The sequence below is a fragment of the Lutjanus erythropterus genome, chromosome 22, assembly GCF_056507025.1.
Source record: "Lutjanus erythropterus isolate fLutEry1 chromosome 22, fLutEry1.hap2, whole genome shotgun sequence".
NCBI classification, from domain to species: domain Eukaryota; kingdom Metazoa; phylum Chordata; class Actinopteri; order Lutjaniformes; family Lutjanidae; genus Lutjanus; species Lutjanus erythropterus.
In genome coordinates, this window is record NC_139338.1 from 4,568,912 (window position 1) to 4,690,807 (window position 121,896).

The 121,896-nt window shown below is 39.9% G+C and overlaps 2 protein-coding genes across 2 annotated transcripts; both read right to left on the reverse strand.

Annotated features, from left to right (window-relative positions):
- Positions 1 to 3,436: 3,436 nt before the first annotated feature.
- dennd5b (DENN/MADD domain containing 5B) lies at positions 3,437 to 111,891 on the reverse strand. Its single transcript, XM_084710737.1, has 22 exons — positions 111,517 to 111,891; positions 70,551 to 70,610; positions 59,799 to 59,908; positions 55,983 to 56,685; positions 35,614 to 35,801; positions 29,063 to 29,653; positions 26,251 to 26,482; positions 21,046 to 21,196; positions 20,353 to 20,443; positions 17,825 to 17,956; positions 16,169 to 16,321; positions 15,693 to 15,774; positions 15,525 to 15,606; positions 14,511 to 14,639; positions 14,091 to 14,212; positions 11,468 to 11,613; positions 9,155 to 9,273; positions 8,699 to 8,886; positions 7,180 to 7,262; positions 5,918 to 6,044; positions 5,513 to 5,687; positions 3,437 to 3,956 (listed from the first exon to the last, which is right to left on the reverse strand). Exons 1-22 carry the CDS (start codon positions 111,623 to 111,625, stop codon positions 3,773 to 3,775), a joined length of 3,957 nt encoding a protein of 1,318 aa, XP_084566863.1. The 5' UTR covers positions 111,626 to 111,891; the 3' UTR covers positions 3,437 to 3,772.
- Positions 111,892 to 115,593: 3,702 nt separating this feature from the next.
- LOC146306504 (uncharacterized) lies at positions 115,594 to 121,123 on the reverse strand. The gene is given in 3 exon segments (XM_084711290.1): positions 115,594 to 116,121; positions 116,266 to 116,328; positions 116,476 to 121,123. Coding segments are annotated over 3 exon segments (3,501 nt in total). The 5' UTR covers positions 119,876 to 121,123; the 3' UTR covers positions 115,594 to 116,083.
- Between the last annotated feature and the right edge of the window lie 773 nt (positions 121,124 to 121,896).

The window sequence follows — 121,896 nt, forward strand, 5'->3', positions numbered from 1 at the left end:
AAAACCTCAGCAACCAGCTGTTTAAGAAAATAACTGGGGCTAAAAAAAGAAAGAAACCATATATGTGTTTTTAAAGATTTGTATCTTTTACAACCAACAAGGTAGAAGAGTCAAAGTTTTGAGAAATGGACTGACACTTCATTGGTTGCTGTCTTTCATGGGATATGTTGACAACAAAATATACAGCCTTACCCTTTAAAATGTCAGCATTATCTTCACATTACTGACTGCCATCAGTTTGAAATTCCACTTGCTGTTAAGTGTTGGTTGGTTTATCTTTGTAACAGCCCCTGACTCATGAACTAATGTTACTATAGGTCAAAATTTTGGAAATGATTTTCTGCAAATTTCACAACCAATATAGGTTCTTCTACACGTTTGGAAGGGGAGGGTGAGGCAAGTTGGTTGCAATTACAGTAGCAAGCTCACCGCTAGGTCCTTTAAGATGCGGCACAGAATTTCTGGGAGGATGAGGACACAGTTGTTGAGAGGTGTATTTTGTTTTATACTTTGGACAAAGTCATGCTAGCTGTTTTCCCTTGCATTAAGTCTTTATGCTAAGCTAGGCTAACCTCCAGGTGTATTTAACACACAGACAATCAATCTCATCTCACTCTCTGGAGGAAAGTCAGTAAGTACCTTTCCTATAATGTTGAACAAATCTTTCAAAAACAATTTGGAGATCAGTAGAGAAGTGTTACCTACAATGTTATACACAACACTTGCAAAAAGTAGCATAATTCATTGGTTGTCACATCTCCTATTTATGTCACATTTCCTATTGATGACCTCCAAGTTGAGAAGCTGCATTTATGACCTGAAAATGTCTGTATTTCCAAGCTAGGAGCTCATAGTTACACTTCTGGTAGTAGTTACTCAGTGTGTTCCATGAGTAGACCTAATAGTGAGGCTGATTCACTCCTACTGCTGTTAGCATTTCTATTCCAGTGTTTACTACATTAATTTAGCAGAAGGAACATTTTGCTAGCTTGCGTAAAAGTTCTTTCTTGACCTTGGGAAGGGTAGTTTGACTAAATAATCTTAATATCTTAACCCAAGGTTCACTTACTGGCCTGTGTCAGAGCTTTCTACCACCAAGTCCCCCACTTCAGTCATGTGATGACAGCTGTGTCAACTGCATGACAATTGACCCTTCCTGAGTCCCGCCCCTTTTTGGAACCTCAGTTGACTTTCTTTTTTCCTGTTATGCTATGTGCAAGGCTCGTCTGTGCTGGAAAAAAAAGTTTAAAAGATTTTGGTGGGGTAACGGTAAGAGCAACATACAGTCATATCTTAAGTTAATGTCAGTTAACTAGTAAACTAATCTATATCAATTGTTAGCTGGGTAGTTCACCAGTGTTTTGCTCTGTAGAAAAAAAAGCTACCTAACTACTTAGCTAATCTACAACACTTGTTAGCTAGCTTGTTACATCTGATAGCTAATATTAACAAAACACTGGCTAACTAGCTAGTTAATCTATATTAATTGTTAGCTAGTTAGTTAGCTATATTACGCTTGCACAACTGTTATTGGAGCACAGAGCAAAAAGGGGCGGGACTTAGGAAGGGTGAATTGAGCAAACACAATGTAGCTGAAAGTTCTTGAAAAACTAGTAAGTGGACCTTGAGTTCAGATGATTGTGTTGAATATTTTATCTATTTTTGAAGTGACAATATTGGCAAACTGGAAACAAATCACACACACACACGAACACACACACACACACACACACAGTGTTACAGTACACTACAGAAACCAGTAGATCACTTTGAAAACTTTAAGTTGCAAGATATAAAAATAAATGAAAGGCAAACACGCGCGCACACACACCAGAGCACATACATTCTTGAAATATCCACACACTCCACAACACATACACACACACGGACACAGCATTTAAAATAGCCAGGTCAGTGCCTGTAGTTTGGTAGGAATGTCCATGCAGCCACAGGTTGAGCTCCTGACATCACTGAGATCAGCTTTTATGTCCATCCACAGGCTAAAAGCAGAGAAAACGCCCGACAGAAGTCCAGCAGATTAAAAGAAAGGGAGCAGGTAACTCCACAACACTGCACTGTATGAGAGTCAGTAAGTCACAGGACATAACTCCATCACCATCTTTGTCATAATCCTCGTTCCAGTGTGTCAGTCATCGATTGCTCAGTCTCTTCCTGAGCTCGTCTCTTCTTTCCACATCCCATAGGCATGCTCGCTAATGCTAACGCTAACTAGGGTGTGGGGACAGTGGCGATATGACCGCCAGTTGCAGGCGAGGAAAGAGAATTTATCACAGTTCATATAGTTGTACCTACTGAAAGAGGGCTAAGCTACACAGCTAGCACACACAGGCAAATGTCTGCTGCTGCTGCTGCTACGAAATTTTTAAGGAACCACAACAGTGGCTTTGCGATCTTTTCCCCCATTAATCTTCATATCAGTGTGTATTACTGTCAGTAATTTACCATAGTGTACATTAAATTTTTAAAAATTGATTTCCTTCCTTTCAAGCAGCCACAGTTTCAGTTCATGTTAATGTTGCTTTTCTACATTTTATTTGTCTTCAAATTTAATGAAATTACCCAAACCATCGATTAACTGATTCTACTTACAAGTATTTCATATATCCTTTTCCTCTTCGCCGTCGATACAGAAGAGTATTTTTTCTCATTTTGCATTTCTAGAATAAAGTCAAAATGTCATGAAAAAAGCTGAAATGTTGAGAATGAAGTTGAAATGTCACCGATAAAGTTGAAGTGTTGAGCAAAATGGCGAGAATAAAGTCAAAATAAAGTCAAAATATCAATTTTTATTTACTTTTTCCTCAGACTGATACTGAAAGTTCAACATTACTCTTGACGTTGAAAAAGTGAATTAATCCACTGCTGAAATAGTCCTTAACAAATATATTTGTGTGCTGTCTCTTTAAAGATTCACTTTGAGCTGAGAATATTGAGAAATGGACTAACACATTTGCTCTGTAGAAAAAAAGCTACCTAACTACTTAGCTAATCTACGACACTTGTTAGCTAGCTTGTTACATCTGATAGCTAATGTTAACAAAACACTGACTAACTAGCTAGTTAATCTATATCAATTGTTAGCTAGTTAGTTAGCTATATTACGCAAAGAAACAATAAAAGAGAAAGTTGACTGTTTCACCAGGTACCAAGCTTGCACAACTGTTATTGGAGCACAGAGGAAAAAGGGGCGGGACTTAGGAAGGGTGAATGTTTGGATCCTTTCATGGGATTTGGTGACATTGAGAAAAATCTAAAATACTATGATGGATTACATTTTTTACTTCTCACATGTTGCTTCAAGTAGATTTTTAGTGTAAAGAAAGAAAAGTGAAACTGATGGCCGCCTAGAAGGTAGGAAATCATCCTGAAAACAAGTGGTATGTTGTGTGAAATTGTAATGTGATGTTAAGTATGTGGGATTTGTGGTAAATGAAGTGAGACATGATGAAGCACTGCTTATAACTGAATTAAAAAGGGTGTTTCAGAGCTACAGGCGGGGTAATAATACTGTATCCAAGTTTCTGGTTGATCCAAAACCCCGACTCCTCAAAAGCAGTGGAACTTTTTTTGCTTTGGTAATCAAACCTTGTCAGTTTTTATTACTTATCCCTCACATCCTCCTTTCTTGTGTCCAGTCCCAGAGCTAATCAAGTGGAAGAGCAGTTGAAGTTTAAGTTAAGTTTAAGTAGGAGGAGATGATTCTGGAGGAAAATGCGGGGCTGAGCGGCAGCCCGGTGGTTCCTCCTGGTGGCTAAAGGTCGATGCCTTTAACCAGCGAGGCTTCCAGTGTGATGGGGAAGTCGTGGAGCGTCTCCAGGACTCCGATGAGAGTGTTGACAGTGGTGCGATCTCTTAGCAGGGCCGTGTCCTCGTACATCCGCTGGATCACCGGGCACTCCACCAGCAGGGGGAGCCACTGGGGCAGCAGACGGTCTCTGCAGGGCAAACAGGAAGATGTGATTCTTCCTCTGTGACTATATCTGGAGATACTGACCCTCAGTATAATGCACTAGTGGAAGAAGTACTCAGGTCTTTTACTGAAGTAAAAGTACCAGTACCATGATGCGTAAGTATTCCATTACAAGTGAGTCATTCATTTAAAATCTTACTTAAAACTTCAGTAAAACTTTGGAAGCATTATAATCAAAATGTACTTTAAGTACAAAAAGTAATTGTTCTACAAATTATATTTTATTTTACTTTTTTAATACTGATGAAACAGTGTGCTAATAGTGTTCAGTGGAGCTAGCCCCATGGTTCTGAAGCTAGGGTTCAGGACACTCCACAGGGTCACAAGATAAATCTGAAGGGTAATAAGATAAGAATTTATTTTTTTCTAATATAGTTCCCACCAAGAGCAAACATTAAGGCAACAGTGGCGAGGAAAAACATCCTTACATCCTCCTGACAAAACAGGTTTGTGACAGATCAGAGCCAGATCAGTACCTAAAAGCATCATGACCAGATCTGGATTTTGTGCTGCGTTTCAGACAACCAGCCAACTTGGAGCTTCTATAGAAAAACACAACTGGATGCCATTCAAAGTCAGAGTTCCTATTTGCAAATCCATCTACCCCATCCTCATGAGGAAGCAGCTGTCTGATGTCACACATTGTAAATGCTTAACCATCAACTTAAAGGCAACATAAAGTATATATCCCTGTATTTAATAAAAAAAAGTACACACTATCAGGAGGGCAAGTTAATAATTGTCCTTCATTTATTACATTTGTTTTGTGTGTCATGTAATTTATTTCTTCTCTTGTACATTTCAATCATTTTTGACATTTCTGACTGTCAAAGCACTTTGTAAACTCTGTTAAAGGTGGTATATAAATAGAGTTATTATTATTGTTATTATTATTGTTATGTATTAGACACGTTTCCAACTATAAATGTGCTGCAAAATAAAATGTATAACAGCATCTGCTACTTTGTGCACGGTTTGTCTTCTTCTGTTTCGTTTATATATTCAAGGAGGTTGAATTGTGTGTACACTTTGCAAAGAAACATCATTTGTCATGGTCAGCCCTGTTTTTGGTTTATGTTTGGTGTTATGCTCCTGGAATGCTTCGACGTCCAACATGGACTGGAAGCAGCGTTATTCTAGGTCCAGTTTGAAATCTCCTACCTGATGACCTGAGAGCTCTGACTGGATTGTAATCAGTGATTATAGACCTTTTTCTACAGCAGCCATATAGAAATGAAATAGCAGGATAACGCAGGTGTTAGCAATGATACTAATCAGGGTCCTGTTCCATTTAGCGTAGCAGAGTCTTTCCAGTCAGTCAACAGGAACAACAGCAGGACCCTGACTCTGTTTGACCTGAAGAGAACAGGACATTAACACCTGTGTTTACTCTGCTATTTCATGTCAGAATGGCTGCTGTGGAAAACGGTCTATTACTGAAGTTTCCTAAAATAGCTTCTTATTGTTTGCTGTAAATACAACAGTCATTAGAGAATTAAAAAAAACAAACAAAAGACTGACCTGGCTCCCAGGCAGACCAGCAGCTGGAACTTGCCATCCTTGCCGATGTTCCTGGGGGTGGAGTTGATGGCGTTGACATAGTGACAGAGTGATTGACAGGTCATCCCCAGGGGCTCCGCGGTCTCCTGAAGGTCTCCCATCTGGTCAGCTGACTCCATGTAGGCAACAGCCTTCTCTGCAGAGGGACACAGAGGACATGACAGTTACCTCTTTACAAAATGTTCATTTTGCCCTCAGACACACATTTCTTCTTCTTACTTCAACTCCTTCCCTTTTTTACATGTATGTTTCCTGAAAAGCAGACATGTTCTAGTTGTAAAACTGTTAAAATAACACCTAGTAACAAAAATACATGTGATAGTTCTTCTCAGCAGCAGATGGCGCTGTCACTTCACAGTCACTCACCCACAAAGTCCCACACAAACACAGTCTTCTGGAAGAGTCGAGCAGACTTGAAGCCGTGATGGAAGAACTGTTCCAGAGCTGCCACCAAGCTGTTCTCTCCACACAGCAGGACGGTCAGGCTGCCTCTCTGCACGGAGACAGCCATGAGACAAAACAGCAACACGTGATGCACACAGAGGACACAAGGCAGCACAGTAAGGAAAGACAACTGAGTTCTAGCAGGTCCCTAACGGTAGACGGGTTTCCATCCACATGTTTTTATGAACATTTTCAATTTGAGCATAAAAACCCCTGAGTGCAAACAGAAAACTTGAAGTGGAAATAAATAGGGAGAGACAAAAACAACTGAAGTTTGTTCAAACTAGTATTTATGATAAGAAGACAGATTCTTCTCAGAGGATGGAAGACTGAGGAAGCACCTCCAGGCTGCTGAGACGGGAAGAGTGGCGTTCAAAAAGACATCCAGATGTTCGGGAGATTGGGTGTATACATAAGAAAGCTGGGCAAATACTTTTTGGAGCTCAAACACAACCAAAACAGCACATAATCATAAAATAAAAGTGTACATAGCGTTGATAAATGTCAATAACAATGAGAAATGTGTCTCTTTTCAGCACCTGTGACAAAATCAAAAAAATATAAATGCAAAAAGTAGGAATCGTTAAAACAAAACATGGAGTCTGTTCATTGAGACGTACATGTAAGATGGGGGATTGCTATGATTGGTGGAACTTAGATAGGTAGGACTTAGGTAGGAACTTAGGTAGATTTTGCAGAAAAGTTGCACAGTTTGGATAAAATTGCAATGTGGCACAGAATTCACTGAGATCAGCTGTGAATGGTTGCAATCATAATACTGCAACTTCCTGGAGGGACTGTTCAGTGTTGTGTGCGTACCAGGTATTATCCTCATCCTCTGACAAATGGAAAAACCAAAAAAGAGCAAGTGGTTGAGTCAAGCTGAGCTCTTTATTCTCTCTCCATCACTCCTCTGACAGAGGGCACTTAAAGTGAGCTGGGTACCAGTGGCCTGAACTGATTTATCTTTGCCGTGGCAGCAGGACGCCTTAAAACACCATTTTACTGACTGAATATAATGACGAGTGGATAGAGACAGAGAGACTTTTATCTACACAGTTTAGTGATGTGAAGGTTCAGAGAAAGTACAGCAGTGACAAAGCGAATAGAAAATGAGTGCATTCATTATGGAACAGAGGAATAATTCAGACTCCACTGAGAACAGAATGAGAAGAGTCGCTCACCTCTTTCTCCGGCTTGTGAAAGTGTTTGACGATGTTGTTCACAGCCTCCCCGATGGCCTCCTGAATCTGGGCTGAAGTTGGTTCTGGAATCAAGAAAAAAAAACGCTGCATCAATAAATAAGCACAGAGAAGAAGAGTCACTAACAACCCAACATCATGAGCATCACTGTATTATACTGTTAACAATAACAACACTGAAGTCACATCCTTGGTATTATTTCTGGGAATTTATGTTTTTTTAGGACCTGAGCTGAGTTAACATTCTATAATTAAGAACTTACACATTGTGAGTATTTTACTGTTAAATTCCAGTATTTGTAGGCTCAGCAGATGTCATTTTGACCACTTTTAGGCCAATAATATAGTAATACTTGACCATCAGTGTTATTATCAATATATAAACTAATATATTTCAAAAAGCGCTTGTTTATATTGTTCCTATTTTTATATTTCCTCTTGTTCAAATTGTTCATATATTTTAATATTTCCTTTTGCCTATTTTTTAATATAATATTACTTTTATTCTATATATTTTATTTTATATTTTTATTGATGTTTCTTGCTACCCACTTTGTTATTTTAACACTGAACACGTCCCCATTGCAAGACTAATAAAGGAATATCTTATCTCTTATCTTATAAACTGATTCCTAAAATTTACATTCAACATAAAATTAAACAAAGTAATAAAGTTTAGTTAGTTTAGTTTCCTTATTCTGTATCTAAATGAGGAATTAATAATTAATAATTTAGCATGCTGTATTTTATATAATAATTATAATGACAATTATATATTTATATTTTTTATTAAACAATTCACTTCCTTACACATCTTTAAATGAAAGAAAGCTGTCTTACAAGTGATCATTAAACTGCAAATGTTAAAGCAGGAGTCAAATGAATTGTGACAAGCACAAAAATAGAAAAATGGAACACAAAAAATGCAACATAAAAGTTTAAAAGCCTTTTAAAAATAGTTTTTGCCAGTCCATCTCTAAATACATCCATTTACTCAGCATTTAAAGAAAAAAAAATCAGTAAATAAAACTATTATTTGGCAAAAATTAAATGATCTTTTTTATGAGGATGATTTTACATTAATCTTATTAATATAATATTTAAATGCTAATTTAATCAACAACATTAAAGCAGCCTTTTAAAAGGTAAAGTCTATAATTGATCTCGACTCCATATTGAAATGAATTTTATTTGGAAAACAAAATGGAAATGTTTTGTTGTGCAAGTCTGAGTAATTTACTAATAATTTCCCAGGACATTTCTTGGTCTAGTTATATGAGGAAATAGAGACAAAATTCTGAGACAGTTAGAAATGCTCTAGCTGTTCTGTTAAAAGACTGCAGAAAATATCATGTAACAGGTGATAAGAGGTAAAAATCCTGGCTGTAGTCCCATTATCTCCTCTCTGTACTTAAACATTATATTTAAAGTAACAGCGTCTCTACAGCTGTGTGTTGACAGCTGTCAGGACTGATGTGACCCGTCCCCGGCAAATACTGACTGCATCCTCGTCCAGACAGAGATGTGATGCTGATGCGTCTGATCTGGGATGGCGAGCGCTGCAGCGGGGGAGTGCGGCAGCCTCTCACAGGATCCTCCTCTCCGCTCGGCACCACCAGCTCGCCGATCAGGACCCTCTCCAGGCTGCCGTCATCCACGCCCTTACCGAGCCACCGACCACACGGAAACCTGGAGGAGACGGAGACGACAGGGTGATGACCTGGTTCTGTCTGACTGGTTGATGCGCTCCATCTGTTTATTTTCCCCTCATGTCCTCACCATCTCTTTTACCTCTTTAAGTTCTCAGAAAAAAGCCACATTACTTGACTTTAATTATTCAGAAAATGTTGGATGAGGATCCAGGGTTCTTATGTGCAAAGCTAACATGCTTACAAATTGTAATACTGACCTGATGACAGCCAATGAAGGAATAAATAATAAATATATTGCAGCTCACCTGTAGGTGTGTCCTGTGATCTCATTGCGCACCATGACACAGTCCACCAGCCATTTAGCCAGGAGTCCAGCGTTATCATGACCCAGCTGCACCGTGGTCAGCTTCCCCAGGTTCTGACACTGAACACAGAGACACAGTGGAGAGAAAATTCACTTCATGCAAGGTACTTTTAATTAATATCAACCTAGAAAATCAAATCCTACTTTATTGACTTTATTAGCGTACAAACACCTGATCTACAGCAAAATTACAAGCAGTCTGTCATCAACATTAGCGCCAGAATGATTATATTTGACTGTCTTTAATTAAGATAAAGTTAATAGATTTTTCAGTTAGTTAGATATAATTAAGTTCTTAAGATTTTTGCTGCAGTTCTCTACATTTTTCTTCATTTCATTTCCCTCGATTAACTCATGAACTACACGGAAATGAGAATTAGTGGAATTGAATCGTCAATGTTTTTAAAGGATGGACATTTAGCTCCAATTAACATTCATCTTTAAATGAATTCTCTTTGTTTTAAGTGGTGCTAATAATCACAATCTAATACAGAGCAGCGTTTGGATCAAAGGGTGTGACTGTAGCTGAATTAAAGGTGCTGCTCTATTCTGAAAAGCAGGAGGTGAGTCCAAACTAAAACGAGGCTGACTGCAGGATGACCATGCCTACAGGGCAACAAGCAACAGGACAACTGGAACAGACGCTTTTCAAAGAGACAGAGGGGGATGATGGGAAAAGGGAGCAGGGGGCTTCCTCTAACCTTGAACAAGGCGGAGATGTGCGTGTGCGGCCTGAAAGCAGACTGAGGGAGATGGAGACACTTGTTAAGACACAATGGATGGACAGTAAAAATGGCGGCGTGGCGATCTCAGAACCAAAACAAGAATATGATCCATCATGCAGACATGAACCCACACACACATGCAGACTGGATTTATGTCTCGATGGGGAGGTGGAGATTTTAACATTACCTGCACTGATTGGTGATGTTTGCACAGTGGATTTTCATCCCTGACCCTTCCCCTCTGATGTTAATCCTGTCTGAATGGGGCTTTAGTATCTTCTACTAAATGTCATCATCTGTTTCAGTTTTCAGGCTCAGAGGATAATCCATTATAACAATCCATAATGTCTAAAAAGGACAACTGGGGTAACTTTACTATGGTACAAATACACCACAAGAGGGAGCATGACTGATTTGTTGCCTTCAGGCTCAAGAGCTGTGTGGGTAATAAGGCTGGGTATCATTTAAAAAAATATGATGCCAGTACCAACACTAGTACCAGTAACTAATAGAGTACCAGAGTGCCAATCACATGTTGCATTAAATGGAAGGAGTGCTACAGGAGTGTAGGATGAACACTAAATTGTAAACTGACAATCACAAGCGAAGATGAGTCCTCCACTGTAAGTTCATCATCTGTTTATGACTGTGAATTAAGTGGCTGCCTGTCTCACTGCTGCCAAACTCCATTAACATTTTCCTCAATTTAACAGTTATAACATCGATACTTTCTAAAAGACTATAAATGATTTCTCATGACTCATAAACAGACAGTAACTCATTCAGCAAACATTCAGCATTAATTTGAACACATTAATGTGAAACAGGCGAACAGTAACAGCTATTCCAGCCTGAAATTAAAGGAGGATACTGCAGCTGTAGTGTTACTGTCAGAGAAGCGAGTATTCTGACTAAACATATCTCCTTAAACTCTTATGACATATCATGGTCATTTTATGATTCATTACAGTAAATATATTACAGATTTCTCCTTTAAAAGGTGCAACATGTTAGATTTATTGGCAGAAATAAAAATAAATATGTTTTCATTGGTTTGTTCATTCTGTTTTGTCAAAGACTATTCAATTCAAACAGAGAAGAGCAGAAAATCCTCATTTTTAGACGCTGAAATTGTTTGATATTTCTGCTTGATAATTGATGGAAACAATTAACTGATTATCCAAATAGCTGAAGATTCATTTTTCATTCATTTATTTTTCTTTCTTTTTTTAATTTCAGGAATTTAGTAGATCAGTAAATAAGTAGTTGTGGGTTTGCATGTATATGTGTTCATGTGCAACAGATGATCCATCTTGCAATAAACTGTAATTACCCTTTAATGAACTTAAAATTCATTTAATGTGAGTGCTGCTGACATGCAGGTTGTGATGGTTTCACAGTAAACAGAGTTAGTGTAACTGAACATCATGCCTGACACACAAAAGCCAACATCACCCACACTGCACTGCACTCCACACATCCCAGTGAGCGTCTGTGTGCTGTGAGAGGTCAGAGGTCACAGTACTCACATCAAAGGTCATCTCCAGGACGTTCTTGGGGATCTGCATGATGCCCGAGTCTCCCAGCTCTCCTGACACACACACCCAGGGGTTGGAGGTGGTCATGGCGTTGCTCAGCTTCTTGATGGGGATGATGACGACTCTGTAGGGGATCACTGCGGGGGGAAGACCAGCACACGTCAGCGCCGGAACACAAAACAAACACTAACATGCTAATTAGAACCAATGTGGGTTATCTAAGTGGGTCATTACGAAAGCACTGATTCAGGGCAAACACACTGCAGCAGAGAGGAGACACAAGACCACATCAGAGAGTACAGCACCTGTACACACACTGTTCACACAATGAATACACACACTGTTCACGCACTGAACACCATCTGATCTGGCAAAAGTACAAACATTCTTGACTGAAGTAGAAGTACAGCTACTAAAGTACAAGTACCGATTAAACTTTTTAACTCAAGTTACATTGTTTTCTTTCTTGTCTCACCCTTTACATATTTGTTTGTTGTTGCGTCTTTTTTGTCTTGTTAGGTCTTAACATTTTTCTTTGTCTTGCTATGTCTTTTTTGTCTTGTTATGTTGTTTTTTGTCCTGTTTTTTCGTCTGTACGTTGTTCTTTCTCGTTATGTCTATTTTAACCTGTTTTGTTGTTTCTGACCTTGTTACATTTTTGTCTTTGTCTTAAGTCTTTTACATTGTTTTTTTGTCTCTTTTTTGTATTGCTGTATATGTTGTTTTTAGACTTGCTATGTCTCTTTTGTCTTGTTAGATATTTCACATTCTCTTGGTACAATATATAGATAATCAATAATTCCCCTCAAATGCATTAAAACTGAAGTAAAAATATAAGAAGAGAGTACAGATATTTGGTTAAAAATAAGAGTAAAAAGTTGTCAGAAAAATAAATACTCAAGTATAGATACTTGAAAACTCCAGTAGTAAGTCCAGTAATGAAGTATTTGTACTTAGTTACTTCCCACCTCTGCTGTACACACACTCTACACACACTGCACACAGTGTACATGTGTGCATGTCTGCAGTCATTTATCTGAACAAGAGGCTTATGTGAGATGAATAATACATAGTCTTTTAAATCTTTGATTAAATTGTACATGAACCTCATGGTTTATTCACACTAATAGCTCAGCCAGACATTGATCCACATTCAGCTCCATCCATCCAGCAGCTGACATTAACCAAAGAACTCAGTGAAGACGAGCGGGAAGAGGAGCTTCTAGAAACATGAACAGTTTTAGATGTTTCACAGATGGGATGTCGTGTCCATCAGGCTACTTTACATATTTTTATGGCTATATCTTGTTTTCACAGATTTATCCGGTTTTTTTATTACAGTCAAGGTGAAATTAAAAAAGCCTTTTTAACCATTTGATATCACATTATATAAGTCACCAGTCATATTGTGCACCTGATAATCAATATATGCCAAAAACAAAAATAAAAAAAATCAGTTTCTTTGAATTCTTGCATCAAAATACAATGATGTTTTCTTCCTGTAAAACAAAACATCACGTGTTTATGTAGTCTTGAAGAAACCCCTTTCAACCAATATCATGACATCATCATCAATTAATCTTCAACTTTTAGCGGCACAGAGGTAAGATTTATCTAGCTAGCAACAATGTAGTACGTTGGGTTATGACACGCCCACTTTTCAACATTAAAATCAAATTCTTCCCAATGTTATGTACTGCCTGGCTATCCTGTTTCACTCAGAAACATGTCGTGATACAGAAGCTAGATAATCTCAAAATGTTGTTTATCTGGACTTTAAATGCTGGTGATAACATTTCACTCATCAACTTCATTGCACAAACAGAACAGAACAATCCTTTGCATTGCAGCAAACAGTGCAACTCAGAGCCAATAGGCTAAATGTAGTTTTGTGAACCTAACATCTGTTCACAGACTTGGTTTGTTTTACTTCCAAATCATTAGTTAAGATCAGTGACCATTAAAGTATTGATATTAGTAGGGTGGTGTCCTCCAACCATTTTCTAATTCACAAATTTTTAAAAGAAGTTGATTCACATTGTTTTCCCGAGGAAGGAGTGACAGATATGCCACTTTTGTTTGATGGGATAAATTAGGTTGTTAGTAAAAGAAGGCGGATCTTTGTGTGATGGTCTTTAAGATGAGCGCTGGGGAGCTCAGAAAAAGACAACTATTAACTGAACGGGAACAAAAAACAAGGATAATTCTGATGCACTATTTTAGTATGAAATACACAAATGTGTATTTCATACTAAAATATCCTGAATGCGCTCTTCATTCTGTCCCTGGTAGGAGAAATTTCAGTGACTGTATGATGGCAGAGGTTCCAGCTGTTTCATATTATAAATAATATAAGTCAGGTAATTTAAAAATGATGAATTTAAAAGACAGATGAGTTATAACCTGTTTAATGTTAATTCATTTCATCTGATTATTATTAATGTTTTTTTTATTGATTGGCCCCTGACTTTCTGTCATTTGCAAAAGTGCATGTTGAGTGTCCACGATCTGGAGCTAAGCACTGAACTGCATTCCCATAAACCTTTCATTTTTTCTGTTTTTGCAAAAGTGGCGGTTTAGTAGAGGTCAGAAGTGCAGCTGACGGAGAACTCACTGATGGTGGTGAAGACGCTGGTGAAGCAGAAGTAGTCGACAGCATTGAGGGAGAGCAGATGGAAGAGGAACTGCTCCTTCTCCTCCTCACAGCGCAGGAAGGCATAACGCTTGTACAGCTTCCTGCAGACACAGAACACCACAGAACGGGTCAGATCAGGGTCAAATACAGGACAAATATCAACTGATGTTTGAATATATCATCTGATGTTCAAACAGACACATTTTGTCTGGACAAATATGTATGGCAGGGTGTGTATACAGACATGCAAATGAGCACAGCTTGCATCTTAGAGGAGAACAGGGGAATCAATCTCACCTATCAAAAGCGCAAAGCAAGTGTGTGTGTGTGTGTGTGTGTGTGTATGTGTGTGTGTGTGTGTGTGTGTGTGTGTGTTTGGTTGATCACATGTGTGCTCACTTGGTTAAGGCTTGTCGGGACAGCAGCTGTTTGAGGTGCTGAGAGAGCCCCTTCTTCTCCAGGGACAGACGGATCCAGGCCCTGGCTCGTCCCACATCTGTCTTTATCTCAGACATGCTCTGGATATGCCTGAGCAGACACGGGACAGAGAGGCACAAGACAGATGGATGAAAGCTCAGACAAACAGGTAGTTTGGCATGATGACATGATATCGTATTTGTCACTTGGGTATTATGATAATATCGTATCGTGGCTTAAAAATCATGATACTGCATTGTGAATTAATTATGGCGATAATATTGCATCATCATTTATCATGATAATATTGTATTACATAGACACATGTATTGTGTTTCTTCACACAGCACTGTATGTACTGAACATGACCGAAAACAAACAAAATAACCTTTTCAGCTTATGCATCCAGTAAGCAAGTGTGAGTGTGGTGCCATCTTGGAACACTGTATTCAGGTACATCCATGGTATACGTTAGGATGTATTCAGCAATACTGGTAGTGTATTAGAGATGGAATAGTAATAAGGTTGCTAATAAACAATCATTTACATTGCAAATTAGTCTGCCAATTATTGTCTCAATATATACAATATTTAGTTTATAAAATATCAAAACAACAGTAAAAAAGTGTCAATCACAGTTTCCCATCGAGCAAGCTGAAATGTTCAAATGTCTTGTTTTGTCTGACCAACAGTCAAAACCCAAAGAGACTCAGTTTACTGTCACTGAAAAAGAACAGGAGCAAATCCTTACATTTGAGAAAGAGAGAATGTTTGGCTTTTTTGCATGAAAAATATGGCAACAATTGGAAACTGAGACAGTCACCAATAAAGGTGCAGCTTTAGGCAGAAAACTTGGCTCTCTAATCCTAAACTCAAGTTTCAGAAAGCAGTTTATGCATTCACAGGGACGTTTCTGTAATCTGGTTACTGCAAGTAGGAAATAATTGCAACACTGCATGTAATCTCTTGCCATCATGAGAAAACAGCAGCACGCACCTCATATCCTGTATGAGAGACATACGGAGAGATGGCATCGCTATAGAAGTGTCAGACTTCCTCCTCTCAGGAACATGTGACACTGTTGAGGAGCAACACAGGATATGATGAGTTTGTTACACTTTGAATGTGTGTTACAATGCAGCACAGACTGTGTGTGTGTGTTACCTGGTGACTCTGCCTGCTGCTGCTCCATCTTCTCCTCTCGGGCCTGGTAGTGCAGCAGGTGGGACCACAGCGCCGACTTCCCCTGTACAGTCAGAGAAGTGTGTGTCAGAGAAGCAAAACCACAATGCACACACATAAAGACAGCTCACTGATGAAGGGAGATTATAAACACACGCACGCACGCACACACGCATGCACGCACGCACGCACGCAGGATTTATGAGGCAATAACCTCTTAGCCTCAATATCCAATATGGTCATAAATACCTGATTAACCACAGAGTGTTTATACTGACAGCCTGAGTGAGCGTGTGCCATGAGATCTGCTTTATTATAAATTTGATGACGAAACTGGCACCAATTTGTGACATTGAAATTTCAATAATGTTTAACTGTATGTTTAAATGTTCCTCTGTGTGTGTGTGTGTGTGTGTGTGTGTGTGTGTGTGTGTGTGTGTGTGTGTGTGTGCACCGACCTGTTTGACCTGCAGCCCGTGGCTCCAGATCCTCTCCAGCAGGTCACACAGGCTGGCGATCAGAGTGTTCTCCTCCAGTCCAGTGATGTTGGCCTCACCGTGGCCCAGCTCCACCGCCTCCCGACCCATCTTCTCCACCAGCATACGCTTGGTCTGAACACACACATAACATTGCGATAACTATATACGTATATGATTTACAATGACGGCCTGTTGACAGACTGCACACTATCATTTTGGAATAATATTATTATGTCTATATTATTATTGTTGAAGAAAGTGTGCTCTGATGCACACAACAAGTTCCATTGTTCAAACTAAAAATGTCTAAGAAACATAGAGGATTATTATTGATTATTCTGTTTCAAACTCACTTAATGAAATAATGATAAATAATTAATAAACAATCCAGAAAATAGGTTGCTGGATTAATGAAATAATAAAATGCTACGGAACTGAGAGGAAGCTAAATAAATAACTAAAAAATTCAGAAAAAACTTAAAAGTGGTACTTTAAAATTCAATGTAAACTATAAACAAACAAAACAATAGTTGAGTCAACTGGTATCATACTTTTATTTAATGCACTAATTCCTAAAACTGGGTGTTTATTTGCACAAGGTTTAGAAAAGTTGCAAAACACCTATAGCCACCTAGTGAAGTTTAGGTACCAAACCCACCTGGTTAGATCTGGCACCAAAGCCACTTTTTTAGGTTTGGGCACCAAACTTACTTGTTTAGGTTTAGGTGCTGGTTGGTTAGGTTGGGGCACAAAAAGCAGTTCATTAGGTTTAGGCACCAAAACTGCTTGGTTTAGGGTTAGGTACCAACACTACATGGATAGTTTTAGGCACCAAAATCACTTGATTACGGTTGAGGTACCAAAACTACTTGGTTTGGATTGGGCCCCAAAGGTACCTGTTTAGGTTTAGTCACCAAAGCTACTGGTTAGGTCTAGAGACCAAAAATGATTGGTCTGGTTTAGACACCAAACCTTCTTGGATAGGTTTAGGCACCAAAGCTACTTGGTCAGGTTTAGGCACTGAGACTGATTGGCCAGGTTTAGGCACAAGAACTACTTTAATAGGTGTAAGCACCAAAATTCCTTGGTCAGGTCTAGACACCAACCTACTGGGTTAGGTTTTGGTTAGGTTTTGTGACTCATTACCCTGCTTGGCTTAGGGTAAGGAAAAGATCTTGGTTTGTACCTGTCATGCAGGTGTAAATGGCCACATTAGCTATTCCACAGCAGGTGCAAATAGCATTGTTGGCTCTAGACACGTGGGTGCTAATACCATCTGCCTTCTCTAAATCACACACAAATGACCACACTTCCTTTAAGTTTCATCGATTCCATTAACAAAGATGTTGCTTCATATAGGAGTGGTCCATGTCTGATATCCTGATATCGCCTGAATAATAATAGTAATTCTACATCTGATGTTCCCAAACTTGGAAGAAAGACATATCTAATGTGGAAGAAACATGAGATATGACGTGTCTCTCCCTGCCTGCATCACTCTGAGAGATGATCCCCCTCAGAGCTGTAAGTTATGTGTGTGACTGAGGAAAGGTGTCAGGAGGTCAGTGAATGACTGTACTAATGTATCACAGCTCCTGTCTAAGCGCAGGGACATTTTGTGGTTATGTGTTTCACCTTCATGCGACATTCCTTCAGCAGCCCCTCCACAAACTTCCAGTTAGTCTGGGCGATGACGGCGGGAGACAGATCTGACAGTTTGGGCTGTCTGAGGTTCTTTCCCAGGCTGCGTGCCTCCTGCATGTACTTCTGCAGACCAAAAACAAGCAGTTAGTGAACTCTGGAGAACATGCACTCTGGTCAGGCCTGAACAACACAGTGATGAAGACAGGTTCTTTATCTGTCGTTTATTTCTTAATGCACACAGGCTAAAGGTTGAGACATTAAACCTCAGAGCAAGATGCTCGCTTCCATCTGACACAGATAGATTATCTGACTTCAGACAGCTGTGTCTCACTACCCTGCTGACATTAGAAATAGGTCAAACTGGTCAGCATGATCTAACTGACAGGGACTCTCAGAAAACTTTTTTAATAATATTTCTTCATTCATGATGATCATCTTATTTAGGAACAAAACTTATCATATAATTTAAGAAGTACATGTGTGTTCACTGCCATCATAATAAACAGGTCACAGTTTAAGAGCATTATTGTTATCACGGCATGAGCTCATGATTTTTTTTAAGTGAGAAACTGTGAAAATCCAACACTTCAAAGAATGAACTGTGAGTTAACAGGAAAAGATGCGACATAGGATAGGAGTGAAAGCCAAAAGGGGTGTGTGTGCTGGGAGGTGAGCAGGGTTCCCACTGAAGCCACAACTGAAGCTCAACAGCGTCTCCACATAGTGCTTCCCTGAAATACAAACTTTCTCTCTGCTCTTCTTCTGGTTTCTAATGCTTAGCGGGTTATAACAGTGAAAGCTTAGGCAAAGGTTTACCTGTGGAGGGGAAGTAAATGTATGCTGTGCTTTCAAGAAGAGTCATCCCCTCTGTAGACCGCAAATGGCAAGTCACCATCATGTTTGTATGACGACAGCGTTCACACCACAATGAAACATCTTCGTATCATATACTTATTATATTGTAACATATAGTTTTGAACGTGCTTTTCAAAGTGTCACCAACAAACAAGGAGCCAAACTTTCTGTGCTGTGAATATTCCTAATCTATTTTCGCATCAACATGACGCATGACTGCATGTGAGGGATTTAAGTTTAGAAGTGACTTTGTCTAGTGGCAGTAAATGTACAGTTTGCCCATAATGAACACTAAAGAAGAAGTTCAGTAAGTCTTCTTCCTAGGCATCAACCTCAGGTCTTCATGCATATTGAAAAAAATATACTTGAAGTCTTAATAAACGTTTCAGGTTGCATTTACAACCATGAGACACATTCACATGCCAATGAAAAACTCATCTGACTTGTTTGCGGTGTATTTGAGTATAAACTGATCTATAAAGAAGATATGGCATGTATGTTCCGTTTCCCCAAAATGTTTGAACTTCTAGTGACTAAAAGTGTGTCCTGATTAAGCCTGCTGCATTTTTCTCGGTGTTGTGAGTGTTTTATCACCTCGAAAGTTAGGATAGTATTTATGAACCACAATTAAATGATCATACTTTATACTTTTTCAGCTGTTTGTTCACGGAAACAAACATATAAGCATAACATATAAGCAGTTGGCAGGTTCAAGATCATTTGTGCTCAATAGAAGGAAGCAGCCAAAAAAAATCATCATTACAAAGTCTGCACAGTTTTCAGTAATAATACACTCAAAGTTTCACCATTTGTATCCTTTTCATCGGATTTGAGCGTAGCATCTGTGTGTGCATTCAGGCCATGGGGCTGCATGTCTTCAGTGAGTTTAATAAGGATTGCTTAGTCCCACTGGGGAGAAGGCAGAAATCTCTATGGCCGATATTGGCAAAACTCTACAGCTCACACCAAAACTATCTAGATGGATAAATGGCACTACAGGTTGGAGGAAAAATATGTATTTTTTATTCTGGAGTGAACTGTCCCTTTGAATTCCACATTCCACAACTGAAAATAGCGAGTAGGAAAAGAAGAGCTGAATTGCGTGTTAAATCTCTGGACAGAATGTTTCAGTAAAACAGATGAACCCTATGAACAGGTGGGAACCCTGGGTAAGGGTGTACGGTGTGGGGTGGAGGTGGAGGTGGGGGTCCACAACACAGGCAGCTCCTCCACGTACCAGACAGGACGCAGAGGCAGATTTTTTAGGCGGTTTGATAGGCGGAGGGGACGCATTGTCCCACTCCCAAAACGCCATGGAGTTCTGCAGGACCAGACAGCCCTCCACCTGCTGAGGAGGAGGAGGACGAGGGGTACAACCCAACCCCCGACCAACCGGCACAGGACACATGAGCAGGCAGACAGGAGAGGACAGGAACAAAAGAGAAGAATGGAAAAGAAAACAGAAGGCAGCATGCACATGAGGTTTAAAAAAGGATGAAACAGAAACAAAGAAAGCTCAAACAGAAAGCAGTTACACAACAAAAACAAAAATATGACACCATGAGACACTGAGACAAAACAAAGATGTGCTCGTACTCTACATGATGTTAGAGAACAGAAGAGGGGAGACAGATTATCTGTTTGTTATAAGAAAGTTTGTCTACCTCTTTCAGGTCATTGTCCAGGTTCAGATGCTCTGACTGTTGTCTGTGACGGTCTTTCCTTCTTTGAGCTGTCGCTGTCCTGTGAGACCACCTGCAGGTCAAACAACATGGAATTAGACTACACTTAGAAATAAGGGTTCTAAAAGGGTTCTTCCTCAAGGGCTGAGAGTCTACACAGAACCAACTGCTTCTGAATAACCCTAGTAACACTAGTTGGGTTTTAGATGAAACCCTAGGAATATAAAATGGTTCTCAGTAGAATTCCTTGGGTGGATTTTTGTTATCACCTTTACAAAGTGGAAAGGTTCTGGATAGAACCCCCCAAGAGGGTTCTGGGTGCAACAGGTATACCATAGAACCTGTAAAACCTCTAAGGGGGTTCAGGGTGAAACAGTTTACAGATAGTTCTAGTTATAACCCAAATATGCTGGCTTCTGGGTACAACTCTCTCAAACGGTTCAAAGTGGAACCTTCATCAAAACTTCTAACCCAAACCCAAATATTCTCCAATGGAGACAAGTTGCAGAACCCTTTATGGTTCTAGTTAGCACCTTAATTTCAAAAAGTGTGAGATTCTAATATTATTCACAGAAGTGTTTTCCTATCAGTCAAACAGAAGAGGTCATCAAATCACAGGTTTCTCCATGACCCATCTGTTTGATGGACCTCAGTGGAGGGTGGAGGTTGACTCACTTGTTATTGGTTGGTCCTGTGTTGAGCACATCGGCCTGCAGTTTGGGGAAAAACCCTTGCTCATATTTGCCCTGACCAATCTTCATGTCCAGCAGGTGTGGATGGATGGCGGTGTGGTCGATCTTCATCAGCCGCTGCTCAATGGCCTGAGCTGTGGGGGAGACAGAATCCATTCAGACAACTCTTCTCCTCAGTTTTACTGCAGTCCATTTAATTATAGAGTCAATGCACAGAAAACGTAAAGGACAATTCCATCAACTTGGGTCCTATTTTCATTTTACTCTTTTTTATATTATGTTATGATAGCATTAAACTCACCAAAGTAACTGCTAAGATCTGAGAACATGGCAACATCATTTAGCATTTCATATGGTACAATTATGATTACTTTCTCTTCAAAAATATGTTGGTGTTTCGCAATATTATGGTTGTCACATTAACCCAATTTTATTGGGTCACCAACTGGCAGAGTAAAATGCACACTGTATTTTCCTCAAATAGTAACCAGGGCCTTTATTTACCCCAACTGCAGAAGGTAACAGGCTTTTATTTGAAGCAGGCTTGTATTAGAGACAGGCCTTTATTTCTAACTCCCTCCCTCTCCATTGGTCTTATTGTGGCAGGTAGCACAGAATGGGAGACTTAAAGCAGCTCTCAGTGATGTAAACCCATCAGTGACATTCAACACAGGGGACAAGAATTGTAAAACACAAAAGCAAAATTAAAAAACTATAAACAAGCACAAAAATGACCATCACCATGTTCTGAACAGACATGTTTCAAACATTAACAAAAAATAATATCTCGATTTTAGGACATAAATCACTAACCTAAATGACTTAGTCCAGCACTAGGCATGAGGGGAAATGTGGGCTGTCACAACAATATTTTAGTATGAAGCCTTGTTTTGATCTGCTCCCGTCTGTCCTGTTAAAGTTATTGTGTTAATTAAGAGCTGCAATGATTAGTCAATTCAATGAAAAGAAAACTAGCTGCTGAATATTTTGGTAATTGATTTATGGTTTAAAAAATGTCAAAATGTTAAACATTTGCTGATTCCAGCTTCCTAAATGTGAGAATTTGCTAATTTTCTTTGTCATTTATGACAGTAAATGAAGAGTTTTTGGGTTTAGGACTGTTGGTTGGACAAAAGAAGCATTCTGAAGACATCACTTTGACTTAGACTAAACGATTAATCAATGAATCAGGAAAATAATACCCGTTAATTGCAGCTTTACTTTTAATACAAACTCAACACTTCCTGTATCTGCTTCAAATTAAGTCCTCTCGTGTTTCAGTGCAAGGGGGAGTCACCAAATTTCTCTTTTGGGTCTCGAGCAGAAAAAGTTTGCAAACCTCTGGTCTATTCCTGGTGATTTGTTTACAACTTGTCTGATTGTCATATGGTTCATTTTTGCTGCCTCATCAGATCTGTTTGTAGTGATGTTGTGTTGCCAGATCTCAGTAACTTGGCAAGTACAAGGAATGATGTCCAACATTACAAACATAAGACTGAAGTTGTAACAAACTGGAAATATCCTTTGATTTGACTAAGATGCAAGCTGGTGTGATCACATACACGAGGACAAAGACATGTGTAGCCATGGCCAGTAATTAGACAGAAATATTGTGTCATCTGTGAAGGACAATAAATGTGATTTGGGGCATTTCAGCTGCAGTGTGTGAATGTAGCCAAAGATGCAGCCATGGAAACAAATGAAGAACAAGACCTGACAAACATGAACAATGATAAATCACACACAAATGCACACTCACACACACATACGCTTCTCCCAGCCTGGTGAATCAAGCATAATAAGCTCTAACAGCTGCTCATTTGCCAAGAGGAAAAAACCTGGCTGGACTTCAGAACAGGTTGTTTAGAGAATAAATCACAGATGAAGCACAGTGTCCTCTCATCTTCCTCTCTCTCTCTTCCTCACTCTGAGCCAGTCATTACTGCCTCTCTCGTTCCATGGATTCACAAACACACTCAGACTGACTGTCCTTCACCTGCTCTGTCCTCTCCTAACACAGCAGCAGACACACTGCGGTCTTATCGCTCAGCTCTGCTTGTTGTTAAACAGTCTGGGTTATGTTGCCCTGCTGGAGCTTTGAGCTTGTTTGTATCTGACTTGAACTCTTCAGACAGGAGCTGCAGTATGAACCTCAGCTCTGGACTGAGCTGCGAGCAGCAGGCGTAGGCAGCGGAGCAAGTCGCCACAGGGGAAGGCGAGCGGAGGAAAAAGCTGCCTTTTGTCTGAGTAATTGGGTACCTGCACGCACCATCGCCCCCAAATGAGCTCACCCGCAGCAATTAAAGCTTAACATTGCTCGGACCATTAGCATGAAACGGTGTGAATCGCAAGTGGACGACATGCTCTGATACAAGCGCCAAAAAACAAAGGAGAGGATGCAGGAAACAACCGGTCCTGATCAGTCTTACAGAAGCAGATAATGATCGGAGCTATGAAACGCTGCAAAACTGAGAAGATTGAGCCAAACTGAAAGTTGATACAATCTGTTCTGTCATAACATGTCTAATATCCGTGTTGTTCTGACTCAGCATAATATCATTCTCATATGTCAGTCCAAAACAGTTTATACAGCTGTTTCAGTATGAATTGTTAACATTCCAGAACATAAGATTCTCTGTTCATATTTTGTGTTTATTGGACTCTACTGGTTCAGTCAACACGGAAATATTTCAGATGGACAGAAATCGTGGTGCTAAACAGTTATACACCATGTATTTTCAGTATATAAAGTAAAATCTCGATCTCATGTATGTGGGTTAAAGTTATGCTAATTAATATTTTTATACTAAAATCTTCTAACTTTTTAGTTACCCCCAGTTCTATGCAGCAATTTAGGCCCTTTTAGCTTATTGTCTTGGTTTTTACAGCCACAAATTTACTGTCTCACCGCCCTTACCAACCAGCAGGCAGCTGCAGAGAAAAATAAAAGCTCAAATAAACCATCTCTCAATAGCAGACAGACAAAGTTAGCAACTAGCACTTAGTAACCAAGGAGCCAGACAGTTTTCTCAGGAGTTCATAGGGTCCAAGCTCAAGCTAAAATAGTTTGAACAATTTATTTATGTTTGCAGGTGGCCAGAAGTACAACTACAAATAATATGAATGATAATGTTGCTCTGTGTCCGGCAGACAGCTGTTGGCTAACATGTTAGCCATAACATCTTTTTAAGGGGATAATATGTCAGAGTTGTATTTACCATTTGTTTTACAGTCAATATATGGCCAAAAAAATCATCACTTTATTCAGGTTTAAGTACAACGCTTAAGTGAGGACATGGTTAGCGTAGCTTAACATAAAGATTTGAAGCAGGAAAAAACAACTGTGCAAAGAGAAAAATGCTTTCTAACAACCTCTCAATTGCAATTTGGGGTTTTAGAGGGAGTTACATGTTGGAGTCTCTTCTTGATGAAACCGATGACACCGGAGCTTAGCATCAGCAAATTAGTGTTGAAATGAGAAGTTCGTCTTAAAACGATATTGTATGTGACAAATGGTAGCAAGATAAATAATATGGTTACTATAAAAAGAAAAAATGTAAATAAAAGTTATTTTTAACGCTACTTAAACAAATAAAAAGCATTGTGTAAATACAGTTCCATATATACAGCTTGAAAGTGGCTAACCATGTCTATGCTCCGGTATTTATATTTACACAGACTGACTCACTGGATGCACACTGTGGGTATGAGTCCTGCAATTGGTTGCTTGTTTCAAGTGGCATTGTGGAGTCCACTATCTACATTTTCAAAGTCCCTGGGAGACGAGAACAACCTCCAAGCTGCAACCAACACACTAAAAACACCTAGCTAACAGTTGTTACCTTCTCTTTTGTAGTGATTTAGCTACTTTAATGCCAGAACTTGCTTCCTGACAAGCATGTGTTCCACCCAAACAAGCTCCCCATAAATGCTATTTTGCAGCAGGACTATCACTGCATCCTTGGTTTAGTGCCATCAAAGAGACGTTTGTGATTGATTTAAAGAAATGCAAACGAGGAAGGATGTTTTTTCCCTCATACCAGAATGTTCATGTGTGGCACCAGACCTTCAACAGACAGACCATCAACAGACCTCCAGATCTACATTAATGGAGATATATATGTGTTTCAGAAGTAACAGCAATTGTGGACTTAAGAATGAGTGAGAAATGTCTGATTGGGCTTATGTGAGTCCTTTCTGAAGTCACTGTTTTTTATTCTACTTAAGTATTATTTGAATTCTTCTTATGTCAACTGTATTCCATAGGACCTCTTTTTCAGTCTTAACAGGTCATATATTAGCAAGCCAAAACCAGTTCTGTCAGTAGGTTCAGTTCATGTTGTTCATTTACAGCTGTCAGTTCGTGGGTGTAAATATTTATAGAAAATAAAAGAACAGTTTTGTATGATGCAAACCTGCAAGTGAAACTGCTCTTAATGCACATACATCACAGTGATATAAATTTTTCTCAACTCAGCATCACATGTTTTTACACAGTCACACACTTTTCCCTTTGGTACATAATTTTAAACACACAAGTGAACCTGCAGTTGTGCTTTTTTACAGCCCCACAGAGTCCGTGTTAGCTTCAAACAGTGTGAGTCAGTCCTGACTCTGACGTCCTGCCACACTCTGCACATTCAGCACCAATTAAAGCTTAACGAAGGCAAAGCCAAGCAGCACTAATTGAGAAAATAAGAAAAAGAACTGAGCAAACACTCCTGCAGTAAGATGCCGTCAGAGAGTGTATGCTTGTGCTACTGTGAGACAGAGTGAGTGATGGAGTGTTTGCTGTGTTGGGATGTAGAGAAATGAGAAGTGGGTTTTCTGGTCACTGGGGAGAGCTGAGCAGCTTCCAGACGATAAATGAGAGACAGGATGGGAAGGAATGATGGAGGGAAAGACAGAGAGATGGCTGCAGAGTGTTTATGTGTGTTTTTAAATTGCATGGTGCAGTGCAATCCCGTTTGACCTCGGCTAATGGACGATTGGTATGCTCTGAAGGACAGACAGACACGAACAGCATGTTGATCAATGAGCTCCTTCCATGCTGCCAATTAAATTCACTGTCTCTCTGGTGTGGATAAGCCTCTCCAACCACTTCTGTTCCAATTTTAATCATGTTTTCTGTGAAGTAAAGCACACTCCAACACGTCTGAGCACTCACACGTCTCCCTGCTGAGCTTACCGGACTCCTTCAGGATGGAGCACCTCTGGTAGCTGGAGGATCGCAGGCTGGGAGCACGGACGTTGTAGAGGCGGGCCTTGTCGATGCGAGCGTCAAAGACACGGAGCATTAGCTCCTTCTCCTCCCACTGGGACATGATCTTGTTGTCGATGAAGGTGGCGAACATTTGTGTCTCGATGAAGTGGGAGAGGAAGGGCAGGAAGGGCTCCGGCTGGTCCGACAGGAACGAGGCCTGGAGCCAACATGAGCACAGAGATACAGAAATATATGTACTGTCAGTTTTACAATGTTATTCAGAGGCACAGCCTGTTCACGGTAATAAAGACAAATAGGACTGCAAGTAATGATTATTTACATTATCATTTAATCTGCTGATTATTTTCAGTTTCAATTGATTAATCGTTTAGCGATCAATGTCAAAATGTTGAGAATAAAATTACATTTCCAAGAATAAAGTCAACTTGTTGAGAATAAAGTCAAAATCTTAAAAAGGTACTGCACATTTAAACATGTTTTTTGAGCTATAAATGAAATGATGTGACTGTACTGTGATGAAACACATTAATGCTGGTGTAAATACTGACATTTCCTCCAAAGTTTGTCTCATTTCAAGGGCTGAAAATGGCTCAAAATGCCATTTATTGTTTAAAATAATGCTGAACCGTGCCAGGCCAATGCTGACAGAGAGTCGATGTGTTGGGACACAAGTGATCTATGTGCATGCAGTGGATGGAACGAGGCTCAGACCTGAGGCAGTCAAACACTTAAAATGTCAATAAAGTTGATCACACAGCAGCTCTGCTGTCTGTGTTTATTTTGTCTGATGACTATACAACCATTAAATAGTGATTTGATAGACACAGCGTAGGAAAAACTGCTCACTGATTTAACAGGGGATTCAAATCACCGTTTCCTGCTTATTCAGTTGTTTGTTCACAGAAACAGAAAAAAATATAAATTGGACTAATTAAACAGAGTTGATCTTTTGGAGCCAAGCATATGGAAAAAAGGAGGGGAGAAAGATTTTTTTTCTATTCTGCATTTTGAGAATCAAGTCAAAATGTCAATGTCCAGAATAAAAGTGAAATGTGAATAAAGTTAAAATGTCAAGAATAAAACTTAAAATGTTGAGAATAAAGTTGAAATACCGTTTTGAAAAAACTGAAATTGTATTTCAATATTCCAACTTTATTCCAAAAATGCAAAAAACCTGAAAAACAAAATATTCTCCTTTGACTTATTCATATGCCTGGCAAAGAATACTTAAAGTTTTACTTCATTCTCAACATTCTGACTTTATTTTTGAAATGTAAAATGTAAACAAATCTTCCACCTTTCTAAAGTATCTTTCTTGTGCCTGGCCCTAATACTCTTCTGTAAAACACAGTATAGATGATCACAGGGTTGTCTGCTCCACTGCTGTGGCTGGGATGCAGTTTGGTGTTCAGTGTGGACAGGGATCTTTGCAAAAACGTCCTGAAAACGTGCAGGTCATCAACACAATCTTATAATCTGGCAAACTGCCTCATTCACACCAGTAAACTTGATATTTCTATTCTTTATTCCTATTCTGTTCCTGTTCTAACAGGATATTTTCAGTTTTAAACATTTAGATAGTAATGCAAAAGGTCAACTTATAAGTAATGTCCTATCCAAAATAAAAGCCTGGATTTTCAATCCTGTGCAGTAGATGGCAATTCTTAAATTCACAAGGGAGACGTACTGCATGTAGCATGCAAACAGTCATTTACAATCTCTATGCTGCTGTGCACGCAGCTCATAATTCATCACACAGCACATGACATGTCACACTGAATTTGTTTTCCAGTGTTACACACACAAAATCCAATTTCACCCTAATTTAGATGACCATGTCCCAGTTGTCTCTTTTCACTCAGTGCAGCCTGTGCATGGACGTACAGAAAAACACCTAGTCTAGAGAGAACTCTGTGGGTTCCACTAACATGGATTAAATCATTGTGTAACTTTAAATAATGTTCCACCAAATGTTTAAAATACTTAAAATTAAGAAAGATTCAATTTAAAGATCTCTTTATAACTTTAGATTGATTTTTAATCTAAACCTAGACTGCACCAGAACCTTAAACTCCAGTTTAAAATGTGGTCAAATCATGACTTTAAGCTTTCACTTGAGGAGCTTTTAATTTTAAAATTACTGTCTTTGTGAGATGAACAAGCAAAATAATTTACTCTGTTAAAACAGTCTGCCAGTTGCTTCCAGACAGTCTGTTTTCTCCTTACAGTACTGTTAGCCTTTTTAAACTTTCTGTTATTTAGCTGTAGCTAAATAATAGCTGCTCCTTTAATTAGGCTAGCACAGGCTTCTCAAAAGAGAGAAAATCTGAGCTTAACATAACAACATAATGTTTTCTTAACTTTTTAGCTTGCAAACAATGTAACATTTTGTTAATGTTTTAAGTAACACAATGCAGCCAAAAGTAAATGTCCTTACCTGTTTTTTTTATACATTTATTCTTTTATTTTTTTATATAGCCATCATGAGTAAACTAACTAGACTAACTTCTTAGCTAGCTAGCAAACAAGGTAATGTTGTGTAAAGTAATACACAGCAGCTAAAAGTTAATAGCTTTCTCTAGTACTACTTATTACGTCTCAACAGCATACAAATTAATTAATTTTTTTTATACTGGGTAAACAAGCATCAATTTCAGTGCATGACAAAACATGCACATTTTAAACCTAGTTTTGTTAAACTAATTTGAACTGATCTTCAATTAAATTAATCTTTGTTGTTGCACTCAGTTTGTGTGTCTGTGTTTGATTCACTCACCTTGTCGAAGTTGTGCATCTGCTCCCTGTTGGTGAGCCAGGACTCCAGGTCGGGGGCGCTCTGGATGACAAAGGCTTCGTAGTCTGCAAACATGGTGGTGAAGCGGCTGGCGAACACCTCCCTTAGCTGGACGTTCAGCTTGGCGTTCTTCAGCTCCTCTTCTTCAGCTGCTGTCCGGGCCCCTTGGCCCTCAGCGCTCTGCGCTTTGACTCCGGCCCTTAGGGCGTCCACGCGGGCTACCGTCACCCCTGTGCGCTTGGTCAGGGCCTGCAGTCTCTCCAGGGTGGCGTTTCCCTGCAGCAGCTCCAGCACGGCCAGCTCCTCCCCTGCCAGGTTGCCATTACGCCCGTCGTCTTCTAACTGCCGGAGGGCAATGGTCTTACGCTCCCTGCCTGGGGTGGACGGGGTGCTGCCAGGAGTGCTGCCAGGACTGGAGCGGGTCCGTGGCGGGGCCCCTGTGTTGGCAGGAAGGCCAAAGCTGAGCAGCACCTCGCTGAGCTCCTGGATGAACTCGGTCTTGTTGGGGAAATGGGGGAAGTCCTCTGGGAGCTCAATGTAGTGGTTGTCAATGTCCACAAAACACAGGTTGGCCTGAGACAGAGAAACACATTCATATTAATATTACAATATTGCTCAGGAACAGAGATTAATTCCTATTCTGGTACCAAAAACCAAAATCAAATTTTTATATCACAATTAGGGGATGACAGTGTCCATTGGGTGCTACTAATTGGTGTAGGGTGAGCCCGGAGAGCAGGGACGGATATAAGGAGACATATTGAGGACAGATTGTTTTTAGGAGGTATGATGGGGGCTGGGAGATTGAGAGTGTGGAGAATGTAGGTCAGTGTGTGATTGATAACAGCACATAGTGAGAGATCAACCTAAATCTGACATAATGGAGTTAGCATCACACTCTCATATGGGATTAAAGCAAAACCTCTGATAATACTGGAGCTCTAATACACTCCAAAGCACAGAGAGGGGAATACATTCAATATTCAAAACACAGGAGTGATAGAGGGCCTCCAGATTAAATCTAGAGGTCAGACCCCGGTGTGCAGAGTGTTCATGTGCTGGAAACCGCAACATCTGAATACTGACTCCTGAACAGACTGCAGTGCAATAGCTACATTGTCAGAACACTGAAACAGAAAAATAAACCAAGCTCAAAAATGACACCAATTACTCTGAGGGTAGCTGAGCTTTCTGTATTTCTGATTCTGATCCAATTGTCCAAATGGTGTGAATGCATGATCCATGTATCCAGCATCTGATAGGTCAAACTTTTGCAGTGTGTGACTGCAGGGTGCATGTCAATAAAAATATTTTTCTTAAAATCGCTTTTCAGGCAGTCTTTTGCCATGTGTTTATTCTGCATGTTCATATCGTGATGACAATTAAAATATGATTCATCTGTCAGGTCCACCGTGTTCCCAGATCTCCACAACTGACTTTAATCAATTTCTGAATTATTGCGAAAACTACTGAAATAAGAACCCAAGTAAATAAACTGGAGGTACAGATTTAATTGCTGCTGCTAAACCTTTACTCTTCCACAAAATTTTATTTCGTTGGATATAATATCGCTCACTCAGTTCTGGGTCTCTCTCTGCTGTGTGCTTTTGGACACAGAACTGATACCACTTTTCCAAGTGATTAATCCTGCTTTTTTTGATCAGAACCATTGTAATTTAGGATGCATCATCAATACATTTGAGGTGAGAAATCAGGGGGGGCAATCCAGTAACAGAATCTTGAATCAAATTGCGACAGATGGACCTACTGACTGAATGCAGCTGAATAGAACCTAAAACCAATCAGAGCAGGAAAACTGTGACTTCTCAAATCTGGTATGGTGACGCTTCTCTCTCAATCACTGTAAAGAACCCACTCAACCGAATCCAAGGCTGGAATGGAAAGTGAGGCCAGATGCACCTACCAGAGAAAAAAATCAAAACATGTCTGGTTCCCAGGCTAAGTTGCTGTGTCCTTGTTCACAGATCGTTTTTGTTGATCTGACATTTGCTGATCTAGGTGTGCACTATTTATTGTGGTCCCATTCTTTAGGTCTTAGCTCGATAAAGCAACACTACTTTTACACTGGAGTTGAAGATTCTTATTTTGGTTTGCTGCTGTATCTCTCTAGAGCGACACTTGTTTTTGAGCTGTACAAAGGCTGTTCCTGTCTCGCCTATTCTGTTTTGACATTGACTCTGTTCTTCAGTGATACTCCCCAAGTAGGTTATGGTAAGGTAGGTCTGCAACAGGATGATAACAGGACCATGTTATCTTGTCTGCAATGTAAATATAACCAATGTTATCATTTGACATCAGGGTACAGGGTTCACACCAAGGAGAGTGAGTTGGTCGAGTGATGAATGTTAGATCAGGGCAAAGAAGAAACAGGCAGACCCACACACTTTATCTTCAACCTGCCAGTCCAATGCTCGGTTGTCTTGTTGTTTCATGTACGTGTACGAGTGACCAAGCTCTGAAGGCCCTACATGAGCATATGCCAGGTTTCCTAGTGTTGTGTTGCCATGACAAGTGCCAGATGTTCATGTTCTACAAAATGAGCTGTCAATGGGGCTCAGACGAAAAGCAGCGACAGAACAAGGAGAGTGACCTGACTAAGTGACGAGCGTTGGATCGAGACCGGAGCAGAGAGGAAACAGGTCGGTCAGCACACTTCACCTTTAGCCTGCCAGCCGAACACTCAGTGTTCTTGTTGTTTTGTATATGCACAGGCGACCAAAGCCCTGGAAGCCCTTCATGAATGTATGCCAAGCTTCCTAGGACTGTGTTGCCATGACAAGTGCCAGATGTAAGAAGGCTGTCCTTGCCTTTACCTTTTCCTGCTTTGACATCTGCGTCTGTACCTCCCTGTTTTTCAGTGAGTAGGTAGGTAAAGGTAGGTACATGGATTTGGCAGACCACACTGACAAGATCAGGCAAGCTCTGCATCTTTACTATCTCCAGCAAAGCTGCTTTAGTTTGGATCTAGGGCCCACAAGGAATGCTTGTAACAGTAACAGAAAAGAGGATAGAAATGTGGGAACAGATGATAACAGTAGCACGTTATCTTGTCTATAATGTAAACATAACCGATAATATCAGGGACATCAGGTAAAAAGACCTGGATTGAAGTACAGGGTTCACCAAGGAAAGTGAGCTGGCTGAGTGAAGAGCGTTGGATTGGGCCGGAGCAAAGAGGTAACAGGTCGGCCGGTACACTTTATCTTCAGCCTGCCAGCTGAACGCTTGGTTTTCTTGTTGTTTCATACATGCGTGGACGACCAACCCCTGAAACCCTTAGACAAGCTTACTCCAAGGTTCCCAGGATTGTGTTGCCATGACAAGTGCCAGATGTTCTTGAGCTGTAAAAAAGGCTGTCCTTGCCTTGCCTAGTCTTGCTTTGACATCTGCAACTGTAACTCCCTGTTTGTCAGCAATACTCTCCAAGGACTTGGGATTTGGATTTGAGAGATGATACAGAAACTCTGCATCTTTATTATCTCCAGAAAGGTTGCCCTAGTTTGGATCTAGAGCCCACTAGGAATACTTATACTAAAAATACAAGAACAGAAAAGAGGATAGAAGTGTAGGAAAGGGATAACAGTACCATGTAATCTTGTCTGCAAAGCAAACATAACCAATGTTATCATTTGACATAAGGTAAAAAGAGCTGGATGGAAGTACAGGGTTCAAAAAGGTAAACCTTGTCTGCCATTAATTCTCCAATTACATCCATATTTTCCTCTCTCTCATCATCTCCTCTCTGCTTTGCTTCAAGCCATTCTTTCATCATCAGCCCATTTCTAGGGCACCGCCACTTCAAAGGAACACAGTCTAGGCAAGTGGGGGACTCCGTTTGGGGGAGGAGGAGGAGGAGGAGAGGCAGACGGGCTTGTGGGTTCTCCGCGGCAGCAGCATCCTGCGCTGCCTGGGATCATTAGCATCCATACGGAATGTGCCGGATTAACGAGCGCTGGGAGTCGGGGGATGTAAGCAAAGCCGGAAGCCGGCGAGCCTGGCTGTTCCGCTTTGTTAGGAGCCTTATCTCGCTTTACCACATGAATACACACATACACACACATTAACTGCAGCCCTGCATTGGGCTAAATACTGGTTTAAATCCAAAGCACATTCACCTCCTCACTGTCTGACAAGTGTTGGGTCTGAAATAAAAGGGCATGAAGAATGAAAGAGACTAAAATCCACTTCAGACTCACTTTGCCTTGAGGTGAATTTATAGACGAACAATAGGTAATTCCCTGTCCTATTGTGTGCATGTGTGTGTGAGAGAGAGAGGTTGTTTAGAACAGAAAAGTGCTTTTTTGCAATTTCCTGTCTCTCTGAACAGGAGCCTGGTAGTCTGCCTGTGTGTGTGTGTCTTTGTGTGTGTGCTGTTTTTCAGCGTTGGCCTTGGACAATGTATTGTCAGCAGCAATGAGCACTGACCGCAAACAGCTGCAGCTTGTGCATGCACACACTTACAGTACTTGTTCTACTGTACTTGTGGGAGACTTCCACTGCAGTTTATACAATCACCAAACATTAACAGAGCCTAAACGTGGGCTTAACTCCAACGTCAGGTCAAGTCAATCTTATTTACATAGTGCCAGTATGGACAGTAATCATTATAATATAATATAATATAATATAATGATTAGAATATTTATACAGACCCAACAATTCCCATTATGAGCAAAACCTTGGCAACAGCGGTGAGGAAAACCTCCCTTTTAACAGGCAGAAACCTCGAACAGAACCAGGCTCCAATAACAAGCATTACACTCTAAATTTAACACCAGTTCAAGCCCAGAGTCCTAAATTCACAGAAAAGACTTGTCACACATTTTCAGCCCTATGCTAACCTAAACCCCAGAGAAAGCTCGAGGCCAGCAACCTCATTTCAAGGTTTGATGAGTGTATTAACCCAAGGCTTACAACAAGAGCCAGGATAAAGATTCAAATTTTTCAAAATCGAGGTGTGGAGTTAACATTGCCACCACAGACACATCATATATATACATACTGAGGCAAATTAAAAATGCAGATGGCTCCATATAAGTGAAGCACAAGGGCTCTCTGATTGGTTTGATGAGGCTTAATGGTGTGAATCATTTGCTATGACCTTCACAGTCACAACACCTATGGGAGATTTTGAAGCAAACTGATCCAGAGATATATAGACTGTATATGAAAATATATCAACTTTACCCTGTTTTTACACAAAAGCATATAAAATTTATTATTTTATTAGCATTATTATTTTTTTACACAGATATGTTAACTTTGCATTTTTAAAAAACACAAAAATAGACTTTAATTTTTATACATAGAAATGCATGAACTTTACAGTTTTTTACATGTATATATGTAAACTGTTTTTTTTAGAGTCAAAATATGTAAACTTTAGGTTTATTATGTCAACTTTATGTTTTTTGTAGCCAGAAGTCTGTACATTTTACTATTCTTTTTTAAACACAGAAATATGTAGATTCTGCAGTTGTTTTGTTTTTTTTGTTTTTTTTACACAAAAAAAGGTAAACTTTATGTTTATTTGTTATTTGTCATTTGTTTTGTTTTTTCACAGAAATATGCAATCTTTGCAATTTTTCACACAGGTAGACTTTATGAGCTTTTTCTTTTTTTCACAAAAATATGTTAAGTTTACACAAAATATGTATACTTTAGTTTTTATTTTCCAAAGTGATATGTAAACATTTTGTTAACACATTTGTTTTTGCCAGAAATATGTAAACTTTGTATTTTTGTATACTGTATCTTGTTCTGTACTGTATTGTACTGTTCTAATTTTCATTTGGAAGTGTTTGAGACCGCCTTGAAAATGAGATGAGACATCTCAAGGGGTTTATCCTGAGACATTTCTATAGTTTCTGTTTTGGGTCATTCTGGAAGCCACCTAGCGCTGCAGGCTTGAATGTTTTGTATGGTTACAGCTGAAAGATTATTTCCAGAGACAAGAAATCTACCTCCACTTCCTGTTGTTATTTGGGCAACATGAGTTAAATTAGTTAAGCTCTGGAGTTCCTACTGGTTATATCAGAACACAGAGTGAAGATCTGTTGATTTATGTGCCTCTGACTGTGGAAATTACTAATCAAGTATGAAATGGCTCAGTGGGATGACTGAGGCTTGTACAATATGTTCTAAACTACAGTAAACAGCAATAAATAAAAACAGTTTGATAATAAATTTACTTGTTGCTTGTGAACAAAACAAACCCAGTTGATCCCTCCTGTTAAAAATTAACAAATCACCTACTGATTCAACTTTTTCCCATGGTCTAGTGTCAAAAAAACAAACAGAAGTCGAAATATCAGTTCAGCACCCAAGAATTATGATATTATTGAATTGAGAAATAAACTTATTAACCCATCCCCACTAACAACTGGTTTATTATTTTCATTCTGGGTAAAAAAAGCGCCTTGAACATTGAAAGGACATTTTTCAAAGTGAGCATTTTGACTTGTCAAACATATATTATGTAACTATTAATACTACATTGGTTAGCTGCGTACCTCCTGAGGCAGCTCCAGTTTGGAGCGGTCGGTGCCCTCTTTGGACTGCAGACCCATCAGGTAGGGAACAGGAGCGTCCAGGAAGTGGAGGAGAGAGGCGGGCAGGATGGGAACGTAGACGTGCTGCCACTGGAAGGGGAACAGCAGGGTGGTGATGCCCTCAGCCACTGTCATCAACCGCTGGTAGTCTGAGAGGAGGAGAAAAGAAACATGATCGCATGAGGTGATGGATCAGAAGTAACAATCTACAAACTTTCCTGAGCGAGGAACTCAAACCTGATAAAACATGACAGGAAGGAAGATTTACTTTATCACTGTGCCACTGTGCCACTGTGCACAGCCTGAGCTCTTAAATTAAAGGTCAGAAATGTTTAACTTGCACCAAACACCTCAGATACCTCTGATTTAATCACAGTTAAAGAGGTGATACAGTTCTAATTTAAAGGTCATGACTGCTACATCGGTACAAAACATTTTAACAATGACACATTTTAACTGTGTTTTCTGTTTTAAGCCTGCACAGTATGAGCCTGACAATTAAAGGTCAAAATTTCTTACATTTTTTAAAAATGTTATTCCATGTTTTATGTAAGTAATTGTTATGTTTCTGCACTTCACTTCCCAGAGATCACTTGTCACTTGTTGTCTATTTATTGCTGTTGCTGCTCTTCTGTTTAAGCAAAAGATTTTTTTGTTGTTTTCTAAAAGTAAAGTGAAAGGAAACACTTTTTATATAACAATATCCATGTAAGATTTAATACAGTATTAAGTTTTATTTTTACAATGAAACTATAGACTACATTGTGAAACTATACTGTAATACTATAATAAAGTATTTTATATACTAGGGCACACTTGGCAACCTTCATAACCTTTCGCATTTAGGTGACTTTTAAAGAATTAAAATAACAAAATAAGTAAGTACAGTGCAATGACACTTACATGTAAAATACTTTAAATTTTACGAAAGTATACAGAATAAGACCCCCCTCTGACATAAACTAAAATTAATAGTCATCAGTTTTCTTTTTTTTATTTAGTTTTTGCCCTGACCCTAAAAGAAAATGCACACAGCATATTTTACAAAATGCCCCCTTTCCTTTAAAACTTTTATTAAGAAACAAGAAAAGAGTCTGGTTTGGTCCTCAGAGTCATTAAGGGCTTTTACACACAGTACCAGAAACAGGCTGTGATAAAAAAAAGGGAAAAAAAGTGGGAAAATTTGTCCGAAATTGGGAGAAATACAGAAGAATTGTGAGGAAACAGGGAGAGGGTAATGAAAATGGGGAGTCTCCTGGGAAAATCAGATACTAGGGATGATGATACATATAAGAATGATTTTATTGCACTATACAGACTCTCGAACAGAGCAGAGGGAGAAAGAGGTTTATGAAATATATAAATATATATGTGTATACGTAAGAGTATTGATGTGCAACAGAGACTTTAATCAAGTGATTCAAATTGAATGTGAGAGTGAGTTAGGGTTAAGGACAAGAGAATTACATTCTGATGGATTCTTTTCAATCACATTTTCACATGTATGACTGTGTGTGTGTGTGTGTGTGTGTCAGAGAGTAGTGCCTCTGCTGTTCCCTAAAACAGATTAAGGCCAGTGTTTGCAGGCTGGCTTTAGTATTGAGTTCAGCAGCAGTTTGATCAGATGTTATTATGACGGCCTGAGTGAAAACCCTGCACGATATTGAGGAAAGAGGAAAAAAAAAAAAGAATGAAACATAACAGAGTTATTCCAATTTATCCAATGAGCCGCTCTCTTCTTCTGTGGACCCCCTCCCCCTTCTTGTCATTTCCTTTCATTCCATCTAGCTCAGCCCGTGTCCTCCGGTCTGTACTCTACGTGCACATATGGAATGTATGCACTTTCATTGAAAATGCATTAACCTCTCCAGAGCCTGAACCACAGAACGCACTGATTTATATTCAACAAGAGAGAGTCGACAAGAAGCAGCTGCTGGTGCGCTTCTGAAAAGTGTGTGTGTGTGTGTGTGTGTGTGTGTGTGTGTGTGTGTGTGTGTGTGTGTGTACATGTCTTTCAAACACACATGAAATTCATACAAAGCCTGACTGATACTTTGGCGGAGTGATATGGCTTATAAGTCACTCATTCTGTGATGTGATGAAAAATTTGACATTGTTGACAAACTGTTGAATTTTTTCATTTCATAGCATATTTTATTTCTTAAAGTCTCAGAGTTCTCTTAATGCTAATCAAAATACACATCATTCTTATTTAGCTTTGATTTAGAAGGGCTACAGAGATGACATGTTATAGTTGAGACATATCTGATAGAAATATTATTTGATGAATTTGTCTAAAGATATTAAGTTTACCAGTGATTGAACAGTATTCCTGCCTTTTTTTAAACCAGGAAGTGAGACAGGGGTCCTTAGGGTATAGTTAACCTTAAATCATATTGTTAAAATCTGATGGAGTTGACAGAAATCAGGAACACACATTTAAAGGGTTAGTTTTAGATTTTGAAGGTTTTTGAACACATTGTTTGCTTTTTGGTAAGACATAATTCGTCTCAGTTTTCAAGATTGGGTAAAATACACCCATGATATCTCAATATTTTTAGACTATTTCCTAACATAAGACATACAGTGCTTAACAAATTCATCAGACCACCTGTCATAAAAACGAGGAAACATAAATATTTTAGAAATCTTTCAAAAAAACTAAAAATGTTTATTTGGCAAATAAACTGAAACAAATAAACAGTCCTTTTTCACACATAATTACCAAAAAACTTCATATTTTGTTTGGCCTTGAAAACAGCTTGCATTCTTGCTGGCATTTTTTTTTTTACTTTTAAACAGTTGTTCTTGAATTCCAAATAATTTCTAGCTGTTCCCACAGACTTCCTTTAGATGAAACTTTTGTGCGATCAATCTTTGAACCTTCTAAATCCCAAATTTGTTCAATAGGATTCAAATCCGGACTTTGACTTGGCCAGTCCATCAATTCCAGTACTCCAGATTCCTTTTTCTTGGTCAAATAGTCTCTGCACAGTTTTGAAGTACACTTGTGATCATTGTCTTGTTGGTATATGAACCCACCACCAATCAGATTCAGTCCAGAAGGGATTCCATGATGCACCAAAATGCTGTGGTAGACCTTCTTCATGATAACGTTAATTTTCACCCCATACCTCATACCATAATTGAATCTCCACCGTGTTTCACTGTGGGTGAGATGCATCTGGCATCAAAATAGTCTCCAGCTTTTCTGTGGACATAAACACAACGATGCTGACTGAAGAGTTCAAACTTGGACTCGTCCGTCCAGAGTACCTTCTTCCAGTCATCAACAGTCCAGTGTTTTTGCTCCCCGGCAAATCTGAGGAGTTCCTGGATGTTTGCAGGCCTCAATAATGTCTGCTTAGGGGTTAGTCTTCCCTTGTTCCATCAGTCGTCTGCTTATGGTCATTCTGGAGACTTTCTCAGACTCTGATCTAGAAGCATTTATCTCTGCCTGAAGTACTCCTCTAGTACTTCATATCTTGAGGTAATTACCAATGCTGTTAATTTATGGCAGCTGTGGCATAAACCTTACACTGGGTGGTGGTCTAATAAATTTGTTAAGCACTGTATATATCTTGATATACAAATTTTCTCTAAAATAGCATAAATTCTCAAATACTGTGGGTTTATTATAATCTTATAGAATATGACACATTCTTGATTAAACTACCAAACAACAGATAAAGTAGTTAAAACTGTGCAATATGGATATTGGTGCTTTCAAAACTATTAACAAAAAGAGATTTTTGATGAATAATGTGGATATAATATACAATCTCAATATCTAAGATGACAACTAGTCTTTTGAGATAACATTGATATAATATATTGCTATATTATTGATATAATAGTAATACAAGACCTTGACCTTGCACAGTTATATCTGTTATAAATGTTGTCCACAACATTTTTATATTTGAGCCTTAATTCCAGTTGTTCTATTTGTGTTTTTTAAATTTATTATTATTTCTAATAAATAAAAATACTAGTGATGCTTATCATTTTGGATTTTATACATATAGATAAAGACCATCGGTCTGATATAACAATAGCATAATTTTTTTTACTTCCTTGTATCAAAATCTGCATTGGCACTGAAAATCCAGTATAAAATGCTGCCAATAAAACGAATACAAGACAATCTGCATTATGTTCTATAAAACACCTTTCATATTGGTGAATATCAGACAACATGCACACTGTGACTGACGCAAACTGATAGAGCTGTGATAGGCCAATATGTGCCCACTGATACATTGATCAGGCTCTAGTTTGAACAGCAGCTCTGATGATCCAGATGCTGATAAACACCTGTCAGAGAGGTGGCCATGCTTCACTCTATCACGACAAGTTCATAAATGCAGGGCACACACACAAACACAAACACACACACACACACACACACACACACACACACACACACACACACACACACACACAGAGCAATAAATCTGTGTTATCTCTTTGTTTTTCCTTCACATGTTTGAAGATGTGACAGTCTCATTCAAAGGTGGGTGTGTGTAAACTGATTAAGGCCATAATGCGTATCTGCATGTGCACCTGCAGTTAGTGTGTGTGAGTGTGTGTGTTAATAATTACCAGTGTTTGTACAAGAACAAAGCACCAGCAAGTCATTAGGTTCATGTCTGGAGAAATGAATGTAATTTATTCTACTTGTCATCTGGAAGCCATTGAGAAACCTCAGGGATGATCACACAGGCATGTTGTGACAGGAAGACAGAAAGTAAGTGTGTGTGTGTGTGTGTGTGTGTGTGTGTGTGTGTGTGTGTGTGTGTGTGTGTGTGTGTGTGTGTATGTGTTTTGTGAACTGAATTCCAAGGTACTTTCTCACAGGATTCAATTCCTTTATGTAACTTATCTTTTTGTGCACTGTGTTTTGTAACAGCTTGACTCTTTCATGTTGGACTGGTGGTGTAATCTCATCTTTAACTGTCTGTGTACACTCACTGTAACAACATCCATTCAAAACCATGTCAATCTATTTCTATATGCTGAAATCATAAACATGCTACACTAAAACAGTGGTTAGTAAAAGCTACAGATGCACTTTAACTTCAGGGTTTGTTGCCTGTGACCTTCCTCCTGACAGTTCTACCCTAAACATTGCTGATGCAGCTTAACATCCAGAGGCACTTTATCTCAATTAAGGCCATGAGTGCATGGCAACATCTTCTAATATACACTGAGATGCGTTTACCTGAGTTTACCAGCATACTTGTCAGGAGCCACACAACCACACACTTCCAGCCCCGCTGTAGCCGAGGGCCCACATGACACAAAGTAGCCTGACTGAGAGTCTGAATAATGGATGAAAAGAAACCAAGAAGTTCCAACTCGACTGAGGTCAACCATGGTAAATGTCAACTGAGAACATTTTGGGGTTAACACATCAGCATGACAAAGTGTTGATTTGTCTATCAACTACACCATATGAGTGGTACTTTTACATTAAAGTCCTAATAAATCAACATTTCAAGAGTATCTAGCTTCTATGTTGTGATGTACTTAAAAGTGAAACAGCTTAGGCAGGCGGGACATAACAGAAGAATATGATTTTAATTTGGAAAACTGGCCATGTTTGTGTCTTGAATCTTAGTTCCATGCTGCTAAAAGTTGAAGATTGATCGATGGGTTGGTTGCACAGGGTTGCAATGATCTAAGATTTGTTTACTGTATGATAAATGTCATGGTTTCACACTTTACTGTATTATACAATTATAGTAATTAATATTGGTTACAATTCAAGGAATAATTTTGAATCGTTTGAATCAACACCTAATTTCACAAAATATAATGCATTTAATATTATGTTAGACTTTTTCGTAACACTAATACAGCAGACTTCAATACCATAGATAAGTAAATGTACAGGGTACATTATTGGATTTTTGCATAAGAATACAAAGAAATTGATGTTTTTGACATTTATTGTTAGGTATGTGAACAATATGACCAGGGATGTCATCTAAAAAGTGTTAAAAAGGCATTTTTAGCCCCCTTTTTTTTAGCAGTGCTAGCTGTGTGGCTCTATTGATGGTAATCTCAGTGTCTCAGTCTCACCACGTTGGTCCAGACTGACTGTCTTGACTGTGTTTTCCCAGAAGTCATAGCATCTAGCAACAGCTAGAATGAAGCACATAATTTCCTTGAATATATTACGTATTTCTCTGGGTTTGACTACTGTGAGAAATATTTGGGGTAACATTAGTACACAGCTTCACAAAATATATGACATGTATCTTCTGTTTTTAGAAACGTTACATATTATAGCTTTAAAGGACTGTTCTGTACTTAACCAAACAACAGACTTCCCCCTAAGTTAAATGAAGTATTTTCTGTATGGTATAAGACCACAGGACCGGAAAAATGTTGACAGTGAATGTAATCCATACTACGGCTGTGTACTGACAAGAATCTGGCAATACGATACGTATCACGATACAAGGGTTACAATTCAATATGCTGCGATATATTTCAATACTGTGCAGAAGGCGATACATTGCTATTTTTTTATCCTTATTTCAGGAAAACTGTAGTAGTATAAAGAACACCCTACTGTCCACATATCAGTTAAAAAGGTCAACTTTTTATGTAATTAGAACAGGGAAGTTAGACAAGTACACTGCTATTTAGATTCTCAGTATTTTCAATATTTTCTTACACCTCTTCTCCATACAGAAGTTATTCCTACATTTGCTGTATTTCACTAAAACCATCAGTATAAATGCAACAGGTTATAGTAACATCATCATGTCAGGACTTTAATTTGTTTAATACTTTGGTTTATGACCAAATATCTGCAAAACTAATAACATTCCCATCAGCCTCAGCTGTATTTTCTGATTCTGATTCCAGCTTCAGAAATTTTAATATCTTCTGATTTCTTTAGCACTTTATGAAAGTAAACTGAATATGTTTGGACTGCGGACAAAACAAGAGATTTGACGATATCATCTTGGGCTTTGGAAAACACTGACATTTTTCAACATTTTCTGACATTTTATGGAACAAATAACTAAACAATTAATCAGGAAAAAAATCAACAGATTAATCAAGGATGAAAATAATCATTATTTGCAGCCCTATAGCCAATATTAGCATCCTACAATGCTAAGCTAAGATGCTAAACATCATATCTGTTAAATATCAACATGCTACCAAGGTCATTGTGAGCATGTTGGCAGTTAGCTCAAAATACTGCTGTGGAGCCCATTGTGAAGTATTTTTTTATCTTTACTTGACCACATCTGCATCTTTGCAGCCTCACAGAACTGCTGGTGTGACTGCAGTTGTTATCTAAGTCTGTCTTTTTGTCTTTATCTTTCCTTTTCATTGTTTCATTTAAACCACAAACTTTTACATCCACACCCACAAGATAAAACGGTCCAGTGAGAACATCCACCTCTCTTTGTGTCTGTACTGTATGTTTTCTGTATTTGCTTTCTCTCAAGTCTGAACAGGTTCAAAGTTTATCCCCCCTACACACACACCCCCCCTCTGTGGGAAACACAGCCAGGCAGTCGGTTTCTTTTTTCATGTTACAGCAGATCTTTCCTACCTGTTCTTTCCTTTCACGCTCACATCGCTGCAAGATAAGTTTAGCCTCAGCGTCTCAGATGGCTTCATTAACACATACACTGTTATAACCTGACATGACTCCAAAAGTGCTTCGCCTAAGCGATATTCTTTCACACCTCATAAATTTCCTTTCCTCACACTGAAGCACATCAAAGCTCACACAGATGGGCCTCACAAGGAGAGGCGCGAGGATGAGGAGGGAATCTAACAGTGAGTGATTTTATTCTCCCATCCTGCTGAACTCAGTTGAAATAATTCATACACATAGAAATAGCTACAGGTGCCCCACCGCAAAGGCCTGATTCATCTTTGACAACATTTGCTGTGTCGCCAAAGAAACTCCCTTTGAAACATGACAAATACAAGTGGCTGTGATAGGTGAGTGAGCATGTAACCGTTTAAAGAGAAAACAAATCTGATATGACAAAGCGCGGCGCCGCAGAAAGCCCCGGCAGAGACAGGGCTCAAGGATGCTGAAAAACAGGACGGGACGTGTCATTGTGAAACTGTAACAGTGCAGCAGGGACTGATAAACAGCCAGCTCAGTCTCACAAGGGAAGAAGCTAAGCTGTCTGTGGTAAACAGCTGACATGAGGCGTCCTTCAAATGCAGCTCAGCTGCACCCTGATCATTTTATTGATATCATAAAAAAGTCAGAAAATTAGTGTCCGGAGAACGATTAGAAAGAAATCAAAATGAAAGAAGCTTAGAGAAGAGTCTCATCACCATAAAAGAAAGAAGCCAAGAATCCATGGAGCAATTAGGCGTATATTTCCCATATGTTCCTAAATGTATTTCACTAAAACTATTAAGAAATAAATGCAACAGCTTATAGAAGCATCACCAGGCCAACATTTTAATTTGTTTAATACTTTGGTTAATGACCAAATACCTGCAAAACTAATGGAATTCCCATCAGCCTCAGCTGTATATTGCATTTAGCGCTAATTAGCTAATTAGAGCTGCAAGGATGAATCAATTATTAATCAATAATTAAATTAATCGCCAACTATTGTGATAATCAATTTATCAATTCAAGTCATTTTTCAAGGAAAGAAAGTCCAAGGTCTCTGATTCCACCTTCATAAATGTCAATATTTTTTGATTTCTTTCCTACTATATTATCTTTTTGGCTTTTCTGCCTTGATTTTGAGAGAGACAGCTGAAAATATGGCATGAAAGGGGGTAGAAAGAGAGGGAGGATGACATCCAGCAAATGGGCTGCAGGTGGGAGTCCAATCGGCAGCCACTGCAGAGGACTGATGGCCTCAGGACATGGGGCGCGCACTCTTTCCCACTGTATGACAGTAAACTGAATATCTTTGCACTGTGGACAAATCAAGACATTTGAGGACATCATCTTGGGCTTTGTAAAACGCTCATCAACATTTTTATACCAAACAAGTAATTGATTAATCAGGAATATAATCATGAGATAAATTGAGGATGAAAATCATTGTTAGTTGCAGCCCTACTGCCAATATTAGCATGATAAATTCCTAAGCTAAGACGATAACCATGGTCAATATTAAACCTGCTAAACATCAACATGCAGCATTGTCATTATGAGTATGTTAGCACAGTCGTGTTAGCATTTAGCTCAAAATGCTGACTGCATAACAAAGAAAGAAAGGAGACAATTACTAATATAATTTTTACACCAAAATTAGCATATGCCCCTTTTTTAAAATACAGGTTCAGCTCTCAGTGCTATTGTAGCTTCTAACTGAATCTCCGGGTTGAAGTTTAGTTTCATCTAAAGTTACAAAACCCAACACTTTTAGGTAACAAAATAATTTATTGTGAAGAATTTATAAGAATTCAAATGTTTATCCACTATTCAAACACTAAAATAAAGACGAGCGCATCATAAATACACACCTTAAAGTGGGTTCACACTCCGTTGTGCTGGGCTGACACACTGAGTCAAACAGAGTTAATTCTCTATGAAAACTTTGGTTAACTACTGGTCAACTGGTGTGGGAAAAACACAGAACAGCAAAACGGTGGAAAATCAGACACATTAAACAGCCTACAAAATCAATTAAATTGAAACAGAAGTCATGGGGAAAGTGAGCATGTGACAGTTAGAGGAGCCAAGATGCTTTATGAGTGTGTCTTAGTGTGACCGTCAAGGACCGTTACTATAATTTGAGCAGAATGTTAAAGGGTTGGTACACTCAGTCTCAATGTCCACCACCTCTACCAATGAATTTCCCTGCATGTTGTAACAGTCGCCACTCCTCTGGATGAAACCTTGCTGCAGGGGACCTGTCCCCATTCAAACACAAGAGCACTGAGAGCTCAGCATTTTCCACACACTGTCTGCAACAATTAGACTTGTATTAATAATCATCCTTACACAGCAAGGTGTACATTGTTCTGCTTTACAGCACACTGGCTATGTTGTTGGCAATGTATTTGCCGCTATTCAAGACAGCGGGGGTGCAACCGCAGGGTGATCCAGCAAAACAACTCAGGTACCCTTTTTCCACCAACATGGTATGGGTTCCATTCCAGTTTGTGCTCCTAATTTTGAACTGTTTAGAAAATTTCAACCAAATATAAATTAGCTTAGAACCAGAAAAGTTTCCAGCTGGAACCAAAAAATATCAGGTTCATCCTGATAGAAGTGCAACCAAAGTGGGTGTGTCATATTCTACAGGTTGTTGTGCACTGTGCAGCGCCTTCTGTTGATGACATCTCCTTGATTACACCAAAACTGGTGGAAACACGGGCTGGTTCACTAGAGAGCACCTAAGTTTCAAGAATCTTGAAAGGACCAGAACTAACTTGGTGGAAAAGCAAAAAGCCAAACCTGACTTTGGCTGAAATGCAACGTGACGACATTTGGCAAGGTGCTGCTAATTTGTAACATGAACAACTGGATTTCTTTTTGTTACCTCACAATTATTGTGAAAAAAAGATAAAATCATTACCATGCGTGGTTATAAAATCCTATCATAAAGTATGGCACACTAGGGGTCAGCAATAAGGCCAACTGTAACTTTATATCACAGCAACTGGACAGCTATACAGTTTTTGTTCAAAAGATTCAATTAAAAATGGTTTAAAATAACCATACCATACTTTTTACTATTTGAATAATTAATAATAATACTTTCAGTATTGGATTTTGTAAATCCAAACTGTGCCCAAATTATGGAAGGCACATCCCTTTTAGTAATAAATTCTTCTCTCTCATCTTGGGCTGCCTCCTGCTCTGTATTTACAAGTTCATTCTCTTCCTCCAGGGTTCCTCATCACTTTCTTTCTCTGAGGTGGTTGGCAAACCAGCTTACCGCCACTCTCATATCACATGTGATCGAGGTGAGGCAGCTGGATTCGTGAGATCACATGAGAATCGCAAGATCAAGTGAGAATCCAGCCCTGATTTGCTGCGTGAATATATAGCAGACTACAGTGGTGGAAACGGCATCGCCAAGTCTCTACCACTGTACACACTTCTACTATCACATAATACATAATGTCATATCACCCAACCTCATACAGACCATTGTGCGGTTGTTGGCACCTATGAAGACTTCAACTTCACAGATCTGTTACTCAAACTCAAATTCTTGGATCATTCTTGGCTCACATCTCCATGTTTCCACTTAACACCATGCAAATGCACACCCTTTCGCAGAGACTTGTGGATACAGGGGTTAATGGAGGCATCATTCACTGGATCAGAGACGTCACTGCTGGTAGTAATGTGTCAAATGAGATTGTGTTGAACACAGGAGCACCACAAGGGACAATTTTATCCCCACTGTTTTTCTCTGGGTGTACAAATGAGTTTAGGATTGATGATGATGATTTCAGCCCTTTGTTGACTCTTCAGAACTGGCGTTTAACAAGTTCTTTGTAAATAAATATCAGTAAGACAAAAGAGATGATCATACAAAAAAATAATTTAAAAAATCAACAGCAGTATTATTTTCAAGGAAAATGTCAACCACATCTTTATAAAATATTCTCAGCCTCTCCACTTCCTATGCAAGCTGAATAATTTTGTGTAAATGAACCAAAATATCCTTGAAATTTGTATAAGAGCCTGGTGGAAAGCATCCCATCTTTCAACATGATAATGTGGTTCGATCTCAACCTTGAGAGAAGGAAAAAGCTACAGAAAATAGTGAACATGGCTAAAATTTTACAGAAACCACAAAAGCAGCTAAGTTGTATGTATGATGAACTATTAAGGAAAAGTGATAGTAGATAGAAGTGATTTTTAAGAATATATATGTTGAGATGATGTGTGAATTGGTATTTTATGACTTGATTGTGTTTTTATGACATGTTTTATGGTGAAACCAAAGGCAAATTTCCACATTGTAGATAATAAAAGTTTTCATTTTTGTATCTTGTCAATATCTGAAACAAAACGCCCTCACTAACAGAACCCCTGGGAGGCTTGGCTCACAATATGCATTCCAGTTCATCCCAAAGGTATTAGGGGATGAGTTTAGGCCAGTTAAGTTCCTCTGCAGCAAACTGGAAAAACCATTTCTTCATGGAGCTGGCTTTGTGCACGGGGGCAGTGTCACATTAAAACAGGAAAGATGACTGTCACAAAGTTGGAAGCACAACATTATTTAAATATCATTGTACATTGTAGCATTAAAATTTCCCTCCACTGAACCAGAGGCAGTAAGGAGGAAAACTGGATCCATTAAATAAAAGCAGCTTCTATCAGCATTTCCACACATACAGTAGCCGATCAGTTGCTGCTGTGTTCTGACTGGCTGCCAGACCCCTGCCAAGAATGTAAATTATCCACACTGATTACCATATAATGACATCTCTGTGTGCCCCACCCACACCCCCCACTGTGCCCCGTGATTGGAGGAGACACCTGCCTGTCCCTACCCGTCACTAGCCAATGATTTTGTGAGGAGGACGGGTATGCTACCTGTCACAGTGTAATTACTTGTTGATTGATCAGGAGGAGCGTGGGAACATATGGCGGGGCAGCGTCTCATTAACATCCAGGGAGCGTTCTCCATCTTTACCCTGTACTGCACCCTTCCATCACCTGCCTCCAGCCAAATGACACCCCCGTGCAGGGTTCTTCCCCTCATTACAAAGAAATTAGGGCTCGCTCGGACAGCCGTGTCACACAGCTCGAGCTCCGGCTGAGTGTAAACTGTGATTCGCCATGAAAAATGATGAAGACGTGGATGTTTTTCACTTGAGTGAGGGCTGGTTTTAATCGTTCCCCTCCAGGAGCGATTGCCTTTGACGCTGGCAGTGATGAATAAAACACTGAGACCCATTTTTCATCAAAGGACGATGGAGTAACGGAGGAACATGAGTAGAAGGGGAGGCCCTCGTGCTTTTTTTCCCAGTCCACTGAGACTGCTTCAGTTAACACTAGTTTGACTCAAATACCCCTAAATTTAGCAGATAAGATATAACTATATAAATATAGATATACAATCGTAATTCATGCGATGTTTGACTTGTTTTTAAGATCAACATTTTGATGTTTTTTTGTTCATTGCTGTGGGGGGTTTTGTCAACCCAAACATCATTTAAACAGTCGGGGCTGGTGAGCAGGACGGATGTTCTCCTGACACAGTGTTTTTATTGGCCATCTTTTCTCTTGGTATTCACAGCTGATACTGAGTACTTCATGCTTAAAGGAATATGTCAGTATTTTGGGTGACAGACTTTCTGTCTCTTTCTGAGACCAAGATGAGAAGACTGATATCAGTGTCATTTCTGCGCCTTAAGGAAATAGTCAGGACGTGGTTAACCTTAGCTTAGCATGAAGCAGGGAAAAACGGAGAGCCTGGCTCTGGCCAAAGTTCAAACACACACCTTCTGACACCTGTAAAGCTTGATTATAAAAGGCTGTGTCTAGTTTCTTTTAGAAATGTCACAAGAGCCAATGCATCTGTACAACTCTGGCACCAAAATTCTGAAAACGTGACAGTACTTGTTTTTCTACAGTATCATTGGTACCAGGGATGCAATTCTTGCGGACCTGATGGGGGGGTAGTATATGCTTACATGTCTGCTGTTAAACACCAAAGGATGAAGAAGAATGCACAGAAGAATAACAGCACATTAACGCTGCTGACAAATGCAGCTGCAGTGATAGCTCCACCTCACTCGTCAAAAAGACACACAGAGGTAGATCATCAGGTTTTGATTCATTAATAGGACTGGGTGTTGCAATCTGTGAGGAATTAATAATAAATCAACAAAAAACAGTCTGTAAATAGTGCCATCAAACATTTCAGGCAAAAAGAAGAAAAGCGTCGGAGTTACCGAAACATTTCAAAGACAAAGATCCAGATGGTGAGTGAGTTTCATGTGAATGTTGCAATAACAACATAGTCAACATATTATCCTTGGTATCCCTATCCTGAAATAGACTTGAGACAGCTGGCATTGCTGTGCAGCCAACTCTGCTCCACAACATTTGCAATGGCTTAACACTAAAGGCTAATGTGTTTAGGCTAACGTAATGTAACCATAGCTCATAGCAGTAGGCTACTGTCCTGACTCCTTACCATTCAGTCATCTGTCATCAAAATATGTGTATGAACTTTAATGTTCTGTTTTTTTTATCAAGAATCATGGAATTTCACTGTTACTGACTACTAAATTTCTGGTTTTGTGGCATCTATAGTTTGTTTAATTTATTCACAAAAATGTAAAAGTGACAATTTCTAGTTTTAGGATAAGTTACAAGCTGGAACAGTTTCTTTATCAGTCTCTCCATCCACAACTATGAGGTGAAAACAAGACTGCCGGAAGACGTGCACAGTCACTGCATCCAGATGTTCTCTAGATAACAGTTCCAGGGTGTAACTTGCAGTACAACCACAAATTGTCATTTCAGTTTGTGTACAGATTAAATAGATAATATATAACGTGATGGTAAGTGAGCTTTCAAGATGGGTGATAAGTGAGTTGAACTTTGGGGAGAGCCATGCTAGCTGTTTCCCTGTGCTTCCAGTCTTTATGCTAAGCTAGGCTAACCAGGTCCTGACTCCAGCTTTGCACTTGACATACAGACATGAAACTGATATCAATCTTTGTGTCTCACTCTTGCAAAGAAAGCAAATAAGAATCACGTCTTTACCCAGCTACCCAATACCAAAATGTTGAATTACTCCCACTGGGAATATTCACTTTTGCTGCTGCTACTGGTATTTCTTTACATGAAAATGTCCCAAGTGATGATTTACTTACCAGCTGACTTTTCATGACTTTTCACAGTTTCGGTGCAGGTAATTACAGCAGTGCCCCAGCAGTACAGTATATATCCTACTAGTGAAAACACAATCTGTCCTAAAGCTGCCTTCTAATCTCACCCTGTGGCCTACTGACAATCCAAAATCACTCCCTGTGAGCCGAGCCTCGGTGCTGCAGTACAGAGCACAGTAATGCAGTCAGCCAATCAGCTTACAGCGTCTAATCCTCAACCCATTTGGTGTCACTGGAGCTGCATCAACACACCATCTCACAATAGGGAACCAGAACAATCGATTTTAAACAGTAGCTAGAGAAAAGAGAACCAAAAAACATGTAGACTGAAATCAACACAAAGTGTGCTGACTGATGACCTCACACCAGAGGACCGTTTGAGTCCTGGTTGGATCAGGCACAACTCAAATGTTTCACAAAGGTGACACTTTTCTGTATCTTCACCAGTTTAAAAGGTAGAAGGGAGGTTACCTCATCACTGTGATATAAATGGCACAACAAATCTAAATAAAACCTTGTACCAAGCCAACCTCACTACAAAATATGATCATAGATATTCTAATAAAAATTAAAGATTAGTGAAGCGGATTTGAAGATGACATTTAAGGATCCCTTCAATTTCGATTTCAGTTACTCTCTAATTTCTATATTACAGTTCTGTTATCACAAGAATTTTCCTTTAATTGAATTTTTGAATGTGTGGGTCTGACTGACAGCCAGCTCTGTCTGCATATAGTCTAGAACAGATAAATGGTATGGTAGTCAGCTGATCAGTTCCTACTGACTCTGTGGTCTGTAAGATAACAATACAATGATAAGTTGCAGAGATTCTAGTGGTCAGTCAGAAGCAATGGTGCTAGCAGATTAGTTCACTTGCAGTGGTTCTATCTTGGATACTCCAGTTGGTCACAGGGGTCAAATATCAGAAACGTTCAATTTTAAGTCTTGAGTTAAGATGGCAAGAATCTAATATAGGAATTTTCCAAATTTGGTTTTTATAGTAGCAAATCTCACCTCACAGCAAGAAGGTCCTGAGTTCGATCCCCCAGCTCCCCGGCTGGGGCAGGGCCTTTCTGTGCGGAGTTTGCATGTTCTCCCAGTGTCTGTGTGGGTTCTCTCTGGGTTCTCCGGCTTCCTCCCACAGTCCAAAGACATGCATGCTAGGTTAACTGGTGACTCTTAATTGCCCGTAGGTGTGAATGTGAGTGTGAGTGGTTGTCTGTCTATCTGTCAGCCCTGTGATGAACTGGTGACTTGTCCAGGGTGAACCCCACCTCTCGCCCAATGCCAGCTGGGATAGGCTCCAGCAGCCCGCGACCCTTACGGAATAAGCGGTTACAGAAAATGAATGAATGAGTAGCAAATCTTAACTGACTTTAGGAATCCTATCTTACTTCATCCTATCTTATCTCAGGTTGGGAAATTCTTCGTCTGACTCACTGGGTGCACACTGCGGGTATACTTCCTGTCACTGGTCACTCGCTTCAAGTGGCATAGCGGTATCCGCTATCTATTAGGGCTGAACGACCTTGAAGAAATATCTAATTGTGATTATTTTTTATTGATATTGTATTTCGATATGATTTGCAGTATTAGAGGTAATGATAATTTTTACTTCATTATTCTTATTTTGATTGTAAACATTTTAAAATGACTGGTGTGATTTTTTTTTGGAGGAATCTGCACGAAATGAATATGTTTTTTTTTAGTCTGTTTTGAGGTAAAAGTGTCCTTAAGCTACAAATCAAAGGCTACATTCATTTGTTTAAAAGTTTCTGACACACATTTTACTTTTAACAAATATTGTACCTCCTGCAAATTGAAAATTGCAGAAAGCCACATTACAATTTTGATAAAATGATCATGATGATGATTAATTGTGCAGCCCTACTACCTATGTCTACCTACCTAAGTCCACGGGAAACAAAAACAACAACCTCCTAAATGCAACCTACACACTGAAAATGGCAAACTAGCACTTGAGAAACTAATGGTACAAAAGTAAACAAGCTAACAGCTGTTGCCTTCTCTTCTGCAGTGATGTAGTCATTTTTATTGCCTCGCCTCCTGATGTGCAAAAGTTCCACTCTCAACACTATTTTGCAGCACCACCATCGCTGCATCCTGGGCTTAGCGCCACCCAAGACATTTGTGATTGGTTTAAAGAAATACAAACAAGGCAGGGCGATTTTTTTTTCTTACAACAGAATGTGTATGTGCTATGTGCAGAGTGCTGTGGAGAAAGATCTGGCTTTGGAGACAAGGAAATTTTCAATACGAAATCCAACATTGCTTATTAACTTTTATGTCTGTTACCTAGCAACTGATAATACTTTTCTCATCTCATCAAGCTAAACAATTTAGAAAACAGACTAAACAAGTTAGGAAACACTATTTAGTGGAAGAGTGAACATTAGGACAGATTAGTGTTTATGTAAAGTTCAAGATTTTGTAAGAATGCTTGTGTAATTTTTCCTATGTTAGGATAGGAAGGTTAACTTCACGTGTGTGATGGTTTTTTTCCTTAATCAGATTGTAACGCTAATTACCATGGTTACCAAACAGTTCACATAGGTTCTGCAAGTGAAGATGATTCAACAGGCCCTGACCTCAATTTGCAGGTCATAGCAGTCCTTTGATACTCTCCCAGATTCCTGAGGTTTATAATATTAAGACACACAGTTTTACATCCCAAGTTATAAATCATTTCATCATTTATCATCCAGCTGTCCAAAGCCAGCAATAGAATCATATTTGGGTGAAAAAATAGACTTTTTTTCTGCACCTTTTCAAAGAGCAGCAGAGTGATTTCACTTGTTCACCTCTTGTAATTAGTCTGCACCACAGGAACAGGTCCTCCTACAGTACTGTATGTGCATTCTGCAGAATACTGTAGATACAGGGTTTTATTTTGGGGTTGTGGATTCGGTTTGTGTGCTAACCTTACATGACTCATCCAGCAGAGAGGATAAACAAACGAGCTGCAGAGAAAGTGTTACAGAGCGCTGCAGACGGGAGGAGGCTCTGGGTGAAACTGAGAAAGAGTAGGAGAGGGGAATGTAGGACAAAAGGTGATCTCAGTCTACAAAGCAGTTGGAAGTGTACTGCGCTGTCTATGAGGGTAATGTGCACCAATACAACCAGCAGCACACGCACACGCACACACACACACACACACACACACACACACACACACACACGTTCCACTGCAGCTGTGAATAATGGATGAAGGGAAACCTAGAAGGAGGAGAATCTGATCACTGTGCATCTCTGAAGCTTTGGTACGCTCATTTGAGGCCATTTTCTTCATTTTCCTTTGTCTCTGAAAGTTTTAGCAGAATACTATGTCAGAATTTTTCCAGCCTCACAGCAGACATCGAACAGTACAGCCTGCTTTAACATTAGAAGTAAACTTCTCTACTAAAAAGTAAAACGGCCAAACTGGACTGAAATATTGTGCTGTGACAGAATGAATTTCCCTGACTACAAAGTCTCATTCCCTCATGTATTTTCTCTTCATCAGAAGTGTGTGTTGCTTTTCAGCAGACCCCCTGCTGAGCCACCAGAGTCAGTGGTCTGACTGAACTGAATGAGGACGCCTGTGTCTTTGGACTCAGTGCTACTGATGGTCAGAACACAGCCTGCTGATCTGAGACTTATTCCAACACAGTCGTTTTTCTCCTTCCTCCTTTTAATTTCATGTTTTTTTTAGTATTTGCAGTATATTTATGTGAAGTACTGTGAACTTGAAATTGGGTTTTATAAGTAAGTGTTAACTTAATCATGTCTTGCCTATTCAAGCACCAGAAGCAACACACTGTAAACTTAGATACTGTAAATATTATCATTCACAGTACAACATGAAATACACTGATATTAATAGGTTATATTACTTATATTTGGGGATAATAATAATTCAAGTTCTGGAACTACAGTCCCCATGATTAGTGAGTGAGAGAGCTACAAATTCACCTGACTTTTTTACCTACAACCACAATGGATGGGACGAATGGCTCCAAAAAGGTTTTGGAGTAACATACACCGCAATCCAGACACCATCTTTGTCAGAGACGTCCCTGCTTTTTCCAGCAAGCTAATGCCAAGACACATTCTGCACATGTTCCAACAGCATGGCTTCGTAGTAAAAGAGTTCAGGTACTAGACTGACCTGCCTGCAGTCCAGACCTGTCTCCCATTAAAAATAGTTTTTGGAAGTAATGGAAGTAGGACCAAAGAGGAGTAGGACAAAAAAGTCAAGAGCCATCATCTGTGATGGTACAGGGATGTGTTAGTGCCCATGGCATCATGGGTAACTGTCACATCTGTGAAGGCCCCATTCATGCTGAAAGGTACATACAGGTTGTGGAGCAACATATGCTGTCATTCAGATGGCATCTTTTTCAGAGAAGTGCTTATTTCAGCAAGACAATGCCAAGACTTCCTGCATGTCAGGGCTCAACAATAAGCTTTGCCCAGGGTAAAGTAGAAAAGTAAAGTAAAATGCCATCTTGGGCAAATAAATCTGGCAACTTGTAAACTGGTAGAAAAAAAGAGAGTCAATGGTAAACATTTTTACACAAAAATGTCCAAAAATGCTGTTTTCAGCCTCTTAAATACAGAGATTTCCTGATTTTCTTTATTATTGTAATAAACAGAATATCTAATTTTAGACTAAGAAAATGACACAATTTCACTTTGGACTTGGTTTCAATTAACTTTAGCCTTTATTGTTATTTGATAAGCGCTAATAAATTAAACAGTCTGTACAAGGGGCAAGTAAAAATTGACTTTGGGCAAGTAGCTCTCTGACCTCTGAAAGCTCTCTGAAAACAAAAAAATCATGTTGAACCCTGTGTGTCACAACATCGCAGCTGTTGAGGTACTATCCTGCCAGCGGTCCAGACCTGTCTTCCACTGAAAATTTTTTTGGGAAATCATGGAGGTCGAGTTAAAGAGGAGAAAGACCAAAAAGTCAAATAGCTATCATCTGTGATGGTATGGGAGTGTGTTAATTCACAGGGCATCATGGGTAACTGTCACATCTGTGAAGGCCCCATTAATTCTGAAAGGTACAACATATGCTGCCAGCCAAGCGTGGCTGATCTCATGAAAGAGTTCAGGCACTCGACTGTCCTGCCTGCAGTTCAGACCTGTCTCCTATTAAAAAATGTGAGGTGCATTACAAAGTGTAAAATACAACAATGGAGACCCAGCACTGTTGAGCAACTGAACTCTCAACTTTCTTGGAGTCATGTATATTTGTATATTTTTGGCAATCTGGCACCATTAAACATCTGCCTGAATTTGCTATTAGCAGTTTCTGCAGGGTATCCATGGATGCACAGATAGCGGTTACTGGATTACTTTGATACTGGACAAACTTAAACACCAGATGATTCTAAGGAAACCTGGCATTCAATTGTGCATGTACAAAACTTCAATGCTAACAAAAAACTCTGAGTGGCTATGATCCTGACTTTATTTTCATGTGTGCTTACCTTGTGAGTAGAGGAGGATCTGCATCTCCAGCAGGGTGCAGGTGAACACCTGGACAAGGTTCTCCACTCCCAGCAGGCTGAAGACCTCTGCCAGGGGGAAGTCAGCCAGCGGCAGCTCCCCCAGCCCGGGCCTCTGGCAGACTATGGGCTCATATACGCCGTGGAACTTGAGCGAGCGTCCTGGGGCGGGCAGCGGCACCTCGTACAGGATGTTGTGAACGTAGCTCTCCAGAGGCAGCGGGGGGGCAGATGCTGCGGTGACTGCCCTGTGCAGCTGCGACAAGAAGCGGCGGCAGGCGTGCATGAAGGGCATGGGCGTGATCAGACACAAGGCCTTGGACACGTAGAGGGTGTCCCGCGATGAGTCGTAGCCACCTGCTTTGCGAGACGAAGACGAGGAGGACGAGGAGGTGGGGGAGTCGGCTTCATCTAAACTGCTGGCCAGAGAGTCCATGCTGGAGGAGGACGATGAGGAGGAAGAGGACGAGGAGGAAGGGGCGTTGGTGGAGGCATGCTCTGCATTGTGCATCTGATAGAGGGTCTGCATGGCGGAGCAGATCTGTGGGCTGGTCACCTCCTCGTAGAAGGTGTGGACGAAGCCGTAGGTCCGAGAGCCGTCCTCCTTCGTGATGATGAAGGAGTGGAACTGTGGATCACGCTGGTCCGCCTGCGTCCTGAACGACAGGCCTTTAGGCATACATAACTGCAGGGAGAGGACAGGGGACAGGAGTATACAAAATGTGAAAAGTCCAACATTACAGGCAGGAACCAACTTAGCTAGCTAATAACATTAGCTTAATAGCTAAGAAAAATCAATGAGGCTGTAAAATCACAGTTACATTTTGACTTGTTTAGGACTCCAAACTCAAAGCTTAGGACTTGGGACTTGCAAAAAAGTGACTTTAACATTTTTTTTCCTTCCTGGTATCTGAACTTTGTGTATCTATCCCTGAAAAAAAATTGTGGTATGGGACACAGCTGGAAAGTTGCAGGGTCACATCTCAGGGCAAATAAACTATGATATCAGATCGGTGCATAAATGTACTCCACAATCCGATCCAGGCTTTATCTGAAGCATTTCTAATACTGATATTGGGTTTTTTTAAACCAATATTTGCAAGTTAAATGATGCTGTAACTGATATTGAAAGTGTGTCTGTGTGTGTAAAGCTTTCACAGCCAAACTCTGAGCCAAACAATCCACATAAAGGTGTTGATATAAACCTCCACCCAGCAGCAGCAGCAGCCTGCAATAAATCTGACTTATTAACCTCATTATGTTTATTTGTCTGCAGAGAGCTGAACAGGAGAAGAGCGCTGCTCTGTGCCAACACACATAAACATGCGTTCAAGTGTGTTAGTGCTTATCGCCCTGCAAACACACACACTCTGCATACATATGGATAAGCTTTACAATCTACAGACAGTCTCTTTTTTTTTTTACTATTAATAACAAGTATTTGTGAAGTTTCAACCAGTTTTCACAAATTCTGCACATTTTGTCTTCATAGAGAACAAACGCAAAACACACACAGAAGCCTAGTGACCTGATTGAATTATGCATGAGTCATGTGTCTCACTGATCAGTACTGACAGATCATCTCTCCTCAGCTCCCAGCCTGTGTCTGACATTAGTCATCAGCACGACCACGTTTTTTATTTGGTTTTGTTGTCTAGAAAACAATTACACTTCATGTGTTTCACCTCTCAGCCCCGCCGAGCTGAGGGAGGTAATCACATCAAACGGCGCAGTGAAAAATATGCTCCAAATCTCACACAACGCAGCGATGAAATTTGGCAAGTGTTCTGTCAAACGAGTATCGACTGGCTGCCTGCAGAACAAGCCGGGGAGCGTTCACACTCGCTCAGGTACATTAGTGAGAAGCAACCACGTCAATATGCATTTGACCTCCATGATGCAGCAGGCACAGTACAAAGTGACCTCATTCAGCTGTTTATGTTGTTCCAGTGAAGAAGGAATGAGGACAACAGGAGCTGCACATGGTTTATTGTTTACACTGCAAGAAATCTGCTGAGGCCTTTATTAAACTGGAAGAAACTGCTGTCAGCTTTATCTGTTAGAAGAGCTCTCAGTATGGAAGTGTGGCCAAATTTAAAGGGATAGTTGAGACTTTTGAAGTGTGGTTGTATGAGGTACTGATCCATAATCAGTGTTTTGGCAAAAGTAGATAGTGAGCGACACGCTCCAGTTTGAAGAAGCAGCAAGAGCACCAGTGTAGGAAGCTAAGTAATGTACTGCTGTGGGCAGAGTCAACACAAAAACAACTTAAGCTATTCTTAACTATTTTTTCTGCTTTACTTTTCTGTCAGATAGCCTTTTTCAATGGGAAAACACTGTTATATAAACTAAATATCACACTCTGAAAACCAGCCAAACTCCTTTGACAAAGACACTCATTTTACCTCACAGAGCACAGGCGGTCTACCACTGCCTAAATCTGTCAGTCTGTTTGTTATTGTGTGACTTCCGTCAAATTAACCCTGTCACAGAAGTCACACAATAATACAAACTGCATGAGTTCCTACAAGTTCCTAAATAAAACTGCTCACAGCAAGGTCTGTGGATTATCTCGAGTAACTGGGCCATGATTTTTGGAAAGAGATGCTGGTTTTGAATTTTTCAAATGTATTTTTTGATGCTTTGAGCACCATAAGTCAAGTTCCACTTAACATCTCTATGGCTGATATCTGCAAAACTCTGCAACTCACACCATAAAAAATCTAGATGGATAAACAGCACTACAAGTAAGAGGAAGGAAGGATTCTGGGGACAATTGTGCCTTCAAGGTGAGGCTTAGTCTCCAGAAATCCAGAAATCTAACTATATGTAATGTCCTCAGCATGACCTAAGTTTGTGTGTGTGTGTGTGTGTGTGTGTGTGTGTGTGTGTGTGTGTGAGTGTGAGTGTGTGTGTGTGTGTGTGTGTGTGTGTGTGTGTGTGTGTGGTAGGAGTTGTGTTGGGATTTGAAAACAATCATCACTGGAAGTGTGATTACACTCCCCCATCCTTCTCATCTCTCACCTCGCAGCGGGAGGAGGAGGAGCTGGGAAGAGAGGAGAGGATGATGGGATGAGCAGGTGATGGAGGCATGAAGGAGGAGAAAGAGGAGGAAATGAGGGGCTGCAGAGGTCACAAAACTGCTGCTTCTAACACAATGTCTCTAAGCCGCCCGTCACCCTCGACAGCTCGCAATCATCTGGGCGTCGGGTTTCAGACGCCGCGCTGCGGCATAATGGCCCGTTTCCATGCCGACGTAAGGCGAGAACCGCGGCTGAATTATTCATCAGTGCTGACGCTAGAGCAGGTGGAAAAATAGGCGGCGATGACCTTCCATCACGAGAGAGAGACACCCACAACTGCACATACGCAAACACACAGTCCACGTGGAGAATACACTCCTGTTGTTCCTGTCGAGGTCACCACACTGACTGTTTAGCACCTTCAGGAGAGAAATCACACTGTTCAAAAACTAATTCACGGACGCTCCAATAACTCTCAAGGTCTGGTTTTGTGAAATAGACAGCCTGGAAATTTGTATATATTGTATATATCTTGTCAAGACGTCCTGGAGGGGATTTATTATTGCTTTGTTGCCCAGGATCCCTCAAGAAGATGCTGTGTCGCCAGGGCAGTATGCTCAAATGTGTGGTTTCTCCCTCAAAGGGAAATGTCTCTTCCCAATATGCTGGTTTAGATAATCCAGTGTTTCCTCTCAGTAATGCCACTACTCTCCCTGCACTGCTAGAGGTACTGATGGACACTGTTCAATCTCATATAATGGTACAGTCCACCTACCATGTTGACAGCATCCTGGTCGAAGGGGTTCCACTCCACATTCTCAGGGTAGCGGGCCAGAACTTTGGACTTGAACGTCCTCTTCAGGGGGCTCTGCTCAAAGTTTTCACCTGGACAGACGAGAAGACAGAGAGAAAAAGGCCATGAAGCAGCAGTTAACACAACAACTAAGCATCATGACTATCAGGGGGTCATATCACAACCACCAATACAAACAATTATTATCACGCTTTAAATATCCATTTTGCACTTGAGGGAAATTGGGATCAATTTGTCAAGTGTACCAAGATGTTCTCACTCCAGACTCATCAGCAGCTTGATCACTGGACCTGCACTTCAGACTACAACACTGTGGTCACCCCCCTACCATCAGTTTTACATGTGCAGGACTCCACAGTCAAATTAGCACTAATATACTAATATGTAATATGCAACATCCAGGCAGACTAAAAAACAAAGGGTCAAAAACTATTTGTTTAAGTTTAGGAAAAGATCATAGTTTGCATTAAAATTTATGTGCAAGTTAGTCTACATATAGTAACTTACATAATGTAAGTAACATAACGTAACTTAAGTAAGTAACATAACGTAACTTAAGTAAGTAACATAACGTAACAATTTTCTTTACTTACATTACGTAAGCTAAAAGAAAGTAAACACTGACTAGTAGTTTCAGATGGGACATGAACCCCTGCCTCCTGGTTGAAAGTCCTGCGTTTGTTTGAGAGGATCATGGATTGGATTAAAATACCTGCATAAGTTAACATACATTACGTATGGAACATACATAACTGCATAAATTACATAATGTAATGTAAATTCCTTAAGTTAATAAGTAACATAAGGTAATGTAACGCAACGTAGTGTAACATAACAAAACATAAAGTATCGCAACATAATGTACCATAATAGAACATAGCAGAACATAATGTAACAAAACATAACGTAACCTAACGTGATGTGACATGACATGACTTAATGTAGCGTAACTTGAATAAGTTAAAAAGAAGTCAACACTGACTGTTGGAACAGGGACACAAGCCCCAGTCTCCTGGTTCAAAGTCCTGTGTATGTTTGAAAAGATTATGATTTGCGTTAAACTAAGTATGTTAGTTACATAAGTTAACACACATAACGTAATTTACATAATGTATGTAACATAACTTACACAATGTACATATACAACGTGACATAATTCAGGTTAGTTAAAAATATATAATTGTTGAGTATTGGTTTCACTCAAGAACCGAACCCCATCTCCAGGGTGAATGTCCTGTGTTTATCTGACCAACCTGCCCACGCTGGCTCCCCATTACGTGGACTTAAACACTCTTTATACTGTGTCACCTGACTTCCACGACCCAACAAAACTAAGCAGTCAAAGGGCTGCTTCCAGAGCAACACTAGGTAGGTAACCCTCATAATTTGAATCTTTGAGGCACTGACCAAGCTGCTGTATCCGACACGTTTGGGAGGGAGAATCAGCTTGAATCTGAGTGGAGTGGGGAACACTGGACAGAGAAAAGCAGCAGTGACAGGATGACCTCATGTACAGTACGTGTCACTCTGGATGGAGCCTTTCACTGACAGCCACTCTGACTGCATGCATGAGATTCCTCTTTGTCAGCAGCTGGACTGCTCTACTGCACTGTTTCCCCCATCCCCCACATCAACACACACACAACTCTAATAAGCTTGTAGTAGCAGGCGCTCATTTCACAAAGCTGCAAACTCTAGAGTAGAGAAAAAGGTGACAAGATATAAAACTAAAATTGGGTAGGGAGGTTCATGGGACACAGAAGAATGAAGCCTGTTGGAGTTACTGTTCACATTTTAACCAATTCGGCACTGGTACCTGGAATTCGGTACTGATACCCAACAATAGCTTTTTTTTCAGTAATTTACTCTCTGTGATAACAAAAATGTTGTTTCAGGTGTAAAATATAAGTCCAAACTTCTCAATTTCAACAATGCTATTTAGTTTGAACATCTTGGTATTTAGTTTGAGTATTTGTGCCACACGAAATAAAACCCCTCTCAACCCTGTTCCTATAATCTTCAGCCTGTCAGTCTGTCCCCTGGGCTTTTAACACTGTTGTTTGAGGAAGCCGCTTGCATACTCTAATATTTCCCCATTAAAAGTAATGCAATTCATGAATACTAGTTTCAGTCTCAGCTTTCAGACATAGTAATAAATTTCAAACACTTTTAGCGTACTAAAAAGTAAGGACTTTTGTACACAGTGGCTGAGTGTTGGCTAATGCTAGTAAAAATGCTATGCTAATGTCAACCAAGGCAGTTAAAAAAAAAAACTCAGATGTGCTCCCAGGTACTGAAATTTGGCCCAGACTGATTTAACGTGAATCAGTACTCGGTAGTACCAGCATAATTCAGTCGGTACCCTTAAAATTCCCCAGTTCGGGACCCAACCCTATTTTGGAGCATTTTGTGATAAGAATGCCTGGAGAAAACAACATCCTGTTTTGTTTCCTATGTGACCACTATCTGCCAAAGAACTTCCATTTTAAAATGAGGAGATCAAAATCGGGAAGCAAGCTGTTTACCGATTCCAATTTAGAAGTAAACAAACAAAAAATGGAAAATGACTTGTTGCTTGCTTTTTATTTTGATATTAAAAGCAGAAAATGAAAAAATGTCCCAGTTCCTGTCTTTTGTTTTGAACATGTACTTGGCAGTGAAGAGATTTGTGGTTTAAAATGAGAAAATTAAAATCAGGAAACAAGCTACAGACTCCCATTCGGAAAACATCACATTTCCTGCTTACTTTTTTTATAATGAAAACCAGAAAACAAAAAAAGACAAAAAAAAAAAAAAAAAGAAAAAGAAAGGATTTTTTTTGGTTTGATATTAAAAAATGGAAAACAAAAAAACAACCCTTATTCATTTTTCTTGGTAACCTTAAAAGTACCAAATTCAGTACCCAACCCTATTTTGGAGCGTTTTCAGATAAGAATACACATTTTTTTTTGGTATGTGACCGCCAAGCTCACTGTGTAGGTGTGTGTGTGAGAGAGAGAGAGAGACAGAGAGGGACAGACAGTTGTCACAGCGGCATAGCAGAGACAAACTGTGTCTAATGCAGGACAGCCCAACAGCTGCTCAGGACACAACAGGCGTCCAGCAGAGCTGCTCCTACGATCCACTGTCGCACTACATCTATTTCTTCCAGTACAACAGACTCAGTCTCAGGACTCTGACTTTCCTCCACTGTGTTCTGTGTCGCTCCACTGAGCTACAGACACACTGTTGCTCCTGGTGATTGAGAAACAGAAGCTTAATGTGCCGCGGGGATTATTCTAAACGGCTCTGAATCACAGCGTCAGCAGAACAGTTTGTATGTTAAATGGAAACACTCGAGAGAAATTGTTTGGAAAAATTCAAATTGTGTTTCCCTCAGCTGTGGTGACAGGAGGAATTCATACAGGGGAGTCCAGGGAGTGGAACAAAAGCAGAAATGTAAATGTAGGAATATATGGTGTTCTGATATCACAGCAGAAGGAACATCACTGGTTTATAAAGTATTTTATAGAATTTTTTGCATTAGATCTGGTGGAATCTTTTTTTTTTTTGGCTGTTTGTTTTTTTTCTTTCATCAGTTCTTCATTTTCATTTTACTGGTCTGTAATTATCCTGAGAGGGACTATGTAATTTGGTACTAATTGTAGGAAAAATGGAAATTTCCTTGGAAACTGTAATCTCCGCAATCTTTTCTGACTAATTTCATATTTTTGCATCTTCTGTTAACCTACTTTCTTAGGACTAAAGCCTTGGTTACAGTTCAGCCAGGAATTACTTCAGAACTGCAACGATTAGTTGATTAATCTGCTGGTAGTTCAAAAGAAAATTAGTTGGCAACTGTTTTGACATTCAGTTAACAGTTTCAGTCATTTCTTAAGTAAAATTGTCAACTTTTTCTGGTTCCACCTTCTTCAATGTGAGGATTAGTTGTATGTCCTTGTGATTTCTGAAAGTAATAAATGAACAGTCTTTGGATTGTCGACTATCGATTGGACAAAAATATAATTTGACGTCACTTTGGGCTCTGGGAAATTGTGATGGGCATTTTTCACATTTTTTTGACATTTTATAGACTAAAGGGTTAATGATGAAAAGAGCTGCAAGATAAACTGTTATGAAAGTAATCATTAGTTGCAGCCCTGTTTACAATAAAGTTCAAACCCAGAGAAACACATTTACCATTTACCTCTGAGATTGAAACACAAAGCTGGGACTGACATCATACCCAGGCTGACCACATTACAGTAAAATAAGTTGCAAAAAAGCTGTTTTGTGCTTAATAACAATTCGTTATGTGGCATTTTATGAACACAAACACCACAGCCAACATGTACTGTGTATGACTGATTTAGTAAGACAAAAGACTAATAAAAGCTTTCTGCACAGAGCAGCCAACTTGGATGCTGAGGTCAGGGTTGATAAAAATCAGACACCAGGTGGCATTCCAGTTGAAGTTTCCAACATGGAACTTATAAATTCTGACTTCCCATGTCAAACAGACTGCACCATTATTCAAAGATAACAGTTAATTTCTTCTGATCACCTACTGCTATGATTTCCAGGGGAAACAGTCAACAACATCTAAACGTAACGTGAATAAAACTTAAATATATTTCCTCGTCCATGAACGTAATTTCTGCCTTTTCGTTGCGTCAGATGAAGACAACAACTCCCATGATCCCCCACTACTTCATTACATCATCAAACTACGTCTTTTGTTACTCTTTTGAGATGAGAGACCCCAAGCAGCAGAAATTATATATTGTGCGTTTAACTTTTCCAATGCTTTGAACACAACAAACAAAATTCCATTGACCTCCATTGTGTTGAGGTAAAGGCAGAAATCTTAGCGATGCGTCGACTTGTGAAAACAACTGTCACAAAGGGCCTAATGATTCCAGGGTCTGCTTAATGCCTGTCTTCAAAGAAAAAGCTCATTTTAAAAAATGCGCTGGATAACACAAAAGGTAAAAAATATGTCTTTGTGTGTGTGTAATTTGGGTAAATCAGCCGTTCAAAGAGTATAAGCAATAACTGGTGATCCATGGTGGGAATTTGCTTGGCTGGTCTCCTCCGACACTCTACATTTCAATGATCCGCAAGGCAAAAGCCATTCAGAATCAATTCAAGACAATAACTTTATTTGCCCCCAGTGGGACATTTAAAAAGCTCGTAAAGGGACATAAAGTCCTCAGGGGGACTTTAACAAGGTAAATACTTTCTGAGTCCAAGGTTCAAACTTTTCCACTGGTGAAATGCTGACGGTGCTCTGATACTGGGGTCCAATAATGACTCTCTGAAGGCTATTAAATCTCACAAAACATCATTTCATTTCCTTTCAGTGAGCAGACCTCCAACAGTCCTGCTACACAGTGGACACAAAGCTACATTGATTTCAGATAAGTGAATGGGATGTGTAACTGGGAGCGCTGGTGTATTGACTGTAGACAGTTTGGGCCTTTTTTATGATTAAAGCGAGAGGTCAGGAGGTGAGTTAAGATAAAGGAGGAGGGGCACACTGATCATCTTGAACGTTTAATGATTGATCATTCTGAGGTGGGCTCAGTCGCCAGATCAATAAGGGTTTTATGTGAGAATATGGCTGACACCAACGTGGATAGAAGAAATTGAACAAACAAAAAAAAGAAACCATCTCTTCACACATGAACAGACTCTCTCCCACTGGGTTTCAGGGCTGTTCGGGATGGGTGACGCGGTGCTGACCTCCAACGGCCAGCTATGTCCCAAGGGTCTAGGACAGCCAAAGATAGAGAAGTCCTGCCTCACTCAGCATAAATGAAAATATTAATAAATGAAGAATAAAAAAACAAAAAAACTGATGGCCAGTGGGAGATGGATTCAGAACATCTATAACCCTCCCCTTCCAGAAAAACTCAACCTACCAAATCCCACCTATTTCATCTGTTGTTTGTTTCTTTTCTGCTTTCTTTCTTTCAAATATTCCATTACAGTACACATTACACTTGTGTCACATTCAAAATCATACACAACACACTGCCCTGTGCCCTCTACAGTACACACATCCCACATAAGAACTTCAGCACCTTGGCCAGTGTACTTGATGGTGAACGGATTTCCATTTTAAAGTGAGAAAACCAAAATCAGGAAACCGAGCTGTTCACCGATTCCTATTGAGAAACAGAAACAGAAAAGGGAAAAGGGCTATGACCCATTTCCCGTTTTTCTGTTTTGTTTTTTTGCTTTCAAATGAGAAAACTAAAAAGAGCTGTTTAGAAATAGGGAAACAAAAAAATGGAAAATAACCTGATTCCTATTTTTTGTCTTTATAATAACAATGTTTTTCTTGAACCAACACATTTTAATTCTTATTTTCCATTTAGAGGCAAATCGAAGAAAAACAGATAATGGAGTAGTTTTCCGTTTTTGAATATTTGAATATCCAAATTAAAGACAGGAAACAGGAAACTATTTTCAGTGGCATTTGGTGCTCTAGTAAGTATTTGGACCAACAAGACAGTGTATGTGGGATTGAATTAAAATAAACTACTGTGTGTATTCATGGTCACCCAGTGCACTGGTGTGGCTCATTGATGTTTTTAATAGTTTTTGGACAACAATGGAGCTCTGTGGCACAGAGGAGGAAGATACATCAGGCTTTGATACACACACAATACTGGATAGAAGGGTACATTCACCGTTGAGGGTGAAAGGTTGAGAGGCAACGCCAGATGAATAATGAAAAGGCCAGCTGACATTTAAGGAGAACCAAACAAAGCAAAACAACGTTTTACAAGCATGTCTGGACTCTCTGCCGCAGACTGACTCCCTCCAGTTCTCTGGTCCGCAGACACACTACAGCAGAGGTGGGAAGTAATAGAGTACAAAAACTGTGTTAGTGTACTTTTCACTTTTACTCTTTACATTTGAACACAAATATCTGTACTTTCTACTCCTTACATTTATAAAACAGGCTTCTTACTTTAGTTTTAATCCATTTGAGGTGAATTATTGAGCATACTTATTTTGCATTATTGCATGTTGCCTTTCCAACATGAAGATCCTTTTTAATCTAAATGTATGGGACAATATCATACAAAAAAAACTTAGTGTATCCATCAGTGCATATCGCACACAAAATACATAACAGAAGAAAGACAATGTAAAAGACATAAGACAAAAATGAAATAAATGATGTAACAAGATGAAAATGACATCAAAGGCATAACAAAATGGACAATGGTGTATAAGACACAACGAGACAAAAATTCCGTAAAAAAATATAATGATAAAAATGATGCAACAAGACAAAAATAATGTGAAAGGCGTAACCAGACGAAAACAACATGAAAGACATAACAAAACTAAACTGTAACAAGACAAAAATGACATAATATGACAAAAATGTCTAAAAAGATGCAAGAAAACAAAAACAAGGTTACAAGATGAAAACAAGGCAACAAGACGAAAACGATGTAAGTCATAACGAAAATGACGTAAAAGATTTAACAAGACAAAAACCATGAAAAAGACGTAACAAGATGAAAACATAAAAGACGTAACAAAACAGAAAGAACATAACAAGATGTAACAAGACAAAAAACAAAAACAAAAAGACACAAGACAAAAATTACATAAAAGATACAAGACAAAACACAAAGACAAGACAAAAATGACAGAACAAGACATAACAACACAAAGGCAACGTTAAAGACACAACAAAATGAAAATGATGTAACAAGACGAAAACAACAGAAACATTCGCTAAATGTTCCTCAGAGGGTGAGTTTTCACTTTTATATTTTGAGCCTGTACTTGTTCATTTTTATTTGAGTAAAGACGTTGAATAAGTACTTATACTTTGTTTTAACACAAGTATCTATACTTCTACTTGAGTAAAGAATGTGTGTACTTTTGCCACCTTTGTAGTACACATGCTTTATGTGCAGTTAAGCATGAAATGACATTTAAAACACCTGGTAAAACAAAGTTTGATTTTGTTTAAGCATGTACAGATAGCAGCACAACGGCCTGAGACTGCTGTCAACTAATTCAAGAGGACACCCTGTATACATATGCTGGTTCTCTGTCTCTTTCTTTGTCTCTGTCTCTCTCTCTCTCTCTCTCACACACACACACACACACACACACACATAGAGATCCATATACTCAAACACACATGATTTCACTTGGCTGAGAGAAGAGAAGAGAAGAGAAGAGAAGAGAAGAGAAGAGAAGAGAAGAGAAGAGAAGAGAAGAGAAGAGAAGAGGCTTTCTTTGTTTAAGCCTCCATTCTCTACTTTCATTAACTCCCTAAACTCCAGTCTGCCAGCAGGGACGGGTGTAGAGAACAAATAACCTGGAGTCAGGGAAACAGGACGACTGAGTTTCTCTTATCAGGGCTGGGTTGAGGAGAGGGGCGAAGGTAAAAATAGTCGGCTACGATCAGGAAGGACGAGAGGGACTGATTTGGATAACGAGCTCAGAGAAAGATGACCCAAATACTGTACAACCAAGAAAAGGAAATGAGAGACAGAAAAAGGCTGAGGGGATGAAATGGATTGAAGGGTGTAATCTGGGTGGAGGTGGTGGAGGCAGAGTGATACATCAAGAACACAGCCTGAAGTGAAATCTCTACAGGGAAAATGAATGGGGTTTTCATTCAATATCTGTCAGGAGAAAAACATGTTTCACTTCAACTAGTCCTACAAGTTTAATCCTGTAAACAAATACAGATAATGTAATGTGTAAAAGATTGTTACATTATGTGAAGCACCATCTTCCTCACACCAGACACTGAACTCCAGCATTTCCATTCTGGCATTTATAACTATAAATATATCATGTTTATACATAACATGCAACTTAAACTGTGAAAATACTTCATCATACTCCATCACATGACATACTATCAGCTGATTTGCTCTGGGATGATGACTTTTGCATGAACTCAAGTCAGTCAGCTCATGATGAAGGTCTGACAGTTGGTTACACTTAGCTTCATTTTCAGGGTGGCAAAAATATGAAGGCTGCAACTAATGATTATTATTACAGTCGATTAATTGGTCGATTATTTTCTTGATTAATCAATTAATAGTTCTGAAAATGTCAAATGAAAATGGTGAAAATTGTTGTTTGGTGTTTCCCATGACGTCCTCAAATGTCTTGTTTTGCCCACAACCTAAAGATATTCAGTTTACTGTCAGAGAGGCGTAAAGAAGAAGAAATATCTCATAATTGCCAATTATTGCCTTATTTCCAATTAATTTAAAGATCAATTAACAATGGATTAATGGATTAATTGTTGAAGCTCTAAAAGAATACCATCTCTGCTAAGACATCATCAAAGACATCAAAGACAACCTCCTATTAAGTGTTTTATTTCCTCACAGTCTGTTTTATTAGCATAGAGCAACATATAGATATAATCAGGGCTCAACAATAAGGATTGTTTGGGGCAAGTAAAATGCCATGTTGGTCAAGTGCTAAAAAAACAACTAAACATCTTGTTTTTTTCTGGAGCTGAAAATGCAAGTAGCTAAAAGATGAACAGTCTTGCTTCCTTCTCATTTCTGTTGAGAGGTGTACATGTGCAGTACAGATCAGGCACTTCTGGGAAAACGGCAGTGAGTAAAGACAAAGTTTATGACCTGGAGGGCAATGTACTTTAAAAACGTTGGAAATGATCAGTTTTGCATTACAATTTTCATGTTCACTGAAAAAAAATATTATAATGTGTATGTAATAAACAACTCTTGATATTGCACTTGGCTATACTGTGATTGCAATTAATTTTGCAGCCTTACATTACACTTTTTTTTTAGTTGAAAACAGGCAAGTGAAAAAAAACATTAATGCTGAACCCTAATAACTGATGTATATCCTCCTGTTCTAAGGTTAAACATGGTGTTCCACAAGGATTAGTACTTGGACCACTTTTGTTCTGTGTGTACATGCTGTCCTTAGTTGTGTCTTCATATATATATCTACTGTATATACACAAGGCTGATGACACACTATTTTTTTTCCTTTCAGTAACAGCCAGTAATCCTTCCAGCTTTTAAAATGAGAGAACTCTTGTTGTAGGTCCATCACTGGGTGAGTAAAAAAATATATGTGAATGCCAAGAAACCTGATGTCTGGTTGCAGGCGGGGCTGCAACTAATAATTTTTTTATTAACAATTTTATTATCAATTAATCTGCTGATTTATTTACTCATTTAATCCATCCATTAATCATTTTGATTGTAAATGGATTTAAAAGGATTCCGATTTGATAAGCAGATTCCATGCAATTCAATACTACAACACAATGCTATCAAACTCAAACCATAAACAGTTTTTAGTTGAACTAATTTGCATGGAACCTTTTGGTTTATTGCAGGGGTGATTTAGAGTGTGACTCTAATAACATTCAGTTGCATATTACTAAACATGATGAGTTGTAACCCAGACCTTAGAAGTTGTTGTTCCCTACTGGCAGTAGTCACAGACAAAAATAGGATAAAACATTTAAATATGAAAAACATGACAACCCCAGTCTATGTCTCTGTGAATATGTGAAAATCCCATTTATTTTCCCCAGTGAAGTGTAAACCTATAGTGGGGTAAGGCTCATATTAGAGCTCACAGCTTGTAAGGAAGCAGCCGACTGATGGAAAGCAGACGTGGATGCAGACAATGTGAGATGTAGCGCTCTGTTATGAGGGAGGGGAACAGTTGATGGTGTTTTACCTGTGGCTGCAGTATCAGGATCCCTGCCTTGGCGGTCTGCTTCTAGCCATTGGTACAAAGCTACAGACGAGCCGCATGCAGAAAAACATGGAGCAAAAAACAAAGAACAAAGGGGGCAATGTCAACAAATGCAGACAGAAAAGCAAATTAATCAATGTATGAGAATGAGTAAAGCATGGATGACACACATTATCAATATCACAACAGAGCATGGCATTTAAGACACAGCCTAACACACATGAGCTTGAAAGGGAATATTAGCATTCTGAAATGGCACTTTTTACTTTCCAATTATATTTTTGTGAGACACTGAACCACCTACAGCTAGTGTAATTAAGGAGTTCCAATGGAGACACATGCAGAATGTTAGATACATATTGTCAGTCATTGTCTGCAAAGTGTCATAATATTTGGTCTTTTTGGGAATAAAAAGTGCCACTACAGAGTTGCAAGACTCAATGAAAATGTTCAGATGAATGTCTGCCTTGAATGATAGAACTGTGAGTGAAGTAGCAGCTTGTGGTTTAATGTTAGTGAGCAGCAAACTCTCTGAGTCAAACCAAGCAGCAGTATTTGCACATTAGCAACAAACCATGAGCGTCTCAGTCAAACTCCAAACCAGAGACCACAGAGAAGATGTTTGTATCTTGGCATAACATCTGCAATCCTACTGGCCCACAATCTATACTAAACTCATGCTGTGCAGTTAAACGAAGCTAGGAAGTAGCAAGATCGATGAAAACGATGCATAAGATATCATAGACATTTCCATTTCAAGGATTGGTCCATCCATAAAACAAGTCTTGAATTCGAGTCTTTCAAACAGTGTAAAAACCGTAGATCTTCCATGAAGAGCTTAAATAAGCAGATGCTTATTATACTTTTACACAGTGGAATATGATCGTTCTTCAAACAAAAGGGGAAATTTGGTAGGGAATAACAAGAGGCAGAGATTTCCACAGGCTGACACAAACCCTAGGACTAGAGATCCAACTCAGATCCCGGACAGGAAATATCCAAGTGGACCCAAGAAGACCCGGCCGTGATCACATGGTATTAATCAAGATGAAAATGCTGTGTGTGCGCGAGGTTGTGTAAATAACCGATACCCGTGTGATTCCTACCACAGGGTTGATGGAACCTCTGACTGGTCGAAAGACTCAATCCAAGGCATCATGGGACTGCCAGCAGGTGGCTAACACCATGCAGATGTCAAAAAAGACGCTGCAGTTCAAGATTGGATTTCAAAGCTTCTGAAAGGGATACGATCTCACCGAAGACTTATCCATATTGTCAGAGTCCTACCTTGAAGTCCTCCAACAAGTGACAGAAAGAGGAGGGATGTCCAAAACCAATCCAGCAGATGCCTTTTCAGGACTTTTAGTCCTTTGTATGGGTCTACATTTCTGTTATAACATTCCTGTCTGGTGAAAGTCCTTTCAAACTCAAAGCCCCCAGTTTGTAATACAGGCTTTCTGTTATAGGAGGAGAGGTCACCCTGATGACATCATTAGGCCATCAACAGGATTATTGTGTCAGACTTGACAAAGCTCCTCCACAAGACATTATACAACTGTTTTGACAGGGTAAGCAATACCCCACCATGATCATATTTAGTGTAAACTGGTTTACCCTGTCCACTGTAAATGTCTAGATTATAGCACAATAAACACAAGCTAATTTGTGTGTTGATGGATCATACAGACAGTAGGCTAATCCCTGTGAGAGAATCTCTGCTCTTGTGACTGGAATCACCAAGCCCAAGATTAGCAGCCTTAATCAGCTCACTGCTAAATACAAAACTCCCAGGGCGCTTTGCAGTCACAGCACTGCATGTTAGATATCTTCATCCAAAGTGGCTTGAACACAGCATTCAGCATGGGTGGGATGAATACCTACTCCTGCTAGTGTTGGCTATGATCTGTACAGGACTAGTGTAACCACCAAGTTTTCACCCAAAATGTTGAGTAAGGACATCTCTGTTGTGGTAAAAAATTAAATGTAATATGGTGCAATAATGTGCACACAGAGAGAAACAGGAAGGGGGACCTGGGACTTGATTTCAAGGTCGTCATGGTGACATATTTTTATGCAGCTGGTAACGTCCTAAAATAGACTCCGAAAAGGAGACTCTGTCCAGGTGTGTGCTGCTCTATTACACTCACACACACACACACACACACACACACACACACACACACACACACACACACACACGTTTTCTCTAGCCCCCTACCCATTACAACTAAGTGCCTAACCATGAATGTTTTTTAACTGTTTATTGTATTGTCTGAATTATATTTAATTATTTAAGGGGTGTGGCTTTTTTAAATAAACCTACAATATATCAGTTTGTTTTATTTTTCTTATATTTTACATACCAAATGAATTTGTTTTTTTAATTTGTAGACATATATAGAGATATATACATATAAATACACTTCCTTTATTATACCTTGCTAATCTATGTGTGTTTTAATGTTGAAGGATGTTTTATACCTAGCACTTATCTTTTAGTGCATTTACCTTTAAAGTTTTTGTGTGTCTTTTAATATTTTAAGCACTTAAACACTCAATCATGGTACTTACTTATAAATGTGCATCTCATATTTTATTCTAATTAGTTATGAAGCTCCCACTGCCCCCTACCTGTGCCTGTGATCTTTTAAACCTTTTTTATTTTATTTCTTGATGGAGGGATTGTAACCATGAATAGTGGTTTAATATGGGATGCATTTAAAGTATTTCTAACACTTAGGCTCCCCCTCATAGCAGTTAATTAGAGAGCTACATTTTAACCCTTTCCTAACTCTAAAGTGTTAACCTGCAAACAGCCTGGTCCCCACAAAAATGCTCGAATCTCAAGCTGGACCCAACAAATGAAGTAAAGCAAACCCACATACACACATATCCTTGTTTTGTTATATTTGTGAGGAGCCATCAATGACATAATACATTCTCTAACCCCCAACCCTCCCCATCACAACTAAGTGCTTAACTTTAATTTAAACTTAATTCTAACCCTAATCTTAAAACCAGGCGTTAACCTTCAAACAGTCTTGTCCCTACAGGAACGGTGGGATCTCAGGTTTTGACCCCACAAATATAATAAAACAACTCCACACACAACACAGGGACAGCAGTCAATACTGCTGATCTTTATGACAGGCACACACACACACACACACACACACCTCCCTGTCAGCATTATGTAAGCACAGAACATTTATTAAGTGTGCTATCTCTGCAGTTTCCTCCTGACTGTGTGTCTCTTACATCACTCTGCTCTTCCTGTCTCACACAGTCTCTTCAATCAGCTCACTCACTATTTGCACACGTGTTCAGGTACTGCTGCTTGTGTCTCTGCCTCAAACTGCAATAAACAGCAGTACACTGTCATGCTTAAGGGTCAGTGCGATTACAGATTCACACTTTACTATTTACTCTTAACCAATCACATCTCTGAAAGAAAACATCAGGAGCAGTCACTGTCTCAACCATGTACTATGACAATATGTATGAAAATGAACAGGTAATATAGGTTCCTAGAAACTAAACTGCCACCATGTTGAGAGACTTAATCTGCAGCTTATAATAAAGCAAAATGTCTCCCTAAAGAACAGTTACTGGTCCATAAACAAAAACAACAACAGTGCTCAAAGCAAGTGTACTTTTTGACCTAGTATAGTGAAGCAAATGGATTTTCTTTTACTATATTAAAAACTATATATGTGGAGATATTAACAGATTCTCCAAGCATCAGCTCAAGAAGAGCCTTTACTCTTAATGACAAACTTATGAGGACAATATAAAACTTGGTTAACCACCTGAGCAGAGAACCACAGGTGTGGAAATTACAATTATTGTGGTAACATGACTAAACTACTTTACTGACATACCATCAAGTTGTAAGTAAGTAGTGTAACGTAAACCACTCCCTACTGGATTTTGCGGACGTTTGGGATTGTTTCGGCCTAAAATACCTGATTTCACAGCAGCCTTTCTTTGCAATGAAATTGCGGGGCCAAGTGAAAATTGCAAAAGAAAGTTGTAATTTTTTAAATCATTCGTTAAAAATCAAAGGCAACTTGATCCAGGGAGAACAAAACTGTGTGTTCTCACTAACCTGACCAAATAGTGTCAGAATAACAAAGATTATTAAAATCTGCTTTATTTGTAAATGAAGTGCATCTAGAGAGCATTCCACAGAGAAATAAAATCTTTTTGGAGCTCAAACTCAGTCAAAAGAGCTCAATAAAAGGATAAAACGTTTGCAGAAAAGTTGGACAAGGTTTTGCGTTTGGACAAAATTGCGTGGTCAAACAGAATTCATAGGGCTGGGAGGAATTTGCATGAATTGTTGTGATCATGACATCGCAAGTTCCTGGAGGGACTGATAAAGTTACCCACAAGTCATCAACATCTCTTAAGCTAAAACAGGCTTACCTAACATGTTACGTGTAATTAAATTACAAAATAAAGGAAATCTGTTACAGTAATCTTTTACAGTTAGTGAGAAAAATATGGAATACACCTGAATATTGTCTTCGGGTTGCCTGAAGGAGACCACACTCTACTGAGTGACCTCTTCTTGTCTGAAAACTTAGTTCATCCTAATTAAATCTTGGATGTTGAAGGGTCTATATTAAATTGACCAATAATACCATGTATCTGCCACTATGACTCATATACCGTCTGCAATCAGGATAGACAGCAAGACAAGGTAATTCAGGCATTCTGTCCTTTATGTCCCAAGATCTATTGCATGATTATTTGTATAGCTTTGCTCACAGCCAATCACGGCAAGTGAACTTTGATTCAATGTGACATGTGACTGGCAGCAGCTACAACCAAAACTTAGGTATTGGTGCTGGTGTTGTAATTTTGCCAAACTGGACCTGATCCACCACCATGTGCTAACTTCATTCAACAAAATGCCTAATTATATGTGAATGGATGCCAACATAATCCACTGGCATGGAGCTTTTATTTTATTAAAAACAAAATAATTCTGAGAACATCCAAAGAATGCAGAGCTCATCTTGCTCTGAGCTGTGGGAAGGGAAATGACGGACCTGGAGGTTATTTTTCTCTGGCGTGCTGACACAACAGCGTCTGCTCTGCTGCCTGGAACTGAGCTGAGAGTCTCACCAGTCATTGTGTGAAATGAGGTGTCTCTCGGTTCAGGCGGTGGATCAGTCAGAAGGGAGGGAAATGTTCAGCTGCTATGTAAGAGGAGGAAAACCACACACACACAGACACACACACACACACACACACACACACACACACACACACACACACACACCCACACACACACAAGCACTGCTGCTGCCGTTATCTGCTGCTAGCATCAATGCAGCTCCGACTGTCTGTCTGCCCAGCTCTGCCCATTCTCATTGTCGCACATCAGATAAAAAAAACACACACAGGCACACGCGGTACAAAGATGCAAGAATACATGTTGGACATATTCTGGGTCATAATTAATCTTCCTGCTTCAAATGAGCTCTCCAGCACACACACACACTCATAGATCCCTGCATGCATGGACTGCACACAGGACCAATGACGCAGGTTCGAGTGATTGTAATGATCAGAATAGGCTTGAGATCAATAAGTTGCAGTATTAAGCTGATTAGGTATTGGTCTCCATATACTGCTGCTGCTTCAAGCACAGGGTGCTTAAACTGATGGATTCATTATTGATTCAGCTTACATGTTACTAACATCTTAGGGGCTGTATTGTTGCTCTGATACTCTTCCAGTTTAGTCCTGATAATTCATTTTACTGTGTGCACACAATTTCAATAATAAAGTCTCATTAATCACACATGCAGAGCAAAACCAGCAAAAAATATATCCTACTAATATTATATCACACTGCTGTACTGGGTCACATGTTCCACAAACACACACTGTAGTTTATGTTGGCTCAGTCCTACTGCCCTAAATATTCACTATAGCAACAAAAGTGGATTAATCCACTACTGAAAATAGTCCCCAACAAAAGCACTGTTTCCTCCAGTTTGATTAATAAAACTTTGAGTTTTTTCTGAGGTGTTTTTAAAGATTCACATGTAGGAATCAATGGGCTTGATGGGCTGGGTAGCAAAGTTGTCACAAGTATCGAAGTATCAATACTTTTTCAATACCGCATGTTTAAAAACAATACAATACTAACAATTTATAGTATCAAAAGTCTCAGTTCAGTTCAGCCTTCAGTCTCTGGCCTGAAATTTGGCTTGTTGCAAAACCAAACAGTGTTCAACACAGGTTGTTTATTTTTTTAAAAATCTGTCCAATTTTGTGTGCCCAGGACTTCAAAAGAGGTATCAAGTATAATTTTATTTATACTAACATTGTATTTAGTATTGTATTATTCTAAGTTTAAAATTATGGTATCATGACAACTCTATAGGACAAGGGGGTCAACAGTAACAGTTTCCATTAGCAACCATTTTGAAAAATTGGCAACCAGATCTTGGCCTTTCATTACCATCAGTGGCAACCACTTTCAATATATAAAAAAATAAGGAGCAAACAGCAAAAGGTGCACCCCAGAATGAATACATTGTTAATATCTGTTGCATTAGTGGTATTTCAATATTTCTGGTACAGTCAGAACAAGAACCAGACAACGCTGTGAGTGCATTGTTGCATTTACTCACATGCTGACAGGCAACTGTGTAAATTTATCAAAATGACAAAGAACCACATGAACCCGAAAAACAAGAAGGAAATCTTGGCAGATGCACTGGCCCAGCACCTTTGTGCTGCCCAGAAAATTATTCTGCAAAGCCTTAAATGACACACAAGTTCCAGGTAGCACATCCTCCTTTTCATTATTAAGCTGGCACATAGCTGCAGAGTATCTTAAATCATCAAAATATAAGAGGACTAAAACTGACAAACCCCATTTTTGGTTTCGGCAAGCAAAATCTGATGCCAGCCACTTTTAAAGGTTTTGTTGACAGTAAGTCTATAGATATTGCAAACCTTATTCTTTAACTGCATATTTGTAATTGTTTAAAATGATCATTGTCCAGCTGCACGCACACCACAGCTGACTGTGTCAACTGAAGTCAGACTGACCTGACATTGACACGTGGAGTTTTAGACCATTTTTTCAATAAGCTGTAATCCTGTTTAATATACAATCTATGGTTGAAGCGATTTGTCTCCTCCACAGACACAGCAGAGACTGTTAGGCTGCTGCAGCTCTTCAGGAGCGCAGGATGCACACAAACTGGAAATTGACAATAACAAACGTGGACGAGTCCTCTGCTGTAAGCTGATCAGCAGTTTATAACTGTCAAGTGTCTGTCAATGTAAAGTACAGTCTGTTATCCTGAAAATGCTCTGAAAATGAGCACTCTGGACAATGGGTTAAGTGGCTGCCTGTCTCACTGCTGCCAAACTCCGTGAAACGTGAAACAGTTAATTTGGTCCACAAAAGAAGGGGGATACCGCGTCTGTTTCCTTGATCTCTAATGGTACATCGTAAACAGTACGGTAAATATATTACAGATTTATCCTTTAAAGCAGGAGACGTGGCTATGTGTCAATGGCAACAGCTGTTTCCTGAAGCTGGCTTGGCCTGGACTCCATTCTCACTATGGATGCAGTTACTTGGAATGAATGGGCGAGTAATAGGGAGAGAGGAGAAACACGCCAAATGTAAAAACTACAGAAGAATAACAGTAAAGATGTGACTTTGTCCTGACAGGAGCTGTATCAGAGTAGGATCGTCCCTCAGCAGCAGCTCACTGTACAGCAAACTAAAGTAATTACTTTGGTGAGTCAGTGTTGACCCTCTGGGACTGTGTATTGATGCAGAGGATGGACTGTTTTCAGCAGCTTCATATTCATCATCATACACTCATTACTACCTTCAATTCCCTCTATGATCTCACTCCCTGGACACCCAATTTAATCTGAGCTCTGCTTTCATTATGAAGGAGTCTGTTCCACCACACCTCATCCATTTAGCTTTAGCTCTGTTGTTATTCATAATGTTTTGTTTGCTTGTTTTGTGGTTTTGAATTCTCCCTGCACATATGCAACAATCATGACAATCCCAACTAAGCCGCACAGCACTAAACTCCTGAAATTCTATATTTGTTGGTTTTAAAATGAGGCCTAAGTAAATCTTTAATCAAAAAGCTCTGCCATACTTTATGTTCTAAACTGGTCCAAACAACATCCTGTGCAGAGTCCTGTGCTTACTGTATTCTTTTGAGGCTGGATGCTGCCCAAGTTTTCCTTTGTAAGCCTAATAAACCCAGATAAATGTCATCATAATAAAACCTAATGCTATGCAATATCTACATAATTATCTAACCAAATAATCTGAACAGAAATGTTGCCATATATGTAGCAGTAGTTTATAGATGAAATAAAAATGGAAAAATAGCAAATATTTTAGGGCTGCAACTAACAATTATTTTCATTTGATTAATCAGCTAATAGTTGTTTGTTTTAAAATGTCAGAAAATGGTGAAACATGTCAATCAATGTTTCCCAAAACCTAAGACGATGTCCCCAAATGTCTTGTTTTGTCCATAACTCAAAGATATTCAGTTTACTATCAGAAAGGAGTAAAGAAACAAGAAAATATTCAGCTCTAAAATACTTGTTTACCTCCAGGTTTATTCTAGGGAAGATTCTGTATGAAAGAATTAGGGCTGTACCGAATGCTTCAAAGCTCCGTTCAAATCATTATTGAAAATTAGTAGAAACATTTCTGAGAGTATTCAAAGTTCTGTTTCTGAAATCAGGGCCAGGAGGACAAATATGAAACATCAAAAGAATGCGACTGTTGTCTCACAACCATTTTAAAAAAAGGAGATATTGAAAACATGAGCACATCTGTGTCCAAATGTATTTAAAAGTTATTGTACTTGATTTTCATGATCTCAGTTTTCTGTGCATGTTGGGCCCCATCCTAGATCAGTGGAACACGTTCCACCATCAAATCTGAGCAGGGAGTAAGATTGATTTGTTCCCTTGTTCCTCCTCTCCTCTCCCCTCATCAAGGTGTAAGTGTCTGGTTGCCATGGGATACCCCTGGACTGTGAAAGCAGCCAGCGAGAGCAGCTCCACCATTAAAAGTGAATGAGAGTGTGTTCAAGAGTATGAGGGCCGATCGGGGCCCTCACTGCTGCCTCCCCAATTGAATTGCAAAGCTGCAGCCGCGCAACAGTTCAACAACAACAGATCAATGAAGCCTGAGAGTGTGTGTGAGTGTGTGTGTGTGTGCTCTGTCTCTACTTGCCTTCTCTACTATTTCCATATAAACCACTTGCGACACTGATTGCAGCATTTGGTGGAGACATTTAACCAAACAGTAGTGTGGTTGGTAGGCCTGGGTGATACAGCTGCAAAACCACAATAGTGAAGTTTCATATTGGTTGATATTAATTATTATTGATCATGTAGGTTGAGACTGATGATATGTTGTGTACTCAAAGGGGTGCAAGCGGCTGATAAAATGAGTAAATCTCACAATATTTTTGACCAAATACCTTTATATTGAAACAATATTGCAGGGATGACTATTGGTGCTTCCACAAAATATAACTAAATAATGAGATTTTTTGATAAATAATCATCAACAATGTGGACAGAATGACTAAGTCACTGCCGATCGGAGCTGGAGCCGATAAATACCAGTGACTACTGCAGACTCTTTTGACCCGAAGTGAATGCAGACTGTACCCTTTCCAACTGAAGACAAAAGCCAGATGTGAGTGGGTGTTAGGGGATTTTTTTTTTCTTCAGAGTAAAAGCAGCTTAATGCTGCTAAAATCTTCCAACTTTATCACTTTTAACTGCATATGCAACATGCTAGACTGTAAAGTTTGACAGGAGTAGCAACAGTAACTACAGAGGCTGCCTGGCCTGGTTTAGGGTAAATTCCATATATACAAACTTTTTCCCGATCACGTTTGAACCAGGAAAAAATGAAGAGACAATTAAAGAACTGAACAATTAGTAACCAACATTTAAAACTTGTTTAGGTAAAAACTGATGACAGAGTTTTCTGTGCCTTTTTGCATACATTCTGCTTGGAGCTTTCTTCACCACCTCCACTCTGTATTTCTGGTGACAATCATCAAAATAATGAGGTCATTTCCATCAATAGATGCACACACAGTCAGTTCAGCTTTGCAGGAGGGGTTTCCTCCCCTGAGTGTCAGGGGTGGGGTATTATATGACACATGCTGCATCATTAGAGCCACAAATCACTTAATGCACCTCTAATTACATGCAATAGGCCCCAAGAGGACGTACACAGAATACATATACACTAGCATGTGAATACACAAACACACACACATCCATGGTATACACACAATGAGGAGTGAGAAGCAGCATCTCATTAGACAAAACATTTTAAAGCTCAGCCCCTTACCAAGCACACACTGGGGGGAAAAAGCCCAATTACAGCACGACACACACACACACACACACACACACACACACACACACACACACACACAGACAAATAGAAGAAAGACGGAGGAACTAATCATATGTTGGCCTCAGACACTGATGCATAATGTATGTGGAGCCTGTTGCCCTGTTAGCCCGGGTGATCAGACGCTTGGCTTATAGTGTGTGTGTGAATCTATGTGTGTGTGTGTGTGTGTGTGTGTGTGTGTGTGTGTGTGTGTGTGTGTGTGTGTGTGTGAGAGAGAGAGAGAGGGAGAGAGAGAATCTGTGTGTGACTGACAGGCTTTGTTGGCCCGCTTCAATGCATGTGTGTGTACTGAGTCCTTTAGAAGCAGAGCGAGCAGACAGAAAAGTGATCGCCAGCCAACAGAGAGACGACACTGTCAGTGTTTCACCTGCATGAAGGTACAGACGGGGTGTGTGTGTGTGTGTGTGTGTGTGTGTGTGTGTGTGTGTGTGTGTGTCTTTAAAAGCAGCGCTGTGGCCGTCATCACCCACAGTCCCTTGGGCTCGCGTGTCCTGTGCTACTTCAAAAGCATCTGTCTGTCTGTGAATATCCTGAATATCTGCTGAATACATTAAATCATCCCCCTCAATGCACTGAGTCAGTGATGCGTGAAAGAAATGATGCATGCTGGGTACAAAGAGCCTGTGGAGTTCGACACAATCACTACAAGAACTCACATGGAAATATTAGCTCAAATAAACAAAATGTTTCATAAATCACTCACAGGTAGAATCACACGGCTAAAAAGGAAGGAAATTATTCATCCAGACAGATTTCACACATTTCTGTTCACCAGTCATCGCTCATCGTAGCACATTAAACCAATTAAGCTCATCTTAGGTCAGCATAAGAGAGAAACTAGAATTTAGAAAGTGTACAGATATATTTCTCCATTTAAAAAGGAAAATAAGTGCGAGAATATTTAACTTCTTAATACTTGAGAAGTTTATTTTATTTATTGGACATAGTGAACATACATAGTGTGCATAACATAGTGAATTTGCCGCTTGTGCACAACTGCTAGCCGAGACCTGAGAGGACAGGAGGGGGGACGAAGATGCCGACAATCGCCGACTGATGGCCTGGCGATAATCATTTGGAAAAATTTTTACATATCGGCCAACTCTAATCTCCATTATCACAGCCTCAAAATCAAAGCTACAGAGGAAGAAATATCCTGAACTTTTGTTGACTAAGACCTAAAAACATTGGATTCTACATTCCCCGTAATGTGTGGTAGGTCCGTTCAGTAATCCATTTATTCAGAGTTTATCATTTAAAGACAATGTGTTGGAGCTTCAGGTCGGGGAGCGATGGATCACAAAATTCGCAGTTCGGATCGTGTCACAGTTTTGAGTCACAGACTGGATAATTTTTCAAATCAGCAAAAAAGAAAAAAAGGTGTGATTAGGGTTACATTATGTTAAGTATGCCTTTTTGTAACCATAGTAATGTAATGTAATAACAATACTGATGATGATGATAATTATTATTACTATAAATACAAATCACACATAAAAATAACACTAAAATAACACCCGACAGTAGGGATGTCCTGTTCTGATCACGTGATCGGAAATTGGGGCCAATCACATGATTTTCAAATGATCGGAATTGGGTGGAAATTATCAGATTTAACCTTACAAAACAACAAGCATGGCCATGTTCACGTTTTAAATTCATCCTGAGGTACAAAGCGATTGTCAAATGGAATGACAATGGCTTAGTTTTAATTTGAATAAGTTCCACAACATCAATATTCATTGAAACAACACCGTAAATGTCACAATTTACGGCAGGCGGGGAATTCAGACAACATAATAGTAGTGAGCTGGTAGTTAGTAGGCTAACGCAGGGCAAACATGTCACCTCGGGACAGCAAAAATGTCTGCAGTTTGGAGGTATTTTAAACTGGACAGCGAAGGCAGTGCAACAGCCACTTGTAATGTGTGCAAATTGGGCATTTCACGTGGTGGAAATGTGGATGTGTTCTCTTTTTTTCTTCTTCTTATTAATGCATTGCTAAAGTATCGGATCGGGATTCGGTATCGGCAGATACTCAAAATCAAATGACTCGGACTCGGGGGCAAAAAAATGTGATCGGGACATCCCTACCCAACAGCCACCTCTGTTATCTGCTTGTATTTCCTGTATTACGTTAACTGCTTGCTTGATTGCTAATCTGTTAGCCTTGGCGACTTCTAGATGTCAACAGTTTTGGCGTACATATTGTTGTCGCCTAGCAGCGATGTTCTCAGGACTTCATTCGAAAAGAAAACTCTTTGTCATGGCCAAAGCCTCACTACAAGTCAGCAGGAGCTGATCTACTGGTCCCATAACACATTCCACCACCCAGTGCTTCACCAGCAGCACCTGCTACAACTGGGCGGGCAGCCAGCCTGGCCACACACACACACACACACAGACACACAACCTTTTGGTCATCTCTAAATGGAGCCCGCGCCCGCTGTGCCGAGCTGGGCTGCCAACGTCTGGCACTGACTGGGTGGGAGCAGCACCCATCTGTCTCCTTGGCAACAGGTCAACTAAAGATGAGGGTGGGAGGGGTTGTTGTTGTTAGGGTGTTGGGCGTTGGGGAGGGGGTGGTTAACACCTTCTAATCTCTTAATCATTATGAATTATCTTTACATGATGGGGATGAGAGTTGCAGGGGGGGGCAGCTGAGTCAGAAAGAGAACACAGAGTGTGTGTGTGTGTGTGTGTGTGTGTGTGTGTGTGTGTGTGTGTGTGTGTGTGTGTGTTATTCAATGGTCCAGTGTTCCACTGCCCAGGCTATGCTGGCTCTATTCAGCACCGTATTGGCCGGCCGCAGGACGCTGCCGTGGTGATGTCATCATCCTGTCATGCTGTCAGACACAGCTTTGTTCTTTTCTTCATGTTAAGGTGGTGAGGAGAGAGGAGATGAAGAGGGTGAAGAAAGAAAGAAAGGAGGAGGCTGGGGCGGGAGGTGTCGAGGGTGGCCGACTCATTTTCATTCAGGCACATGCTCTGGTTGCTCCCCTGGGTCCTCCCATCATGGGAGGCTTTTGTGTCCCCACCTCATGACTCACTGTCACCTGACTGTATCAGCAGCTGCTGTTCATCTGCACCTTATTATCAGTGTGATGAAAGCAGCACAGATAACCTTTGCTACACTAAGGGGAATAATTGATGGACACGATGAAGGAGGGATGATAACGTGCTGTCACATCCGAGCACTGAGGGATTTGGAGGGGAAAATGTGTCCCCACGAGTCCATTTATCCCCGCTAAGCTGTGGTTGCCACAGTGGCAAGAGTCCAGCATTCTTTAGTCATGACACAACCATGTCAGCAGGCTGCCAGCAGGCCGGCTGCAAGGAAGACAAGAGCTCTGCAACAACTAAAGTCAGAGCAAGTTAAAACCAGATGATTTTCAGACATACTATTTATAAAACTTTTACAATACACAACCCATATCACCTACATATTCTGTTGTCTTGCTTGTCCAACATTTCAGTTAAAGTAAAATACCTATGATGTCATATTTTACACCGGTTGGTGCAAATTGGACTATTCCATTTAACTTGTGCATCATTTCCTTTGCCTGACATTACATCTATGGACTAAAATCTACAATTACATAAAAAAGCTAGAGGTTCAACAATCCAGCCAGAGGCTTACATCAGCACCTGATCACTTCATAAATGATCAACACAGTAGGGCTGGGAGATTGGACAAAAATATTGCCTACTGGTGATTGGCTGAATCCATTGCCGGTTGTTTTTTACGTAATGTAGTGAACTCAAAACTTGCAAACATCTCCCACTTGAAACTTAACACAACTGATGGGTAGACAGTGGAAAATTTAAACATATCACCAATGCATTCCATGTTGTGCGCAGATGTTCATGTACAAAAAAATGTGCAATTTATGTATTTCTAAATGGTTTTAGCAATATATTTAGTATACTCTAATTCATAACAGATTTATATCTGTTTTGGCTTTTGTGTTACTACATTTGGTATATGTGTTTTTCTGTGCCCCATCAGCTCCATAAAATTGAAGTTGTGAGAGACAGGTTTAAAAATAGAGGCAACGCAGGCTGATGTACTGTATCACTGGTATGGATCAGGCTCATAAATCCCTGGACTTTCATAATGCAACCAGACAGCATCTTTAGTTAGATCATCCCTGTCTGGCAAATGCTTGTGTCTTTCAGAATCCAAGCCCCTGTTTTGTAATGCAGGCTTTCTATTTTAAATCTGTAGTACATTGGCAAAGCTCCTTCATAGCCACAGAGGACATTATACAACTGTTCTCACAGGATAGTTGCACTCCACATGACTGGTAAACTGATCTTGATGTGTGCACCTTTAATTTGTACATGTTGTACTTTCATCTGACTGAAAACGCATCAAACAATGGCAGTTTGATATAAGAGACAAGTTTTCTGGAAGCCACGGGGACACATACTGATTTTATCATGAATAACAACTATGTCAAACAGGCAGGATGTAGCTGTCTAAGCTGTTGAATGTGTGTATGCGTACATGTGTGTCAGCAAGTGGCAGCTGTTCTCACAGCAGCTGCAAGGCTATAACGAGGGAGTGATAGTGATGTACATGATGGTGATGATGGCAGTGAGTCACTCTTTGCTGAGTATATAAGTGCATTATTAAAGGCAGTCAGGTGTGTCTGTCAGGCTCAGGTCTCATCTGGCTTCACTGCATTTATGATGACTTTTGAAAGTTCATTTAGGTTCATCCAGATGTTCACGGAGGGAACTAGTAAGCTGACTAATACTCAAACAAGTTCTTTGTCTTGTGCATCTGGCCTTTCACTGATGGGACTGTAAATTCTCAAATACAGACCAGGCCATTATTCAGTTCAACCACAGTGGCGCACCTTTACTAAAAACAAGTTTACTGGTCTTTACTCATATTTTTTCCCTGATTTATGAGTAGATGTAATCATGCTTTAGAAAGAAGCATCTTTGTTTTCTGATCTGTTCTGACCTGTGACTCAGGACGTAGAGTGGGTATTCTACTAATTGGAAAATTGGCGGTTTGATCCTTGGCTCTTCCAGTTCACATGTCAAACATGCCTGAACCCAAAGTTGGCCCTGATGGTGAGGATAGACTAAAAAAGTGTTATATAAATGCAAGTGCATTTGTCTTTAAACAAAAATGCTGTTCACCAACTCAGATTTTCCAGTCTGTGCTTCTTTACACAAAAATGGTGGACTGCTCCTTATGGATGTAGAGTGAGTTGCTCCCCCAAGTAAAGAAGTTGAAGTATCTTGTTCTTTGTTTTTTATCTTGTATTTGGAATCTTGTTCAGGAAATGGATCGTGAGATCGACAGGTGTATTAGCGTGACATCTGCAGTAATGTGGGTGCTGTATGGGACCACTGTGGCCAAAAGGGAGCTGAGCCAGGAGCAAAGCTTTCAATGTACAAGTCAATTTATGTTCCAACCCTCACATATGGTCATGAGCTTTGGATTAATGGATGTATGGATGTATGGTCTAGTGTTAAAACTCCTGTAAATGAAACTCAACACTTCCTGCGCAGTTATTTCACATTAAAAGCATTCAGTTCAAAGGGCATAATTCATTCTTTCCTGCATTTTTCATGTAAAACATCCACAAGACATGCAAAATTTCATTAATAGTAGCTTAGCATGATTAGAGACAATGGCAAACAAGAATTACGGATAAATTAGTAAACTGGGTTTATGTGAAACATTTTAAAAAGTGTGGAATTTTATAAAGTAAAAGCTTTAAAAATAGATTAGTAAATGAGAATAGTAATTCTGTCTTAAAGAAAATTTGTGAGTGTGACAAAGTTCTGTTGCTGTATCATTACTTGAATAATGGATTTTATGGTAACTAGAATTCTGAAATGTTTGACTTTCTTAGTGTTGCATTATGGCTGAAGAAAAACTTAACTGATGTGTTCTTTATAAGAACATTTTAACAGAGACAGACAGGGGAAACATGATCTCTGTTGGCAGAGCTGACAAAAGCAGCATCATCCAGGCTCCTGTGTTGCCTGAATGAATAGAAAAGATGAAGGGAAAGTGTGACAGGGATCACACAAAAAGATGTAGCAATCCACAGCGAGGGATGACTAACAGAGACAGAAAAAAGACAGATGTGAGGCGCAGTGATGCTGAGAAACAACAAGACGTGTGACAGCGAGGTGCGAGAGACGAACACAAGACAAAATCAATGTCAGGAATGCAAAGTGGGGACTGCCAGAAGAAGACGGTGGGAGAAGGAGAAAGTGAAGCGGAGTGGACAGCTGTGTAGAGAGCCAAGCCAACGTTTCATTATGCATGACAGCAGCAATGCTGCTCCTTTAAAGCTGACATGACAACACAGTCACTGAATCCCCACAACACAACTGTCAGGAGCTTAGCCTACAGTCTGGATGTCTGGACCTGTGTGTATCAAACTGAAAAAAGTCAAAGTTTGGTCATAAGTGAAAGAGAAAAGGAAAAGCTGCTGCTTTCTTCTGGGCTGTGACCGTCAAATCGATTTTAATAGAATGTTTCACGGCTTTTCTTGCATTCATCAGCCATGCAAGCAACATTCTCAAATAAAAGCAAATGATATACTTGCCAATCTGCTACTGAGTGTCTTCTCAGTTTTACAGGGTCAGTTCCGATTCACCAAAGTCACACAATAACACAAACAAACTAACCGATCAAGGCAACAGTTGACCAGCAACTCTTGTGTTCTGCAATGTAAAATTACAGTTTTTTCTAAGGGACTCTTGTTACTTTGGTGGGTGTGATATTTGGCTCATACAGGGTTCCAACACCACAACCAAAGTCAAATTTAAGCACTTTTCAAACATTTTCAAGTTGCATTTTCAAGAAACTCCTTTGGCCAGCTAAACAAATGTATAGCCGATTTTAGTGTGACGTTTAATTTCCCATGAAGTCAAAATCAATTTTAAGCATTTTTTAACATGTACTGAACTATACCTCGCCTATAAGTGAGTATCTGGCATTTCAGACATTTCAGACTTCTTCTGGAAAAACAATGTCCTCTGTAGTCACCCAACTGCATAGCTTCAACTCTTCTGCTCTATGTGTTGCTAAAGTAGCAAAACATAATTGTTAGGTGTCAATAGCAGCAACAGGACTGAGGTCATCATCCTCCAAGGGAACATGACCTGTCACCGGGACAAACAGCTTCAGACGAGGTAGCATTCTTGCTGGGTTGGCGAACAACTGTCGGTAGCCTGGTTAGCCCTGAGATACTGGGAGCCAGACGCGGCAAGAAAACCACCTCAGTACTGCAGTCTGTTCCCTGCCATCAAACTGGCCTCCGCTGGTCTTGGGAGGCTGTTTTGGTCCTGGTCTGGCCAGTATGACACTGGGAGCTCCCAGCCTGGGAAGAATCAGCTAATACAACCATTCACCCTCCCAGTGCTACATCCATGGACTGCCTTAGCTGCACGGCACGAGGCAAAACACACAGTCAGCGCTATTGGCTACTGTCCCTCCCTAACTGCCTGTTTTACAGGAAACATGTAAAGCAATAAGCAATCCACTAACCATGTCATGGGGACTTTAACTTTAATCAAACTCCAAACTGGGGGCTTGTCTACCACCATCTACTGTAGGTAATACACGGACTATGGATAAGTACCTCATAGAATCACACTTCAAAATATCCAAACTATTTCTTAAAGCTACCATGAATGAAGCACCACTTCAACACTTCCTGCATGTCCTGCAGAGGTTTCACATTAAAAGCCTTCCAAAGTCAACAATCCCTACTGCTGTAAGCATGTTTCAGTAGCAGTGGGCACACAGAGACTAATCCTCGAGTCTGATCGGTTATTCATCTCTGAGGATACATGTGAAAAAACTGTGATGACTTGAAAGTTTGTTTGTAAAGCTTACTACACTTTGCTGTAAGTAGGACTGACATTTGTCACTCTTTCAACTCTTTGGAGCATAACTATAGGTCCCGGTCTGGTGTAAAATCCTGGTGCCAACATTCTTTTTGCAGCCCGACAATTACTAGACCTCAAACCATCCGAAATCCAACCACAACGTAAAAACCTCTCCATTTATACCAATCCGTTTTTAGCACGCAGCACCAAATGCATTCCAACTCTTCCAGGGCATACTACAGAAAGCAAGTGAAGGGAAGATCCTATCAAAATCTATGCTCTATGATAAGTTTATTTGAATGTTTCTGCAGGAGCATTAAAGGAGTGAACAGAGAGCGGAGAGACTTTTGAGTCAGTCTCCTTTGATATCCTCCATGTGTGATCAGAGCTGCAGAGGTAGAGAGGGCTTTCCCAGCTCTGCTCAGCAAGGTGCAAGCACAGATTTAACCAGAAAGTAAAGATATTCAGTTGGATGTGTGAATCGGGCTCTACACACACATATTTATCATTCACAGCCAGACTTGAAGCAGCCCTGAGGAGCCTGTTCAAACGCTGGACAGCAGCGATCACTCCTACAACACTGGGCCATCTCCAAGAGGCCTGCGGAGACATCTTTGATCTTTCAGGAACATCAGTTTACAGGCTAGTTTGAGGAGGAAGCAGTAAAACCAAGGAGTCACCCACCACTTTCCATGATTAAACTGGGATGTTTTCATCAACAGAGGTTTTCTTCCTCTGACAACTTAGATGTTGATGTTAGAACTGTATCTAACAATTATTTTCATGATCAATCTGCTGAATAATTGAGCAATCATTTAGTCTAGAAATGCCTCAGAAAACACCCCATTTACACCTGGTATTAAAATAAGATCCGTATCCAGATACATTATTCGTATGATAAATGATCTGATCTTGCCTTTGCGTTTACAGCTGCGATTTTGAATGTGTCCTGCATAAATCTCCAGTTTTGTAAGTTGCTGAGTTAGGGGAAACTTGAGAAACTTTGTGAAACGCTGTCCAGGACAAGTTGTTAAACATTTGTAGTCTCTTGAGAATTCATCAAATATAAATCATTACTTTCTTTAGTCCCTCCAGGAAGTTGCGATCGCAACCAACCCCCATGAATTTTGCACAACCTTACTTTTTTGTCCAAGATCTGCAACTTTTCCACAAATTTGGCCAATTTGGCCGTCTTCAACAATTGGTAGTCACAAGTCATCAACAACTGCTAGGCCAAAAACAAGGCTAACCTACTAGCAGTGAGGCAATTATATTACAAAATGAATGTAATCTGTTATAGTTACTAAGAAAAATATATATATAACTGTAAGTAAATTACCATTACTTAACAAAATCTTGGTGATTACAAAGGGGTACAACCAAATATTCTTTTCCGATTGCCTGGTGTTGATCTGCACTCTACTGAGGGACGTCTTCTAGGTGATTAATGGTTTAGTCTATAAAATGTTTAGAAAATGTGAAAAACACTCATCACAATTTCCCACAGCCCAAAGTGACATCTTTAAATGGGTTCTTTTGTCCAACCAACAGTCCAAAACCCAAAGACTCTTCATTTATTGTCATAAATGAGAGAGAAAAGCAGCAAATAATCACTTTTAAGAAGCTGGAAGCAACAAAAACAATTAATCAATCATGAAAATAATTGCCAATTACTTTTGTTTTAAACGACTAAATGATAAATCGACTAATCATACTATTCTACATAAATTTCTCTTACTTTTATATTAGTTCTGGTTTCTTAAATACTTATCCAATCAACTGCAGACTAATGCTAGACTAATGTTAGTCTCATTGACAACATTTCTTTAACAAATTCCTTACTTAGTCTTGTCAGAACACAACGGTTACACAAAATTTGTGACTGGCTGATAGAGTACATGTATGTTTTGTGCAAGTTTTCCTGTTCATCAATATTACAAACTATCTACTGACATACTGACATCATGACAGCCATACTTGATGCACATGTGCAGACAGTATGTAGTGTGTGTGTGTGTGTGTTGAGAAAGAGGGTGTGGAAACACGATAAATCTAAGTGCTTTCAAACCTGACAGTTAACATAAATGACCGCATATACTCATCTCAGAAGAAAGGATGACAGTAAGTCAGTGGAGGGGGGGTGCAGAGATGTTGGGCGCCGTCTTTAGCCCGTCAACCCCCTTCAGTGATATAATTTGTCTTGCTTAAATGCTCTCTTGTCTCCATGGCAACCCCTGTGCATCCTGTAGCGCACAGAACAGGCTAAAGGGCCGCTGTTAATGGAGGTTACATCAGCCCATTTGAACCCAGGCGTATGTTAATTACATTTCCTGTGAGCACAACAGTCAGCTCATCACACAGGGCTACCTGAGAGCAGTGCGGGTGACTGGCAGTTATTAGCAGGCCACACTAGCCATGTTTTTTAATGGGTGCATACACCCCTCTGGCTCCTACAAAACCCAGAGGAGCGTGAGCAAGCCGCAGGTTTGAGGAGGCTGCTGGGAAATGAAATAATAAAGGCTCGGAACAGAGATAAAGACAGCCAAAGAGTGAAAGATAGAGACTGACAGACAGAGACATGTTTGTTCAAATGGCCCTAAGGACGAACAGGACATTAAGGACAGTTGCATAAGCTACTACGGCCGGCCGGCCCATACTTCAGCCTTCAAGCAGCAGAGCTGACATGATGTGAATGGAGAGATGAAAAGAAAAGAGGAGACACTGGGAGCAGAGGATGTCCTTTTAGTTCAGAAACTCACAGCAGTAAGTAAAACCTGAAGATGACAGAAGGTTCTGGAAAGATTAGAGGTAAAAGTCTGAATCACTGCAACCACAACCAGACGATGATATTATGTCATTTGCACCAACAAAGATTAATTTTAAACCCAATTAAATCATGGTTTAACGTTTAAGTGTGTTGCACCAAACTCTTTAACTATCTTAAAATTGAGAAAGCCTCTAAACCTAGATAAAAGTTGTTTCTGTTCTAATCTATTAACTTTAAACTTTTGTTTAACTTTTAAAATTACTGCCTTTTTGAGATGGATTTAGCAAAATAATCAAGTTCCTAGAAGAAGGTTAAGGAACAGACTCGACTCAACAAGTTTTATGATGCATCTCTTTCTTTAATTTAGTTGATCTGCTAAAACAGTCAGTCACTTGCTGCCAGACAGCCCCTTTTTTCCTTACAGTTTTTCTTAAAGGACCAGAAATCAGAGTATATTTTAGCCATTATGAGCATGTTGACTAGGCTTACCAACCTTTAACTAGCTAGCAAACAATGTAACATTTTGTTACCTTTTTAGCTGCTTGTCAACAATGAAACATTTTGCTAACTCTTTAGCTGGCTAGCAAATGATGTAACATTTTGCTACAGTATACAGAGCAGCCTAAAGTTTCCCCTTCTTTTACTTCTGAGGTCCTGACACACCAATCTATTTTTTATTCATTTATTAGGTTTGGATCAATAAACTTGGATTTATTAAAGAGAGATTAGTTTTTACTTTTGTCATTTTAAATGTGGTTTCACCCATTTTAAACCTACTTTTGCTCAACTCTGAATAGTACTAATCTTAGATTAAATTAATCATTGTTGGTACAGCTTTCTCTAATGATGGAAGTTTTGCATTGTGATCTATGCGGAAAGTGTATATTAAAATGCTCAAAGTCTGATAAGACATCAAATAAAAGATGAGATATGATTACATTACATAACATCCATCACTCAGATAGAGTTTGTCAGCAGAACACACTGGATAATTTGAGGTAATGCAAATTATACATGAAACGCCTGCAAAATATACAAAGACTTCCCTGTTCTATTAATGCCCAAAATATAGGAGATGACACGATACAGATCAGACAAACTCACCATCATAACTCCCTGAGGGACAAAACAACCACCCAAGTGTGTGTATGCATAAGGGCGTGTGCTGAGTGTGTATGTCTGTGTGCTGCCTTGACAGTGACCACAGATCTACACTGGAGCATGTTAGGGCCACAACTCGGTGAAGTGTTTTATGCAAATATCAATCTGCTCGAATCACTTTCATGAAACAACATCTGTCCACACGATTCTAAATGTTCTCCTGTTTTACATACAGCTGATCAAAGCTCAAATGAAAACAGCTGAGAGCACTGGACCGTGCACAGGGAACTGTTTCAATCCATAATTAGAAGAGTGACCACTATTCTTACAAAATGCCAAAGCAAGAACAAGATAGATTCATTTTGTCCTTGACTTGAGAGTGTGAAGTTCAGGCCTTAAAACCAAAACAAGCTACAAGAGGCTAAAACAGAACATGATTTCAGATGATAAATCCCAAAGATATTCAGTTTAATATGATAATAAATGAAGAAAATCCATATTTGAGAGGCTTAAAGCAGCATTTCCTGTAGAGATGCACCGATTGCAATTTTCTTAGCCAATTCCGATTTCCGGTTTTTATAAGGGTCTGACCTGCCGATTCCGATTTTGACTGATTCCCATTTTCAGTCTTTCTAAGAACTGGAATTGACAGCATTCACAAACATTTTTGCAACTTTTCTTGTAAAAATTAAATTAGATGTTCATAATATGACACCGACTATTAAATATTCATTAAATGCTATTTACATTTTCTCCAAAGTCCTCCAGGTTACAGCCAGGCCTTATTATAGTTTTACATTAAGATTAGGAATCAGCTGAACGTGATGACTCGCGAAAACCTGCGAGATCATCTCACGGGATAGTTTACGGCTGTTTTGCGACATTGTCAGAGGCTCTGGCTCGTTGTAGACTGTCTGTCTTCTCTTTATCTTGTTCTTGAAATCTGTCGCTGACACCAGCTTTAAGCAGACATGTATCAGAGTGTGTAGCTGTTATCAGCGCTGCGTTGACGTCACGGTCAGTTTGTCTGCTGCGCGCATGACATGACCATCGTGCAGAACACGTGTGTGGCAATGACGGGCACAGAATCGGATATGTGACACTGACCGGCCAGTCACCGGTCAGGGCCGGTCACGCTGAAAACCAGCCGGTTCCGGTCTCTGGCCGGTCGATCAGTGCATCTCTAATTTCCTGTCATTTTTACATGAAAAATAGTTTAACAATTAATCAAATATCTTTTTTTTATCACTTTCCAGGTTGGTTAAGTGAGTTGCCAGATTTACTTGCCTGACATGGCATTTAACCTGCCCCAGGTAAGCCTTCTTGTTCAGCTCCATACAGATGGGTATAGCTACTGAATTCCAAATACGGGTACCATATGACTTCAAATGTGAACAGTTCATTCATGAGCCACTATAAAATCCATAGAGGTCTTTATCGAGTGAGTGATGGATGAAATCACACAAACATGCTGTATCCAATTGAAATGACAAATTAATGAGTGACAGATGAAATCAATTAACATTATTAGCATTGTGAGTGGGGGCTCATGGTAGCGAGGGATTGGCCGGGCTTGATTATGTCACAGCACACAGCCGCTCAACGCAAATCCCCCAGAATGTGTTTACCAAACAGCCAAAATCTCAACACCACATCATCACCAATTAACTGGCTATGTGTGATTGAGCCCAGGTCACATTCAGTCCCGTTCAGACGAAGCCCCCGTCTCCTCCCCTGAACACAACATCAGGTTATGCAATTGGGCCATCGGTGAACTTGTCAAAGCAGATTAGAGACTCGGCAGCTATTTCTGGACCAGCGGCTGGACCGTTTATCCCAGCGGAGTAAAAGGTAAAAACGTGTCAGGACAGCAGAAATTAGAAATCTGAGAGGCGCACAGACTGATAGGAAGGGGTCAGATATGATGTGCCTGTTGGCCTGAAAAAAGTTGGATGTTTTACTTTTACAAAATCAGGACGTGTTTTCATCAGCTGAAACTTTTTTTTTTGGAACATGACTCCTGTCAGCTGAAAGTGAACATGAAACAGTAAAATGAAGCAGATACCTGAAAGTACAAACATACTGTACTGTACTGAAAGTACTGAGAGCTGAACACACACGCTCTCCTGCACATGTGAGTTGAATCTCGGCTTTCGGGTCATGGGTCTGTGTGATCCGCACCAAGATCACCTCTCTTCACAGGGACACAAGTTTGTCTTTTTGGTTTCGACCATGGTCCAGGGAAGGTTTCACACCTGTAATTTTGGTCCGGATCAAATTAAAAAGTCTGAAAGTCTGGGCCAAGTGAGGTGTGAAAATACCCTAAGACTCTTTTTCACCCAGCACGCAGAGGGAGGGGGATGTCAGTTGGTCTGTGTACTTCCTTCACTGTTGATGAGAGCCAGAGTTGTCTCAGCTGAGTGAGACAGTTGACAGTTGCCCTAAGAGCAACAGTGGGAAACGGGGCTGATTACGGTGGTGAGATGGTGGGGAAGTTGGCTCACCAACTAGGCCGATGTTGGTGATGCCATTATGCTGAAGGCTGAGAATGGACAGGCTCGCAGCAACACCAAGGTCCAAGTAAGTGCCTGCTGATGTAACCTATTTACAAAGCCTTGCTTGTTTTGTTCTGCACAAATGTTGTGAAGTTCCCAAAGAAACAGTAAAAGAACAAGGCATAAATGCTGCTCTCCAGTATGATGGGGACTTCCAGCCATTCATGAGAGCTACTGTGAGAGACAGGCAACAAAAAAATGGGGAATCTAGTGTGACATGTTGACTACATTTCTTGACCCATTGTGGTGTAAAACTTGATCTGATCTGAAAGTGCAATTGGAGAAGGTAAACGGTGAAGGTGCATTTTCAGGTAGTAGTATGGATGGAGATTCTTTCTGAAATGGTGCTAAAATGCTCGTCTGGACAGAGATTTTTATGTAAAAGAGCAATTTTAAAACAAAATTGTATTAGTGTGGATGCCAAGTGCCTATTACATAGGTTTTCAAAGTGTAACACATTCCAGTTGAAGGAGGGTCAAAAGGGAGAGAAGTGAGGCAACAAAAGCTGTGTTTCCACCACAGGAACTATCCCCAGGGACTAGGAACCTTTAGAGGAACTCGGTGCGTTTCCACCGCAGGGCCCAGGGTCTAAATGGTGCATCTTAGACATTATTTTACGAAAAAAGTCCCTTCTTGGGGTGTTGTACTTCCAAAAGTACAGGAACTTTGGGGGCTTGCGGCGCTGAACATTTCTGATATGTCGAATACTCGCAGCACTTTATTCAGCCATTTTTTAAAAGCGCGTTACGGAAGAAGAAAATAATTTGTGGATTAATGACAAAGTAATATAAATTATGCTTGTCTGTCACTTGAAATGGTGTTGAAGCCGTTTTCAAAGAACTTGCAGTTTGGTTCTAGTTCTGTGATTTTGATATTGCTCTTGGCCATATTGCAATCTTATTGCAACTGCGATTAATTGTGCAGCCCTGGCAGGGATCAGGGTCTAAATTGAGTATCGAAGACATTTTACGCCCCAGGAATTTCCTTCTTGAGGTGTAGTATTTCCAAAAGTAGAGGAACTTTGAGGGTGGGGCTTGTGGTGCTGAATATTTCTGAAGAACAAGATTTTTAGGCCAGGGCATCTAACAGCACCACAGCACCTCATCACAATGTGTTTTCTCACACTTTTTTCATTTTCAAAAAATAACAATTTGGTTCTGGTTCTGCAATTTGGATATTGCACTTGCAATACTTGTGATTAATTCTGCCACCCTATTAAAGATACAGCATGAGGTGAAATGGACGGGTGCCTGATGGTGTTCACTGTGGCGTTACCTGCTAAATTTGGCCCGATTTTTGTCCCTCAGTTTTTACTTCTACAGGGAATACTTACTGCCTTGAGCAATTGCCAATTTCTGACTCTATCAGACAAAACCAACAGCAGTCGACACAATCCACTCCTTCACGGACAAACACGCCAAGATTATCTCTCCCTCACATCAGTTGCCCTCCCAGCATTACACTTTGGACTGTTATGTCTGCCAGCGGTGCCTCCCATGACTGCTCTGTGTGTGTGTGTGTGTGTGTGTGTGTGTGTGTGCGTGTGTGGGCCACCAGGGAGCTGTTAGCCTCTGCTAAGCCACCTCCGGCATTGGCAGGCATCTGCAGTCTGCCCAGGGAGCCTCCAGCCTGGATATCTATGCTGCAGCAGAGGGAGGTCACGACTAGGTGGCTTCATTACACACACCACTGGGTTGATTCACTATATTCACTGTCCTGTGTCAGTCGTACTGGGTGTTCAACTTAATGGTATGTGCTGCCGGAGGGGATGTGAAGATGTAGCAGAAGAAAAGAGGTAGAGAAGAATAAGACAGACAGCAGAGACCAAGACAAAGACAAAAGGATTCTATGTATTTTGTGGTTTAGAACACATAAATAAGATTGGAGAGTGACACTGAGGGAGAATATTACACAAGCTGTCATGCTTTGTTTACCAGCCTTATCATAAAGGCCAGAGATCAGTGGATGAGTTGGAACCCAATCAGTCAACTCAATCAGTCAAAGTCCAATTAACCAGCCAGCAAAAGTACAGACATACACACCACTATGAGCAGAGCTTCTGTTTGACACAGCAAAGCAAAATCAACTATGTTCAGTGTAGTTACTGTTTAGGCCATCACCTGCTCACTAAACTGATCACAAGATGATATGAGTCATGATGAACTTCCAGATGTGATCCCTGTAGTGGAAGGAGCATTTACATGACTCACTGGGTGACAGAATAAGGTGTTTACATGAAACATCCATATTCTGATTGAGCTCTTTTTCTGATTATTTGTGAAATAAAGGTCCTCTTGTTGGTTCTCAATGTAAAGAATTTTTACCTTTATCAAAAAATTGCAGCTCCTGTGATTTAGATATTACACATGGCCATATGTCAATAATATCTGGATTATTTAGGCACCGTTACACTTTGCACCCCAGTCTCACAATATTAGGGAAAACCCTGCTGTTTATTCTGGCATCGTGTTGGCTAAAATGTTGGTGACATGCGAACACAACGTGCAATATCATAAAATATATAAGCATAAACTTGACAAGTTGATAACATAATTATTGTGACAGGCCTAGTAGTCTGTCTTCAGGAGAAAATTCATCACATCTAAAAAGAGCATCATGTGTTCAGCTTGTACAAAACTTGTCAAACAGATGTGCATGAGAGGAGGCAGCTCAGTTTGCATGTTAGTGAGGCATTATAACGCCTGTCAATCACAAACTGCTGTTTATTATTAGCCTGAAAAGCAATTATATAAGAAATAAATGCGTTTCTGCTGTGTAATGCTCAGGGTGCGTTTATAATCCAGTGTCCTCTGTGTGTGTGTGTCCAGCACGTCTCACAGTGAGGTGATGGCCTGTCAGTGGGCAGCAGGGCCCCTGTACCACAGCGGCTCTAATCTGTCATAAGGGGCCTTAGTTACCACTGTGCAGCCTATCACAGTTATGTAAGGAGATTTACTGCCTGCCTGACATAACACTGCACTCCACGCTGCTACAATGATGAGGTTCTCGTGTGTGTCGCCGGGGACTCTGAGGTATTATATTATGGCATTACATTCAACAATCAATCCGAATTAATGCAGCTTCATTAATCACAGCTGGTTCAGTCCAGTCACAGCCTCCCTGCAGCTGTTTTACCTGCTTCTCTCTCTGGAAGTCAAAGTTCTCTCCAGCTCTCAGAAATGTCAGGGTCAGTGTGGCCTGAGTACACACTCCCACGTATAAACATACAGAGCACAGAGCGCACCGCACTACACACATATCTACTATTGATTCGTCAGAGTAATAAATACAGCAACACAAGTCCATATTTGCACTCACGCGGAGGGCAGCAAAAAAGGGGGATTGGACCAGAGAATGGGTCAAACTGCTATATTAAAAGAGCAATCTGATCCCTTTTTATGCCTCCGCCCGCTGAAGGTGCCGGGCCGGAGGCATACTGTTCTCCGGTTGTCCGGCTGTACGTGAGTCCGTGCGTCCATCCTTCCGTCACAGATTTTTGTTTGCGCGATAACTTTTGAATGGGTGGACAGATTTGCACCAAATCTTGTGTGCTAACACTCTATAACAGGTACATGAACTGATTAAATTTTGGAGACCAACGCTTTCGAGATGGCGGCAAAATGGCCGCCTGACAGACCTGTCTCTAAAAACACACTTATGCCAATAACTTGGTCATTTTTTTATATTTGACTTTGATATATTTTTGAATAACTATGCTGGATACTATTAGCTAATAAAGGTGATAGCTCTTTCCTTGCAATCTTTTCTCATTAACTGTATACTGTATCAATAGAGCCATAATTCTCAAACTCCTGGGACACTTGCAAATAGGATTTATAATGAATCAATGGTTTCAATCAGGTGTAGGGAACACAAAAAGTCTGTTGCAGGCAGAGGCATCAGAATCGACGCTTTAGCGTCGACTTCTACCCATTTTCATTATGCAAGCCACAGAATGGAAGCATAGCTTTATAATTTAGAATTTTTTGTATATTTAAGAATTATCAACATAGCTGCAGATTTTTATGTTCACCAACTTATAATTAATCATCCAGTAATTTCAGCTCTAGCTCTGGCAAGTGCTGTAATCGTTAAGTGTACATTCTTTGTTGTGGCAAAGATCATTTTCATATGCTAATGTTCATTATATTCATTCACTGAGAAGTGTGTCCATTCTGAAATGAAGTGAATACAGGAGAGGATGCCTGTTGTCCTTTGTTCACTGAGCCCAAACTCCTTTGTGGGCTGTCTCTCGTTTCTTCCTCTTCACTGAACACTGTTCTACAGCTCTACAGGTAGCCGACCTTGCTACAAAGAATTCTTGATGAAAGACAACCATTATGTTCACAAATGACTGCCTTTCAATCATCGCCAAGGTTACTGTGTGCACTCCCGGTGATGTATGACATGTGAGATATGTTGGCTGAAAGCTGTGGAAATGCCCAACAATCCATGAGAGAGGACACACAAAATGAGTTTTTAAAAAGGAACACAGTTTGAGGCAGCCCTATAGCTCAGTTGGTAGAGTGTCCGTCCCATGTACTGAGGCTGTTAGTCCCCTTCAGCCGCTGCTGGTTCGACTCCCGCCTGTAGCCTTTTGCTGCATGTCATCCCCCATCTCTTCACCCTGTTTCCTGTCTGCTCTTCAGCTGTCCTATCCAATAAGGGCATAAAAAACCCAAAAACATAACAAAAAAAGGAACACAGTTTGTCCCTGTCCAGAGGTACTGTAGGAGGATTTTCTTATTTTTATTAAGCATACGCTTTCTGGGAAACACAACCTTTACAATAAAGGATATTCATCTTATACATTTGGGAATACTGGGATTACAAGTGTTCAGGATTCAAATGGAAATGAAAATATCATTCCACGAGACTAGATTTGTCTGAGATTTGCTATTGTAATATTACGACATAATTTAAATGCTGATGTTTCCTGGTGTTGAAGGCTCCATTCAAGTCGATCCATTTCTGAGTTTGAGCTGAGAAACAGTGAACAATACAAACCATGAGGGAAATGTCAGTGACATTTTCATATAAACCTTCAAGTGCCTGGAGGACATGATGTGACATTCTGAGATAGAACCACGAGGAAACAACAGGGTTGGTTTTCAAGACTGGGTTCGTAACCTCTTAGAACTTAGAACCCTGATAGACTGCAGAAGTGCTCTTGGTCCTATACATGCTACACTGGGTAATGTGAGAACCCTGAGAAATGTTCTACAAAAACAATTGCTACTCAAAAGGGGCATCCATTTTGCTTTTCTAGTGAAGGTGCAATTGGCACAGAAATTATTATTTTCAGTCTGCAGAGATGACCACGCATTCACGCACAGCCAACCAAATTTATGCAACACAGACTCTAGAAGGTCCGTGAGGCTACACAGGCTGCTGTAGATACTGATCCTCTTTTGTTATTCAAAGAAACATTAGCTAGTTGATTACTGCCGTAGCGTTAAGCCAAGCCTCCTTTCCACTAGGGTTTGGTTCTGAAATGTAGTGTGAAAATTGCACCTGTTTTCATATGACCAATACCCATGACCAAATATGAGCCGCGGGGCATGACTTTGCCATCCTAGGAAAAAATATTGTGCACAGGACATACTTTTAAGCAGAGATGGGAAGCATACTGTTCGTACTGTTTTAAAAAAGAAAAAAAAAATGTATTAGCACCGGTATTGGAAAAAAAACAAACGATACCCAACCCTATTCCCCACTACACCTTCCTAAATTTGTGGGCTTTTTCAAAACTGGAAACTTTACAAAGCCGACCAATGGTACCCACTTTACAAGATCGATGAGGCACACAGAGGTGAGAGGGTAGGCAGGGAATGAACTTCTCTCTCAGGCTCCCTTTTCATTCTTCACACTAGGAAAATGAGACACGGACAGTGTGCGGAGTTATCCACATTTCAGAACGATTACCGAGCCTCACCCATCTCTATGACATCAGGCCTTCGGGAGTGTCTCTTCAGAAGAGCGATGGACACTTGGCCTTTAGACATGGTTGAATGACATGTTGTACAAACTTTGTTTGTTCCAAGCACAGCCTGACCTTCAGTGGCTTTTAATAAGCACAATGAAGAAGACCACTAACCTCTTCTTAATGAAAAAGTTACACAAAAACAGACAGTTGAGTTCAGTTTCCATGGTCATGTCCAGATTTGTGGGCCCCTCTGATACACCAAAATAACAACCCCCCGAGCTCCTCCTGGTTCCTTTGTCTCATTCCTCTCCCATAGAGATGGAACATATGGAGCTGAGGGTCAGAGGTCACTCTGAGGGAGGGGGCTTTGAAATGGCTCCTAACGCCTCCAAAGATCAACCGCTCACTTTGCCGTTGGAAACGGAGAGGCATTTGCAAAGGGATGTGACCATTCAGCAACAGCTAGCAGCATGCTCCGAGGTCATCAGGTCCCGCTGACTCCCAGAGGCAGACGATCCATCATCAGTGCTTCCCCCGTCTCATACTCCCCCCGACCCTTGAACTTTGACGAGCAGCACATGGCAGCCTCTCCTACACTGTGTGCATCTGCGTATCCCTGACACTTAACATCTTGTCAGACAGGCAGGTTCAGGCCTCCGTCAAGACCTTCAACTTAGACCTTCAGCACGCACTTGAAGCAACAATAGTCTATTGTTAATCCAGCCTTCCTCCCATACAGTTAAGCAAGTCTCTGCCCTAACACTAGAGACTACCTGGAAACTGCGTCTAGGCTGTAGTCAAGTTATCTGCAGTTAATAAAGCTACAACAGACATTTCAGAAGCAGGCATAAAACTCTGAGCTCTGGTACCAAGTGTAACTGTACTGTAGAAGTAGGGTTTGGGCAATGTCTACCAAATTGGTACATGATGCTATCCACAGTGAAACATGACGATGGACGATGACATCATTGCTGGGTTTAAAAGGGTATTTTTCTCTGTGCCACATTTTTGATATTTTGATAATTGATTAATCGGACTGAGTAAGTAAAACATCAAAGATTTTTCATTTCAGCATCTAAAGTGTGAATATTTTCTGGTCTCTTTACTCCTCTCTGACAATAAACTGAATATGTTTGTGTTACGGACAAAAAAGACATTTTAGAACATCATCTTGAGTTTTGGGAAACACTGATCGACTTTTTTTTAATTACCATTTTCATTTCCATTTTTACAGACCAAACAACTAATCCAGAAAATAATGAACAGATTAATCGACAATGAAAATACTTTCCTTTTGCTTTTATTTTCCTTTAGGCTTGTTTTGTCCCAACAACAGTCCAAAACTCAAAAATACTCAATTTATGATTTAAAAAAAAGGACAAAGGCTGCAAACTGGGGAGGCTATTAGAGAATGTTTTGCATTGTCTCACAAACTAAATTAATCAATAACCAGTTTTTTTGCCAATTATCTGTTGAACGACTATTCCACTAGTTGTTTAACCACTTCAGCTTTCATGGATTTCATTAGTTCACCTTGCCAGACACTGGACAAGACTGACTCAAATTAACATGAACTTGTATTGTTGTTTTCTTTCATAAAGTTACACCATATTTTCTTTTGAAATGGCTTAGTTTTTTTTTTTCTTTTAAAACTGGAGACCAGGAGGCCATCCCTTTTTTCCTAAAATTGGTCAGAAAATCATTACTTGTCCAATGAGGCCAAAACATCAAGATCCATTAAGAAGCTGACCTCCAGTGAGAGGCTTTATGAAGAGAGACAGGAGGATGCCGCTGGTCAAACATTGCAGGAGGCATAGAGTGGAGTCATGGTTATGAGTGTGTGTGTGTGTGTGTGTGTGTGTGTGTGTGTGTGTGTGTGTGTGTGTGTGTGTGTGTCAGTGTGTGTGTGTGTGTGTGTGTGTGTGTGTGTGTGTCAGTGTGTGTGTGTGTGTGTGTGTGTGTGTGTGTGTGTGTGTGTGTGTAGGTCACAGTGGTGAGGCCTGGCCGTGTGTTACATTACAGCGATGCGTTCAGTGTAGCCTGGAGGAACTGTCTGGATGGATTACTCTAACAGGCTTAACAGCAGCCCGGTCGGTCTAACAGAGCACGAGGCACCGAGCGAGCACTGAGCAGGACACAAAACTCAGAGAGACGGACCAAATCACTATAGGGGACGAGAGGAGGACGGCGTGATGGGACATGAGAGAGAGACAGAGTGAAAGAGAAAAACACTAGGACCAGTACACCCTTAGAAATAAAGGTGCTGATGAGAATTGTAAAGGGTTCTTTGACTTGTCCCCATAGAAGAACCCTTTTTGTTCCTGTTAGAACTTTTTATAAAGCTTGGAAGCCTTTCAGAGAGCTCTACCTAGAACCCAACATATAGGGCTACAACTATCTGGAAAAGTTTAACCCTACGAGAGGTTCTACAGAGAACCCTTATATGGTGTCATGGTTTCACCTAGAGTCCTTTCTGAGGGTTCTATCCAGACCCTTTCTAAGACACTTCTAAGGGTGGCCACCTTAGAAGAGTTTTCTCTAGAACCCACCCAGGAGGTTCCACCAAGAACTCTTTTATATTCCAAGTGTTTTATCTTAAATGTTTTCTTTTGGATGCCACAGGTTCTTATTAGCCTTACAATGACCCCTTAACAAACCCTTTCTTCAAAACATGGTTCTTCAGTAGCAAATGGTTCTAGGTAGAACTTCAGCCCTTCAGGAGGAACCCTTTTGGAACACTTATTTTGAAGAGTGTGTAATGAAACAAGTGTTCAGAGCTCTGATCTGTGCTGCATCGATCCATTAGGATTGAATATGACTTAAACTATTATCTGCCCATTACCCAGACATAAGTGAACAGGGGTGTGCGTCAGTGTTGTTAGCCCCTGTCATCATTAGCATAAGTCAGTACGCAGTGTTAGCGTGCAGCCTTTGTACTGACTGACTCCCACACCGCTCTGTCTGTCTGTGTGTGGACAGATGGTCCAGGCCAGAGGGGAGCTTTAGCTGCTCAAATCCCTTTGTGCCCTGCTGCAGGACGCTCCCACCTCAGCCCCAGCCTGCACACCTCTGCGCTACAGACATATTTAAAGCTGTACTGGCCAACTTCCCACCTCCCAATGGCAGCAAGGGAGCACTTTGAACAAACTGCATATTAATAGCCAGAAACAGAGCCAGACTGGCCCGCTGTGGCTTTACGTCCACCCACAGGAGGATCAAACGCCCCTGACGGTTTACATTACAATGGCTTGTAAGCTCCATGCGGATGTGTTTCAGAGTAATAGATTCATCTGATTCAAAATCAAGCTTATTTGCAAAGTCCTTTCAGTCAAATACAGCCCTGTTCAGACATGCACCTCGTTACACAAATGTGATAATAGTTTGTTGTTGCATGTCAGTCTCATACAGTAAGCAACGACTCACACAGTGAATCAACTTAATCACTGTAATATAAAAGTCACAGCCTCAATCCCACGAGGTCAGAACTCGTAAAATGTCTTTAACACTTTTAACACGACACAAGAAGGAACGCACCAGTTGTGAAATTCTGGGCTTGTATCAATGTCTAAAATAACAATTTGGCCAACTCAGAGGTAAGGAAAGATTCAAAATAAGATCTCGTCTTTGTCTAAGCCTGTGTCTCCTCGACATAAATGACTTCACTTTAAGACCAATAGGAGACTTTGCCCATTTTCTCATAATTCTTAAATCCGGCTTCTGAGAAATAGCTTTTTTCTCATCTCAGCCTGAGAAGTGAGGATCTTAAAATCTTCATCTTTGTATCATTGCACTGATCTTAAATTTGTCTTCAGTAATCAGCTCTTGAGATAACAGTGAGATCCACAAGAATCTTCATCATAAAAATTTGTCTCAGTGGTCAAATTACAGTCATTGCTCCATATGGTCATCAAAGAGAAACCTCTCAGCAAAAGATGTCGCACTTTTCTTTGGTTTTGTTCATTTGTTCTCCTAAGAGGGGTTTAGGAGAAACAGATCAGACCTCAGTGAGCTCAAAATAAGAATCTCATTTATTTCTTATAAGACAAAGAAAAGACGATTTTGAGAAAGATACAAACATCCTGTGTCTGCAATGTTAGGTCCTCTATGTCTTTAAAGGGTTAATCATACACAAAAGGTATCACAGCTGATGTTGACGAGGAAAAAGTCCCACCGGAAAAGTAATTTATCTTACAAAAGATTTTTTTTTTTTACATGAAGTCTAGCTGTTACACAAGGCATTCACTTTGACACAGACCTGTTGAAGCATGTACGAAGAGGAGAACCTTCAGCACTCTAATGGGAGTTATTGGCACCTGGTTAGGAAGCGGAGGTGATTTAACCAGGCCAGCCAATTCTCCCTGTTATAACAAGTCACTGTCATGTGGGTTATAGCTGGTGACTAACCTGGGATTAAATACTAACAACAATGGTCTAACTGAGTGTGACCAACACAGGGGATCACTGCTGTGGATGACACACAGGTGTGAGGAGTGGGAGGTGTGAAGCACGGCGACAGGGAGGAGGACATGAAAGGAGAGGAGACGGAAGAGGAGGATGATGATGAGGAGGGGCAGGAGGAGGTCCAGCGGTAAGAGCCAGAAAATTGAACATTTGACAGGCTGGATCATCTCAGAACTGAAACTGTGCACCTGGTGTTCTCAGAAGACCATCACAGCCTCTGCACATCTGTGTGTGTGTTCATGCGTGTAGTATCAGTAACACTACATGCAAACAAGCATCAACACTTTGCTTTGCACCACCCTATCAATGTCAGCCAATAGCTAAGATGAATTATTTGCTCATACTCATACATCTATTTTAGTCTATCATTTTAAAAGGCTAATTCAGAAGAAGAAGGGGCCAAAATGGAATCAGCAGAGGCTGAGATATCCTGACTACATCCTACACTACCCATCATGCATTTTCATGGCATCTTTCCTTATGATATAATATGTTCATGATTTACAAGGATTCCCATCACCAACCAATTCAAGACAGTTGTGTGATTACTGATTGGTTATGTGAGGTTTAAACATAGTTTGCTCACTTACAAACCAAGCAGATTTTGCCAGAATTACTTTGAACATTCAGAACAGAGTGTGGTTTTATTCTCACCAGAAAAAAAATCAGAAAACCTGCAGTGAAATAAGGTATTTTAAGTCACAGCAATCCCCCAAAAAGCCTGGTTATCAGTACTGGCGCTGAAAAAAAAACATACTGTTCTACCCTAATGCTCATTGGTGCGATAATAAAGTCTGGTTGACTTATGTCTGGTCAGCAAACTAGTGTGCACTCATCTCTCCAGCAGCTACACTGGACTGAGTGACCATCAGCTCCCCAGCAGGGGTAAAAGATGCCAAAGTGTAGCAGCACTGACCTCATATCTCCATCTACTACTGGCACGCCAAACATCTCCAACCCCAAATTAGCTCAACGTTCCTCTCACCTTTCAACTCAACAATGCTGCCCACCCAAGCCGCATCTGGTGTGAGAATGCAGGGACTATTTCAGGCTCTGTGTGCCAGCCAGGGTGTATTTATACCACTGCAGCTTAATGGCATGGTATGAGGTGGTGTCTGGACTGACAAAGTGGTTATTTATGGGAGGAATTAAACCAGATAATTAGCATTCTGACCAAAGAGCTGAGGATCTATAACAAAGCTGAAGTAACAGAGTTAGATACTGTATGATCATGGTGACTCAGACACAGACAGAGAGAGAGGGCAGTGTAAACCATGAAGGAGCCTGAGGCAGGTCTTCAGGAAGTCTGGCCTTCTCACTAGAACAATGGGCTGAGGGAAACAGGGCCACACTGCCACACAAAGAGCAGGGAGGAGGGGAACTGCTGCCCAAAATAAGCACCCTGCTTAATGTGGGTCACTACATGCAAGTGTGGCAGCCTCCAACCCTAACTCAGGGTGCTAGAAGGTGTCAGGGATCTGGGATGTAACCCGAGGGGTTTGAACGTGTTGATATCAATCACAGCAGCATTAGTGTCGTCTGGATGATGGTGCATCGGAGGGGGAGGACAGCAACAGGCCCCATCAGAATTGTAAATGATCCCCGATGAAGTGAAGGAGGGTGGAGGAGGCAAGCTGAGGCAGATGATAAAAAGATGGGGGTGGGCAGCTTTGGGCATGAATAAAGGGAAAGGGGGACATAATGCTCTGCTAATGCTTGATTTATGTTCACTTGAGACAAACACCCACATGTAAGCATCTGAACTCATATTCTGTCTACATGTACACTCACATCTTGCTCCATTGTTTTCCTGCTGAACATGACAGTTGGCCTCAAGTGCAACACACACTGCTGACACTGCATTGTGTCAGTTAGAACTATCATAAGGAATCATGAGGAGTGACAAATTACATCCTGTCAATAATCAAAAAATCATTTAGATTATGCCTATTATTGGTGATAATACAAAAGGGAGCATCACACTCCATTAGAGCTACAAAGATGAGTTGATTACTAAATTAATCTCAAACTATTTTGATAATCAATTAATCTGTTTTAGTACATTTTTAAGAAAAAAGTCAAAATTCTCTAATTTCGGCTGTGAATACTGTAGATAAATGTGTCCATTCAGTGCCTTTTATTTGGTATCAACTTCTTGTTTACACATATAATGTTGGAAAAATGCTACAGTATCACAGCATTGTGTTGAGTTTAACATGATCTTTAATATCTCAAACAAAATCATATCCATATCCAACGTAAATCCTCTTATGAAGCACGGAACAAAGTTTTGACGATTGGAGAGACAGAGAACACAGATGTGTGGCATCTGGTCCATGGAGAAGAAACGGCAAACTGATTGGCAATTAAAGAGATAATATTCACTGTCACTTGTGCTGAGTAACAGGGCTCAGCGGCAGACATGCTGCTCCACCAAAAACATTCATGAGAAAGAAAACATGTTTGCAGATGACCAGGGGAGAAATACAGAGAACAAACAACAAATCAACAAACAAGAGTTTGCTGATGTGATCATGCTGACTTTTATTTAAATTAAATTCAACTTTAATCCTTTTCTTATCAGCTGCAGCCCCATTTATTGTTAACAATTGATATGTTAACAACTGAAATGGGGTGAATATCACAATTGTGTTATTGTGTTATACTGAGGTCTATACCAAACAAACAGGTTTTTTTAATAACATCAACACCACCATTTGTTAAATATTTGCTGTATGTTATCTGGATCATTGAGATATCAGATTTGTTGTCATGAAAAAGCTGATTGTTTCACCTAAAGATTAAATTAATTCATTCATATATCAATTAGTGGATTGAATTAACCATTTTGATTATGAATTCATTATTTTTAGTCATTTTGTGAGAGAAAATGCTCTCTGCTTCTCCAGAATGAGGACTTCTTCAATAGAAAATATTTTGGGGTTTTGGACAAAAGAAGACATCTGAAGTAGAGCTGCAACAATTTATCAATTGTTAAATTAATCGCCAACAATCTTCATAATCTATTCATTGGTTTGAGTATTTTAAGAAAAAAATGCCCAGATTCTCTGATTTAGGCTCTTTAAATGTGAATAATTTGTATTTTCTTAACTCCTCTGTGACAAACTGAATAAGTTTGGGTTGTGGACAAAACAAGACATCTGAGGACATCATCATGGACTTTTGAAAACACTGATTAAAATGTTTCACCATTTTCTGACATTTTATTGACCAAACAACTGATTGATTAATTTAGAAAATAATAAGCAGATTAATAAATGATGAAAATAATCAATAGTTGCAGTCCTTGTTAAACCTAATCACTGACTTGAACCATAGTTAAACCACACACACACACACACACACACACAGAGCAGATGCTGAGGTGATTGGTGTCAGCAGAGCAGACAGACAGCAGACCATACGGCCTCAGTGTGATGGAAGTTTACCAGTGTCACCTCAGAGACCTGCCACAGCCTGAGGGCAACACACACACACACACACACTGGCACCAGGCTGACAGAAGAGCCACACACACAAACAACGTCTCACTATAAACACTCAATATCATGTGTCACTAATATAAAATGCCTTGGTCAAGTCCACTTGACATCAGGCCAGAAATGTGCAATCAGCTCACTTTAACACACTTACAGACTTTGTTACTGTGAACTTTGGCCCAGAGACTCGGGAACACAGACAGAAGCTACCAATTTGACTGTGATGCAACACAATATGCAACCCTCTGTGCTGTTAGAACCACATCCACAGGGTAGAACCTGTCAAAACGTAGGCCTAACTCCACTCTGAGATAAAATGAACATGCTGTTATTGGATGGGAACACAGAAACTGAGCCACTGTGAGTGAATGTAAGTGGTGACAGACAGAGTAAACATGCTGCAACACCACAGCTGACTAGTGCCACCATAGAAGGGATGACTCTGATCCTCATAAAAGAAACAATAATAGTAAAAGGAGTGGTGAAGAAAGACTGCTTTCTGCTCCCCTGTTAATATAATAATTCTCTTGTAGCATCGCCGTATTTTACCACACTTTTAGCAGCCTTAAAGGGACAGTGCACCTCAAAATCAACAAGACATATTTTTCCTCTGGTCTGTTGGCATTCAGCTTGTGGTGATCAAAGTATCAGTGGTTCAATACCATTTTTTCCTTCCTGATACCGATTCTAATACCTGAATTTTGAATTTGATACCAAGTAGGGCCGTGCATCCCAGTGCCAAACCTGACTGTGACAATATCTACTGTGATTTTACATGGTTATTTATTTTGTTTTATTGGTTCTATTTCATTTAATAAATAATAATAAATATACTGACTGCTGCACTGTTTCTGTTTTGCAGTTGTACAAACACAGATTTCTACTGATTACATTATTTTGTATCACAATGAATATCTTATCATGGACTTAGTATCATGGTATTATTGTGCCTTGAGTTTTTGGTACTGTTACATCCCTACTGTTGAGTTTGTCAAATTATTATTTGTTGGTGCTTTGGGCTCTACAAGACAAGTGCTCTCTGGTTCTACTAAGAGGGGTCTTACACCTTCTTCAAAATCACTTTTCAAGAATTTCCAATGAACATTTTCAAGCTTTTCCAGCCCTTTCCTGCTTTGGTAACACATATTTATATACATGTACTTTAAGTGATTATTTAACTTCTTCATCACATTAAATCAGATGTTATTGTGCTACAAACAACCAAAATTATGTTTTGTCATCACATTCTACAGAAGAGTGACACATTAAAGGAAAACTTCATGTTTCAAAATGTGTGATCTTGGTGTACAACCTCGCTGAGTTACTATCTGACTTCTTTGTCTAAATAACAAACAAAAGTAATGCAATCACTATTTCAAGCAGGTTCAAGCACTTTTTTCAGACTCAAAGCACTTTGCAAACCTTGAAAGCATTACAGTAAGATTTCCAACACCAGTACAAATCCTGCATTACATCTCTGCAGCTGAAAAAATGGAAATGAAATCTGAATGGATAAATAGTGCCACAGGTAGGAGGAGAAATTTGTGGGGTGAACTGTCATTTTAAATGCATCTCTTAAAAACAAACTGGACAACAAGAATTACAGATATTGCTTATATTATATTTTGTTGTGAAAGCTAAAATTGCGTTTAAACAAGCAGAACATGGGTCAGTTGTGTATGTTGAACATGTGACCAAAAATCAACTCAAACTGACTTTTTTTTGTGAGTAAAAAACTCTAGTACAGTTCTGAACGGCAGTTGCAATTTGAGAAACACAGCAGAGCGCAGGAAGCTTAAATCAGATTAGAACATAGAGAAAAGATACTGGTGATGTTTGACTCTGTAAATACACGAGAAGCGCATCATTTACTTTAAATGACACCAGTTCAGTGAGCAGAGATGCTGCCACATGACAACAAACCTGCTCACATCAAACCTCAACACTGCTGGGACTATTTAACCTCTATTCGAAATTCATGGGCTGCATGCACTGATTAGTTAGTCAACCGTGAGCTGTTAATTAGGTGTTTTGGAGGTTATAACGTGGATGTGCCACTTCAAATTAAATGACTTTGTCTATTTAGGTTGCTAGCATTAATATATTCCGTGGTTTTTATCATAAATCTAGCTTGTCACTGATTAGGATACCTGTTTTAGCTCCATAGCGGTGGAGGGATATTTTTAGTCAACAATATTCCTAAAACGTGTTCGCCTGAAGGACTGTTGTGTTTCTTTGTACTTGAAACACATGAAGGTATTAAAACCAACCTGACACAACATTAGAAAGAGCTCATACCTGCTAATTCGTCCGGTTCCAGTCCAGTTTCTGTGTCTATCCCACAAATAACAAAGTAGTGCGCGAAGCGGCAGGGCGCCGCGCCGGACACCGCGGAGCTCCCACTCATCCCGGCTTCGGTGTGCAGCGCTGTCCGCTCCTACTTCTCCAAGCGACACATGTCCGAGGGAAAAAAACAGAGGGAACGCTGGATAAAAGGCTCCACTCGGGGGAAAGTACTTCTGAGTCGGTTCTCAGCTGTAAATAAAAGCTCCGTGAAACGCCGAAGTTGCTTGTGGATGTTGTTCCAGTGATAGTTCGGTCTCAGTGACCCGTGTCAGATCAGCGAAGCTTCCCGACACACACTGACTAAGATGCAGGGAGAGAGCGCCGTGAAGCCCCGCCCCCGTGGAGCTCAGAGGAGCCGCCGGGCTGGGCGGGATATTCAAATCAACTGCTCCATTCAGTGTTGAGTCCAACATGTAGAAGGCCATTTCCGCCAGGAAAAGAAAAAAAAAAATCTCAAAACATAACCTTGATAATAAAAACGATAATGTTAAATCGAAATTATGACTTTAAACTCGTAACTGCCACTTTTTAATCGTATAAATTAGTTATTTTATAGTTATGATGTTTAAATTGATAATTTTGACTTTTTATCTCATAATTTCACATTTTTAATCTCATGAGTATTACTTTTTATCTCATAATTAAGAGGTTTTATCTCATTATGACATTTCATTTCATTATTGTGACTTTTAAATCTCAATTTAAACTTTTTATTTATAATTTTGATCATTTTTATGTTATAGTTATTCTATAATTTAAACTTTTATCTCATAATTATTATGTTTTATCTTCTAACTATGATTTACCATCAGGATATTTTTCTCTTTTACTGGCAGAAATTAGCTTCTATACTGCACTGACACAGAGGACCAAATTTGATTGTGTTTTATAATGATGAACAAGAAGTCATCACTGGCCTGCGACTGACTGACTAACTCAGGTTAGTCTCACTTCATCAATAAATGCGCTTGCTGCCTAAATACACATCATAATGTGCTATGTCATCATGTACAGTTTAGTCCTGCAGCAGTAAGTAAATATATAATAATACATAATATATATAATGAAAAACTGTGTGGTGAAAGGTTTGAACTCAGCTTAATTATTAACAATTAGATCATTAGATTGGAACTATTATATTTTATATATTGTTATACAATTAGAATGGTGATTATATTGTATTATATTATCAGTTTTCTAAATTGTTTTCTCTCCTGTGTTAATGGCATGAGAACAGGTGAAAGAATGTTTTGTCAGGGTCATCCTTCTAGTTTTCTTTTTTCATCTATGAAAACAGGTGGAAAAAAATGTTTTAGCAGTTTATAAAAAAAAAGGATACTTTTTCTATATATATCGTGTGTGAGATAAAAACTCACATGGAAGTAGTCAAATTGAAAACAAAGTAGTGGTGCACTTCAGCCTCTGGTGGCCAAAATGAGTATTACAACAACAAACACTAAAAACACACATGATGACCCTGACAGAAAACAAAGACAACTTTCACCTGACAAACTCAATTTAGATCAGACTTCGTAGGCTTTCGTGGAGCCTACTGTCTGTGGTCACTGCTTAAGTGTGTAATTCTAAGAATTATGTCAGCTTTTTTCCTTTCTCTGTACACATTTTAGACCAGAAGAACAAAGGTTCTCTCTTCTGAGATATTAACTCATTCCTGAAAATATAAAAACTGACAGATATATTGGACAGTTTCAGCCAATGAGAATGAGAATGTAATATTTCTGTCAACTTATAACAAAAATCTTTTTTGAGCCTACCAATGAATTTGTCATGCAGGTCAGAGACAGTGATTTACAAAATAGGCCCTACTCAAAAAAAGAAACAAAGATTCCATCAGATTTTTTAAAATGATGGCTCAGAATCTATAAATTCAATAGCAAGCAGCTCTGCACACAGTTCCTAATGTGTCAGCAGTGATGGAATGTAACTAAGTACATTTACTCAGGTACTGCAGCAACTAAAGTACAAATTTGAAGTACTTGAATATTTGATTTTATGCAACTTTCTTCTTCTCTTGACTTCAGAGGCAAATGTACCTTTTACTCCACTACATTTGTCTGGCAGCTGTAGTTACTAGTTACTTTTCAGATTAATATTTCGCCCACCCTTCCTGTCCAGTGAAAACCATGCATCTCCAGATATGGTGATTTTGAACGTTAATGTTTGTCATAAATTGAAAGATTAATTATTCTTTCATGGGTTGAGAAAATTCCCCTAATTCTTAAAGGGACAGTTCACCCCAAAATTAAAAATACTTATTTATCCCCTGACCTGATCTAGATTTATTATTATTATTATTATTGGTTGTTTTGTGTGTGTGTGTGTGTGTGTGTGTGTGTGAGAGAGAGAGAGAGAGAGAGAGAGAGAGAGAGAGAGAGAGAGAGAGAGTTGCAGAGTTTTGGAGATATCAGCCATAGAGATGTATGACTTCCGTCTAATATAACGGGACTAAATGGCATTCAACTTGTGGTGTTCAAAGCATCAAAAATGCTTTTGAAAATTTTAAAAACAGTGTTTCTCTCCAAAAATCATGACCCTGTTACTCAAAATAATCCTTGAGACCTTGTTGTGAGCAGTTTCATGGAGGAACTACTTTCTTTCTGTGGCAAAATCTCCCAGTACTACTGTAGAAAGAAAAGTAGTTCCTACATGAAACTGCTCACAACAAGGTCTGTTGATTATTTTGAGCAACCAAGTCATGACTTCTGGAAAGAGACATTGCACACAAGCTCTTCAAATACGTTTTGTTGAGCACCACAAGCCGAGTGCCATGTAGTTCTTATAATCATCTCATGATCTAAATGGATAAATAGCTCTACAGGTAAGGGCAAAACGTATTTTTGATTTTGGGGGTGAACTGTCCCTTTAGGCTAAACTCTTGTATCAGATGGAAAATGCATCACCACAAAGCTCAAAACAGGCTGTTTTTCTGACTTTTTTGGAGATGTGTGGTTCTTGCAGGACAGCTGCACTACAAACATATGACATTCTTATAGACCATGATGCAATGCTGAAGATTAAACCACCCAACAGTACATATACAATTACGATAGTTAAAACAAATAATTACTGGATGTAATTCCACTCCTGAGTATGAACAGCACTCTAACATGCTTTGCTATTGGTAAATCTCCTTCGAGGCTCCTGCAGGAACAGATCAGGGCCCAGCTCTGCCTGTTGTGAGAGGGCTACACACATACCAGAGAAATATCTAGCAACTACTATTGCTATTTCTTACATACTCCATCCACTGATCATTTATCTGGTTTGTGACAGTTAGAATCTACAGCGTGGCCCTGACCACAGCTCTGAAATACAAGTAGCCTAATTGGTGTGTACTGATAAATCCATGGTGCTGTCCGTGGTGCTGAAGTAGCACACGGCTTTGTAATTGTGAACTTTTTTCTCTGAGTCCTTCACTTCTGTCAGTTTCATACGTCTACAAAAACATAATACACAAATGGCCAGACCACTTACCTGTTATAGTAATTTCCAAAACAGGAAACTCTAAAAAAAATAGCACATATGCACTAGTTATCTCATAATTAAGTGTCAATATGTTTTTCTTCTTCGTTTTTCTACTGAAATAACACATCAGGTTGCCTGTAGTAGCCACCAAGACTTTACAAAGATGGATGTGATTTCAGCATCTTCTTATAAATGTCTTCATCATATTACAGCTATTACACAAAAGTCCTTAAGATTTTTTGATCTAAGATATAAGAAAGACGACAGATGGATTGACTAAATATTGACAGACGTTTTAAGGCTCTTCTGTTCAAAACCAGACTGCTATCTGCTGCTGTAATGTATGAGGATATGACTGAACCAAAACTTTCAAGGTGCCAATTTAACATATAACCACAATGAGAGTGAAAGTATAATGCCACTACTGCTTATTCAGAGGACAGGTGTATATAGTTAAAATGAAGATAAATGCAACCTATAACATATTGCAGTGTCTCCCTCTAGTGGTAAAACAGAAATCCACATGAGCTGAACAGCAATGGATCCACTGAAGATGTTTTATGTAATCCAACATTAACATTTTAAAAACATGTATGACATTGCCTGTAGAAAATAGTGTAATCAGAATTTTCAAAGTACAAAAACAGTCAACAGGAAAGAATGGTATATACACACACACACACACACAATAAATATAAAATGAAAAAATAAAGTTTAGACAGTACGCAGAACAGAAAATGACACAGCTTCATTGTGAATTTTCATACATTTCGAGGTAGCTGGTGAAGAAAATTTGTTTCCAGTTGAGACCAGAACACTCAAAGACAGTGATATAACTGATATATGCAAGTATAACTATATGCAAACGGTTACAATTAAAAGACAGAAGAGTGACTTATAATATAGGTACAAAGGTCATTTTACTATAGACAAAAGCTTTGGAAAATCAAAGCCAGAATGAACTACAACACTGAGCCAGTCACTGGTCCCTGCAGGAGTGAAACACCGGCACCTTTTGTCACAGACGGGGTCTTCAAGGGGTTATACACTTCTTCCCCTACCTGCCAAAACCTACAATGTCAGAGAACAAATATAATGTAAGAGACAAAACAATTACACCTATATCCCAGAAATCATATCTGTTGAAACAAAGTGTATCAATTGGCTGTAAAAAAAAAAAAAAAATTGTGATTAAATGGGAATGGTAAGCATCACCTTTACTTGGCTTACTCGTGGTTGGCTTCTCTGACCACTTGTAATGATCACCCACAGAGCTTCCTATGGTAAGAATGAGGGTAAGGAACATTCATTCAGATACAGATGCAGATAGATATAGATTCGATACATTAAAAATAACTTCTGATGTGACTATCCTATGAATTTATTAAGATAAAAATACATCTTAGATAATTCAAAAGAACACACTTTGTTTCCCTGAGACGTCCCGATGTGTGGCCTTGGTCAACTCTATGGCATCAATCTTGGCCCTTTTCATCAGGGGGGTTGTAGACTCGTGCCTCTGTCGGGGTGCTCTGTGACGGCAACTAGGTCCTGGTCTAGCTTCATTCTGTGAATTATTTGTGGTTCTAGGTCCTGGTCTAGCTCCATTCCATGAATTATTTGTGGTTCTAGGTCCTTGTCTAGCTCCATTCCATGAATTATTTGTGGTTCTAGGTTCCGGTCTAACTTCACTCCCTGAATCGTCACTCATGGTTCTAGGTCCTGATCTAGTTTCACTCCTGGAATCATAATTTGTGGTTCTCAAGCCCCTCTCCATCCCCAGGCTATTTTTTCTGTCTCTCCTGGTTAGCAAAATGGGGTTGCGCCAGTCGTTGGTCACTTTTTCCCTGGTTGCAGAGAATGATGGCCTTTTTGGTGGAGTGCAAGAACGATCCAATGTTGAGAGGTGGTTATAAGAGCGAGGCAGCGGTGGTTTGGGTGATGACCAATGCCTTGGGATGGATATGCACTGACCACAGGAGGTGGGGGCTCTTCCAGACTGAGACAAGCCATTAGAACAAGCAGAGCTTTGTCTGGCTTCAGAAAATTGTCCACTTGTAGAGGACAAGCTACACTTGGACGTGGAAGGGGCTCCATGGTTGGGTAATGAATGCTGTCTTGAAATGGTTTCAGAACTTCGTCCACTTGTAGAGGATAAGCTACAGTTGGAGGTGGAAGGAGCTCCATTGCTGGGTAATGAATGCTGTCTTGAAATGGTTTCAGAACTTCGTCCACTTGTAGAGGATAAGCTACAGTTGGAGGTGGAAGGAGCTCCATTGCTGGGTAATGAAAGTTGTCTTGAAACCAGGCGAGATTTTGCAAAGCTATCCTTTGTAAAATTAAATCTATCATTTGCAAATTCTGGTTTTAACTTCAATCTTTTTTTATCACTGTGCAAATGAGGTATATTCTTGTCACGGGAATCAGTATTTCTCCCAGTTCCTGTGAGGGACTCTGGAGCCTGGGTTTCATCATTAACCCGCATGGGGACTTCAGTATCTTTTACAATTTCTTTAGGATGAGAGGACGTGTGAAAAAGAGGGCGAGGAACCACAGGATTTGGACCTGAAGCAGAGTCCACCTCCAGGCCCACACACTGGAGCTGGTCGTCAGATGACACCCTGGGATTTTTAAGCCTCTTAGTGGCAGTTCCACTAAGACGGTCCACAGTTTCAGTTGAGTGAATGTTTTTTGGAGCAGGTAAGGCATCACCACTGTCCTGTGATCCTGATGAGCATATTCCCTTTACATTTCTTCTTTCTTCTTCTTTCCTCTTCTGTCTGTTAGTCTTGTGTTGAACATGCTCAGAGCCACATTTAGCTTCAACCAGCTGTCCACTCTTTTCATTCTCTTCCTCTTTTTCATTTTGGTCATTTTCATCCTCTGTGTCAGAGAGAATGATTATATCACTTTCTTTTTCTGAAATCTTTTGTCTGTTATGTTGAACATACTCAGAGTCACATTTAGCTTCAACCAGCTGTCCACTCTTTTCAATATCTTCCTGGTTTCTGATTGGGTCATTTTCATCCTCTGTGTCAGAGACAAAGATTATATCACTTTCTAAGCATGCATCCTGCATCACTTCTTTAGACTGTGTATTGGTAAGTTTAGACTGGTGCTGTGGTGGTGGTGGTGTGTCCGCAGGTTGCAGTCTGTTTCTTTGAAACTTTTCTTTGACGGTTCCACATGGACTGTCCACAGTTTCAGGTGCTTGTCTCTTTTGTTGACTACATCCAGCATCTCCACTGTTGTCTGAGCCTGAAGGGGATAATCTTTTACTTTTTGCCTTCATTTTGCATTTTTGGCCACTTTCTGTGTCAGAATCAAGTGCTATTCCATTGTTTTTTGAAATCTTTTGTCCATTGGTATTAAGTTTATTCTGTTTAGAGGCAGAATGTGCTGCAATTATTGGTCTCAATCTTTCACAGAGGTCCCTAATTTGATCCTTTTCAACCACTTTTTCAGTGACAGAATTATCCTTTTCTGAGCACAGAGATGCTGACCTCATCTTCAAATACTCTTTAGAACCAGTCATAATGTTGTGTCCTGATCCAGATGAATAATCACAACTGTCTTCAGTTTCACAACTGTCTTCAGAATCACTGTAAAGCTCTCTCCTGCTCTGTAGTGTATTGGGTTCTCCCTCATAGTCTAGTTCATGTTCAGGTGTACTGCAACCTGATGTCACCTGAAAAGTATTTTGTAAAGGTACAGCTTTTTCTCGACAAAAGGAGTCATATGTGTCAAACACCTCCACCTCCTGAGAAGAAGCAGAAGCTGGTATTGGACTTGTGCTAGATGATCGTGAAACTGGAGACAAAGATGCATCGTGTGACGCATCCTTTTCCGGGCTGTCCTGGTCTTCATCTTCTGGTTCAAATCTAATGTCAGACACGCTTATAGGAATGACTACACATTCATCATCCATGTGATCATCACTTTCATATTCATCTTTCAAAAGAGAGGAAGGACTATGAGAGACAGAGTGGTTTGTTTGTCCTCCCAGATGTCTCACTGACTTATGGTCAAGCGCAGAGCAACGTTCTGCTACATCAAGTGTTTCTGTCTCTGGTGAAACATGCTTATTTGGTATCAGTCGCTCATCTGAAATGACTTGAAATGACTGAAATGGTAACTGCTTATTGTTTGTTTCAGGTTCTTGGACAAGTGAAGGACCCTCTAAAGCCAAATCTTCAATCTGTGAATTTTCATCTTCACTTATATCTTCATAACACGGTGTGAGTTCTGTGGCCAGCTGAGATATGTCTTCATCATCTGAAATGTCTTCATATTGCGGATCTTTTACAACGTTCATAAGGAGTGCTTCCTTACACTCACTAACAGATAGAGATGCCTGTTCTTTGACTTTGGTGTCAGGATGTGCTGTGCTTACAACAGTTTGTGAATGCACAGAAGCCAAATCCTTTCTTGCACCTTCATGACTACTGGGGTTCCTCAACCATTCACTTGCAGTTATAGGAACTGAGACTACCTCACTAATCTGAATTTCATCAATTGCTAAATTTTTCTCAGAATGTGCAATCATATCAATAGAAGTAGCATTGAAATGCTCATATTCAATGCTTTTCTCTTTTTTTGCATTTGCATCTGGATTTTCAGCATCAGTGACCCCTATTGCCTCCTCTGGTTTTAGGCCTGCATATCCTTTCTCCCTCTCCGGCATGTGTCTGACAGCCAAATTCTTGTTAAGTGATGAACTGGGTTGCTTCTCAGTCCATTCATCCAAGGTCATTCCAGGCACTGTGGTGAGAACCACTGGACTCTCATCTTCGTTCTTTGTGCAAGTGGCAGCAACTTTCCCCATAATTTCTGTGGATGAAAGAGATGAATGTTTTCAATATTCCCATCCCAATATTGTTGCAGTTGACATCAAGAAAGTTATCCACCTCTGCAATCATGTCTACATTGCCCAGACATCAGATCCGTCAGTGCAGTTTATGAGTAAGGAAGAGTGGATATGCCATTCAGTAAGTACTTATGATGCCATTTTCTATAGAAACTTTATTCACTGCTACCGACAACTGTTTATCTTCACAGTCAGCTGAACAAACAGGTTTGCCCTCACCATTTGCAGGCATAGATGTGTTTTTGACAAGTGCTTATACTGACAATTTGAAATCTACCAATGCACTCTTCTTTATGGGTTTAGCTTTTGGTGCATGTTTTGAGTTTCCTTCAGCAGAGGCTCGCATACCTGTTGAATGCTTCTTTGATGCAGGTGTAGCACAATCATCCATTTCTCTAGACTTCTGAGTTAACCCAGCACTTGATTTGCTGCCCTTTGAACAGTCCTCTTCAAAGGCTTGTCCAAGTGAAGTAGTAGATTGCTCAGTCACAGAATAGCTGAGTCTTTGCCTCTCAAAACTATCCCTGTTGGTGGCATAGGTTGCAGAATGATGGGCAACACCGCTGGACTTTGGCATGATGGAGTCTTGGAGTCTTGATTGGGGTGTGGAGACCGTGCCCATGTTATTGTTCTCAGTACTAAAACATGCAACCATTTGTTCAATCCTCTCCTGGATTTGATCGTCTGTAAGGTTTGTGTTATCACCAACTGGCAAGCCATTGTGTGTAAATGGCTGAACACTGTGAGAGGGACAGGAGACCTGCCGTTGACAGGGGGTGGAATGAATTCCTCCTGAAAGATTTACGGTTTGTAATCTAGTCTTTTCATAATTTTGAGCAGCTTCGTAGCTTCCCACTTGCTGACTCTTGCAGAGTCTTCCATCTGAAAAGTGACGTCTAGCACCGAGTTCAATGTTGGAATTTTCCACTGTTCCCTCTGTTGAAGAAGACCGGGCTGTCATACACAGTTTTGGAGGATTTGGTTCCAGGAAAGCACACAGTAGTGGGCAGGCTCTCTGCACACCTCCAGATCGCATTGGCACAGTCTTTCAAGTGATGGCTTCAGTTAAGTGCTTGGCAGGTCTAAGAAACAAACAAAAAGGAAAATTAGGGGCTGGCTGGTTTCACATTCAATACAACATACAGGCCTTTTCACAATGAGAACTTATCATGCATTCTTTGTCCCTGCCCCAGTCTATTTTCTTAAAACATATTCAGCAGCTGTCCATATGCGTATGGAACACACTCAAAGCGTTAACTAACTGATGAACAAACAACACGTCATAAATTTGAATACTCAGACCATTACTGCAGTTAGTACAGTAACTTGTGAGCTTTCCTATTTAATTAGGCAAACAATACATTTTCTGCCACTACCTCAAAAGACTGAACAATGAAGATGCAAACTGTACGCTCTCTGAACAAGGTATCAAATAACAAGCTGTTTGCTGTGACATTTGGAATCTAAGACTAAATTTGAAGTCAAAGGCCAAGAACAGTGTATCGGCTCAGGAAAAATCTGGAGTCTTGCCAACATTTAGTAAAAAACACTCTAAAAAGTATTTGCTGAAATCTCAAAACACTTGCAACAAAGTAGTCTAGTCAAGCAAAGTCTGATGTAAGAAGGTTTACTGCTTTACAAGCGTAAGAGAGATAAAACCCTGAGTTGCCTCCAGAGACCAACTGAATTCAGCTCCAAAAAGCTCTTTCTTACATACTCTTGTGGCTTGGGCTGAGCCACAACTTTTTTCTCTCAAAGAACCTCCCACCAAGCTTGGAAACAAATAGCATTGCACTGGAATACACTGGACTTCCAACAAATTTAAGGGTGTCATGTTTTAGACGTATACACCCATATGCATTTCTATTGGAATCACGGCCTAGATGCCTCCAGCTTCTGTTTTAGCAGAGGTCCATATTTGGTCATTTAATCTTCATGTTACTGTGCATAGGGGAGAAGCAGCACACTCTGCACTCTCC

Bases quoted from the DNA above. Each gene is read 5' to 3' on its own strand.
- dennd5b (XM_084710737.1), bottom strand. From the start codon at position 111,625: ATGAGTGGGAGCTCCGCGGTGTCCGGCGCGGCGCCCTGCCGCTTCGCG. The intron at 15,607-15,692 runs GTAACACACACA...GCTCCTCAACAG, and splicing joins GCAGCAGGCAGAGTCACCAG to TGTCACATGTTCCTGAGAGG. The intron at 7,263-8,698 runs GTCAGTATTTGC...TCTTGATTCCAG, and splicing joins TCTGTCTGGACGAGGATGCA to AACCAACTTCAGCCCAGATT.